The sequence below is a fragment of the Patagioenas fasciata genome, chromosome 2 (genome assembly GCF_037038585.1).
Source record: "Patagioenas fasciata isolate bPatFas1 chromosome 2, bPatFas1.hap1, whole genome shotgun sequence".
Classification (NCBI taxonomy): domain Eukaryota; kingdom Metazoa; phylum Chordata; class Aves; order Columbiformes; family Columbidae; genus Patagioenas; species Patagioenas fasciata.
In genome coordinates this window covers 19,777,124-19,921,302 of record NC_092521.1, presented here as the reverse complement: position 1 = coordinate 19,921,302, position 144,179 = coordinate 19,777,124, and the positions used below count along the sequence as shown (strand labels likewise).

General features: G+C 39.1%; 4 protein-coding genes and 1 long non-coding RNA gene across 9 annotated transcripts; 3 read left to right on the top strand and 2 right to left on the bottom strand.

Annotated features, from left to right (window-relative positions):
- Window positions 1–6,035: 6,035 nt before the first annotated feature.
- On the top strand, window positions 6,036–20,973 carry TRHR (thyrotropin releasing hormone receptor). 2 transcript variants are annotated; one of them, XM_071805533.1, is made up of 3 exons: window positions 6,036–6,948; window positions 19,438–19,824; window positions 20,634–20,973. In XM_071805533.1, the coding sequence occupies exons 1-3, from the start codon at window positions 6,154–6,156 to the stop codon at window positions 20,637–20,639; spliced, it is 1,188 nt and encodes a 395-aa protein (XP_071661634.1). In that variant the 5' UTR covers window positions 6,036–6,153; the 3' UTR covers window positions 20,640–20,973. The 2 variants fall into 2 exon arrangements, with proteins under 2 accessions (XP_071661634.1, XP_065688688.1); XM_065832616.2 differs by lacking the exon at window positions 20,634–20,973 and having other exon boundaries at window positions 19,438–19,845.
- A 43,820-nt stretch (window positions 20,974–64,793) lies between these two features.
- Window positions 64,794–107,713, bottom strand: NUDCD1 (NudC domain containing 1). 3 transcript variants are annotated; one of them, XM_071803855.1, is made up of 12 exons: window positions 107,470–107,533; window positions 102,490–102,758; window positions 102,248–102,371; window positions 99,396–99,550; window positions 89,216–89,401; window positions 86,499–86,682; window positions 83,149–83,334; window positions 80,297–80,510; window positions 76,628–76,772; window positions 74,174–74,299; window positions 71,635–71,794; window positions 64,794–67,866 (listed from the first exon to the last, which is right to left on the bottom strand). In XM_071803855.1, exons 4-12 carry the CDS (start codon window positions 99,501–99,503, stop codon window positions 67,574–67,576), a joined length of 1,602 nt encoding a protein of 533 aa, XP_071659956.1. In that variant the 5' UTR covers window positions 99,504–99,550; window positions 102,248–102,371; window positions 102,490–102,758; window positions 107,470–107,533; the 3' UTR covers window positions 64,794–67,573. The 3 variants fall into 3 exon arrangements, with proteins under 3 accessions (XP_071659956.1, XP_065686963.1, XP_071659955.1); XM_065830891.2 differs by lacking the exons at window positions 102,248–102,371; window positions 102,490–102,758 and having other exon boundaries at window positions 107,470–107,713; XM_071803854.1 differs by lacking the exons at window positions 74,174–74,299; window positions 102,248–102,371; window positions 102,490–102,758 and having other exon boundaries at window positions 107,470–107,713.
- A 44-nt stretch (window positions 107,714–107,757) lies between these two features.
- Window positions 107,758–113,994, top strand: ENY2 (ENY2 transcription and export complex 2 subunit). Its single transcript, XM_065830894.2, has 5 exons — window positions 107,758–107,898; window positions 108,288–108,381; window positions 109,921–109,991; window positions 112,791–112,865; window positions 113,719–113,994. The coding sequence occupies exons 2-5, from the start codon at window positions 108,314–108,316 to the stop codon at window positions 113,793–113,795; spliced, it is 291 nt and encodes a 96-aa protein (XP_065686966.1). The 5' UTR covers window positions 107,758–107,898; window positions 108,288–108,313; the 3' UTR covers window positions 113,796–113,994.
- Window positions 113,995–114,126: 132 nt separating this feature from the next.
- On the bottom strand, window positions 114,127–120,085 carry LOC136097950 (uncharacterized). Its single transcript, XR_010650886.2, has 3 exons — window positions 117,561–120,085; window positions 116,452–116,539; window positions 114,127–115,906 (listed from the first exon to the last, which is right to left on the bottom strand). It is a non-coding gene; the product is annotated as an uncharacterized lncRNA (long non-coding RNA).
- A 1,522-nt stretch (window positions 120,086–121,607) lies between these two features.
- Window positions 121,608–140,821, top strand: EBAG9 (estrogen receptor binding site associated antigen 9). Of its 2 annotated transcripts, XM_065831153.2 has the most exons (8): window positions 121,608–121,774; window positions 127,906–128,081; window positions 128,989–129,086; window positions 132,448–132,526; window positions 132,719–132,877; window positions 134,928–135,035; window positions 135,958–136,049; window positions 140,291–140,821. In XM_065831153.2, the coding sequence occupies exons 3-8, from the start codon at window positions 129,004–129,006 to the stop codon at window positions 140,409–140,411; spliced, it is 642 nt and encodes a 213-aa protein (XP_065687225.1). In that variant the 5' UTR covers window positions 121,608–121,774; window positions 127,906–128,081; window positions 128,989–129,003; the 3' UTR covers window positions 140,412–140,821. The 2 variants fall into 2 exon arrangements, with proteins under 2 accessions (XP_065687225.1, XP_065687226.1); XM_065831154.2 differs by lacking the exon at window positions 127,906–128,081.
- Window positions 140,822–144,179: the final 3,358 nt, after the last annotated feature.

Sequence of the window (144,179 nt, the reverse complement as noted above, 5' to 3'; positions counted from 1 at the left end):
TGGCAGAGCAGAGAGCTCAACAGAAGTCCTGTGGTCCCTGTCAGAGAGATGTCCAACATTGCCTTTTTGGATATTTTCCAGGTCGCTGGAAAATTGACTGAATTTCTCAAGGCTGAAATTCGCAGCACAGGGAACCTCAGTTTTTTAGAGTAATTTAGAGTAATTTGCCAAGGTTGGTAGAGTTTAGGCATTTCTCTTTGCTTTCAACAGTGAGGCACAAATGTCCTTTTTCCAGTTCCTGGAGTCCTGACAGTTACTCTGTCTTTTCCAACATTCACCTGAATATCTTCCAAATCTCATTGAAGATTTGAGTCTCTGTGTCACACTTTTCTTCTTTAAGAAGACACAGAGAGGAAGCAAGTGAACACCGACATGTCCAGGGATTATAGTCATGGAATCAGAGGTCACCATGGCAGAATCAGCCATGTCTCCTGCAGATGGCTTTTTACTCATCCCTGGTGCTAAAGCTTCTAGCTTCCCCAGGCAGTCTATTCCAAAGCCTCACAATCCAATCTTAACTGGTAAAAGGTTTTTCCAACCTGAATCTTCCCTGTTGCCCTTTCAGAGGATTATTTCCATCATGGACATGGAAGACAGTTTACTAATTTTTTTATTTGGCAGCTTCAGTCTTCTCTTCTGAAGGGCAGATGACTTACATTCATTCATTATTTTCTCATAAGTCTTGCCATAGTAGATCTTTCCTCTAGTTCCTTACTGAGTTGTATCCACATCTCAGAAGATATGTCCCAAAACTGGACACAGCCCAGTGAGGGATGAGTTCATTTATCATGTTGAATGTGTTCCTGCTTACACACCCTAGACGAAAATTTGATTTCACAACAGCTTTTCATTAGCCCTTTGCAGTGATGGGTGTATGGCTTGAGATAGATGAGCTGCTGCTACAGAGTTGTTCTCCTACCAGTTACTCTGCACTGGATTTGTGTACCTGTTTGCTTCTGCCATAGTGTATCACTTTGTGTTTGTCCACATTGAACTCACCCTCTCTTTTTTCAGATCACTTTTCTGTGATGATTTTGACTTAGCTGATAGTATCGTAAGAGGTAAAGTTCAAGCAAATGCAAATAATCCAGCAAATCAAAAACATCAGGGAAGTAGATTTCCTTACCCATTCTTTTGTGTGATCTCTGGCAAAGTTCCTTCCAATTATTCTGTCAAAGTTCCTACTACTTCACCAGGCTCTTGTAACAACTCTGCCTGAGTTGATAGAAATTAGTGAAGAGCAGACCCCTTTAAAACCTTTCCAGTTTCCTTTGCCACATGATCCTTGATCCATCTCAACAGACCACAGTATCCAGTGACCTTGTTGACAGATAATAGATAAACCAAATTTCCTATGTGAGTCAAGTGATTACTTAAATCCACTGTTCTTACTTTATGTGATAACTGTTTGTTTAGAACAATTAAGTTAATTTCTTATTACTCATCTTGAGCTAGTACCCAAAACCAGTCCAACACAAAGATTAAAAGAAAATAAAGATATGTAAAACTCACCTGTCGCGGTTGAGACGGACAAATGACATGGACCAAGTTCTTCCAGGATGAAAGTAATAGGTGCCATTTATAGCTACAAGTGCTTTTTTATACAATTCTACCAGTTCATGTATCTTTTCACTATTGGTTACAAGTTACAGCACTAACATCTCATTGGTTAATTTTGCTATCATCCGTGTTATTCTTCTATCCCCTTCTCTCTCACAGGTACATCTCTCCTCTCTCACGGGTACAACTCCATATCTCCGGATACTCCTTTACTCCCATCCTTCTCAAGGGTAAACCTTAATATCTTCAAGACTGATCTCTACTCCCATACTTTCTGTCAAGGATTCCACAGACCCGCTGCAGTTTCCCACACTCACCTTTGAAAAAGGATTTACACTCTCATGCAGACACACAAATTGAAAGCCTTTAAATCAAATAGAACTTGTCAGATACACATAGAAATCCCCAAGTCATCTTAGGTCCTAAATCACTTAGGCATTTCTGGAAAACCCACTCAGGATTTTAGCAGTACTTCAGTGGAAATATTCTTAGGTAATAAGGAGCTAAAAAATATTAAAAAGAAGGATCGCTGCCTGTGGGTAATGAGATTTATCTCACAGAAAAGTGGTTTGATCTCTCCACAATCTTTTCTCATAAAAGATTTTTCCAGGTACAGATTTGTCCCCCAAAGAAAACACTTTGCCACAGGCTCACTACATTAGCACAAAACAACAGCTATGTGGTGCAGCAGGTGTAGGAGAATAAATTCTAGTTTACCACAGTTACTACAATATTTAACCATGTCACATGTAAAACCAAAACGCATTTGGAGCTGATCATGCTGGTAGCTAGTTACCAACTTTAAAATCCAGCCTTTGGATGGTACTGAAGTTGCAGCACTGATGATGATTTTTGTTCTCTACAAACTGCAGCCTTGGAAACATTTGTACAACAGTAAGCGCTCGGGGCTCCCACAGAGGTGGATGCAGAGTAAAGAATTCAAGTTAGTTATGATTTTTTTATGAACCCTGAATGCGACAGGTAATAGAGTGTGAAACTACCATTCTTGCTGAACCATTTTTCAGAACAGAAAAGGCCAGCTGGGAAAGTGATCTGCATTAGAGAAACAGAATTAAGAATAATTTATAGCTGGTGAGGTGAAGTGCTTATAGTGATTCATTGTTCCATCCCAGTGTGTGCTTAATATTATGAGACAGTTCGTTATAGGTGTTTTGTGCCTCAAGTCAGCAGAGACACATTTTAATTGAGACAAATGGGGAAAAAATGCACAAGAATATTGTTGGCTAAGCAGTATACAGCACAGGGTGTATCAACATGATGCCTCCCCCTCTTTCTCCTACCCAAAGGTTTGTACCAACAGAAATGTATTAGCAAGAGTCAGCACCTTTCAGGGGCTTGTTTTTCTACCTGTTGTTGTGGACTTGCTAACTGCATTTGTACTCATTTGGATATGTAATGTCAATTGATGCCTGGACCAAAAGGTATGTGTATAAAATGGAGTAACAGATAGGCATTAAGAGTTTCACAATGATCTCTGGTCCATCTGCTCTCAAAATTTCTCTGGCGTAGCTGCTGGGCTTGCATATATTTATGCTGAACTGATTTTGAAACTAGCCAGTGTATTTTGAAGGCTGCATTAACACAGCATTAACTTTTACTGATTTACAGATTCAGTATGGGATCTCTGACTGATTATCATGTTAAAAGGGTAACTTTAATGTATCAGGAGATATGCATCATGTGATGTTTGTGCCAAATCCACAACTCCAGATCATTTAATGACATAGGACATCTATTTACACTGTCTTGAAATTACTTCTGCAATTACTGCAGATTTTACAGAAGCATTGTAGGTTGGGGAAGTACTGTATGGAAGGAAAAGGGAAATTCTCCATAGAAGATGTAAAATAATACTATCAAAATCCTCTGAATGCCTCTTGTAGATACACTTCCTTACAGTGATACAGTGACAACTGTATACTTTTTTTCTTTACCGGAATGCAGCACGTGGGAAAAAGCCATAAAAAGTGAACTACTGGCTGAGACAAGATGGTCTGTCCCATCTATGGTACAGACCAGTAGCAGACGCAGAAGAATGAGGCAAGCATCAGATAACAAATTTCTTGCACATTTTTCAAGCCTCCTGTATTCACTTCAAAGACAAATGAGCTTTTAAATATCCTGCAGCTTCTCTGCATCCTGTGTCCTCAGCCATTACTTCTGGCACTGCACACACGCATTCTCAGATGCACTAGTTCCTCAGCCCCAACTCAGACCATCCACATTGCCTACAATAAGCTAGTAGAATACATGAAGACATGAGCAACAAGACTTCATGGTGGGATGGTGCAGCAGAAAAGCATCATTCACCCCTGAAAGAGAAATCAGTCTATGGAGGTGCTGAAAACTTCAATTTCGGCTGAAGTCACAGTGGGTTAAGGGTTTTTTCCAGGCTGTCAACTAACTCGGTTTCCTGTTCAGTGCTCTGCTGTGTTTGATCCCTGCTGGGTCCCTGATTGCTGCCACTAAATCTGTGCTAGTTCACTCCTGGGCTCCCTCGTAATGCATTTTATGATCTTGTTGAGCATCTGGGACTACAGCCATTGTAGGCACAAAGCTTTAAAAGCACAGATTGCTAATGGGGAATCTTTCCAGTTTGAAGGACAAAATGTTGTGGAGTTTGAAGTGGACTGTGAGGAATCCTTTTTCTGACACTCAGGCATCACACTAACACTGTCCTTCTTCCTCTTCCAGCTGTGTCCAGAAAAACGGGATCTGCAGATTGTGTGGAGCAGAATCTCAATGAGACCCATGATAGGATTATGTTGATATACTGTTATTCAATTAACCTGTAACCTGAATTTTCCCACAGAACGCTGGCAGTGAATCTGACTCTTTTTACCCATCTCTTCATCTGTTAAATAGGAATAATGTTATTTGCTTTACTTTCTTAAGTACTTTGGGGTCTAGAGATAAAAAGCATCTGTTCGCAGTTGAAGTGTGAACAGACAAATGGAGAAATGACTGGAAAACTTAACCTAGTGGCTTCAAACCTCTCAAATTGATTGAGTCTAATTTCCAGCTTCAGTTCAGCTGGTATTCTCTTCTTGTCACCACCTGTTGTTTCAGTCTATTTAAAATTCTAGTTTTGAAAACATTACACCATATGCCATGGCTAACCCTCTCTTAACACTAAAAACTGTTTTGAAATCCAAGTTGTCTTTCCTCAGTTGTGCAACATTTTGGTTTTTTGAACCCTTCCTGAGCAAAGAGCAAAACCAACTTCCCTTAATGGAGAAAAAAAAAAAAAAAGGAATTTTAAGATAGATTTAGTCTTCAACCTTTTAACAAAGCATATTAGTATAAGGAGAAACAATAGATTGAAACACTGTGATGGGGAGCTGACAAGGGCTCTTTCACAGAACTCTGCAGAAGGATTTGTTATTGTTTATCTTACTGAGGCATTAAGATTGGCAGCAGGTGAGACTGGAAAGCTCCGCATCCATCTCCAGGCGCAGCTGGGCTGGTGAATCCTGCTACTGCATCTGTAGGTCTTTCATCAGTACATATCAAAGCAATCATTTCTCCTGGTTTTTCGTTTATCTGTGGTTTTACACAACCTGAATGAATAAGGAGTTTACTCAACCAGAGGAGATTCTTAATTGAGAAACTGGTGGTGGATTAGTAACACTCTGTGTGTGTGTGTGTGCAAGTGTACGTGACTGATCTCATTTAGAAGCAATTTGTGCTCTGATGGTTTTATTGTTGCTGTGCTGCAATCCAGGAAAGAGCTGAAAAGGCTCAGGGGCAATAGCGGTTTTGAAGTGAATTGTCTGTAAAGTAAAGAAATTCATTTTTTCCTGCTGTTTTCAAAAGCTGGGGTACATTTCTTCCTGTCACTTCTGAAGGGACTCTTAGAGCTCCCTGTAAAGTGGGAGTAAAGTGTAAATTATCATCACTGTGACAAGGACAGGGACATAGAGTAAGACAGAATTCTAGAAATTGGTGTATTTTTGTTGCCAGTCAATCCTGTCTCTTTACCAGGATGGATCAATGTGATCGATATGCGAGATGGCCTTTTGAGAGCAGAGAGGGAAAGCAGCATGCAGTAGAAAACCTGCAGGGGTTTACAAATGTCTCTCCTTTCACCTCCCTCTGCTGTCTCCACCCTCAGTACGTGTGACTCCTCCTGGAAAGCGGTGATGCTGAATTCTGCCTGGGCTGGATCAGCTCAGTCCCGTGCAGAGCTCTATCCAGCGGGCAGTGCAGGAGGGCTCTGCTTTCCCTCCCGCTGCCTCCTCCTCCTCTGCAGGGGAGAAGCTCCTACCTCCGTATGCTGTGTTTTCATGAATGCCTCGAACCAGCTATGAGAAAACAGCTTTTTAACCTGTGCAGATGAGCTGGAGTCTTAGAAAGATTCACCTGTCCGATAGCTGAATTTACAAAGCCTGAAAGTCCAGGTGCTTTTGAGTGAGTGGAGGACAATACAGGGATGGGACTGTGACTACGGTGAGAATGTGCTCTGGGGCTACGGCTCACCCACTCTCTGCTCCACTCACCCTTTCGTGGGGGACCATGGAGAACGTGTGCTGAGACCAAGTGCTAGGCAGAAGCAGCACTGCACTGGTGAAGATGGAGAATGGCACAGGGGACCAACAGAACCAAACTGGGCTGCCACTATCAAGCCAGGAGATTGTTACAGTTGAATACCAAGTGGTTACCATCCTCTTGGTCCTCCTCATCTGTGGACTGGGCATCGTGGGCAACATCATGGTGGTGTTAGTGGTCCTCAGAACCAAACACATGAGAACTCCCACTAACTGCTATCTGGTGAGTCTGGCTGTGGCAGATCTCATGGTGCTTGTGGCTGCAGGACTACCCAATATCACAGAAAGCCTGTATAGATCCTGGGTGTATGGCTACGTTGGGTGTCTCTGCATCACTTATCTCCAGTACCTAGGAATCAATGCTTCTTCTTTTTCCATCACTGCCTTCACCATTGAGAGATACATAGCCATCTGCCACCCAATCAAAGCTCAATTCCTATGCACTTTTTCAAGAGCCAAAAAGATCATTATTTTTGTCTGGGCTTTCACCTCCATATACTGTATGCTCTGGTTTTTCTTACTAGACCTGAATACAGTAGTCTACAAAGACACTACTGTTGTGTCCTGTGGCTACAAGGTGTCCAGGAGCTATTACTCTCCGATCTACATGATGGACTTTGGTATATTTTATGTTGTGCCAATGGTCTTGGCAACTGTCCTCTATGGCCTGATTGCTAGAATTCTGTTCCTGAACCCCATCCCTTCGGACCCAAAAGAAAACTCTAAGACATCGAGGAATGACGTGGCTCACCAAAGCAAGCCTGTGAATTCCAAGATGACTAACAGGAGTTTCAATAGCACTATTGCTTCTCGAAGGCAGGTAGGAACAGCAGTTTGAAATGGCTTTCTGAAACTTAAAACCCACTTGTTTTAGAGATCATCAGTCTAAACCTGTGCAAGGGGGTAAAATATATTCTCCCTTTTTATTAAGTAGTCAAGCTGAAATTCTGTGATACGTTACAAATACGTATACATATGTGTGCTTTTTTTCTTGTCTATTCAGTATTATCTACTGCAAGGAATTGAAAAAGAAGTCTTTTATGTCCTCTATCAAAAAGCAAATAGGATGTGTCAATAAAGAATGAAACATTTTTAACTATAGTTTCTTTATCTTACAACCTGTTAGTAATCCTGCCAAATACACAAAGTGACTCTTGAGTTATTTCTGAGATCTGAAGAAGCTAGCCTGGGAGCTTAGGAGGCTTGAGATTTTGTCCCAGCTAAGGCATTCTGTCACTCTACAAATCCAGTCAAGTTGTTACTTTTCCTCTTATTAACTCTCCTGTGACAAGTCTATTTAAGCAAGCCTGCATATAAAAGTGCTTTGTAAACGCTAAACATCTTTGTTGTTCTGTCTCTCATAAAATATTTTTATATACTGATGGCTCAAAACTGAGTCATAGGTTTGACTAGCTTTTTTTTTATATTGTTAAATATGTATGCTGCATTGTGTAACTATAGAAGGAGAATATTGTTGGTAGATTAATTTATGGCTATTTACAATAAACCGTGCTACCTCATACTCACACAGCACACAGCAGGAATACACTGGGGTGCAGTGCTGAGACATTCAGGGTGCACCCCTGTGCAGCTGGCTCTCAGAGCAGGCTGGGGATGGGTCAGGCAGCTGGGTCCGAGCATGGGACAGTAACGCTCTGTGCCCAGAGACGTGGATCTCAGCCTCGGCAGCCGCTGCAGGGCACCCCCAGGGTCACTGTGCCCAGCGGGTGCTCCTGCCCCCATGCACAGTGCGGTTCCCTCAGGGAGCAATGCTGAGGTGTGCACCTTCTCAGACAAGGTGAGTCTCCTCCTCGGTTGATACGTTGAACTTCACATTCTTCTTATTTTGTGGAGATTGTTACTGTTTAATGAGAGGTGGCACTGATCTCAAAAGTTAACTGGGCTGCCTGCTGGAGCACTGAGTGCTCGCAGAGCACTAGAACCATGCTTTGAAATGCACAACTGAAACATGTGGGCTGGGTTACATTTAATTATGAGTCTCCAATTTTAGTTAAGAGTCAGATTAGAAGCGTTTAATTTTGTTTTTCTTTGTCCATTAATTATTAGTAGAAGATAACCTGCTTTTCAAATTCTCAATATCACTTTAATGTACATGCTCGATTAGGTGTGCTTAGCATCACTTGAAAAATAGGAAAATGTTTTACATTGCGCATTGCTGAATGTGGCTACCATTACATTATGAAACCAAAAAGCATGGAATATAATGTAATGTCTTTTATGTCTCATAAAGGCTGTAAGACTTCTTCTAAAAGTCTAAGTAACCTGATTGTTTAAAATAGCATCAGTATGATTAAAGCTGGTATTTGCATATAGCACAACATAGGAAGAAAAGCAAGGATAGTGTGGCTTTATTAATATTTTTACACAATAGCAGCATGCAAATGTATCCAGTGGTGTAAAATGGGAAAAAAATAAATCCATATTCAAAAAAAATCTAAAATCTCAACAGTTAATAAGACACACAAGTGAAAATTTCCCTCTGCTCTGGCAAGACATGTATAGCTAACAGTATAGTGTGGCTTCATAATGATTTCTGTTGTCATGTAAAACAGTCTATATGCCTTCTTGGAAATGTGCTTGCACAGTCGATGGGGTTGCATACAATGTCCAGTATGTGATCTGTAGGAAAAAGTGGCTGAAAATGTGATGTACTCTTCCTACTTCTGTGGCATTTCTCATATTTATAGAAGAACATTTCTACAAAATTGAATTTGTGCATGCTCCTGTGGTGGTTTGGTTCTGGCTGGCATCCTGACAGTCACCCAGCTGATTGCTCCACCGCACAACAGGACAGGGGAGAAAATGGGAAGAACAGGAGCGAGAAAGCTCATGAGTCAAGATAAGGACAGGAAGATAACTCGTCAGTTACTGACACGGGCAATGCAGACTTGACTGGGGAAAGCCAACTTCATTTATTCCCAATTTATTGCCTCTTGTAGCCACAAGTTACCTTCAGTCCTTTCTGTGAGGCAATCAGCAGTGTGGGATGGGGTTTCTTTCTGCCACTCCTTCCTTTTCACTCTTTTCCTCTGTTTCAGTGTGAGTCCTCCATGGGCTACAGTCCCTTCAGGTTGTGCCTCCTTCTCCTTTGACTTTGGTGTTCCCTCTGCTGTTTCTCACTCTTTTGTTCCATTCTCCTCTCTCTTTCCAGAATTTTTGCCATTTCTTAAACATATTTTCACAGAGGTACTGGTGGGCTCAGCTCTGTCCTGTGGTGGGTCCATTGGACCTGGATGGAATTGTTTGTGGCAGCCCTGACCCCCCTCTCAGAGAGGCCACCCCTGCAGTATCCCCACTGTCAAAATCTGGACGTGGACATTCAGTACTGTTCCACTCATTGATTATGATTAATTATTGTTATAATTAACCTATTGCAAGCTCACATTTATACAACATACCAGAACAAAACAGTAAGTTAGATAGCTTTTCTCAGCCTTCGTGAAACTCAGGAATTTCATAACCATTTTTGCCAATGATTAATCTAACATGGCAGTATCTGAATTAATTTACCCACTTAGTTTGACCTGGATTGCCTGACTAATCTGGATTTAGTTTGACCCAGACAGTCAGGTCATACCATTGTCTTTCATTTTCTTGGCACTTACCTCTACCCAGGCAGACTTTTGAAAGTCTTTCTTTGTTAAAATCTGTCAAAACTTGTTTTTTAGCTGGGCAAGAAAGTGTTTTGTCTTCTGCTAACTTGTCATACAGTGGCTGTGTTTGAGTTAAAGAGTGCTATCTGAAGCTGCTTCCAACTCATGGCTGAAATAGAGTCCATTGACCTGTTGTTTTTTAGACTTTTTTTTACCTATATTAGTGTGTTAGTCTTCTATATACAGTCAACATTTTCTGTTGTGAGTCATACAGTTATACAATTTCAATTGTTTTCTTCAAAAAGGTTTCTGGTATGAGAGTTTGCCCAGAGTTAGAAGATGACAAACTAAAAATGTGAAGAGCAACTGGGAAACCATCCTGGATTCAACACCTAGGATGCTTCCTCACACCAATGGAAAGATCAAGGCAAGAGAGGAACAACCCCGATATGGCATCTAGAATAGCTGTATGCTCAGCAAACAAGCAAATACAGATTAAAATAAACATTTCCTCACAAGTGTGGAGGACAGCTGAGGACCTGAGCAGATGCAAAGGGAGGTGAGAAGCTCTGCAGTGAGATAAGGAGGAGGGATGGAGGTGTCTACTGCTGAAGGGGAATAGATGGACCATGTTCAGTTTGATTAGAAGAGATGTTTTAGGCGTCTGATGTAAACAGACATAATGCCAGCACTGAAGATGAAAAAACTGGTCAGGTGGTCAGAGGACTTCTGATTTTACTAGAATATATATTAGTACAGTGAGTCAAGCCTATTTTAACATGTTTTTCCTGATAGATATCCAGGTATGAGCTCAGAATATGGCTATATTACATCCAGTGAAAGAAAATCGGCTATTTCAGGTAGAAAGCAGCTCTAAGCTTACTCATTCCATTCTCTGCCTTCGCTTTCCCACCCACAGGACTTAAAAGTCATTGCACCATGTTAGTCCTGGGAAATATTTATTTCATTCCAACGTTTGGAAAGCTAACAGAAACAAAATCTGTTTACTGAAGAATCAATACCCCCTTACCAACAACTACCAATGGATAAAGCCTTCAAAATACTCTTCAGGGCCCCCTGAAGTTTTCATTCAAAGCACTGCAAGAGAAAATGGAACAGAGAAGACAAGCAAAAACAATGGGTATAAAAAAAAATCAATCAATTTTTTTTTTAAATGTTGAGGGAAAAAGAGAGAGAAAGACACAAAATAAGCTTTCTTTTCTCATAATGTATCTCCATTTCTAATACAGTTTTGTTACTACTGGTATTGGACAACTACTGAAATTATGAGTTATTTGTTTACATTACAAACCAGAGTTCTACCCAAGACAGGAACCCCTGCACACGGGATGTGTCAAACTCCATTCTTACATCCACTTTCGAAAAGCTAAATCAGTCCAACTCATGCAATATTTATTCTGTTCTACAGACCTGTACTGGATAGCCAAGTGTGATAGATGAATTTTAAAGGTTTGCAAATAGAAAAGTAGTTTTATTTGACAGTCAGGCACTCCTTTGTACATGGGAGTACATTTCCAATTCACTTTGTATTTTTAATTAGGTCCCAGTGTCCTAGAAGGAACAGAAACCAGTTCATTCTGCCTGTCAGAAATTAAATCCAGCTGATCCACTCTTTATGGAAAGCACTAGGAGTCATTTATTGCCTTTGTAGAGCTTCTGGTCAGACACTACAAGTCAGTAGGCAACACCTGACTTTCTTCTGAGGGAAGATCTCTGCCAGCAGAAAGCGAGATATGGGTATGCTCCATTTTCAGAGGAATCAGTTTGTGCTCAAAGCTACATGGTGGTAGGCCCTGAGGAATCAGCTGGTGTTATATTTGGTTTTAGTATAGGAACATGCAGGTAAACCTTCAAGCACATGCTTAGTTTGTGACTCAAAGATCTTAAGCGCCTATTAGGTCCGATGGAGCCGGTGGTGACTGTGTTGAATGAGCTTTCAGCTATGCTTTGCAAATAACCTCACTAGACTGAAATTTGCATATAGCTGAACAATACTGTGGGAAAGAATTTGACTGACAATAGGAGGTCTCAGTGACATAATGGCTTTTGCAACAGAATATTAGGAGGAAATGAAAAGGTGACTAAGAATAAGGTGAGACCCCTTTGACTACAGAGAAACTGTAGAGTATTTCTGCTGAATGATTTGTACAATTTGAACCTGAAAAAAAGAGAGTAAACTAGTCCTGCTGGACACATTTCCTCAAGTTAATCAAGAGGGAAGGTGAGAAAACAAAGTTTTCTAGCATCCTTCAGTTGAACCCAGGTCACAGTAGCTGAAACTTCAAAGCTTAACAGAGCAAAGATCAATATGATTAGAATATGATATCATGACAAAGACTGTATTTTAAGGCCAGACAGTTCAAAGTCCCATTTACTTGATTCAGAGCCAAAGAAGGAACTTCAATGCAAATTTGATGTTAAGATTTATTTAACAACTATATGATCATTTGGACAGATGATCACAGGTTGCAAGGAGGTGAATTGAAGTTGATTTCTACTGACTCACTCAAAAATACAGACTATGAATTTGGAACTGTCCAATTAAACATAAATTTGAATCCCAGATCTCATGAAGCACTGGGAAAGTGTATCTGTTGTCATGGAACTAAGGTAAAAACTTCAGGTAGTGGTAAGAAAGATTGAATGCAATCTAAAAGATTATGAGCCAACAAGAGACTTTGTCCCAGAGCCCTCAGGACCTTAGATTAAAGAAATTTCCCTGCAATACTTCATTATAATTCCATGGAATCACTGAGACTGGCCGGCGCCTCTGGAGATCATCCAGTCCAACCCCATTGGTAGTGCCACTTTCAGTGGTGCTGTGGTGGGCTGAAGACATCTGGCTTGTTAGCCTACTAGGTAGCTCTTCTTCTGTCACTTTGTTTTAGTTTCTTCATTGCAGTTGCAAAAGCAGATGCAACAATTAGGTCTCCCATTTTTCAGACGTCCATATGATTGCATTAACCTACCAAGTTTTGTCTTTGCTATTCCAAAATGGCCTGTTGGTGGTATTTGCAAACTGTCTATATTATTGAGTCTTCCAGAAAATGCATTCACTGGCCGTATCCTAATCAAAACGAATAGCAACTGAGCAAACGTGAACTGCAGTTACACATAAATAGTAATGCATGTGCATAAATTCAGTCTGGAAAAAATACAAGTGCCTGAACCAAAGGTTTGACCAGGTTTTCCATTATCAAAAGCTTGGAGAAACCATATTCGATATAATCAGCTCCTTACCTGTATCAAGCAGCAGTTCATATTCCACTTACATTCACATACATTACAGTTTCAACTTTACACATGCCTGAAATTGAACCTAATAATTTCTTAGCCTTTACTCGTAGTCTTATTTTCCATATCTTTACACAATAAAGTACTGTGAGTATCAAAATAAATCTCAAAAATTCTTTTTCTTTGCTTTTTGATATACAGCACTACTACAATTCCACTTACTTCTAAACTGTGTTTGCTTGCAGAAATAAAAGAGGTAATGGTTACTATTTGAACTTTGGAAGGCTTAGGCACTTATTTTATAGTTGCTGTTTAGGACAGATGTATACCTATGATAATAAAAGTTGAAGGCTGATTACAGTTTCCCCTCTTGTCCATTTTAGGCATTTTATTTCTAAGCCTTTTATTAAAAACACAAGAGGCAAAGAAAGTTTTCGTTCTGTGAACAGAAAATGTGGTTTTCAAAGTATTCAGAGCATATTTCACAATAAAACAAAGGTTCACTGACATAATACAGAATACAGTATGAGGGACAAAACCTATTTCTGCCTTTTTTTTTTTTCCTTTTCTTTTTTCTTTACCATGGATGCTTTATTTTGTTAACAGTGTGTTGTGTTGGTTTTCTTTTTTTCCTAGTAGCACAGGTATTAGGATCTATCAACGTTTCTAAAATGTTAATATTTTTTCTTCTGAGGATTTGAATCATCAGAAGCAAGAAAATGTCCTGAAGACCCAGACATTGCAGGAAAGAAGAAGAGTAAGAAAACTTAAAACTGAAGGATAGAAAAGGGTTTTGCTTGTCACACAGGAAAACTTCAAAATCTGGGGAAAATTAAACCTTTTTTATTTTTTTCTAAGACTACTTGTTCTGTGAGCTACCCTGGCAATCACCTTGTTACCTTTTAAAAGAGAGCGAGAGTCCAGGGGAAGCAAATGGGAAGACAAGGAAGCGGCCTGGGCCCCTTTTATAGCAGCTAAGAGCCCACACATTGGCTGGCTGATGTGCTCATGGAATCTCAACCTGAACTGAGAGCTTCCTTTTCTCTTTCCCATATGCTGCTCACTTGTCTGGTCCTCCAGATCACATCCTGGTTCTGGCTGCACTGATCTCCCCCACACTTCCATTTTATCCCACTTAGCTCAGCCAACAGATCACAGAGTCACAGAGTCACAGAATCACAGAATCACAGAATGTTAGGGATTGGAAGGGACCTCGAAAGATCATCTAGTCCAATCCCCCTGCCAGAGCAGGAACACCTAGATGAGGTTACACAGGAATGTGTCCAGGCGGGTTTTTAATGTCACCAGAGAAGGAGACTCCACAACCTCCCTGGGCAGCCTGTTCCAGTGTCTGTCACCCTCACCGTGAAGAATTTTCTTCTCAAATTCAAATGGAACCTCCTCTGTTCCAGTTTATACCCATTGCCCCTTGTCTTACCATTGGTTGTCACCGAGAAGAGCCTGGCTCCATCCTCGTGACACTCGCCCTTTACATATTTATAAGCATTAATGAGGTCACCCCTCAATCTTCTCCAAGCTAAAGAGACCCAGCTTCCTCAGCCTTTCCTCATAAGGGAGATGCTCCACTCTCAATACCAAATTATTTTCTTGTCCATCCATAATATGAACACTGAGTTATATATTTTCAGGTAGATTTCATACTTTCCCCAAAGGAATTCCTAGTTTTCTCAGGCATCAAGGGCACTGTGAAAAATAAATTCAGCCTTAGCAAACAAGTTTGTTTATATTTGAGGTGGGATCCAACTCACTTAACATTATGCATATCTCACAAAGTTCATTGCTTGGTCCAATCAAATCACCTGAGGTTCCTCCATGGTCAATTAATACTGGTCAATTAATACCTTTTAGAGAAAGTCGTCTCCTAGACATTGATGCAGTAGGTAATGATGTGCCCCCCAGAGAAACCTCTCTGTTCTCTCACAGCAGAGCAAGCACAGATTCAGATTCTGGCTTGCAATACAAGATAAGTTTTGTATGGCTTACATGAAATCCTCAATTGTATCACTTGTTTTCACTTCTGTTGTTATTGTATTAAGACCTTAATCCTTGTATTTTTTTATCCTCCTCCTCATTGTACAACTCCTTTTGGATTACAAAGTCATTCATTGGCATATACAATTTCTGTACATTGCAATGAACACCACCAAGAACAAGAAAGAAAAAAGGTACTATTATGTGCCTTCAAAACACCAAAGTAAATCCATGGCACAGTAACTTGGTAAGAGTGACAATTAATTTTACCTATCGTTGTAAGAAAGATTAGTATTCAAGGGAGAAGGAAGCAGCTACCACACTGTGCCTAACATGATAAAGAAAATGTCTCATAAAAGCACTTCCTTAGAATGGCAAGGTTTGGGAGCAGGAAAGAAAAGGATAATACCAGTTCAGAATCAAACTATTGGGAATATGGTTAATAAAAAATATTCTAAATATTTTTCAGAACATTCTCAGAAACCAAAAGATAGGGCTTGAAGAGTGGTTGCGTGCAGCCAGCAACACATTTAATCTCAAGCACTTCGCTATCATTCAAAGTACACTTGAAATCTGGACTAAAATTAATTTGCTCAGAGCCTTTTAATCAAGTTTTCAATCTCCTAACCTAAGAATAATTTGCACTCTGAATATAGGTTACACAGTACACATGCACGAGAAAAAAGCAATCAGTGCACACTTGCCTTCACCTGAGTAATGAATGAGGAAGGTAGTGCCTCTCCTTTCAGGGAGGTTTGGTGTACTGTAACACGTAATAAAATGCAGGTTCTTAAAAAAGTTTTTCCTATGAGCACCCCACTGACATCAAATATTTACCCCTCACCCCCAAGTGATGCTTAGTTACGTTTCATATGAAGTGATTTCAAAAAGTATATGGAAGTTTACTTAAGTAAAATGTAGTAAACTTTAGGCTATTCCTGTGCTTACCTATCCGTCATAACAAAGAGTTTTGGTTTGGGTTAGAAAGCAGCTTTGTCCTAAATAATGCGTTTAGAAGTTGGGTTCATCTATAAAGGGAAATTCAGGTGTAAAAAAAGGTCATGACATGTTTGCAACATCTTTGGGTCAGAAGCCCTGAGGGATGCCTCAGCCTGCAATGGGGTGACAAGCCCTCTGGCCACATTGGGGACAAAATGAGCAGTGCCAGAGCACCTTCTAGGAGCTGTTGTCATTTGCACGTAGGTCATGCTCTGACATAGCTGAGCATGAAAAACCACTGACTTAGGGAGGATTTACCAATGAGCAAATAACCATCTGAACTCAGGGCATTGCAGTGGGTCTCAAAGAAACAACCGTTACTGGTCAGAGGGATCAGGCAACTGAATTTCTGCCTGGCAAGACAGATCTTATGCCAGATTTGTGATTTTTGGCAGCTTTGGAAGGATATGCACTGCAGCCAGTTTAAAAGTATGGCAAATTCTCCTCATCGTCCTGCACTGACTGAACCACTGAGAGGTGCCACCAAAGTGGTGCCATCCATGGCCACATGCTGCTGCCTCTTCTCTTGCCCTGACTGTAGACTCTGTGTCAGCAAATGGTTGCATGAGTTGGATCATTGACCCAAGAAAACAAAAAAACAGCTCTGTAGAGAAGCGCTTAGTTTTCAGTTGGACCAGCAGTCTAACTTGGCCCACACCCCCATCTTTGGGGTCAGCACAAGGAGGGAGGTGAGAACAGGATTACATTTTTAGCTGCAGTCACACGTTGCTTTGGCTTCAGTTTGTCAGGACCAGGAAACCATGGAGTCTGAGTGCTGCAAGACTAACCTTTTGGAATTTTTAAACACATTCACACCTACAGGCTGAATTGATCTTAGCTCAGGGAACTTTGTGTTGTAACCATGATATTTTTTAACTGGTGCTAAAAGCTGATCACAATATATTGTCAAATCACAGCCTCAGTAAGCTGAACATGGCAGCAGTACAAGATAGTGGTGTTAGTTAGAAACGAAATTCACATCAAGTTGCCATTATATATAAATTCAGCTAATAGTTCGCACACTACATACATACATGACTTTGAGGCATATAGCATGGAGTCACTAGAAGATTAACAGTCTGTTTTTCATTGCTGTAAAGTATTAATTCTGAGACTCTAAAATATCCCCTTCCTGACAGGAAGATCAATTTACTTCTAGTTTAACTGAGGATTCAAAATGACAGCTGCATCACTGTGATTCTCTGAGCAATTGTTCATTAAAGACATGCTCTGAAGAAATGTAAATTGCCAATGATCAGTAGGTATGATCACACAGTCCCCTGCCGAGATTCTGGTAGGGAAGTACAATACTTTGATGCCTGTGCAGATAACTACCCACTTGCCCTCTGAATGTCTGAGCTGATGCAGCATATCTATTAGTTGAGCTCAGTCCATTATTCATCCACGCTCCACAAATGATTACTTTCTTCCTTTAAATGTGGGTTATTTTCCATGATGACTGATCATTCTCAGTTGAGTGGATTTGCTCAGTTTGGAGGCACAGGTTGGAGCTGAGCTGAAGGGAGCAGAGGCAGCAGGTGAGGAGTCCCAAGACTTCCTCAGCCAAAATGGGTCAGCACTGAGTCACCTCACTCCCTGCACCATCCTCACAGGACCAACCCTTTTAGAAATGGTTCACAGATAAGGAAAAATCATCCTTTTAGTTACCTGGGACATTCACATTTGCATTTTTCTCAATTACGATGATTGTTTCTAAACAGCAAACAAGATAAGAAGTCTGGAAGTCATTAGGAAATGTATCAGTCAAGTGACAAAAAAAGAGATAATATTTCTCAGTCTCATTTTTTACTCCTACTGAATGCCGCTGTAGGGAAATCGAAAGTGAGGGTGAAGGGAGGAGAATTATACCATTAAATTGTAGCCTTTCAGTATGTACATTTAAAGACAGATATATAGATGGATAGATAGATAAAGATACATGAATTTGTAGAGTAACTTTGCTCTTCAATCCATTCTTCATCATAATATCTGTAACAAAAACAACAAATTATGTATGTGTCTTTCTAGATAGCTAGGAGAAAATACAACCCTGAGGCAATACATCTCTTAGGCAAGGAGATTGCAGGCTTTCTAAATAATGAGCTATCTGATCAGAAGACAAGGAAATTATATACTCTCTTCAGACTTCAAACTGGAAAACAAATACCTCAAACTAGCGTGTATTTATGAGTTATTTTAGTGGAGTTATCTGTCTGTTCCCCTGGAAACAATTGGGACTCTTATCGATCTACATCTATCCTTTCTGCAAGCAATAAAATTATAACCTGTAAAGACAGAATGTATCCTGCGGTTATAGGAGTTGCTGTTTCATTGAAGTATAACCTGAGGCACCCAAAAAGAAGCAATAGAGTAAAGGTAAAAGGAAGCTCCTTAAACTACTCTGTCAATAGGTAACGGCAGTTTTATGTCAAGAAGAAAGGCAAATAGTAAAAAAAACCACTACAATCAAAAGAAGCGGTTCTAGCTCACCAAAATCAGTGCCGGTGCTTTCCAGTTTGTGTACACACCAGTCTCCTGACTTATAGGAGGCTGTGCCACCATACTGTCCCACTGTCACATCTCACGGTACTTTCTACCTTCTTTATTAACATTTTTCTAACTTTCTTTAATGTAGGTACTATGGAATACCCTATATATTAGAAATAAATTATTTACAAGAGAAAGACACTTTAAATTTTTTTTTTTTCTGCTAATTTTTAGTTATTTCTTTTTCACTTCATTTCAGCTACCTTGGGTATCTCCAAAGGATGTTTTTTTCTTTATTAGAAACAAATTTACACGACAGATAAAAGCCTTTATTATAATGAAGTTTTATTGATGATTCCCTTTTTCCTGGCTCCGTAACTTTAATTGACATTTCGGAGTAAACATGAAGTATTGAAGGTCTGATTAAATACTGAGGATTTGAGGAACAGGAATAAATCTAATTCTTCTCCTTTTCCTTTTTTGTTTTTTCAGTACTTTTGGATTTTGGAAATTCTTTCAGGGTGGCTGTTGAAGTGGAGGATCTAAACGGGCATCAGCTTCAATTACTTTTCTACAGACTATACGAGTGTAAAGGAAGAAATCTTATGTGGTTGGAAAAAATGAGTTTAGACCCCTTTTTTCCATTTAGATCAATGCCCCTTCCAGCTGGAGAAGCTGTGAATTCTCAAGTCTATAACAATACTGGGATGTCACTCAGAAAGAGTCATCTAACAAAAACTGGCAGGAATTTGGATACAGGTTTGGGGTTTTGTTTGTTTGTTTGTTCATTCATTTGTTGTTCTTCTTACTGTAGAAAACCTTTCTGAATCAAATATTGGTCAGGAATCCCCAGCTGGAGTCTGTCCATAGTTTTGCTTTGGCCCTAGAGATGCAGGAATGCACATGTTCTTTCCAAGATAAGTACTGACTGCTGCTCTCTGTCTGCCTCTGTGTTCCCCCAGGTTACCAAGATGTTGGCTGTGGTGGTAGTCCTATTTGCTTTTCTGTGGATGCCCTACCGCACACTGGTGGTGGTCAATTCCTTTCTCTCCACCCCCTTCCAAGAAAACTGGTTCCTACTATTTTGCAGAATCTGTATTTATTTAAATAGTGCCATCAATCCTGTCATTTACAATCTCATGTCCCAGAAATTCAGAGCAGCCTTCAGGAAACTCTGCAACTGCCAGCAGAAAGAAGACAAGAAACCAGCCAGCTATAGCTTGGCCCTAAATTACAACGTCATCAAAGAGTCTGATCACTTCAGCACTGAACTAGAAGACATCACGGCCACCAATACCTGCCTGTCCTCTGCAAAATTGTCCCTTGGTGATAGGTGTTTGTCATCTGAGGTAACAGTTAACACATTTTAATATTTGGTGTCTAGTCCTTATGAATCAGAGCATGTCCAGGTGCACAGGGCTGTGATGGGACAGCTTTCAGCTGGGGTAGTACGGTGACAGACCAGATGATGCAAGGTCATTGCTTGGTAGGGAGGGAGAACTGCCCAGCTCTGGAAGGTGATGCTCTCCACATGCCTTGTGCAAAGTATGATGTGACCAGGAGCATCTGGGGTATGGGGAGTAATGCAGAGAATCACGCAGGTTAAGCCTTTCTCCATGAGGAGCAAAGGGCAATGGGGAAGCCCCAGAGAGTGATGCTCGGACATGGTGCCTCATGTACTTGTCTGCCAGGAGGGTGGGCATTGGGGTCTGAGCTCAGTGATTCCTGCTGGGCCGTGCTCTGGCTGCCTGCAGGAGGACAATGGGGCATCTTCTTGTGCCTCACACCTGGGTCCAGCTTGGGGTTAGATAGCCCAGGGCCACCACACAGCTGGAGCAAAGAGAAGACACAGATCTCCTCCACATCAGCACTCTGGTCCTGAGAGGGCTGAAAGCCACATGCATTTCCATGCTACCTGCATCGTCCCTGCATGTAGCACAACATTCTAACAAAGCTGTCTTCTGCATGATGATGCATATTACTGTTTTCACAATGCTTTTTTTATATATTACCCAAATGCTCTTCGTAAGCTTGCATACCTTAGATTTTACAATATAGATGATCCACAGAATGGCTTAGTTTTTAATATATTTTTGGAGATTATATGAAAATTAAAAATATTTCTTTCTCAGTTTGCTTCTTCTCTCTTATCTTTCAGGCCTGAAGTCCACCTTGTTCTGAGTATGCAGTCATATAAGACCTTTGGATGCTCTGTTCCCACCAACCTGCATGAAATGTAAAGACATTTCTACTCACAAAACTGCAAGAATTACCCTATATCTCTACACACTTGTCTGTGTCCCACAACATAAAGCAACCTCTTGGAGTGTGAAAAGAATATACTGCTGAACATAGCTGTATAAAGCACTTAATATAACTTTAAGCAGGTGGTTTGGCTTCAGTGGAATGCCAAAATCCCTCAGTTCACATATTGGCCAAAGAGCAGTGCGCACACTCCAAAAGAGCAAGGCTGCCCAGGACATCTCCACAGATGCAGAGCAGGGTAGTGGATGATGATCCCAGGTGGAGAGGAGAGGAGAGGAGAGGAGAAGAGAGGAGAGGAGAGGAGAGGAGAGGAGAGGAGAGGAGAGGAGAGGAGAGGAGAGGAGAAGAGAGGAGAGGAGAGGAGAGGAGAGGAGAGGAGAGGAGAGGAGAGGAGAGGAGAGGAGAGGAGAGGAGAGGAGAGGAGAGGAGAGGAGAGGAGAGGAGAGGAGAGGAGAGGAGAGGAGAGGAGAGGAGAGGAGAGGAGAGGAGAGGAGAGGAGAGGAGAGGAGAGGAGAGGAGAGGAGAGGAGAGGAGAGGAGAGGAGAGGAGAGGAGAGGAGAGGAGAGGAGAGGAGAGGAGAGGAGAGGAGAGGAGAGGAGAGGAGAGGAGAGGAGAGGAGAGGAGAGGAGAGGAGAGGAGAGGAGAGGAGAGGAGAGGAGTCCAACTGCACTGGGCAGTGCCAGCCTGTTCGACCACAGCCAGAACTACTGCCAACTACAGTAATTATCAGCCATTGACTCCTTCATCCCACAGCAGTGCAAACCTAACTGCAGGTATCATAACACATTTTAACAAGCAGATATCTGATGGCAAAGAGCACAAAATCTTTTCTTTTTTTTTTTTTTTTTTAACCTTGAACAGCATGAAATAGGAAGACCATTCAATGAATTCACGGCAGGGAATAAACATATTAAGTACTCAGTAGGAAGCTTTAAGAAAATCTCATTTTTCTCAGCAAGCTAGTCTATAGATGTACCACTTCAAATGTAAGTCTCAGCTAATTCTGAATCCTGTCTGCACTTGACAGGTATTGAAGAGTGTTGGACAGGCTTTTACTAGTTTATTTTATCTTGGTTCAATAGTAATTGTGTCTCAGACTGTTAAAGGATTTTGTAAATTCAATATAGATAATTACTAGGGAAAAGAGGAAAATTTAGTGAAAAATGTCACTCGTTTTCATTTTTTGTCTCAAAGGTTATCCATTAGAATACTTCAGGATATTAAAAAGTGTTTTGAAAGACTGATTTGCTGCGTACTTGACTGGAAAGAGAAAATATTGTCAAAACATTGCTACTTTTCCTTATATTTTCTAGTTCATTGTAATGTTTCCTTTATGTGATGACCTTTAACACTGGTTTTGATAATCTGGAGTCTGAGGAAAAAAAAAATTATGTTTTAAAAGATGGGTTTCCATGCTGTAATACCCTACTCGCTCTGGGTGCAGCTGAGGTTACCGATCTCCACAGCTCATCTCTATTACCTGTGAGAAATCACCATGACTTCCCATTTGCCAGCGTAGCTGCTTGCATGGTCTTCCTACACAAGCCAGGGACAAGAAGCCTGAGGCCACAATCCCCCTGATCCCCAGTTGTGATCTGAAATCAACATATTATCACTACGGCTTTGCTCTAGAGCAGCTCACGTTCTTGCTAGATTTCCATTCTCCCATTTCTGTGCAGCTGTAACAGAAACTCGGGAAAATGCCAGTGTATTCTTGTTTGTTATGAATGTTTTGCACATACATGAAATTTAAAAAGCTGTAAAGAACCTGATTGTTCTACTAAAAATCCTATCCGGTGTGGGATGAAAGAAGTAGACTCACTAGCCCTGTAAAGTTTTTCTATCCAGTTTGTCTTTGCATACACAGCTGCTTGCCCAGTTCAAACAACTTTCACTTATTAATACATTCAGCCATACCTGCAAACTTAAAGAGAACTAAAAATATCCTGATAGCTCTTAGATTTAAATTTTAATACCAACCCATGTCTGCTGCATCCAAACCCTCCATTTTGTGTTGTCTGGATGGTGAGGAGAAAGGAAACAAGCTGTATCCTGTTCAGTCTTCATCCTTGCTTTAATGTCTGGTTTAAACTTGCAGAGCTCCACCGCAACTCTCCAGCTCGGCAGAGTGATGAGAGAGCATGGAAGGGACCAGCAGCAGGAGAGTTTTAACCAGCTGTACAGGCATGACAAACTTACTCCAGAAAGCCCTTTCTATCTTTTATTTCCATCAATACTTGCCTTTTCATTTTGGCAAGTAGAGAGAGGGAGACAATGGGGTTATCCTACTTCTTGAGACTTTTACCTCACGTTATGGGTGTTAAAACCAGGCAGGACACCACAGCAGAGGCAGGCTGTAGGCTGGAGCCTCTGCTCTGGAGCACAGGAGCTGGCAGAGCCTTGGCTGGAGCAGAGCTGGCAGCTGAACTCGTGAGGGCTGTGTTGCAATATTTTCTAAATCCTCTGCACTCCGGCCCATGCAACTGGAAGGGTGATGTTCAAACCCTTTGCTGCTTTTAAAATAATGAGGAAAAAATAAAATGATGGAGTAAGTCACATGGTAGCCAAGCGGGCAAAGCTGACCAAGGATCAGTAATCAAAAGAGAAGAATACCAATGCTATTCTAGAGGGAATACCTAGCAATTCTTTCTCATAAATACAATACTATAGCAGTGACATAAGCTTGGAACAAACCTTTTCTTTATTGAGTTGGATGTGAAATTACAGAGGTCTGTGGCATTTTACTGTTTACATTTGCTTAAAGCTACAGGACAACCCCACAGTTCACACCATGTGTCTGAGGGCGTTGTCCAGTCTCTTCTTGAACATTGTCAGACCTGGGGCTGTGAAATCTCCCTGGGGAGCCTGTTCCAGTGCTCCAGCACCCTCTGGGTGAAGAACCTTTTCCTAATGTCCTACCTAAACCTCTCCTGGCACATCTTCCTGACATTCCCTCAGGTCCTGTCACTGGTTGCCAGAGAGAATAGATCACAGAAGAGATCAGCATCTGCCCCTCCTCCTCCCCTTGTGAGGAAGCAATAGCCATGATGAGGTCTCCTCTCAGTCTCCTCCAGGCTGAACAAGCCCAGTGACTCTAGCCACTCCTCATACAGCTTCCCCTCTAAACCAACTTAAAAAGCAAACAGACCTCCAGGTTAAGCAGCAGGCAGAGACAATGCATGCCACAGAAACCTCGTACTCCATTGGGAGCACAGTAGATCTGGCTGCACTAAGAACTGTGCTAAGAGTTCATGTAATAACAGTAACACAAACTTATACTTTTTTCTTGACCCTTTTCAGAGTACAGACTGAACTACCACACTTATAGGCTGACAATATTAAAAGTAAATTCTCTCCTTCATTTGCCTTTTGGCTCAAAAAGTAACTTTCTGCTTTCTCAACCTCTGCCTCCATAGTTCCTTTTTTTCAGATGCTCAGGTGAGAGATCATAGCTCATATCCTTAGTGAGGCTTCATCAAGGGCTAAAATCTATGTACGCGATTTTGTATGCACCGTCACTTGGAATAACAAATTAAAATTAATTATTTCATGCTGATATTTATTTGCGCAAATATAAATTATTATGCATGCAAAACTGTGTGCACAAATGCAATATCTAAATTGCAGATTAAAAGTAAAGTGTGATTTTAACTGATAATGTGCTGTGACTATGTCCTTATAGATGTTGTTTATGAAATTCGTGCTAATTTTATACTGATTCCCATAGCTAACACTATGAAACTTTGCTAGATATCTTGCTAATGTGATTTGAGATCTACTTCTGTGTTGGCACTTCTGTTTAGGACAGGAACCAGCCTTTTTTCTTGTAGATATGTTGTAGGTTAGATATGTGGGCATGTATTTATTTAAAGATGTGTGTGATTTTAACTTTATTGATAATATAGCAAACAATTTTCCTAGAAGTGAAAGCGACTGGATGTCAGGTACTGACTGCAGTAATATAACTATTTATATACTTATTTTGTGGATGTCACATTCCTTTGCAGCATTTCATTTGAAAGAATTGTCTGATTGGTAACAATATTGAAATCTATGTCTTATCCTAATCCAACAGCTTTGATGTAAGAGATTGCATTCATATTGCATATTTATCTGGAACTTCACCCAGCACATCACAGAAGAGATGCTGTTGTAGCATCTGACTTTTGGAGCTGCACTGCTTCCCTTGTGAAATACTTTGAGGTCAGAGTTAAGGATATACCAAAGAGCTCCCACATGTTGTGAAGGAGTTTATGATGCTCCTGAGGAGATGAATGGCACAAGTCAAATGATAAATCTTCCACTAGCTTCCCTTCAAAAACAATTATCCAATACCACTGACTGAAGGACTGATCCTACTTCAGGAACGGCTGCCATAGCTCCCCTATTAAACAGTGAATGCTCAGATCAGTCAACTGGCCTTTGGAAGTAGACAAATATTTCTTGGTTGTTTTTTAAAAAGCTATTCTAAAACAAAAACAAAACAAAAACCCAGATCTGAGAATTGTCATCATGGAAAAAATATACTATTTCAAGAATGTGCAAAGCTAAATTGTTCTTTCAACAGTGCTGCATATACTTATTGAATTCTCCACTACTGTATGAATTCTACTGCATACGGTTGTTTTATTTGTTACAAACTGCAGTGCAATTGCAAAATGATCTTTCAGTACTTTATCTCTTCTTAAGACAGAATTGTTTCTTTGCTGTTTTGTTTTTTTCAATAAGACATTGTTTCCTCCTAATTCTTTCATGACTACTGAGATACAGTGATACATCAAACTCCAGTGAATTGATTTAGCAATGTGACTGGGACTCAGAATTCCTTAATTTGGGACCTGAATCCTGGAAGAAGTTTGAACTCACACCAGCTATTCAAAAGCAGCTGGTTTAGAAAGAACTTATTTTTCACCTATCCAGAGTAATGCTGATCTCATTCTGTCACTGCATGTGGTTTATAAATTTGTTTATTAATGTGATTGTGGAATTGTTCAGAGAAATGTATTTCTGATAAATATAGTCCTTCTACAACCGAAGAAAAATTTTGGTTCAAAAGATGCATTTTGTAATTCTTCGATGCATGCTACTGTGGAGATTAATTTGTGATGGATTTTTGTTGCTACTCTAATAAAATGTTGAGCAAGATAACTATACTGCAACTTTAATTTTTTAAACAACCACTTGCTGTCCTTGGCAGTGGACAGAAAATATAACAACAACCTTTGTCATCGGTAGGGGAATGAGCATCCTAAAATGATAAGCTTTGTTTCCTGAAGGAAGAGCAATTTAACAGTGGTCTAGCAGTTACAGCACTTAAACAGGAGGGGAATTCATGTGAATTCTTGTCCCTGCTACAAGATTATGTATGCACTTGACACTGGACACCATTAAAGGGGAAAAAAAAAAAAAGGAAGAAAAAAAATAATATTGGCAGTAGGGGCAGAGACCAGAAACCACTTCGTTCTTCAGTCCCTACAATAAACTTTGGGTTTTTCCCTCTACCTGATGGGCGCTGCCTTGCTTTTCTGGTGATGTCAGCCACTTGTACTTGGACCCAGCCTCAAGAGGATAAGTGGAAGTATTTGGTCTGCCCTGATTTTCCTCATGGTAATGCAGAGGAAAAGGATATACACAATGGCTGAACTACCTATAGGCTAGACTAAAGCCAACTCATTTCTTTGGTAGATGCCCCGTCACTAGTACTAAAGACAGATGGCTCATTCTCCTGTCAGATCCTACTGACTTTTGTAAATCCCAGGTACCAGTTTCTTTATTTTTTCACTTGGTACCCAAGGCACGTTGTCTACAGGGGGATGAATAACCACATACATTAGTACATTGTGGGTGATCTCCTGCTGAGCTGCTGAAGAGCAGCTTTGCAGATATGCGGCACTGTGGATCCTGGTGAACAAGTTGACCATGATGCATAATTGTCTTATTCCTCTGCAGTATACTGCATTTCTCTCTCTTTTATTGCAAGAGCAAGAGGTAATTGGTAATTTTTTCTAACTGTTCTGAGACTTTTTGTTAAGTTTACCATACCTGTGTTTTTATTGATTATTTGACGCACAGCACTAAATAGGGAAGAAAAAGCCATTTGGTACATTTTGTTAATATTGAAGGCATAATGATTTGTGTTACTTCAGAAGATTCAAGTTCCCATTTATTGCCATTTTTGCACATAAATCTATAAAATGTTTTGGTGTTTTGGTTTTTTTTTTTTTTTTGGTGGTATTTTTTTTTTGTTTGTGGTTTTTTTTGGTTTTTTTTTTGTTTTGTTTTTCATTTTTTTTTTCCTGAGAGGTGCTTCAGCTTCATTTCAGTGTTAGATGTTGCCACAGTTTTGAGTAAGAGGGAAATATCACAGTATTTTATATCATTGCTTGGTTTTGTATGCTTTTGTGTTGAAAGAGCATGTCTATGTAGCTCTGAGACTTCTAAGAAGTCATTGAGACAGACTCCTCGGGGTAGAGTAATAACATCTGAGAGGGGATCTTCCCTCTTGCTAAAAACAAGTGCTTGAAAAAATAAAGAACTAGTGAATCTCTGTCTGACTGCAGTGCACTGCCTGCCAGCATGTCATGGTGAAGTGCTGTACGGAAACATGACTGACAACACACACACTCGTGTCAGACTGTGGCTGTGGAGCTTCATCATACTGAAGCTTGCACAGATGTGAGGAGGCTAAAGGTACCAGCACAGAAGACTCTGAGACCAATGGTGTTGCTGCCAAGTCTTCCAAAATAGACAATACTGCTACCAAGAATTATTTGCATTTGTCAAATTATCTCCTTTCAAATCTGCAATTATTGCACATATTTACATGAACATGGTGTGGCTTTGAGCTCTCACTTTAAAGCTAGTATTCAAGAAAGAACAGGAAATTGAATCCTTGCTTGGAATGCTTTATAACAATGGAATAAATCATCAGACAGATCTTAACAGGCTGATGACAGGTCAGCTAGCCAGCTGGACTTTGTCATGACTTAATAAAAGTATATGAAGTAAAGGAATGGGCAAAAAAAAATCCCGAAACCTAAACTAAGCCAAGCAAGCAAGCAACCAAAACAAACAAACAAGAAAAGGGATGTGCTTACAGAAACTACCTGCCATGAGTCTCATCTGAAGAAAAAGTGTTGGTAAGAACTTACAGAGGTCATGGATTGTGCAGGAAGCTGAAAAGATTTCAATAAACTTGAAATTTCTTTCAAGAAAGTGGCACAGGTACAAGAATGCAGCTTCAGATCACAAAATCAAACACTAGGGAAAAAAAAATCATAAAGTTATGCCTGATCAAATACCTGATTGAAAGAAAAATTCAATTACTATAATAACCCCGGCCCAAACAGGCACAGAAAAAAGTCTTGAAATACATCTATATATACTGTAGGTAAGTCCCTTCTGCCACCCCCAAGGTCATTCATAAGACTTTCTCAAATAATCCCCTGAGAAGGCAGATATATTTTTTTCTGACCAGAGGAGTCAATGAGCATGAACGGACTTGTAAAGGGTACAGAAACGTGCAAACTGTAAATCTGCTCTAACTGAAGTCAACCGGCAAGTAAGACTGCAGTGAGAAAAATAGTTTCAGTGAAGGTCTGAATGAGGAGCTATATGTAGCTTGATATATTAATCCGTGGGGATATGCTTCTGAGCAAGTGTAGAGACCCAGACATAGACTTGGACTATGGAGACTGGCAGATATTCTACAGGAGCAATTGATTGTACCCAAAGATAGATGTCTAAGTGAACTTCACACTACCATAAGCAATTTCTCTGTATTGGCCATAAGGGTGAACTGAATCCCTAATGCATTTACATGTGCCTGGTATAGCTGACGGTGTGCCATGGTGGGTTGACTCACCAGCAGCTAAGCCCCCACAGAGCTGCTCATTCATTTCCCCCTGCAACCCCAGCAGGATGGGGAAAAGAATATGAAGAGCAAAAGCAAGAAAACCTGCAGGTTGAGACAGACAATTTAGCAGGTGGAGGAAAGAGTAGGGAAAAAGCTAAGTGTTGAAAAGACAGTCGCTCCTCACATTTCACAGACAGACCAATGACCAGCCAGACTCCGAGCAAAAGCCACCCTGGAAGCCAAAAGCCTCAGCTTCTTTACCATTTGTCTTTATTGTTGGGCATGATTCAGAAGATTCAGGTATATGGTATGGGATATCCCTTTGGCCAATTCAGGTCAGTTCTCCTGGCTGTGTCCCCTCCCAGCCTCTTACCCACCCCTGGCCTGCTTGCTATGGGGACAGAGCTCGAAAAAGAGAAAACCACGATATATAAATATAAATGTGTAAATACTGGTGTGCTACTAACACTGTTTTAGCTACAATTGTGAAACACAGAACCGTATGGGCTGCTACGGGGAAGGTTAACTTCATCCCAGCCAGACCCAGTTCATGAATTTAAATAGTTGTTATTATTTCTTAGTAATGCCAAACGTATTAAGGATCTATTTTGGTAAGTAGACATGTTTATCACTATGGTACAAAACCAGATGTAGTGTCAGATGAGAAGGTGTCATTCAGGAGGTAGCCAACTCTGCTAAGCTCCTGGGTGAGTCTACTGCTGATGAACAGGGCCTGTACAGAGATTCATCTCCAGGGAAATTGGCTGCTTCTAGTAGAACCAGGAGCAGAAATTTCTGACATTGATTCACTGGAAGTAAACACCACCTGTGGGAATATTTCCCAAAGGAGCAACTACCAGATGGAAGCTGAGTCCTGTGCAGTTTTATTCAGAGTAGCTGACAGGGGAAAGAAACTTCACTGCAAAAATGCTCAGAGACATCCCCAGTGATCACACTTGTTTGGGGCCTGGCTGATCCACCAGGCACAGCAGAGGGATGGTGGGCTCCTTGGGTCAGTCAATGTCCTGTAACTGTGGCCAGGCCACCTGGCTGCATCTCTGTGAAGCCTCAGGGCTCCCATATGGTTCTGCTCAGCCATGGCCATTGTTGCACTTATCTGGCATCTAATGACCCTAATGACAGGTGATGTATATTCACGGTGTGTTTATCCCAGCTGAAACCAGAACAATCGAACACCCTCCCACTACTAGACCCAGCCTCACCCATGTGAATCCTTATTTCTAGTTATCTTTTCACCTCTCCATCTATCACTCACATTTAAAGTCTTTTAGACTTATAATTAGCTATATGCCTATGTGGACACAGCTGATCACAACCTCTTCTTCTTTGTTCTTGTCAAAAAGGACAAGTAGCTAAATATCGTTAAATATTAATTCATAATTTATTATTAATAATAATATCTAACAGTAATTAGGGGTCTTTGATGCTTCACTAGGGAGTTAAAAATATGTTACAAGTTGTACATAGAAAAATAGATGAGCTAAAAAAATGAAATAACCCAACAGAAGTTATAAATTAGACAATATTATAACATTTTAACAGTTTTGTTAGTTAATTGGTCTGTTCAGCCTGGAGAAGACTGAGAGGAGATCACATCAATGCTTACAAATATCTGAAAGATGGGTGTCAAGAGGATGGGACCAGACTCTTTTCAGCGGTGCCCAACAATAGGAGGAGGGGCAATGGGCACAGATGGAAGCCACCTAAACATGAGGAGGGTGACAGAGCCCTGGAACAGGCTGCCCAGAGAGGTTGTGGAGTCTCCTTCTCCGGAGACGTTCAAAACCCTCCTGGACACATTCCTGTGTGATCTGCTCAACATGAACCTGCTTTAGCCAGTGGGTTGGACTAGATGATCTCCAGAGGTCCCTTCCAACCCCAGCCATTATGTGATTCTGTGATTCTGTGAATTCTGAGAATTGATTTATTTGAGGAATTATTGTTTTAGCTTACCCACTTGTTGTGCCTTTGACATTGGTACGGTTCATGGCAGTGCAGAACGGTGTTGATGTGCTGGTGTTCAAACCAGTCAAGGTGGTACATCCTGCAATAAGGAAAAGCTCTCTGGGGAGGAAAGACTTGTTTCTTTTAAGGTCTGACAGGTTCTACCACTGTTCCTATTCATCTTGCACTCCACCTGCTGTCCCTGTGGAGGAGTGCATGGAACAGGATGTAAAAAGCTCGGTGTAATTCTGATCTTCATAGACCAAAATGGGTTGCAATGCACATCAGCAGACTGAGAAGCTGAAGGAGTTTTTGGCTCACTTGCTTCAAGAAACTTTGAGAAGGGGGTTTTTCCAGCAGTGTTTTACAGGCACGAACACAGAAATGCTGATTCTCATAGTCATTCTGATTGGCAAATTCACCAGGCCGGAAATTCACTCGATGCAAAAATAACCCATGATCCACTTATCACAACGAGTTCTGCCATGGATTCATTACTTTGACCTGGGAAAAGCTCTTAAACCCTGTCTCAAATCATCTGGAAACTGGAGTTAATAGCCAGCTTGCGGGCTTTGTGGTGCATTCTGAGAAACAGAGCAGAATATTCAGTGCATCGGGTTATTCCATATATTTTCTCCTTTTATGCATAAACAGGTCAGGTACTGATTCCACAAGAGACTCACAAAGCACAAAATATTAATGATGTTATTCTTTTTTGTTTGTTTGTTGATTTCTTTGCTCCTAGTACAGTTCTGCTGCTCTGCTCGAAATGGCCAATGTTAGGAAAATGCTGCTGGAAGGAACATCTGGAAGACCAGCTGCACAAACAGATGGAAATAAAGAATATCAGCAGCAATTAGCTTCACTCAAAGTCACCAAATGTGACATGAAAACAAAAGAATGAATGATGACAAGAACTTCAGTTCTCTGCATTAAAACAAGGCAGAACTTCAAACAGAGGAGAAGTTCCAGGTACCAAATATTTTAAGAGTGCAGCCCAGCTGTTCTTTTGACTTCACTTTTATTTGTAAAATGCATTTTCATGTGTTTTTAATGTAATTTCAAAAGTCAGTTGATGCAAATGCTATTATGGTTTTTAAATCATTGTAGGGTTATAAGAGACAGAGACAGATTCAGGTTCATTCAGAGACTGCATTTGTAGATAGCAAAAGATATACAATTTATCACCATTAATATATAAGCAGTGAATCATTAGACATTTGTAATTAGGATACAGACATAACAAAGAAAACAGGGAACAAAAAGGAAAGAGAAGGAAGCATCATCCTTTTGGAACTAAATCCAAACATATTTGTCCTGGCTATTTTAGGTCCAGTGCAAATTACTGTGTTTTCTTCTGAAATTCATGAAAAGCTAGAAATTGAAGGAAAACTATTATCCAAACCTTAGTTTGATGTTTTGTTTTGAGGGAGTGATTGATAATAATTCAACAACTGTTACAAACCACAAGAAACAGAAAAGAAAAATTTGTTTCTTCTTCTATGCCAGCCTCTGCTGTCCCCAGACTTCCTGAGCAATTGTCTACATCAAGAGTATTTACAGAGAAATATTCTTGGGCTTTGGGAGTATGCCAGTTATAATCTTCTATATGAAAAGTTTCATTTCCAGTGCTACTGCAGTTGTTTCTTTACCCTGGAACAGAACTGTTTGGTCTCTGTGAATGATTTTGTGGGCTTGCTCTGCGATTTCAAGTAAAACTGCATTCCTTATTCTTACTTGCTTCTCTGGGGAATGAATGGTGTCGGACACTTGCCAGAGAGCATAACGCAACCATGGTCCTGATTTGGGAATTTCAGGAACTTCTCACCTAAAGAACAAGTGCATGACCCAGTCTAGATGTGGCATATATGCCAGGGCCTCAAGGTAGGGTGCAACTCCAAATAATAAGCAATGATAAATAATGAAATCGGGTGGAAACATCTGTACTCCTACTTCAAATGAAGCAACTTTCTGAAATACTTTGCATGACAGGGAGAAAAATTATGCTTTTCTGCAGACAAAAAAAAACATTGTGCTTGATGACAATTTGATGGAAAGTTAAGTGTAATTAGTACTTAATTATTTTACTACAATGAGGTTTATTTAAAAGTCTGAATTCCTTTCACTTTGGCTGTATACCATTACATCACAATTTGATACTTAATTGAATGAGCACACAACCATGAAATCAGAGGACACTTAAATTTAAAAGGAGTTTAAATTTAATAAGGGCAATATTAAATTGAATTAAAATTCTCTTTTAAACATAAAATAATTTAAAATTTAAAATAAATATTAATTTAATTTAAAACCAACATGTGCTTCTATTTGGAAATAAAAATATAGTTCCTCTGACAGAATCAGTGCTGGCCATTGCTGGAGATGGGCTACTGAACTGGCAAAACAACCCTGACTAAATATGGCAACTCCTGAATTGGTGTTATTTCAGGAATGAAAAGCTTAAAATTGAAACTTTTAAGTACAAATAGAAGATTTTTTAAAATTAAAGTGATAAAAAAGACGTCATTTGGATTGTTATTCTTGATTGTATTTGTACATATATATACATACATATTTATATGCACATAGGTATGTATGTGTATATCTACTACAGATGAACATGAAACCTTATCTTCCTCTCAAATAAGTCTACTGCATTATTATTGGATGCCTGTGGACATGTAACTATCCTGGTAAAATCCAAGGATTTTCAGATATTTTTGGATTGGGAAATGGAGAATAAATCCTTCTCAAGGCTGCAAGAAGACCAGAGGGTAAGAGAAAGAGTACATTTATTGCCCAGACACACTATCAGTTATTAAGTGGTAAAATCAATTCATATAGACATTCAATATAAAATAAATCAAATATTGCCTTCTTTTTTTTAAAACAGTGAACTGTCAAAATATCACATAGACATTGACATACAAAGAAAGAGAATAAACAGATTAGATATAAAGAAAGACAAGAGACAGAAGATGATACACAGTCTTCTGGTAGAAATGTAACAATGTCTCACAATCATAGCTGGTAACAAGGATTTAATAATTTACCAGGGAAATAGAGGCCAGAATGAGAACAGAGGATTTAGACTTAAGTCATATTGTCATTGGTTAAAATCATAAAGGAAGAGGTTGGGCAAATTCTGTTATGAAGTGTAATGAAGACACAAAAAACAACTTTTTGATTTGTAGCTTATTTAGGAGTTTATTTTATGAACCAGCTACATTCAAAATTTAAAGTGTTCTGACTGATCTGATATGAAATCATTGAGAATCCTCCTTCATTACAGGAAGACAATTTCTAAGTAAGCATCCAGCAAAGACAGTGGTTAATAATTCATAGCAAAATTTGATTAAATCTGAAATTACAATAAGCAGCCCAATCAGTAGCTAATTTCTGTTGCACTGAACTGGAGGGAGACCATAGCACTGTAAAAATAAACCTGTTTAGAAATTCAGTTTTTTTCTTGCAAAATTTTGCATAAGGTAAGGTAAAGTTCATAGGATGAACCTCTGGACACAATTCCCCTGTGAATCTGGATCCAGAAGAGCCACCAACACCTGTGGAAGATTCAAACTACCTTATCCACCACAGTCATCTCCTGGTGACAGCACAGACAAGTGGGCATGTCCTGGTCTCAGACGGGGGAGCTGGGTAGCTCAGGAGAGAGCTCAGGGTGTGGGGTAAGACACTGTGTCCGGCACAGCACTGTCTCTGGGCAGGACCCAGGGACCTCAGCATCCTTCAGCCACATTGGGCCCTGAGTCCCGGCCTGCACCTTGCAGGGTGTCCCTCCTGAAATACATGGGCTTGCACTCTTCATCGGGTGCTGTTTTCAAAGGCAATGCTGTGATAAAACTCAACACCAAACGCTCCACGGAAATGCACTAGGGCAGCACTGACCCACACAGACTAAACCTGCCCGATGGAGCTTTTATCTTTCGTGCAGAACTCAATTCTTCTCCAGCCTGGAGAACTCGCAGGCTTATGCTGGCATTTGAAGTCTCGGTCAGAAATTTATTTCAGTGACGAAAAATTAAGGGAAAGCACAGCTGCATCTGTGCTGATGGATCCGTACCCTGAGTAATAATGATCTCATATTGTAAATTTCTATTGAGTGCAGGGTAGATGAATGCTCCTTCTCATTGTTAACAGCTATTTATATCCTGTAGCTTGGATATATCCAAATAAGGGATTATGAAAATAAGATCATAATAAGAGATTTTCACCCAAAATCTTCACTTGACTCATAGCTTCCAATTAAAAAAAAAGTATATAAAAGCAGTAGAGTCTAAAATAAGTGGCATCCATCCAACGAGGATCATTTGTGAAGCAAGAGACCTCCCTGTCTCTGATGGGCACACCCTGAGTTTTTATCAATTTCAGAACATAATAATGCAGGTCCCCTGCCAGCTCCACAGCTTAAAGTGGTCCTGTAACAATGAAACAAAACCCTTTTGTCCACAGACAGTTTTTTCTTTCAAGTCCTGGACAATAATTACATGAAAGAAAATAAATAATAACATGAGACAGCTCCCAGTGTCTGGAGGAACTACAGGCAGCAATTCAGGATAGCAGATCATTTTCATATGTCACTGATTTGAAATACAGCAAAGCACATTTAGAAGGAAATTATGGGAAGATATATGTTCTTGAAAGACCAGCTGTAATATGTTTGGGAACACCTTGTCATTCAGAACAACAATGAGCAGAAATTACAAAGGGTCAGTGAGTTATTCAGTACATAACATGCATGTTTAGAAATGAAATGGGAAGACAACTCTGTTGTGTGGAAGCCTCTTCCAAATTGGCTCTTTGTAATACAAACATTAAATTCCAAAATGTAATACTGGAGTCTACCCTGTTTATGCAGAACAACAATTAAAAGAGTGAGCGACACTGTGCGAGCACACAATGGGTGTGTGGAAGAGGCAGATGGCAATGTCTCTATTGCAGTGAGAAAAGCTTAGTCTAATTTTTAGAGGTCATGTGTAGTTAAAAGTTGTACATCAAAGAAACTTCAAAAGCTGTTACTGTTCCACTAAAATAGGATGTGACAAGATGCTTGAAAGAGTCTGCTGTGTCTGATGTATTAGAAAACATAACGGAGCATGGAGTGAGCTCAGATAGTAAGATTATATTTTTCTAAACTACAATCTCTAATTTCCCCAGTGATATGACATTCTGGAGTGTCAGACTGAAGTTCAATAGGCTACTTCTTATTTTGACTTCTTAAATGAAATATCATGGTGTTGAGAAAACTGTTCTGCAGGTGATAATTGCGTGTAGTGAACAGTAGTGAATAAGTGTCAGCCTGGCATGGGCACTGTTCTGCCACCATCGACACTGTTGATGTGCTGTACAGTCTCTGGAGCACGCTGAGCCCCACAGAAAGTAACACTCTTGCAGGGAAAGGGCAGGTGTGAGCCTGGGCTGGCAATATTCCCAATAAGCACTTTGGGTGTCACCATCCTCTTTCTGAGGGTGAGAGAATTCACACAGTATGGACAAGGACCATGCGTTTCCTGTTGGGTCTGAAGCTCGCAAGCAGATGGTGATCTAACTGGAGTGTTACTATAGGCACAGCCACTCTACCTCATGGCAACTAAATGACTTTACTATCTTGTACTTATAAATAAACTCTTCTTCAATGGCAGTAATTCACCTTTCTATCCAATCTCCATAATGAAGTTGAGCTCATGGCAGTTTTTCTCTGCCTGCAGTTCAGTCCTTCACATTCAGATCTGAAATTGGACTTAGATACTAGAAGGCTTGTTTTCTTTCTTGAGTGATAGTCTAATAAAAGACTCCTTGCTAGAAAAGTCATTGCGCTATTAGAAAGGAGGACAAGAAAATAAACTTCACTATAATAAGGATTTATATTTTACCTGGAATAACTGTGCTGTTCACCAGAAGTTAATTAAGAGAAAAGAGGTATGAGTGATACAATGCAAAGAAAGAAGATCAACCGAACATGGTTAAAAAAAAAAAAAAAAACAACACTATAGAAGGGGTAAATATCTAATTATGCCAGTAACTAGTTACAACTTTGTAAGTGACTTTCTCAAACATACCATATTTGTGCTGAAGTGCTATCAAAATTCTTCATATCACCCAATTTATCAAACCCAAGCATATGTTTGGTGATCTCAATGTGCTGAAAAGCTTTGCAGAACAGCATTGGTTACGGAATTAGAACTTCCTTTTTAAATAAGAAGGCATACATAAGCACTATCATTTCAATGCGATGAATCCCCTTCCCTTTGCAGGCTGTAGGTCAAGTTCACAACTCCAGTTTCTACATCTGCCACACAAAGCCTACTGCTGGTGTCCTGTTTTCTGCTGAGGAAACCACAGCACATCTCCACCCTGACCACACACAGCAGCTCTCCAGACAGTGATCTCTGCCCAAGACCCCTCACTGGACTCGGGAGCATCACTGCTGCCAACACAGAGACAGAACCTTTGAGGGAACATGTCCTGTTCCTCCCACTCTCCGGTGCCAGCTGCCATGAGTATGCTGCAGCATATCTGAATAAAAGAGGGCTTTCAATGCTATCAGATATGATAGCATCTTTCCTGAGATGCCTATCACAAACAATAGATGAGAGAAAACTCCAACTTACATTAAAGTATAACACTAAATCTGAAATAGGGTGTTACTTTCTGCTCTTACACCAGTGATAAGACATCACAGACTTTTCAAGCCTTATGACATCTTAGCCCTAAACACTAATATCTTTCTGGACACAACTATCACAATAAGAGAAGATGTTGGGATGAATTCTCTCTTCCCACGTAATGAGAACAGTCAGAAGTCAGATTTTTCTGATTACGGTTTTGGCAAAAACACTGGACTGTCAGTATTTCAGAAATCTAATCTCTAAGACTGTGCCAGAAGCAACAAGTCTACGTGAATGTGTTAGATACATAGTGGGAAATAAAACACTGCATCGAAAAGTATCTCCAATGGGAACTAAGTTCTTTTAATTCCTTCTATTTCAGTACACAAAAGACACTCTTTGAAGCGATATCCCTCAGAGCTGCCATCAGCGAGGCACCTAAATGCAAATTTATAACGTATATCTTGTAAGGCTAACCACTAAAACCTATGTTTATTAACAATGGTTTTAATTTGCATACAGTGACATCCATAAGAGAAATGAACAACAAGTAACCTCTGAGCTCTACAGCAGGGGTTCAGTCTCCAGACTTCTGAGTGAAGATGTTTTTTCTTTTCTATGTTGTCAGAAGGATTTTTTTTTTTTCTTCAAAGGATGTTTTCTAATGCATCCTTTCCCTTTTGCTCCAGGCCATTTATTATCTCCTAGCTGTGCTATTCAAGCTGTGAATCCAGTTTGGTGGCTTGAGGCTGGGAGGGAGTTGGAGTTTGATTTCTAACAACTGTGATTGGTTTCCTTAGCTGACTAAGATAAAACAAGGAAACTCTTAAGAGCACATAAAAACTAGTACAAATCCCAAAAGCCAAGTGTCCGTTCTGCTCACCAGAACATCACTCAACTGTCAGTAAGTCTTTGTGGGAACCTTCATGCAAAAACTGGTTTGCAGCATTGTCGAGGGTTAAGATTGTGGAGTGACAATCAAACCTCCTCTCTCCCCATTTCCCTCTTTTGCCCCTCCCTCTCCCCCCTTCCCACTCAGGACAGGCGATCGGGAGGGAAAGAAGGACAGAGAGAAGAGAGTTGGAAAAGTTAAAGATGTTTTACTAATGCTACTAATAAGAATAGAGAAAATAATACAAAATATACAAAACCAATCTTGAAAGTCTCAGCAACTGCAGAGCCAGCACCCAAAGTCCTGGATTAGACTCTGTAGCCAACCGGAGCTGGATTCAGTCTCTCACTAGGCCTCAGTTCGCAGGGACGACCAGCAAGGTCCTCTCCTAATGTCAGCCATGAGGAAAAAGTGAAGGAAAAGGGATGAGATCCTCATGATCTCCCACTTTTATATGAAGTATTCACGTGAATGGAATGGTATACACCGTTGGTCAGTCTCTCGATCACCAGTTTCTCGTTGCCCCTCTCGCGAGATGTCCATCCGTGCTTATCAATAAGTTTGCATTCCATTGCTAGGTTTACCAAAACATGTATCTGGATCTCCAGGAAAATGCAGCTAATATGAAGGCTTTAGCTGACAGGCAAATTCACTAAAAGAGAAGCTTGTTTTTTAACAAAACCAGGACAAACATTTATTTCCATGAGTGCCACTTATCTCTCTGCTCCTTTATATTCTGCTTATCATGGTCTCTGAGCAATTCCTGCTCTTTACTGCACTCATTGTCACAGTGCTGTGCCCATGATGAAGGCACACAACACATTTATGACCAGACATGTAGGCAGCTTGCTGCAGCATCTACCCACCACCCCAGTTTGAAGATGCCAGCAAAAGGATGTCTGTGGTAGCCAGACCGCCCGTGTCCCTCAGTCCCACACTGCAGTGCAAGGGCTTCCCCTGAGGCATCGCCGCAGACCCCCAGGGATGGAGGAGTGGGCAGAGCCCTGTCTGAGAAAATATACTGAAGAAATTTACTTCTCAGGGGATTTTTCTGACATCAGGTGGGGTAGTGGTATTTGCACACAAATTCTTATTCCAGTTAAAATTTTCAGTCTTCCTAGTGCCTCTGGATTCTGTCCAACAGAAAATTTCTCTCAGTTTGTACCTTCATTTTCAGGAAAGTTTCCCATGCTTAAAGGAGCTGTGTAGAATATTTGTTTATGCCCTGGGTTTTATTGCACTTCTTTTCTTGAGTTGTTTATTTGTTATTTCCCCAATAATGTGGCTGGAATAGGCTAAGGTATGAATTGCAAAGTGTACGGTTAATGAACAGGTGCTTTGCATTAACAGAGACTCTTTGTGAGGTTTAAGTACTTAAAGTTTGCAAAGCTCCTTTGGAGAAGGAATAAGTGTTAAACATCAGTTCAGCTACTTGTGCTGCTTGTTTTCCTCAGGTAGCCTGTCTGTAAAAGAGAAACAAGTACTGGGGGGAAATAGGGGGGAATTTTCTCTTTAATTAAATTATAAACTACCATAAAGAACAAAGTGGTGTGTTAGTGTCATCTTTTACAGGATGACTAAAGGACTAAAAACCTAATTTTTGTGACATGTAGAGAGAATGTCACGACTCATTCCCCACCAGCATGAGTAGGAGCCCTACCAATCTAATCCATCATTTCTGCAGTCTTTGGAATGTCATTTTTCATAACCCCTCATTTGACGAAATTAGTTGAAAATTAATTTAAATAAATTGAATATTAGAGGTATGTTTTACAGATCAGGAATGGAAGGACAAAGCAAAACCACCTTGTGTTTCTACATCTGTTACCATCAATTCCGTCAGTAAAGAGAAATAGATAAAAAGTTGGGGTGAGACCTTCTTAGTTTCAGACCTTTCTTGGAAGATACAGTATTAATTACTTATACATAGAGCAATTATTCTTACAGTTGATCCAGCTGGTAGTAGAAATGAAAGAAAGCAATGAAAGGTTTGTGTAGCATAGCATTTGCCTTTCAGAGTGAGTAGTTTCAGAAATACGAAATGTTGGAGCAAGGGAAACAAGTTGCACTACATTATGTCTCCTTTAGTAATGACACATGAAACCAGAGGATAAAGCTTGATACGAAATACTTTTTAATCTGAATTTTATGTCAGGAACATGGTTCAGAACTCAGAAAGTTACCCTGAGAAAACAAGAGTCTCTGGACCTAGCTCCCCAAAGCCTCAAAGGTATCAGGGTCCATCAGAGAGAGCACCACTTCCAGCTCTCTTTCCTTCCCTCAGCTGCCACTGCTTCTTTAATAGCTCTGCATGAGGGCTGGTCAAGGAGCATCCTTGATTATGCACAGGCTATTTCTGTTGCAGACTCTTTCCCAACAGATAAACAGCAAATGTACTCTGAGCAAAACATCAGGATAGTTAAGAAATTGCTTTCTTCAAGTAGTACTTCTTTTAACATCTCAAAAATGTAAAATATAAAAATAAATTGAAAGTTTAGACTTTCTATGACCATCTGCAATGGCAGACTCTTGCCTTCAAGTGCAGTTGAGCTGTGAATTCTCCCAGATAACTAAATGGATGTGGCTAGGGAGTGAGCATCATATCTGGTAGCAGGTGGCTTTAGGTTCAGGACCTAAAAGCATTACCCATTATGATACAATAACTCCCACTGGGTAGTGAAATAAAGACTACAGGAGTGGAGAAAGCCACCGACTACTTGCAGTAGTTCTGTGCTTTGTGACAGTGCTGAGGAAGGGGCTATTGCCTGCTTCACTCTACACTTCATTTGCTAGTTACATCTCACAGCCACATTCAGAAAACGGTGTTTTATTTCAGATCTGATTCTACATGGCAGTTTCAGTGCCCACTGAAAGCTGTTGTGGGTAAAGACCTGTGAGTTGCTCAGTCCTGTGAGTTAATGTTAGTGCGTCTTGCTTTTATGTTAGTGAGTGTCTTGCTTTTAAATAGAAAGCAAAAGAAAGATGAATATAAAGAGCATGTCACTCATTTGAAACAGTCACTTTCTGGTACTGCAATCCCTGAGAATGCAATAAAGCTATATCACGTCTTATATATTATGCATGAAATTAATTCAGTACATCTTTCCTTCTACTCTCCCTTCAAGTTACTTGAACTTTTGCCAGCCATGGTGATTTACAGTCATCTATAGGTGAACAGTTTATTCCAGGACATGGAGCCACACAGCACAGCCAGTGAAATGCTGTGTAGCCATGAGTTTGTGTTCCAGCAAGGAGGCTCTCAGAGAACCTGTTCTATCAAGGAAGACACAGTCTAATGGTGCGAACCTCACTCCTGATGGAGGCTCAGATGGGTCATCCTGTGACCTACTTGCAAGTTTCTGCTGGACTAGGGGCTCAGCCTGTGGAGCTTCACGTATTTCTCTGGTGTATCCCAGGGTGGAGAAGCTAAGAAAACCAACCAGGACCAACAGAACTTCATGAAGGGCTGATTTTTTGGAATTGCAAAGTATTTCTGCAGTTTAATCAATTTATAATTAGAGGAGGTGGAAGCTGTCAACTACAGCAGCAGCTTCCCAGTGGTAGAGGAGCATAACTTGCTGGTAATATGGAGAACTAACAAGGAGTCCTGGATGCATCTCAATTTCTCCCTGATACAGGAGGTTGTATAGAGGAAAAAATAAGCCTTGACTTTTCTAGTTTTGAGGAACATATTCCCTAATTACAAAGGTATCTGTGTTTTTCTGATTTTTCAGACAGAAAGAATGAGCAACCTAAAAGTGCAAACACCTACTCTTCTTTTCACTGGGTGAAAATTTAGATACCAATGATAATCCTGTTAAATGTCAGCATTGTCAATTAACTTGATCACCCTTATGTATTAAGATGTTTCCTCTAATTTTTCATGTATTATTATGGAGAGCCAAACTATCCACTCTGAATAACATCTTACTTTTGTGAGATACTAATGATGTGTGGCCTTGCTGAAGGGGATTTAGGTTGATTTGTGTCTTTGCAAATCAGATCAATTTTCGGAAGCTGGGAAGATGTTGGTTTTGACAACTGCAACTGGCATTGACTCAAGACCAAACTAAGTCTATCATAAAACAGTGTGACAATGGGATGTGGATTCCATGCCTGTTGAAGACTTACTCCATGACACCTTCAAAGGAATCATAAATCTTATTAAACCATTGCCAACAATTGATTGTGATTCTTCACTGGATTGTTTCATGTGTTGTCTAGATGAGGGATTGCTCAAAACTTTAAAGCCAGTTATTTCAGAAAAGCAAGTCTTTCCTAGATTCATAGCGCAATTGAAGATCCAGAACAAACTGAAGATTGCTTTAAGTTTAAAACTAATTTTTCAAGCATTCAGTGTAGTCTCTTGAGACTTGATCCAGCCTCTTTGTTTGGTACAAAGGCCAGATTTTCCATGCATTTCCGTGACTGGAAGTTCTGATCACCTCTCTCCACACGTGTTCAGAAAGCGCTTTCTGAAAAACTTGCAAAGTCTGTGAAGTAAGGGTATAGACGAGAAGTTGTTCACCTGTAATTTAGGTAGGCTGAACATTCAACAAGATTGCCCTACTTCCTTCTAGATGCAGAAAAATATCAAAAGAAAGCAAAAAATGATTTGACCAGGTAAAACATTAAATAATTTGAAAGAATGGCTCAGGTCAAAAACAAATCTTAAGATTTAATAGACAGAACTACCCAACTTGTAACAATGCTGTCTAGGGGTGTTACTAACTAGACAGGCATAATAACCATTTTCTTAACGAAGACAGTGTTCAAAGTAGTATTCCGACAACTAACGTCAATAGATTCAAGATTTCATCCCCCATGTCTAGATGTTTATCAATTATTTCTTGTTTATTCTCCTGTCTTCTCCATTTTTCCATGGTCACAATTTATCTTATATTTTATTCCTTTTTAATTTTAGAGCAAAACATTTTTCAACCATATAATAATGTGGTATTTAATTCAATATAGTGCTCTCAATTTGTCATCCCCTTAGTAACCTCAGCTTGGATGAAAGTACAGGTCCAAAAGAGACAACTTAACTGACCCTATGGAGAGACACTGAACTCCTTTAGCAAGAAGGCACATTGTGTTTGCTCTAGGTAGAAGAGGAGGATACCAAAGACAGGTGACGGGTACAAAGCAGACAGGGTACCTGCCTCATTTACAATGTTTGTAAAGGAAACATGAGGTGACACGAGGGATCCCAAGTCATCCCTGAGCAGTCATGGAGCTCAAAGGACCAGGTGCCAGATCCTCCCACAGAAAAGCAGAAACCTGTGTTCAACAGGCAGAGCCCAAAAAGTATTAGAAACAAAAATCTCTTTAATGAAATCTGAAATTTTGAAAGCCCTTAATGAAGTCAGGTTGCAGTAGCACTGAATGCCAACTAGAATTTCTGGTGTTGTTTCTAGGACTTCTAGAATTACGGTGATATTGCCTATAACAAATTTATCCTCAACAGATTAATCTCCTACAGGAAAACCTGTTGTAGCTTTCTTTACAATAGAGCAAATATATTTAATTCTCACTGACGTAGCATCAAATGTGCAAGAGCACATCACGTCTTTTGAGAAGAGGAAGTAAGTCTTCATCTCTGTAATTTTCAAATCAAAGTTTTGCCTTGATTTTACTGCAAAAGATCATATTTCTGTATTAGAACTAGAAATTCTTCCTAACTGGTTGAGTAATCAAAGCTGCAAAACACTTATGCTTAGGTGGCTCATCAAAGCTGCAGACTGTCTGGCTGCTTAGATTTAGACAAGCTTTCATGTTCAGCAGAACAATCAAAATTGAATGTTTTCTTGTGGAAAATTAGATACTTGGTCCCTAATTTGCAAAATATTTAAGTATTAGCAGCTCGAAGACTCTATCAAGCTGGAGAGGAAGAACCAAAGAGCCCCATAAGTATGTAGGCTTTGAATCAGGTTTTGTTTTCCCCCTTCAGGAGTTTAGCTTTCCAAAATAATCAAAGCTGGGGGAAGTTGTCTTTTAAACAGTGATGGCGTTCCTCAGAAATTCCATCTGTTTTAGCCAGGAAAGATTAAAAATAAATCCATATGATCAGTTGCACCTGCTTCAGTCACAGTAAATAGCAGAGTAATGAAAGGCTTGGTAATTCTTACCATCAATGTCTGGTAGATGTGAAGTGTTTCTCAACTCTGAGTCTTTTGCCAGTACTAATTTATCATTGGAATACTCCTGGGAGGCAGGCATAAAGGTTATGCTGCAGGCAGGGCTCTGAAAGTGGCTTCCTTTTAGAATTTGACTCCAGAGCAATCAACCTCCAATTCTACAGCTTTAAGTACAAGAATCTTGAGTGACATGTTCAGATAGTAAAATCAAGTGCAATTCAAAGTCAGAAGTAGATACTCAAAATGCCTGATTCCCAAGATTGCACAGGGAAATGTATACAGCTACCATTTCACATTTCCATATAATTCTAGCAACTTCATACTTTGTGTGGAGTCAAATCAAACAAGGATAGAGTGCCAAAATACCCGAACTGGTGCAAAATGTCATTCCAATATAGTAGTTTCAGACAGACTGACACAGATGACACACCGTGGATATACCTGTGGTACCTTCAGTTCTAGAGCTGCTTGTTTCAAGTTAACTTGGCTGTCTATGCCTGGCACATCTCCTTGTGTTGGCGTAACACAGTAATTTAAGCAAACAACTCTCTCAGAGTTGTAGGATATGAACTGCATATTCTTACCCAGATGCAGTACTAATTCCTTATCCCCTTTGCTGTGCACAGCATGCCAAGGTTCAAAACATTTCCAAGTCAGCTTGCTGGACCAAGCTAAATTCAAACACCTCCTCTGCAAATTCCTGTCCTTGACAGAAAATGGTCCATGGGACAGATATCCACGAGACCATGATTTTTCCCATGACAGTGTCATTTAACTTCCACTGGAGTGACAGACTCTAAAAGTTTATGAATGAATACCAAGGTATTAGAATTCACAACTATGAATGCAATTTTTAATCAAATGCAGTTATAAGGATCCCTCTATAGAGAACTGTGGGTAGTTACTTTGCAATAGTTCAGCACTTTTAAAATACAGCTTTTTTGTTGCTTTCTCTCTGTTTCAACCTTTACTGATTATCTTTAAGAACTTCAACTGTAAGAAGGTCAGGGAGGAAAAGGGAAAACTAAATCCAATGCCTTTTACTAGAAGGGAAGAAGAAGAAATTGGAAATTATAGATCTAGTCAGCTTACAAAACAGGAGTCAAAATGCTTTTCTTAAAAGTCAGTAATAAGAAACAAAAAGAGCTACATCTGAGCCTTAAGGCTCTGGGAAAGACCTTATTGCAGCCTTTCAGTACTTAAAAGGAGCCTATGAGAAGGATGGGGACAGAGCTTTTAACAGGGCCTGTTGTGATAGGACAAGAGGTAATGGTTTTAGACTAGAAGAAGGGAGATTCAGCTTAGACATGAGGAAGAAGTTTTTTACAATGAGGGTGGTGAAACACTGACCCAGGTTGCCCAGAGAAGTGGTAGATGCCCCATCTCTGGAGACATTCAAAGCCAGGCTGGACGGGGCTCTGAGCAACCTGATCTAGTTGAAGATGTCCCTGCTCACTGCAGGGGCTTGGACTAGATGACCTTTGAAAGTCCCATCCAACCCAATCTATTCTATGATTCTATGAAATTCAGAAGGGTTTTTGACATTGTCTGGAATGATATCATCATCAGCCAGGCAAAGAATTACATTCTAGAATAAACCACATAATATAATACATAAATTATTGAAAGGCATCTTCCCTGTTGGGTAATCTTCAGTGTCTAGAGACATTGAAAATATCTCAGCTAAAACATCGCATCTGCTCTTGGATGCTGAACTTCAAGAAAGATATAGATAAACTAAGAACCTGAAGTAGATTATTAGCAATGACAACAGCTTAAAAACCAGAGACTTAAAAACAGAGTTTAAAGGATCTGAGATCTGAAAGTTAGATTGAAACATGACAAGATAATTATCTTCTTTATCTATTGGGATCTGATCCCAGTTTATGGTGGGCTAGTATCAGAGGGTACTGAAATTATCCTCATTTGCATCAGAGATGCTCTGAGTGAGCTATTTTGGATCATGATTTTAAAGTTGACAGAACATGGAATAGACCAGTAAGGAGGATTTTAGAGATCAAATCTGCACCTGCAGGAGGCTGTATATATACCCATGAGTTGCTATAATCAGTCCTACAGTACTGGGATGTTCAGCTGTAGGGTAAATCTGATATCCTGCAGCATGAGCTCTAGAAGATTTATGAAAATAGACCAAGTTACACTGAGGCAAGGCTCTTTGCATTTACATTATTTTGTTCGCCATTTTTGTTACTTCACACGTGGTACCAAGCAGCCATATTTGGCCTGGGAATAAGTCTAGCTATAATGCACTCAGCTGATTTTCTGTCTACATTATAAAGTGCTATAAAACGAGTTCCTGAGGATGTGGTGTTCATATTGAACAAGAACTTCCTTTGGACTAGCTCTAGTCTGGTCCTGTGGACTGAATGCTCAATAGCAATCCAAGGACAACACATGAGCTCCTGTAGCACGGATGTCATATAGATCTAAAACAAATTTTACTCCATGGTGCAAATCAGACTGCAGTAGATGGGGGTAACCAAGAGATTCACTTCAGAAAACACAAAACATTAGTATAATTGCACATTTGTCAGTTCAGGCTGGGTCTAGTTTGTGGATCTCTATAATGTACAGACAGTAGTAAAGATTCATGAGATTTACAAGCTTTGAAATGTCAGATTGATGCACATATTTGACATATTTGACATAACAGTTATTCCCCAAGCAACCTTCATTTGTATTGAAGCTATAACAACAGTATCCCAGCTAAAAGCAGAAGTTTCTTGAACGAACAGCAAAATTTACCACCTATAGTCATGGAGGACTGACCTTATATTTCCCCTCAGTTGATAACGTTGCTTTCAGAGATAATAAAGCATCATAAAGACAGAAAAAAAATGAAACTACTAATAAATCTGGCAAAATCAGACTTATTCCTTTGAGTTCCAAATGACATTTTTAAACAAGTATTTGATCTCTTTAGACAGAAAATAAATATAAATCACAGAATCACACAGAATCACAGAATGTTTAGGGTTGGAAGGGACTTCTGGAGATCATCTAGTCCAAACCATCTGCTCAAGCAGGTTCACCAGAGCAGATTACACAGGAATGTGTTCAGGTGAGTGCTGAATATCCCCAGAGAAGGAGATTCCACAAACTCTCTGGGCAGCCTGTTCTAGTGCTCTGGCACTCTCAAAGTAAAGAAGATTTTCCTCATATTCAGATGGAACCTCCTATGCTTCAGAATATAAATGGATTTTCTGTTACATTTCAGTTAAAATATAAAAAGAGAAAACCACAAGTGCTTAACTCAAATATAGATATTAACTCAGGCACCTAAGAAACAAATGAAGTCAGTGAAACTTTTAGTTTGGATCAGACGTTCCTTTAGAGGTAAATCTCCCAGTTATCTTCATCTTGGTTGGCATCCTGAAGGTTGTGGACCATGCAATGTGGATCACTTTTGGATAAAACTAGCATGGAAACTCTGCTCCAGTAGCAATTCTAATTAACTGCAGTCACTACTGGGCTGATGTAAGGCTGCCAGGAATGCCAGTCTGAAATACTAAATAAATTAATATTATTTTATTTATTTGTTTGTTTATTTTTTCAGGTCCAAATGGGACTTTATTCTTTCAATATCAAAAGAACCTCACACATTAGCAGAAAGAATCCTAAATAAGCACTTCTGCATATCTAATTTAGATCTACCTAAACTGCACAGAGTTTTGCCATTTCAGTTACTGTCTTGACAGGAAGAGCTCGCTACAAAGTCCTTTATTACCTGAGTCACATCCATCAGTTTGGTGCATCATATCCAGGTATTCTGCATGCTGTGGTGCTCATTGAAGTAACAGAAGATGCAGAAGGAGAAAAACACTGTTGTCCTGATAACTGAGCAGCTGCATCTAGATCAAAGCATCTTTGAAACACAGCACAACAGGAACCTGACAGATGATGTAAATTATATCTGGAACATTAGGAGTTTGGGGCTCAAATTTTATCACACTGCATAAGCAAAATGTTGGGATGATGCTGGATGACATGGCTGCTGGATCAGCCAATATCTAATGTAACACAACATTATAATGAAATTCATTATTCCAAATATATTATGACCTTATAATGTAGTTTAAAACAGCAGCTTTCCTGTGAACAATGTTTTTATCACCCTCAACAGCCATGCACAACACGAAATTAAACAATATTAGCTCTTGGTGTTTCTATGCTTATTTGCCTGTTAATTGAGCAACAAATCATAGATGCTATTTTGTCTTCTGGTCTGCATCTGAGGTGTTCTCCATTTAACTATCACTGGTACGCACTTAAAATACGATGAACTTGAGGGTACAGAAGAAAAATAAAAAGGAAAAAGTAAGAAAATATTTGGAAGCATGATGGAAGGCTCCAACAAGAAGTTGAGTTCATTTATCCAAGAGGTAGGCAAAAGTATGGACAAGCTTCAAGGTTTGACTGGTGAGAAGGTTGTAAGGAGGTTCGTAACTAGGAAATATGTGTGAAGAAGTGCATGTTGAAACAAGAATCCCATATCAGAATAGGGTAAAGATGGGTGGAGATAGGAAGTGTTGGACAGCATTCTCCATCTGCTCTTTCATTTCATTTCATTCCTTCTACCACACCCTCCTATGAACTCTTCTCTTTCTATCTCTGCTTTCCTCTATGGAAAACTTCTGTCACTGAGAAAATATTAGACTGCTGCCAAGACCCCTTGTTTTCCAATGCTGGAAATAAATCTTTCCAAGATAGAAGCAAGAATTATCACCTCTTGTCTTCCAGCACTTCACGTAATACCTTAGGGTTCTTCACAGGGCTCTCAAAAGGAAAGACAAGGTCACAGCTGTTTTGTGATAACCCAGAAGCTCCAAGTGTATCAAAATGTTTTCACTACTAAGAGATTAAAGTTTGTTGTTGGCTTTTTATTTTATAATACATATACATATTTTTCATTTTCACCTATGTACAAATATTCAAGGAAATTCCCTTCTCTGCAATTTTTGAATATCATAAGTATTTATAAATTTTCTCAAATTTAAACCCCACATTTAAGTAATGAAGTTGTCATCTTCCTCTTGCCTACAGGCAAATTCTCTGGTGCACATTTTACAAATACAGAAATTCCTGGAGGCATACCAAAAATATGCTACAATTCTTGCAGTGATTGTACATGATGTTCCTATACACTCTTACCCAGTGTCTTACAAGGAAAGTCTTGTGCTGTCCCTGGCATTTCCCCTGAAGAGAAATTACCTACTTCACTAAAATGCTAAGAAATCGCTAAAAATAGTGAAAGCCACCACAGTGCATTTAGTAAGTACTGCCATATCCATTTCAGTGGATCATTCTCCCATTATATTAAAAACTAATACAACATTCAGAATATACTGCAAATTCAAGTCATGGCAATAAAAAACCCTATAATTGCTCCAACACTGATATTTTTATTGTGCCTGTGTGCACCATAAGACACAGTAAGTGATACAGAAGAATGTGAGAAGGCACATGTCCAAAACCATAGGCTTTTCCTCAAAGCAGAAGGCAAGGGATCCATGATAGCATGCTGTCATCAGCTGTGGTCATACAGTTAGCAACTGCCAGTGATTTTAAAGAATTCTGAAAGTTTCTGAACTTTAACCCTTCTCAGTGATTCCTCCTCTCTTGCTGTCACTGACAATCTCCACAACAAAGCCTGAAGGTTTCATTTGAGCGGGTACCACTCAGTTACCTTAAGCTTCGCAGTTAGTATCCATCAAAAGGTCTTCATTCTCCCAACACAGTATCCTATTTTCATGGTTCATCTAGAACAGTGATAACTGGGTGGACACTGTATGATCACTGCAGAGCTTGTTTTGCCTCCTTCATGAATCTCTACAGTTGTGGAAACTGCCCTTTCAAAGTACGTACGGCTTGACTGTAAGCAGTACAATTTTCTAAATGAAGCATTTGTTAGACATGTTCTATCAGCTTCTATGGCCAATATTTCTAACAAAAAACAGAATTACTCAAGGTAGCAGACCACAAGCTTGTTTCTCTCCAGGCCATCCCAGTAGCCTACTAGAGAGCCATCCTCCTACTCTGAGAAAAACAGAATAGGTCTGATTTTCTGGAAACCATAGTACCATGCACTTTTCAAGACACTGTGATAAGTACAAGAGAACAGTCAATCAGCAGAGCACTGTAGAGTGCACAGGGTAGGAATTGTCTTTATACTTCTATGCACTGAAGCCATCAAACTCCCAAGGACAGACAAGCTTTGAATACATAGTGCTGATACCTTTTAAACATTACTGAATATCTGAGAGAAGTTCTTTGGTGGTTTCCAGGAGAATGTCACTTGACACCCTGAAGTTGGATTCAGTCATCCCAGATCTGCAACACAGTTCTTTCTCACCTTCAACATTTACTTTGTAAGAGCAAAGAGGACATGCTACCATGAAACTATCATCAGGAAAGTCCCTCTTAAGGTGTTCCTGAATCTCACTACTTTTCTTGCCTTTATCTGTGTTCACATCTCTTTACGAATTTGTATCTTGTAGTGATCTCAAATGCACGCAAGCACACATTTGTGCATTTCTGACCCCAGAATGCTGTGGTGGCAATGTGAAGGCAGCAACAGCTATCCAAACAATTGATTAGTTCATAAACCAGCAAGATGAGAAGTCCCGTGGATTCTGAATCAAACTCCTGGAAAAGGAAGTCAACAATTTTCAGCTGTTTTCTGCTAGATATCCCACATGGCACTGCAAGTAAAATCCCCCAAAGCTTAAAAAGTGGCAGCAAATAAATGCTTCAAAGGAAATCCATTCCATGTGGTTTTAGCATAGTAAGAAATGAGATGTTAATATGAAAGTGGTTATCACATATTAATTAGCACAAGATCTTTACAAGCCTGAGTTCACACTGTATCAGCTTGCATAATAAGCCACAAAACAGGATAGAAACCCCGCAAGATCTTGCATTTGTTTTTATACTACACTTAGAGATTATTTTACATTTTATACATAGAACTCCATGCACATGTTTTGCATAGATCATTTACATATACAAACAGTCAGGGCCTAATTACTTTAAAGGCAACTTTGATTCCACTTTATTTCCCCCAGTCAGGTTAAAAATGGGATCCACTAAATCCCCATTCCACGAAATGTCCCAAATTGCGACAGTTGCTTATTCTTTCAAAATACTTTTTTGTTGTTTTTGTTTAAGAAGCATTATACAGCTTGTAAGGGAGTACTCTAGTTGCCTGAGCAATAGGACCCAAATTGATTTCCACAGAAATCAGAAATTTCTTCTCACCAAGGACAGGTGCATATTGACCCAGGATAACTAAAGAGGACATTAACCAGGGAGAACTTGCATGGAGAAGTTTAACCTTAAGTCTTAAAATTTTAGCAGCTTTTGCATGTCTGAGGCTTAAAAACCAATCCTGTATTAAGGAAACTGGAATATTTCTTCTTTGAAACACTTCTAACTGAAAACAGTAGAAACATTTTGAAACAGATGTGTATTCTATTTCTTCTTTGTATTTCCTAATCCAATTGCCATTCTCAGAAGGTAGACTTTGCTATCCGTTTGCCTTTAAGTTAAATGTGTGCATGACAGGCAGTTGTTTGGCATGCTTCCCTGTCTTTCAGCTCTGGAAGGTATCAGCAGTGCTTCCACTGCATGGCTGTGCCTCTGCTGACAAATATCTTCATAAAATTCTCATTTACAACCTGGCAATCTTATATGTTCTGAAACAGGCAGTATTGCATATTAACTTTGGAAGAAAAAAAAATGCACATTTTTAATAACTTCTAATTTAAAATAAATTCTGTCATCCAGCAAAATTATTTAGGACAATCACTTCCTTAGTAGCTTTCTTTGAAGATGGAATTCTTGTTACCAAATTTTACCTGTTTTTTCCTCAAAGGGATTTCTCATCCTTTCCTTCACATTACACAAGGAAAGCAGAAGCAACAGACAGAAAAGAAAAATTATTAAGAGCTATCTTTCTTCTCTTTATAATATTGGAGGGAATATCTAAAAAACTGGGGAAATAGTCCTGAAAAACTTCCTTTCATCTCTGGCTGTGTTAAGACAGCTTTGTGATGTGCAATTGGCCAGTGACTTTTATGCACTTCAGACAGAAACCAGACTTGCCAGGCAGGGCAGAGATAGGTGGGGAAGGGGTCTCCAGGAAAGACCAGGCTTAAAGCAGTTTGATGCATCATCCAGGACCTGCAGAGGAAAGCAGACAATATCCAGAACTGAAGCAACAGAAAACAGATATGAGCACCAGTGAAGGAAAAGAAATAAACCAAATACACCAACAGGCAACTGAGTCAGGGCCTGAAAAGGCAGAGGTTTAATAAGTTTCAAACCTAGATAATTAGCTATATTTTTAGCCATTATAATTTAGAGTGTAATTTGCTATGTCTTCCTGCCATCGTTGCTGAAAGCAAGGCTGAACGAAACCACTCTCCCATTCGTTAGATAAAGGCAAGCTATGTAAATGAATAAGGAGTGCTTGGGCACTTCAGGGTGTGTTTTCTCTTCATTGTGTTCGGCCAAGCACTAATCAAAGCAGAGGTATTTTTGTTTTCTAGACCTTATCTAGTCTGAAAATCCTCCATACGTTTTAAAACTCTCCTCCAGGGTAAATCCATAGTGTTCAGCAGCCGGGTATCATTTCCACCCTCATGCACTTCCATGCTGTCTCTGCAATCCAGTCACACTCAGGAGTGGGCACAGACTGTGCCTCTTTGCTTTTAAGGATTTAGTTAATGATGTGCACACCCTTAGGAACAAATTGTTCCACAGATATTAAGAGTAAGGAAATCAGTCTTGTTTCCTAGAATTTTTTTTTAGGGATTTTCTGATGCTGGTGTGAAAGAAAAGTAGCTCTGAGTGATGTCTTTGCCTCCATTGTGGTACACCTAGGGTTCCTTTCCTCTTCCTAGCAGCTTATTTTAGCGAAATTTATAGAATTCTTATTTTATGGAGTTCTTCATGTCACTGCTGAATTGTGTAGAAACCAGTCAACATAGAAAAGGAGTCTAAAAGTAAATTAACTTTTCATTCAGTAAGAATGTATGGTTTAATTTATCTGAGAGTATAATCAAGCTGTGAGCATCCTTTACGCTTCTCGAAGAATATTTGTCTCCCGAAAATTCAATGAGCAACAATTGCAAATGGTACTTGAAAGGCAGGTTATATGAAAGGATCAAAGATTTCTCTCATGGAAAATGAATGGCTAGTGTGCAACACACTAAGTATAGTCTTTGTGTCACTGAGCATAGCACAGAAAACACACCAATTTTCTTTTGGGGATGAAAAAGCGAGAGAGGGAATAAACCATGTTACTGAGATCCATCTTTTTTTGATGTAGCAAGAGAAAAAACTCTCAACTTGAGCCTTTCCAAAAGTCACAGAAAGAAGGGTAATAGGCTTTATTTCGACAGAGGTGATATTTTTAGGATTTAAAAGATCTCCTCTCTTTTGTGCTTCTTCTCAGGTTCAGATTTACCTTTTGAAAGTTTTGAAAGCACTATTCAACCCATCTCACAGCAGACCTTCAGCTGAGAGCATCCAGGCCTTTCCAGGGGAACAGCATCATCTTTTTTCAGCTACTTGACTGAGCAGCGATTATAAAGAAAAACCTACATCCAAATTCCAAAAGGAGATCCCGATGGGATGAAGGGTCTCCAGCCCCTATGCATGGGATACATTTTGGTGCGTCTTCAGTTATGGTGGAATCGGGTATTGTCTGCAAGAACAACTGCTTCACTAAGAAATGTTTAATACTATAAATCAAACGCCTTTTAAAATGTAATTTACAGAGACACCAAACCAGTAATTTTCTTCTCATGCCATTTGTCAAACAGCCATTCCACCCTTCCTCTTTCTTTCATATATGGTTGCAGTGATGAACTCCAGAGCTCATCTGCTAATGATGCTGGCCTGCAGCCAGTCCCCCAGCTCTCCTTTTGCCTTATCCTAGAAAGACAAAATCTGACTGTAAATGAGTCAGTCTGAATTCTCTCCAGGAAGGAGAAATCGTATCAGCTGCAAAGTGCCATAATCTGTCTCAAAATCCTATGCCAGGTGTGTCTGGGCCAGCACACATCAGGGAAAAGGCAATTCCTACCTACGTTTCTCCAGCTGACTCACCAGCACCTGGGCATTGCTCATCTCAGTCAACACCAGAGCGGCCTGAAAAACAGCAAACTAGCATTTCCCCTTCAGATTGTTTTGTCATATTGTGTCAACAGCATTCGAGCCCAAGAGAAAAACAGCTCAATACAATTCAGCATGAGAGAGATGGCCAAACAAGTGTATGGCTCCTTTTCTCCCTTATCTGTACCCATGTCACCAGGGAAAACTTGTCACCATTCTGCATACCTGTGTTTGAAACCTAAAAACAAGAGAAGAAAAGAGCAATCTCTGCCAATGAAAACACCAATTTCCTATTTATCAGAAAACATGATAAATAATCAGCTCTGTATAAATAGGAAACAATAAATCCTCTAATTTAATCAGCCAGTTGGCAGAACTAGAAACTATTGTAAAGCTGTAATTCATTCCACATTTTAATGCTCAATAAGTGGTAGCTAAGACATTTCTATTTGTGTATAGAGCTAAGTGCAACAAGTTATTTACAAAGAGACAGATCCCAAGCAGCTGACGACGTCAAGGCCTGAACTTGCCAACATTTACTTTCTGGTATTCAAGTGAAAACCAGATAAGAATCCTAGAAGCAAAAAGAAGTGAGATCCACATGGAGAGTATGAATTGAACCAAGTGCCATATCCTTACCAGAAACAGCTTTCTACCCATATTGGATCTTGAACTATGTTTTCAGACTGCTAACCTGGAGATTTCTAATGGACTTTGATGCTTTATAGTTCTTCGTGGAGATCAGTGGGTTATTAAGTTCCTGGGCTTCAGGGTGAACAAAGCAGTTCAAAAAGTTAAGCTCGCTAGTAATGTCATGGGCAGAAAAACTAAGGCTGAGTTCCTTACAGCAGCAATGAAGAACCTATTTCAGCATCCTTAAATTTTTATTGACTGATCAAAGCTCCTTTAATTTTCAGGGCATCTCATCTCAGTTGTCTTTTTCCCCCCTGATTTGCTTCAGTCCCTGTTTGATGATCTACAAGAAGCGGCTGCCTCTGAGGTGGAGCCAGACACATCCCTCTCTCTTGATCACAGTACAATTCCGGACTCGGTATAGAACCATGCTGTGACACTGTAACTCCTCCGTTGGCCATGCGTGCATTCTGCTGGCTACCTCTTAGCCAGGAGATGGCATCTGGACACGGTGACCACAGAGTATGCTTTTGCAGAAAGGACAACTAAGACCTTAATGTAAAAGAACACAGGTATAGAGAGAAGTCATGATGGATATGCACAGCTATTTAATCTACAGATAAATGCATCCCATATACCCTCCTCGAGAGGGTAAAACAGTGCTTGTGAACATAAATTATTGTCAATCACATCAGCGATGAGTTGAGGCATGGGGTTTGGACTGTCTTTCACATGGATATCTTCTGCTTTTTCAGGTCTGTAGGGTACTACAGGTACTAGACAGTACCTCAGTGAACAGGATTTGCTTTAGTAAAAATTGACTTGGTCTTGAAACTGATGCAGGTCTTGTGCGTCAGAGATGTAGGGATGTTTAGGGAGATTCTCTACAATGTGACCAAAAGAAGGTGTTTCACAATTATCTGAAGCAGTAGATTAAGTACATGAGTGTATAGCATTTATCCACTAAATTAAGCAATTCTTTCTCAGCTTGAAGCAGAGAAAAATGGGAAATAATACATACTAGTATATACAATCAATGTGTGCTCAATAACTAAACCAAACAGAACCAGCAGGCTGCTACTAACACACCAGTTGATCTAGATTTCAAATTGGATGGACATCTTCATGATCTCACTTAGGCAACAGACTTTCTAAGTTTGAAACACATTATAGCATGGTCACAGTTCTGACTCGCAATCACAGATTTTCTGGGCACCAGAGAAAGTACAGTAAAACCAGAGAAATTCAGATTTTATAAAGCTGGTGCAATAAAAAATGGGTAACCTTTATAAAAGCCTTGATAATTTCTGCATCAGAGAATGACATTTCAACAATACGGAAGAAAATGAGAGGAAAACAAATAGGTAACTATGATGAGAATCATGGAGAAAGAAAGAGGAAAGGACCCTGGAAGAGAAGATAACTCTAAACTACCCTTTAATAGAGTGTCCTTGGGGTAAGAGCCCAGACAATTTCCAGTGACTGCAGCAACATATTGACAGAGCAAGACACGCATTATCCATAAAGGCAAGTTCCTGGACACACTGCGTGTTAGGGCTGCCAAGGTACCAGAATGAAAAGGGATGGCCAGGGTTGGAAGAGTAACATTTGTAAAATCTAAAAACTGGCACCTCCCAAGGCACATGAGACGAAGCCTTCCACTGACGGCACCAGGACGCCAGCTGGTGTGGGATATTACACACAGGTATTGCTGCTCAACCGCACCTTTTCTTCATTAAGAAGCTAGCATTCATTCCTGTGTCAAAGCTGTCTTCATTCCTGCCACTGCAATGAACACCAGGGCAGTGGACCTGCAGTTTAACACAACAAACCCTCAGCCTTTCGCTCCCTTCCTGAGCATTTTGGAAGTGCAGCCGCATCAATAGTTCTGTTGGGGTTTTTCGCTGGGGGCAAGATTCTGGCAATGTTTCTTCAGGTGAAAACATTTCCTCCTAGAAGATAAAAATAGGAGTTGCTGAAACCAATCCATGCTTTAGTGAAATCAGTGTAAGAATGCTTACTGATTAACATACAACGGAATATAACACCCATTTCTTTCTTAAAATCCTCCTGCATTTTAAGTTAGATCATATATAAGCTATGAAAAACTGAAGCAATTAATAATACAAAACAATAATATAATGCAATAGACTGCATGATAGTACAGGATGTTGTGTTAAAATATAGAGTTACCTCTGAAAAGGGATCAAAGAATTGTATTTCCGTGAATTCACAGAAGCCAAGGTTATTCTTTTCTTAGAATCCTAGAATGCCCTGAGTTGGAAGGGACCCACAAGGATCATTGAGTCCAACTCCTGTCCCTGCACAGGACAACCCCACAGTTCACACCATGTGTCTGAGGGTGTTGTCCAGTCTCTTCTTGAACACTGTCAGGCCTGGGGCCGTGACACCTCCCTGGGGAGCCTGTTCCAGTGCTCCAGCACCCTCTGGGTGAAGAACCTTTTCCTAATGTCCAACCGAAACCTCCCCTGGCACATCTTCCTGACATTCCCTCAGGTCCTGTCACTGGTCACCAGAGAAAAGATATCAGCACCTGCCCCTCCTCCTCCCATGAGGAAGCCGCAGCTGCAATGAGGTCTCCTCTCAGTCTCTTCCAGGCTGAATGAACCCAGTGACTTCACGGATGAGTGGACAGGACCCTCTCCAGTCACTTCACTCATCTTTAGTTTCTTGATGAGGGATGTTGACAGAGACAAGAGTTGACAGTCGCAGGCTGCGTGTTGTGTTCAGCAGTGGGAGAGGAGCTGTGTGGCAGGAGCTGGCTCTGCGTTTGCCTTCGGGCTCGGTGCACTCCCCGGGCTGCCCTTCTGCCCCAGCCTTGCCTGGCAGCAATGTCCCCCCATTTGGTTACGTCAGCACCAGCCCTCCCACGCTGCCTGCGAAAAACAGTTTCACTGATGTCTCATCAGTACGCTTACTAAAGCTGTTTGTTCAGGTTACTGGAGACACTGAATGCTCTGGTTGCCTGTTAATTTTATTTAGCTGAAATCTGATTATATTTCCTCATAAATGTAGTGATGCTACTCTCACATGAATATGACGTCAATTTTAATTTTCCTTCAGAGTAAATCTAAATAAACACTGTGATGCACTATGACTGTTTACCACGTATGTTTCTCTTATTTCTGGGAAAACACAGTATTAAAAAGTCCAGCTCATGTTGGTCAGGGCACGCAGGCCTTGCAAAGTCTCAGCTGAAGTTCAAACAGCACGCTGCTGCACAACTTTGCTGGGTCATTTATGTTCTGCTATGGAGACAGCTGGAATACTCTTCATACAGCTCCCATCCCGGTGCCATAACAAAAAATTCCAACATTTTTCCCCAGGGAGAACATTATCCCCAACAGCAGAGTCAACCACATCCCTCACAAGATGTCTGGAGATGTTGACTGGTCACAGGATTTCAGAGAAAGCGGCCACAAAAGACCGTGTCAGGCAGAAGGATGAACCAGTTTTTCAACCTATTTTTTTCTGGCTCAAAAGAGGAAACAAAAGTGTAGCCAGAAGAATGCCCAAATCCCATCTCAATAATCTTTTGACATGCCCCTGCTGCTATGGACAGGCGTCCTGAAGAGACAGATCCAAACATCTTTGCTTTGAACTTACCTTTGTGCATTGCTTCCAGGGCCTTTTTTTTCTTTTCTGATACAAGTTTGTTTTTTCTGCCAAAGACACAGAGAAAGGAAGGAATCTTGTATAAAAACCTTCATCTCTTTCATAAAAGGGAAATAGTATGTATTTTGAAGTCCATGAGTAACAGTGATGATGACTCTAGAGGAAGTTTTGAATGACTCTGCTTCAGTAACTGAAGAAGTTAATATCGATGGTAATAGAATATTTTTACAGTCTAAGACCAAAAAAACTGTAAATGTCAGGAAACAGATACTTTACAAATAGCTACAGGGCAGCACAAATATGTAAAAATAAACATGCTCCTTTTATTCTTATTTGTGCTTCAGTCCTAGTAGAAGTCCAGACTTTAAAGACATTTTTAAGGGCTTCTACTCTGAACTTCTAAGTTGGCTTGGTTTTGTGTCTTTCAGATGTTTGTTTATTGATTCGGCTAGTTTCTTGAAGCACCGGTATGCGAACATCTGAATCCCAGCAGGCTCATATATATCAATGCTTAGAGTTATTAACTTCCCTAAGCGGTACAGCCATTTGTAACCCACTGCCATATGGCTCACTTCTCATGTTCTGTGCACATTTTCATACATATAAACACATATGATACTCAATTTATTTAAAATATACTCTCAGGTTTCTCTGAATGTTTTTCTCAGTATGCAGCAATCATATATCCTGTTTCCTCTCAAGTATTTTAGCAGGAAAAATTCAAAACAGCTTCAAAAGCAATGCAGCTTCCTTGATCTGGCTTTTCTCCATTAAAACAGAGAAGGAGGAGACAGCTGGACCAGAAACTATATGAAAGCAACAGCATTTAGCCATGGTTTGAGATATGTTCTTGTCTGCCAGCCCTTTAGAAGCAGACCTGCTCATTGCCTATCATGCATCCCTTAAACTCATCTTCTAACATCTCCTCAATCCCACCCTCATTATAATTTAGTCTGTCCCCCTCTGTTCCTGGAAACACGTTTAGACTTTACCTGTGTACATATATGGGGAAATTCTCCAGTGAGAAGTGCCACAACCCCCTCCAGGCTGATCAGGCTTGGAGACACCACATCTGGTTCCTGAAGCCCAGGGGGACTCAGTTTTGCCATGAACCACACAAGGCAGAGGACCACAGCCAGCGCTCACCGTGAGGCACAGGGGACAGGAGGCTGAGCAGGGTGGTTTTAATCCACACGTGGGAGTTTCCTCTGAACAGCAGAAACCCTGGATGCTGCGCGAGACCTGGCAGACGAGAGGGAAAGCTGGAGCTGTGCTGGTCACACCAGCTCCCCAGAGCTGTGGGCCTGGGGCTGCGGGCGGCAGAGAAGGTCCATGCAGGGCATGGCTGCCTGTTTGCTCTCAGCAAAGCAATCACACAGCTAAAACCAGCTGCTTAAGGGACTGAAGGGATGGACAGATTGGACTTTGGCTTGATCACTTTATCATGCAGTTTTTATTTCAAACCAAACCACACGCATATCCTGCATTTCAGAGGCAAGTCCTGGGCATATGGGTACCACTAGACATCATTAGCATTCAGAAGCTCAAAATAGATTATTGTTTTAATTTCACACAGAATGTCTGCAGAGCTGCAGGCCAGCATGGGCTGGATCCTTAAGGACTCTGACTTCAATAGCCACACGGTTACTGACCAGGATACCAGAAAGTTCAGGATTTGGGATCATTACTTGAGATAAGCCTAGCTTTAATTAAAAAAAGAGGACATGATTCACACAGAAGCTTCAAGTTGCTTCTTCCTAGGCTATAATCTTGCTTAGGAATAATGAGGGCTGCTAAGCTCAAGAAACATCCAGAAGCAGCAGGATTTAAGCAGCTGCACTCCCTTGCTTGGCAGGTTGCTATTAACAGGGTGCTTTTAAAGCACCATGAAGTACTCGGTAGTCCTCCCTGGCCACGTTGTTTTTGAACACTGCCAGCACTCAGGAGGTAAAACTCCAGTCTCTTAGTAGCACTCAAGAGTTACAAAGTCAACTAGTTTTTATAGGTTTCAAATAATTTAGTTCACATAATAAAGACTGAGTAACTAACTGAAAATGAAATACTAATGAGAAGTGCTAATTATCTCCAGTTCTGAATTAGCATTCTCTTATGTTTACCTAAAGCTCTGTGAATAATTCCACTAGAAAAATCTGAGTTGTGGGAATTCATTAATTATCAACACTAATCAACTCAAAGGTAAAAACACATAAAACAATTTGTCACAGTATAAATTGTAGTCGATATACAAATGTATTTCCAAGAGCCTGCTTTGTGCTTTTTCCTTGCAAAGTTTCTGCTATCATAGAAAATAGATTTGTGACATTATAGTGACAACAGCTGCATAAGAGCACTAAAATTTGCATAGACACATCAGATGTGTTCACATCGTGAAATGTTGTGCTAACTTACCCAACAGCTCCCTTTGTTTGGGCACCTGAGACCTTCCAGTGTGTCATGGAGCTCAAGGACTGCAGCTGTGTACAGACACCGTGAACCTGGGGTGCACAGACACCGTGAACCTGGGACACATGGAGTCTCCTTCTCTGGAGACATTCAAAACACACCTGGACAGGATCCCGAGCAACCTGCTCCAGCTGAGTCAGCTTTAGCAGGGGGGTTGGACCAGATGATCTCCAGAGGTCCCCTCCAACCCCAACCATTCTGTGACCCTATTAAAAATTGGCTGACTTCACTCTTCTTCTACTTCCCGATGGAATAGTGAGCAGTTCAAGCAACTTGCAGGGTAACTTTTCTCTGAAATGCAGAGTCAGTGACAGATAGACTGATGTCCCCATGGTATTAAGATACACCAGGTTCAGACTTCAAGGATATTTCACCTGTTTTTTAAGACACAATACAAAGATTTCTAAGAACAGAGAAAAAGGTTATTGATGTACTTCCCAGGAAAAAAAAAAAAAAATTAAAAAGTGAAACAACAATAAAGCAGCCTGAGCTTTAGGGGTTTTTTGCTTTCATGTGAAAACGCAATTTTATCATAAATGTCACATTGGATCTAAGGAGGTTCAGAACTGCACTGCTAACAGCAGCCAATGCATTTTTCTTTAAACATCTTGTTAGCTATTATACTGGTGAGTTTTTCAGACAGCAGCAAGCTCCATCAGGTAAGCAATGGCACAAAAGCAGTAACACCGCTCACACCAGCATGCAGGCAGCTTTGCCCATGACTTACCCTTGCCAAATGCACATAAAATGGGAACAGAGGAGGTCTTGGTCACACACATTATCTTTGCGATCAATCCAACTGCTCTGAATGGAGTATTGCACATATTTCCAGATTTTGAAAGCTAACCTGCCTATATTTTGTCTCGCCTCATCAAGCTTATTCTGCACAAGCTCCCATGCTTTTAGACGTCTTGGAATCTGACATTTCAACTCAAAAAATGTCTTCACAGCATCAGTTTGTATTTCTGTTTAGATGGTCATCTGCTCCTGATCAAATCAAGTGCCAGTGTTCCTGGTCTCTTTACAACTAGATGTATCCATCTTGTACCACATGCCCAGATTTCAGATATCCCATGCGCAGGACTAATTCAGTTATCCAGGAAATTCCAATAAATTGTTCAACCTTAAATTACCATAAGGTACTCTGTTTTCATTACAGGGGACAGATGGAAGGGGGAGAATGAAGAGCTTCAAAGAGCAAAATCATTAAAGGCCAATCAGCTGCAATTTCAGTGATAAAGTGACTGAATTAGTATTCAGTGGATCCTATTTCTTTTCCCACTAAACCCTACTTGTTTTGATAAAAATAAATGCTTATTACTCCTGCATCATTTCTTCCAACTTGGGGCATCTGCTCATACTTGGTCTCTGAGCTGTTTAAATTTGGGTATAATGCAATACTGAGATATCATGTACTTAATCCTCAGCAGAGGAAAAACTCCACAGGACTTATAACTGATGTTTTCAATAAAGCAGTTATCATGACATTACAGCACATTTAAACCAGACATAAAGGTGTTTGCATTTTCGTGTGGGACAACATGTGCAGGAAAACTTTTCCAAAAACTGGTAGAAAAGGAAAATCCAAAACATTTCGAGGGGTCTTCGAATTACTAATCAAGATTTCTTCACAGTCAAGGACTTACTCCCAGGTGTAAATCCACGTTTTAGCATACACTAGAATACTTCTACTTAAGGTCAGACTGCTGGCTTCAAAGCACAGAGACTCATGAACAGCCAATGCATTTCCGGAAAAGCTTCCTGTTCATGAATAATCTGCACTTTGCTGCCAGCAATGCTAGAAGATTCTCCACTCCAGAATCCACCGCATCTTCCCCCATACTTTAAAGCAGTACGAATACATACACGTGTGTGCAGATATAGTTGTAGCTGAAAATGCAAACGTATATACACATACAACTCTTGCACATCCAGAATGCAAGTAATGCTTTAACAAAAGCTAGTGGATAATGTATACTCATCATAGTGTAATAAAAGTTACTCTAAAGTTATCGATTTTTTAAATTTGAGTTTCTTGCATTGTCCTTGATGATGCCCTGCACGTTACCAATTTAAATTGATTGCAAAAACACACTGGAATTGTTTATAAAGGGTATTTTGTCTACAGCACCAGATCAGTAAAGGTTATGATGAATAATTTCCAGGTCTACACCTGAACTTATTACTTATATTTATCATCAGATTTCAATTGATATTGAGATACCACATCATGGTAAACACCTTTGTTACAAGAACATTTTTCAGAAGTAGCTTAGACCTTTTTTGAGGGGAAAAAAAAGAAAAAAAAATCACACCAGCAAATAATTCTCCAAGCAAAATAGTACTAAACATCAATTTTTGAAATGGCAATAGTCTTGACCAAAAGACTTGGTTGATATTTAGGTTTTATACCTCAAAGACTGAAGCTAAGTTATATTTTGAGTTTGCTGATCTCTACCCACAGCACGAATGCAAATGACTTGCACAGGGAGGAGAGGAAACAAATCTCACCCGATTTCCAGAAAGCTGTTGTGAATGGCATGCAGGGCTGGCTACGCAAAATTCCAAACTGAACTGCAGAAGCAGTCTGCAAAAAAAACCCCAACAATCCTCCTTGTCTAAGTGCAGTTGTTAGTATCTGAAGCAGCTTCTGCTTGGGTGTATGACGACCACATTCCTTTTGGGACAAGGGGAATAAGTTCTTACTTCAGTTATCTATATCTGCCCTACTCAGCAAAAAGATGAAATAACACATGAAAAATCTAGGACCACTGATTCCTTTATCAGAGAGGTGACCATGCACATTTTACTCTCCCAAAGAATGAGGAAAATCTTGAAATGAGAATCAGAATTTGATGATTGCCCCTGTAACTATAGCAATTTAATCCATAAGCAAGTGGTGATATGTAATTTTGAGACATTAACAGTTTAACTAAAAAAAAAAACCCAAAAAACCAACAAACCAAACCTTTCTAAAGTATTCTAAATGGCAGAATCAGACAGCAATAATTCAAGTAAAAATTGTTATTACATGTTGATGTGTGATTGACTGCAGGTTTCGAGTTCATCTAATTTACATAATGAGAATAGATAAAATAAACTGACAGAAGGCAAAGCAATTCCAAAGTTATAGTGGTAATAATGTCCATTACTGAAACAAAGCACAGCAAACTGAAATAAAATATAAGCTTCAATCTTATGTGTTACTCTCACAGGGTCTGCTGTTTCACTGATGAGAAACCATTTTCTGACACAGGACATACACACAGACAAAATCCTTACTCTTCTCCTTCCCTCTCCTGCAAAAAAGTGACCCTGGACTGAGGTCGGGGGAGGATGTGCAGGTCTTTCTCCTTCTTCCATCCAGAGGTTTGTCCAGATCATCCGGGTCTTGTACACAACAGAGACACAGGATTAGGGGATGCGATGTGCACTTTAACACAAGAACACACCTCAATACGCACCCAGCTGCTCCAGTAGTGATCTATGTAAATCTGCACGTTGGCAGATACAAGAGTTTTCCCAGAGGTGAACGTGGAGTGCAACAGCCACAGCCTTGCAGTGCAGACACTCGTCAGAACCTTGCCCTAACAGAAGATTACTTACCAAGTCTTATTTTAAGGAATTTCTTTTTTTTCTATTTTTCTATTTTGTTCCAGTAGCATTGGAACGATATACATTTGAAATGAACAGAAATCCTTTAAAATAATTTTTAAAACCCTTTATTAATAAATTTTAACCTTTTTTCCAATTTATTTAAACTTGCAGAATAATACATGATACATTGCAAATATGTAGCCAAGGAAAACACCGAAAAAGAATATTAGAAATAAATAATGCAAGTCTATAATAGCCAAATATTTTCTCAGAAATTCAACTTGTGATTGGGACCGCTCAGGAAGTACTATGCCTTAAAATGTAAGATTTCAAGAAATAAAATCCTAGAAAAATTGAAGTATGGTTCTCAGAAAACCACCTCTTTTAAATATCCACATTCTATACTTTGTATAAGCCTACAATAATACGCTTAACAAATAAGCCTTAAAATTAAGTGAACACAGAAATGGAAATGCTGATAGTAAGTGCCTCTCTGTGGCTTGCAGCCATTTAATTACAGTAGCTTGCTGTGCAACAGCATGCAACATTCCTCAAGGCAACAAATCTTTTGAATCATACAATGCCTTTAACTCTCATAGAAAGCAAAATATAAGAGACACTGTCTGACATATCCTTTCTGAGAACATCATGACTGCAAAAAGATGAGTCACACGGAAAAAGGGATGAATCTGTTTCCCCATGTTCAGTTTTTCCCAGGCACAAAGAAGAACTCTCTTGGAACAGACACACATTTGGGCAGAATGTGAGTTTTGGTCATTTGGTCATTAAGAGGTAACCATTTTACTTGACTTTGTTTTCCTCTGTTGCAGGAGACAGCAAAAGTATGGTTCCAGATATCTAGCTCATAGCAAGGAGAATTTGACAAAGAACAGCTGGAATTCTCATCTATACCGAAGATTCCTGCAACAGACCTGAAGTGACAAAAGCGAGTGGGTTATGAATCCCTCACTCCCTCTTCACTCCTCCCTTCCCCAGACACCTAAACGTGTTCTTACCTCTGTGTTCCCAGTGATTAACTCACAGGTTACTAAGCAATATTCATATAATTCTCAAAGAACGTGCTTTACATTGCAAAGTAATCAACTACATAAAATATTTTCTAAAGGACATCTGCATGGATTCTACCACCTTGTTTCACATTATTGCCCAACAATGAAAATTTAGATGCAAAACAATAATGAAACAGTGATATGTTCACTGAATCTTTTTAAAAAGTATTTCAAGACAGTTTAAACAAAAAAAAAAAAAACAAAACCACACAATGAGAAGGGAAGGTTTGCAAATCAAGTCTGTTTTAACTTATCCAGGTAAGAATGAGGAAAAACTTGTCAATTTTGGATAGAGAGTGCTGTACTGCTGTAAGGAGGAAGAAAATCAGGTTCCTTGAAATCCTACTGACTTCGGAGGGTTTTTTTGCAAGTCACAAGTGCTTGTCTCCCTCTTAAATTCTCAGTATATTATTTAATCATTTCACCAATACAAGTCTGGAGAATTTACAGGAGAGACAAAACAATCAACTAAGAAACTGTAAGTCCATTAAAAATGAACACTTATTTTCCCCACAATAAAGAGTTTTACAGAGCTCAGAATCAATATTGGAAGAGATGCAAACTATTAGGCCACTTGCTGTACTTGTGTCTCAGTAATTTGTGTCTGGCGAGTACTTTGGTATAACTTGCCTGCCAGTTCACAATATATTGGTTAGGCATGCTTTGCTATGGACTTGTAAGCAAACTGAAAAAAAAAAGAAACAAGCCAGAATGGAACTGTCACAACTGATCCCTTTTTTGGTTTAACTGTATTGACAATGTCAATTCAAAGTAAGAAACAAAGATCTTCAGATATAACTCAAGCCAGTTTGGTAAACAGAAGCATCCTCATGCCCTGTGTGCTCCTCCATTGCATAGAACACATTTGGACTTGCCCATCATGACAGAGTGATTAACTAGTTACACAGTATTTACAGCAACATCTGAGGCAGAAGCAGCATTTCTGCATTTCCCATCTCTGGGTATAATACAGGTGCTTTTTCTGTTAGCAATTTCCTAATCATAAATTACTCACTTGAGATGAAGTACAATATCAAGTGAAAATGACACAACTAAGAGTGTAACTAGACCTTGACTCATACCATTCAATATGTAATCATCAGCTATACATTCACCCTTACTTTGTTCCAAGAAAAAGCTACTAAAAGCTATTCTAGTGTCTCTTAAAACATGAATAGATTTCACTGCAAGCATGAGTCTCAAATCAATAATCTAAAATCTGCATATACAATGATGTTATTCCACTTTAATTAATCACCTGTATATGAAACATAACACTCCATTCATTCCATTCACATTTCCGTCAATACTACTGACTACTGAAACATTAAATCATTTTTTTGGCCAATGGTATTTCAGTTTGGGGGTTTTTTTCTTTATGATACACACTACTTTGCATGTCATATGCTTGTAACTCAAGGTTTTGTTTTCTTTATCTGACTACTTCTTTCATAGGTAAAACAGTGGCATTTAAAACCAGAAGTCAATTCTCAAAACTCAGAAGTACAGCAAACACAATCATCTGGAAAAAAAAAAAAGGCATAAATCTATTCACCTATGCAATAGCAGCCTCCGACGATTGCTTTGAGAAAGCTGTTAGCGCAAAAACAGTTTCCCATAGCTCTGAAAAAGCTTAATTCAGTGACAGCAAAACTGAAAAACTGTCTTGCTGTCTCACAAATTATAATGAAATGTTGAATCCCCTGTAAAATATCTCCTTTTTCAAGTTCAGCAAATCGTACTGAACTTCTCAGACCATTAACCCAGCCAGTTCTTTAACAAATTGTTAACACAAACGATAGCAGAATATATTGAATAATTAATATCCAGAGTTCACCTTTATTAAAAACAAGGTTTTTGTTGTGAGAACAAATAATCTCTCCCTTGTAGCTTGAAAGCCTAAGATAGGATCACTGGCTTCCAGGGTCGCTACAAGCTGCTTAGCAACCTGTCCTACTTGTCTTCCTTCCTTCCTGTTGTAGAGAACTGTGGACAGAGGAGTTGGCTGGCGATAGATGAAAACTCGTCGCAGGCATTCACAAAGAGCAGCATAGGAGTAATCTGGAGCACAAGCCATGAACTTCTTGTCTTGCTTTGATGCTTGCACATAACCTGCATAGCCCAAAAATGCGTAGAAAGGAGAAGTAACATACTGGTATCACCAGCACTCCAAAGAAACAATCAAGCTTAGTTTAAAAAATAATAAGCAATTAGTAAAAAGAAAAATAAAGAGATACATGCTGTTATTAAATAAACCAATAGTTTCTGGAGGTATGCTTTAACCAGTTTAACACCAATACACAGTTCTTCCGCACATCTTCCTAACTAGCTTTTTTGATGTGCACGTAATGTACCGGCTTGATACCGTTCCCACGTGTTGCCTCTCTCTGCCTCACAAGTTCTTTTATTTTCTCAGCAGGATGGGAAGGCACAGATACACATCTTGGCCCAATATTAGTAGTAAGCTGAATAAAGCTCTTCTCTTCCCTCATCCCCCAGTTTGTAGTTATATTTACAATTTAAGATTTCTGAGTCTACCTAATCTTGAACAGACACTTACAACTTGTCTTCTGTTTTAGAACTGACTAAAAAACCCCCCATGAATTACTATTCAACAAACTGTAATCTTTGCCAATATTGACTGAGAAAGATCTTCCTTTTCCTCTTCTATTAGAGGACTCAATTAGTAAACAGACTTATTTCCAACTGATTTCCTTTCACACTTTTGCAAAGAGACTTGAGACACAATCTTTGCACAGTGACCTACCTTATTTCTGGAAGGTTATGTGCTTCACTGCCATTGCACAATGCATGGCAATGGTTATCACTGAAAGACAGCAGCTGTGAGAGCAGCGAGCAGGCTCGAGTTTACTGGTTTGGGCTGTCCCTCGTATTATCACAGGATAGAGGTCAGAGTACATGCACGGGGGCTGGCTGGCATGGGGTTAGTTTTCTCCACGGCAGACCATAAAGTGCTGTGTTTTGAATTTGTGACTAGAACAGTGTTGATACCACACGACTTTTTTGGCTGTTGCTGAGCAGTGCTTGAGCATTTCCAGCTCTGTCCACCACCCCCAGGTAGGTTGGGGATGCACAAGAAGCTGGAAGGGGACACAACCAGGACAAGTGACCCCAACTGACTGAAGAGCTCGACCCATTAGCTTTCCTGCTTCTGTTCTTGCTGTTCTCTGCCCAGTCCCACTGTGGGCAGGGAGGGGAAGGGACCCAGCAGCTGTGCTGTGCTGGCTGCGCACCAGGGCAACAGCATCACCACACTCCAACAGCCCATTTTCATGCCCTGGGCGTTGTTTTGTTTTGTTTTTGTTTTGTTTTTAATGTTAAACTTAAGACTTCCAAATCTACAAATGCTTGCCACTGTCCTCGAAACATCCACCTTGACAGTTTTCACCACAAAACAATTAGTAAATATATGGCTAGACAATCAATTGACATAATTGCTGTAGTGGGAAATACTACATTAGGACAGCCAGAAAAACTTTCCAAGTGTAAGTTCACTAATTAATGCATATAATTTAAACACGGGCATTAACAATGAAAGCAGGAATTAACTATAGGCTTGCAGCCAGAGTACTTGTATTTAAACAGGATTTCCCAGAATTTTTTTTTTTTTAAACAAATCTAAAAAAATGTCACTGTCCTCTATTTTTCTGATTTATAGATCCAAGCCTGTTAGCAGGAGGGGATTTATAGAGCAAGACTAATGAGTAGTCAGTGAAAGATCCATGCTTCTTCAGTAAACTGTGGTAAGAACGGGCAAGATCACACAACTGCTCCTCAACCAGCAGCCAATCGTCAGTTGTTAGTGGCCAAAGGTCTATTCAAGACCAAGCAATTTCTTTCAACAGAAAGTTGTTAGGACAGATACACAGAACAACTTGGTGCCTTCAGCTTCCCTCTGGCTCCTTCCTTGGGTTTCAGTCCAAGACTGAATTAATTTTTCAGCCATCTTTGTACAGCCTGTTAAAAACTAACTCCAAAAATTCAAGTAGAGGAAGAAGGAAATAGAGCTACTACTGGTGCTTTGGTCAATATAATGAATACTGTAGGTTTTGGAAAACCAGCCTTTTAATCTAGAAAATACTAATTTTTACTACTAGCTCTTGCAAAGTGCTTCTAAATTTGGTTGTAGATAAAACAAGCTGATGACTTATATCACATCTGGCTCATAAAAGGTGAACTAGATTAGTACAGAAGTATAAACTTCAATTTAATACTGTAAAATGACAGTACAATAAGGAGAAAAAAGTTGCGGAACAATGATTTTTATCACCTTAGGTACAAAAAGCTCAAAGGTATAACTTCCTTCTTCTTACTTTCAAAACAATACAAACACATTTTTTTAAACAGGACTACAAAGTCAGCATAGAAACTTGAAAGAAATAGTAATTTGAAAAAAACAAACATCTTAATGTTTATCATCTGTTTTTTTCCCAGAAAAATGAAATTTGAAATGAGTAAACAAAGAAATGGTAAAATGAATCTCTTTTGTTAGAGGACCTGATAAGGTGGCTATAGCCTGATTTGATATTAAGTTAAAATAACAAGCTATTAATAACCATTCCTATTATAAAAAAAATTGCAAAAACTCAGCACAAAACCAACTATGTGTTACAATAAGCTATGTGAGCTCTGTTAAGCAGCTAAGACCTTCCCTTTCATTTTGGACCCAGACTGAGAGTGGTGTGGTCAAACAAATGTATTCGGAGGAGGGAGGGAATAAATTGTCACACTCATGGCATTACTGAAGGAATCAGTCTAGAAAACACTTAGAGAACACGAAGACTACAGTTGCCACAGCAGAAGCAAATTCTGAACCAGATTAATTTTTATGAAAACTGATTGATCTGTTTCTTACTTGACAGATACAATACTGGGCTATGTAGACCATCCTATTTGATGTGATATGGCAATTATGGCAACTCTTACTCTTGCATCCATATTACTCAAAGTACTTTTTGCTTCTGAACTGTAAGATTCTGTTTTCAACAGGGTAAAAAAGTTCTTAGTCCTGATTGCAAGAACACAGCAATAACTAATGCTCTTCACAATCACATTTTCTAGTTTGCTGGCAGTCTCTAATTTCAGAACAGTCAGGGACTTCTTGAGCCAGAGTTGGCACAGTTACACTCTTGATTCATTATTCTTGTCATGACATAGGTCTTTTTATCTGTGGTGGTTTTGACGTTTTGTTTGTTTTTGTTTGGTTTGGTTGTTGTTTTGTTGTTGTTGTTGTTCCACCCCCAAAAAACCACAAACAAATGAAACAAAACAATTCAAGAAAACTTTCCAGGTCCACAAAGTTTTGCAGCAGAGGGTTCCACATCTTAAACGCACATATGTGCAGTACTTCTTTTAGCTTATTTTGAACTTATTATGTACCAGCATCATTTGATGCTCCTAGCTGTTATAACAGAAGAACCCGTGAAGGACCATTTACAATTCTTCAGATTTGTCAGCTGGGACAACAAGATAGGAGAAGTCTAAAGGTCACTTATTAAAACATCTTACCGTAAGCATATATACACCTGGACATGTCACCAAGGAACTGCAGCTATTCCCCTGATTTCTGTGTGGCTGTTAAGGTGTTCACTGTCCCTTTAACTTGAGTTCACTCATCCAATGAACTCTCCTTTTTATTGTGCTTCCATCCTGTATGGTCTGAAGAGGTTTCTTTTCCTCCCAAAGAATAAACATTTTATTTCTTATTTCTAAAGTTAAACTAGCATGCTGCTATCAACAGAATTATAGTACCTTTCAATTCAAATTTACTTAAGTGAAATATCAACAGAAGCCATACTAAGAGTATTTGGGTAGAAAAGTTTGAGACACAGGAGTGTGACATGGAAGTTAACTTCCTACCTAAAGCATTAAAAGTTGCAATGTGTTCCCACATGTTCTCTGGTTGGTCAGAGTGGGGCTGCCAGAGAAGAGCATCAACATCATGCCTCAGGCAGAAGCACGGCATTTCTCTGGGATCCACAACGACTGAGAAAAGATACTGGTTGCTTCCAAGATTAATCTGAAAACAAAACAAAGAAATACAAAATATTGATTCAAAGCATAAATAGCAGAGTCTGTCACACATACTGCCAAAGTGAGATCATCAACAGTTGCGTGTTTGTTAGTTGACAAAATGTTTGAACACATTACACAGTATCCCACTGATCAACAGCTCAATACACTACAGGTAGGTAACACACTTCAAGGAGATGCAATTTTCTTGGCATAGTATTTAGGGAAACATTATGTCCACTACTCAAACAAATGGCAATGTGTTTTGTGTAAAAATGGTTTTCAAGGATAGAAGATCCTAACCTACAACTTCTGATATTAAGAAAATGTTCTCTCTAAGTAATCATGTCTGGTTTTCTGCAGTGCCAACAGGGAAGGAAATACTGTCCCCTCTTCAGTAAAAGGTGGTAAGCACTGGAACAAGGATTAGTCAGAATACTAAAATTATGACATGTCAACAATTTTTTATTTACTCATATTAAAATAATTACTCAATTTCAGATTAGCACACTCTTCCTCAAATATGTCTAGATCATCAAAAATATTCAGTAATCACTTCTACTCACCAGGCATGACAACTACATAAGACAGACAAGACAGGCATATCCTGCTACCTGAATAAACAATACTAAGCATAAACAATAAAACAACACGTATTTTGAGTCTTCTATGTAAAGCCTTCTATTGGAAGTTAATAGCAATACTTTTAGTGTAGCACTGTGACTTGCAAATATTTAAAGAGGAAAGAACAATCTGTTTCCTTAAGGTCTATCAAGAAAGAATGCTCAGGAATTCCTTTGTACTCGGAGCCGATCTACATTATTCATGTTACTAGATGAACAAATACATTTCAACTGTTCTTTATTTCCAGAAGCTATGTCTGCAACTGCAACAGGCAGGATTATACCCCAATATATGGTATGATATATTACTCCTCAATGAGCAATTTCAGATGCTGACATTCGTTGACTAATTGTTCTCAAGCAGTTGTCAAGCACTGTTTTTATTGCATGTATTGTGGCAAAGACTATGAACTGAAAGCCTTCTATGCTATCATTGTAAAAATGTCACAGAATGGGGTTTCTGTCTTGAAGACCTTAATTTAGTCTTAACATAAGATCCAGTGGACGTAAACAACAGCTACTGAGAACCAGAAATTTGTCTCCTTGCAGTTATACAGTCTATGGCAGAACTAATAAAATTATTTCAGCTGATTAAGTTCAAGTCTAATGGAACAACTTGAAAACAGCCTTCTATTACTACACAATTCAACAGGCATACGATTTCTTCAGTTACATTAAAACAACAAAAGAGATGAAATAATCCTCAGCCTCCATGAGATGCAATCATGAAATGAGCGTTACTATTTTTTTTAAGCAACTAAGAGGCAAAGAAATGCTAATAAAGAACTCCACTGATCAGGTGCCTTAAGGAAAACAAATCAGAACACAGGAGGCAGCTAACGTATTGTCCAATGTGTTGAGGAAAACAGAAAGTATGAAGTCCTAGTCCCTCAAACTTCTTAACATAGAATCATTGGATCATTTTCAGTTGGAAGAGACCCTCAACATCGAGTCCAAACATAAGCTAACTCTAGCACTAAACCATGTCCCATAAAGAGACTAAACAGTACTGGCCCCAAACCTGAGCCCTGGGGCACACCACTCATGACCAGCTGCCAACTGGATTTGGCGCCGTTCACCACAACATCCAGTCAGCTCCTTACCCAGCAAAGAGTACACCAATGTTTATAATAAGCTTAGTAGAGACATCTTGAAAAAAAAACCCAAACCCCAAAAAACCCCAAGACAACTTAATCTGTGACACTTTCACTTGATTGTTTCCTGCTTTAGCCAATGAACCAGATCAAGCCCTAGCTTACTGTTAGTCAAGGTTGCTTAGAAAGCAGATCAAGCCTGCTATTGAGGAATTTTCTTTACAATCTGTTATTTCCAGTGTCATTGACAAACAAGTATTATACAGAGATCTATGCTCCAGCTCCTTAGTAAAAAGAAACAACTTTCTACCAGGCTATCTGAAAAGTTACTGGGAAAAATGCAAGCTAAGGAATCTCAAAAGATTTGATGTGCCTGAAGAAGACCCCTTTCTTATCACTATTGTGACAGAACTGCTTTTTCAAATGGCTCACTTGTAAAAGTATATATGTCTTTTAAATCAGAATAAAAGGAGCATTGTTTTTACATTAAAAGGACATTGAAGAACACATATTGGTTGATAATGTCTGTTGTTACTGTGATTTTACATTATGAAATATATGTATCTCGTTTCAAGCATTTGCACAGGTTTTCGTTCTGATAATAGTATTCAACTTGCATATCATAAAAAATGTTTTAAAAACTTCAGTATACTAATACACAGCACTTACTACATGTGTGACTTTCAAGGTAATACCATCAAATCTGCACAAGCTTGCGCTATCTTCAAGAAAAGCATCACATTCTTCTAATTCTTGAGCATTACAAGGTGGTTTTTCTTTTTCAGGGTTTGGATTCTGAAATAAAAAGACGATGAACTACACTGAAACTCCAAGCTACTGAATGCATAAAAATATATATATATATAAAAACCCCTTTTCATAACCAAAACAGTTCAACGGAACAGGAAGAATCATTTGTATATCCTTACATATTTAAAGATCGAGGTAGTATGTTTTTATTCAAAATGAACAGAATCATTTCTATTGTGAAGGACAGCATGAGTAGTAGGTACAACAAAATTCATTTCAGTTTAAGGAAAGGCACATTAAACGGACATTAAATTCCCTTCTGTAAGGAGCAAAAGTACACAATTCTGAAAACCTATGCAGGCTTAGTAAATTGACATAATTGTATGCTTCTTTCAGATTGCCATCAGAAATGCTATTAAAAAAGATACAAACTAATCCTGTCTCTAAATATATGCCTTCTTTTAGCTTTGCTAATAATTATTTAATAAACCTGTATATTTTTCAATGCACTCAAAACAAGAAAAAAGCACATGTATTTTTTCACATCCCAGAACTCAAATAAAGGAAAAAACATTTTTCCTAGTAATTTGAGAGCAAGATATAACACTACTGCATGGAGAAACAAAAAGGGGCCTTCATTTAACCAAAGGCAAAAATATATACCTCCTCATTAACTACGAATTAATGTTGCTTCTTGCACAAAAATGATACCACCTTGACAACTAATATGATAAACAGAATGTGTGAGGAAAGACTAGAGAGGGCACTGACTCAATTCATCTGAAAGGAAGGAGTTCTTGCGTTCCTGTGCTCATTTCTTCATCCATTTCAGCTGATTAAAAACTTTTATTTTGGTTCAGTCCACAAAGTGAAGGAGACCAGCACTTTACTTTTTTTTTTTTTCAAATTGCTATGACAATTTAAGTTCTAAGAAAACAAACATGGAGAGGTAACAAAGAAACATCCTCAAATGACAGGAGTCAGGAAAATTAAGTGTCACATACTGCAGGCTAACACACAAGAATTAAAGCAGGGTATCTGTCTCTTTAGAGGCCAGTCTTTGGGGTCCATCTCTCCTCTACCACACATTCTTAATGGCCTCCAGTTTACTATTTCATTGGGTGGCTTTTAAAAAAAACTTCCAGGTAAAGATCATTACCGTAAGCAATTGAGATCACCAAAAAGAAAAGAGGGGAGATTTAGATTAGACATAAGGAAGAAATTCTTCACCATGAGGTTGGTGAGGCACTGGCACAGGCTGCCCAGAGAAGCTGTGGATGCCCCATCCCTGCAAGTGTTCAAGGTCAGATTGAACAACCTGGTCTAGTGGAAGGTGTCCCTGCCCACGGCAAGGGGATTGGAACTAGGTGATCTTCAAGGTCCCTTCAAACCCAAACTATTCTATGATTCTATGAAAAAGAATCCATGCCTTTATTACACATACGTAGTTAAAGCTGCAGCATAACAAAACTCGTAACACTTATTTAAATTAATAGTTACCTAAGGATTTTTTTTTTTTTACATGATCATTATTGCACACAAGCTGAAAAGTTGTGACAAAAAATAATCATCACTTTGAGCTCAATATGAGCTAAAAAAGAAAATAAATTCGAACTTCACAATAAATATATGCTCAAAAGATGTACTACAATATCTTGTAGGAAGGAAATAAATTTAAGCACTAAACAGAATTTATTTAAAAACACTTTTCGGTCCTATTAAAAAAAGTAATAATCCAAAACTAATATATCAAGATCCATAGGGAGCCACACTTCATAAATTTTAGATGAGATGCCATTTTCTAATTAAAGCAAAAGGGGAAGTATCAAGCAAACAGCAGTTAAAAAATTACATTTTAAGTAGACTCCCTGTATAACAATAATGCCAGAAAGTTTGAGTCATGCTTATGCTTTTCTAAATTTTCCTTTTAGAAATATCATTTACACTCGGTCTATAAGTCAAGTACAGTATCCCTACGAAGACAGTATAAAAACATTGCTATCCTACTGATAAACAAGAAACAAACATCCTTCAAAATTACTTAAATCAACTGCTTTAAAACAAACTGCCACATTGTAAGTGCTGGGGAAAAAAGTATTTTCAATGTTAAATCAGACTTATGTTTTGGTGCACAGATGCCATCACATAAACTAAATCCAGTCCCCCATGAAGATGATTTTACTGTTCAAAGCATATTCACAAGTCTACCGCCACCAGTTTGCTAACAGTTTCAGTTAAAAATGCATGTACAATTAGGATTCTGAATAGTAAATGAACTGATGAGCTGTGTCAATGAAGTGCAAATTAAGATATCAAGAAGAGACAAAACGCAAACCCACAAGAATTTTAAATGTTTTACTTTCAACTCCGTACCATTACTTCAGATGTCAGATGCATCAGGCTTTCAGCTATTTCAGAGCGTTGGGCAGGATCCATAATGAATTCCCCTCTTGTGTCACCAACTATTAGCTCTGGCCACCAGGGTCCCTCATTTTTCTTAACTAGACTGATTTCTAAACTAAAATGCAAACAGAGGACAAAGAGTAGTACATGAAAACACTGCATCTGTTTCTCAGATTAGTCAAAATGCTCTAAATGTAGATTTGAGCACCTCTCCTCTCCAAACTGAATTAATAATGAATAGCACATAACAAAAACCATCAGCATTCAGTTTATAAAATAAGCCATTCTAACAGAAAATACTCTAAAGAAAAACAAAACAAGAACATGAGACTTCTAAAAGTCTAAGAACAAAGAGAATGTATTCATGTAAGCGTCCTCAGAGTTTTCAATGTAAATGCAGTTTTCCCTGAAGCAGTCTTATTAAAATATTTTAAATACCATAAATCACCTGTAAAAAAATCTATTTAAAAAGTGACAGCATTTTACTATAGAGGCTACAATAACTACCATATTTATGAATGGCTAGCACTAGTTAGAATACTTTACCTCTAGTGAAGAAATATTTGTCTAGATTCACAGATATTACAAAGAGAGTATCTGAAGAACCTGGACAACTCTATCTTGTAGTAAGACTACATATATCAATACCTGGTAGCTGTGGACTTATGCATAAATACCTCCTTGAACATTTAAGAGACTAATGAGACTTTCAAATAATGAAACATACCCTTAGGTTAAATAACCAATGTGCCGAGTTACAGACTGTAAAATGTATGAACTTTTCAAAGTTCAGATGTACGACCACAAAGCTCTTAAAGCAGAAAACGTTCAGTCCGTGGCATGGCTTAAACCAAGCTAGCAATACAACCACTATAGCCGCTCACTCACCCTCTCCCACTACCCCCCAATAGGGAAGAAAATCAAAAGGGAAGGAAGAAACTTGGATTGAGATAAACACAGTTTAATAAAATAACAAAATACTAATATGCTACTAGTAAACATATATATAAAATAGAAATAAAAGATGAAATAAAACATACTCAGTGCAACTCCTCACAAACTCCATCTGCACCGAGCAGCCAGTCCCAGGAAGCAGCGCCTGGTCCCAACAGCCGACCCCAGAGAGAGAAAAGAGGAAAAAGGCAAAAAGGCCCACAGGCCTCTGCAAAATGGCAAAAGGCTGAACTGAATGTCTTGAACCAAACTCCCCCAGCTCGAGACAGAAAGTGCCTGAGAGTAAGCAAGAGTGGGGATACCTGAGAGAGAGAGAACAGAAGCTCCCAACTCTCCTTAAATATGGAGCATGACACCAATGGGACGGAATACTGTTACTGATCAGTCTGGATGTCAGTCAAGCTCTGCCCCATCCATGCTCCCCTTCTTCAATATCTCACACCTGTGGGCAGAGTGCTCAGAACATCCTTGGCTCTCAGACCAGAGCAATTAAAGACATTAACTCTGTGCTGGGGTGTTACCTTCCTGTTCTCAAACTAAGTCCAAATAATGACTGTGCTAGCTATGAAAAAAAAAAAAAAAGGTTACTAACTGCATGGAGAAAATTAACTAATTTTCAGTCAAACCGGCACAGTCCATTCCAGACTTTCAAACCCTCCTTCCTCAAGGAGACAAACAGAAATCCATCAGCACAAGGGAGAAAAGAAGCTATAAAGATTCCAAAGTACTTCTAGAAGTCATATGGTATTAGGGTACAAAGAAAAAAAAAAAAGATCATGAAAGCATGGATCAACAATTTGTTTTTCGTAATGCTCATACTGCCTTTAATTCATCACAACTTAAGCCTTACTTCGAACCATTCAGATGGTGCTTCAGTTCTAGCTGTTCTGAGCGGGTACCACAAGGGGAAGTGCAACTGCCAAAGCCAACCAAAGACTTCCAGTCCCTTTTTTAAGTGGAAGGAACAAGAGGAGTATGTTCAGCAGTATTTGAACATTCAACATCTCCCTCAGTTCATGTCCTACAAGGTAGGATAAAACAGTGCATTTCAGTGTTCACTGCATCTGTTAACTGCAGCAAAGAAAGTGGCTTATAACACAAGCTTTTAGCTTGAAGTCTCAAACAGAAAACTCGGAAGGGTACATTTCCAAAAATATAGGAATCCATTTCCAAAAATAAAGGGACTTCAGACTCCCTTTTATAGGTGCAGAAACACATGAGGAAATTCATCTGAATACTTATGTCACCTTCCAGATATGAACTATTTTTATTTTTGCAAATATCGCAGGCAATTTTCACCAACAAAAAACCCTAAAGAAATGGCTGAACACATCACTGAGATCAGCTTAGGGCTCTGAAGGGCTCTCTGGAGGCTCTACTAACAATATAGAGTTTAAGTGAAATTAGATGACCAGAATTAGGTTGCAATTCTCTACTAGAGAACTAATATTATAACTGACAAAAAACTAACAGGTTTTGGAAAAAAAAATGTAAATTTTATGATGGTTTAGGGAGCCCTGAATTATTTTTGTTTTCCTCTCCATGTTTTGCTGGTTTTTTTTCAGAAAGAAAGAGATAACTAAACTTTACTTCTTAAATGAAACCATGAACATGTTTATTTGTGCTTTACAGTACATTAAGTTCACACTGATTCATTTTCTATCACTTACATAATGTACAATGGATTAGGAAAATATAATAAGGAATTTGTAAGTCAGAGCTGAAGAATTTCTTTTACATTATTATCAAAAAGGCTTCTGTTTGTGGAAAGCAGAAGTAGAAATTATTAATACAAACAGGGTAAAAGTCAGGCTAACCAGTCCTAAAAGACAGTGAAAAAAATTGTTGAAGCAATAAAGTTTACTTTGCTTACAAAGGTATTTTTAACATTTGGTAGCTGTTTTTTTTTCTGGCTATTTGGAAAAAAGAAAGGTTTACTTTAGTATTTCAAAATATCACTGAATTTACTTAATTCATCACTGAAGTTTCATAACTATATGATACACTGTCTTTATGAAAATAATTTAACAGTTTACCTATTCACTGTAATCAACTAGAAGTGAATGGACAAAATTATTCTCAAAGAGAATTAAAAACACAGGTAGTGATACAAATATGCATGGGTTAATCTCATATCACAAAATATTGTTTTAGAAAGGCAGCTGACAACATTAGAACAGGACATTAACTCTGGTGCTAATAAAAACAGCCAAAGCATGTGAAAATAATGTGAGGAGGTTAACATTATGAGCATCAACATAGTCTAATATTGCAAAGAACTCTGCTTCACAGCTCAGTAGTAGAAATTCTTAATTTCCTGGTCTGATACAGGTATAAATGTCAGAACAGACAGTTACACATAATGACTTTTTTTCTGAAACAGAAAAATTTATTTTGGAAAAGCTGTTCTATGTTGTTGTAGAAAATCAGTGGTAATATAGCTTATGAGCGAGTAACCATAAGAGGAAAGGATTACTTTTACAATTAGCTAAATAACCAGTATCATGAGACAGCATTGCAAAAGCCAGTGAATTATTTTCAGCAGAGGAGACAAATTCTTTTAAGGACTTATGCAGGGTGTAGCATTAAATGAGTCCATTCTCAGATGGGCCAGAAGTCAGAGATGCAGCATACACTTCAAAATCAATTCCTATCAATGGGAAAACTAAAAATCATATACCACACCTTTTGTTGTCTTTAATTATCCAGGTGCAGCTTTCATGGTCCACAGAGGAAGAGAGTTTTCCTTCCATCAAAGGAGGCTGGTCTTTCAATGTAACACATATGTTATCAGGGGAAAAGTGTACTTTTATGTCATCCTTAGTGATGTCTTGAGGAATGTCAACTGTTATTGTCACATCATCTTCAGTCTGCTGCCAGTAATAGAGAGGGTCTTCAACTGGAAACATGCAGAAAAATACAAACTACATTACAAATTCTGTCCTGGTTTCCACAGCATGCAACACTGGGAGGTACGCAACAGAACTTCCTGAAAGAGTGAAAATTAATTTTCACTCTGAATAATTTACATAAAATATATTTTGATTATAGGAATCATTTATTTAGCAATCAAGTTCATCTGTGTTACCCATCTGGAGGGCAATTTATATTCATGTGTATACCTAAATACATCAACAGAGTTATAAAACTGGCATTAACTATTACTCTAAGGTTATTGTAGCATACAAAATTGAGAAACAAAATGAACTTAAATACATTGAAACATTAACAATTAATAATTTGGTTGATGAGACATCAGGTGCAGTGGTACTGACAAGCTACTACACATTCAGAAGTATATGACATTTAGAGATGCAAACTTTTTTTTCCTCCCTACTTTGCCTGAAGCTACACTGACTATTAACAGAAATTATTTGAGAAGACCAAGTAGTGTTTGTCTGCCTCAGCTGGTGGAGATGAAATAAAACTGCCTGCCCAGAGGTAATGCTTGCCTTTTGCTCCTGTGTCTAGAACCTGCTTGATGTCTATCTTGATTAATTAAACTGCTACAAGAAGTGGCCTTTTAACAGAAATGTTTATACAAAAGGCAGGCTATGACAGCATAACTGGATAGTGCACTGTTGGTCACAGAAAACATAAATACAGCTCCATTCATTTTCTAAAGAGCAATCTTATACACATTACCTTCCTTTTTAGAGGAAAAGTAAAGTATGGACAGGCCCTTTGGAAGCTCAAGTTGTCACAACACAAGAGTTGGTTGATCTAAGCTTCATGTCAGCAGCTGTGACTCTGAAGGACAGTGACACTGCCGTTCTTTACCCCGAGGTTCCTGTTTGCAGTGGATCAGCCACAGGTGCTACAAATATGCTTCCCAGAGATTATTAATATCTGAGACATGACAGCCTTCAAAATTCTAAACTTTGACACAGATTGTATCGGATAGTAATAGCTTTAGCTTATAAGGTAACTGAATGACACCAAATAAGTAGCTTAGACTTCTCCTCTGCCTGGTCTTCAAGACAGCCTTCTCATAAGCTGTCAAAAGCATGCGGAGGAGACTATGAAGGAACAAATTAAAAACCAAAACACTGATGTGCAACATAACCACCATAATATTTATCTATTTTGCAAAATCCTGTAAAAATGAGAGCTCTATTGCTAGCACATTTTGTTTCATTATCTGATCTCTATTACGCCTGCAATTTTACAAAACTATGCAACCAAAACTACAGCCTATGTTAGGTTTAAAGAGGTATTAGACTTCCCTCTAAACTAGGAGTTCAGGAGTCAGTACTTTCTCTACCATTAGATTTTTGCACCATGAGAAGTTTTCTAAAGGTATTGCTGCAAACAGTACTCTACACAGGACAGATTTCTTGGCTTTGGCAACACCATGTGTGCAGATACAAGCATGAAATCAGCTATCCTAAGAGCTATACAGCGCCCTTTACTGTTTCTTTAAACACACCTGGCACACAACTCGAGAAGCTTTTAAAATCCTTAAAAACTTGAACTAGCTAATTCAGGCAATAACTGCATAGACATTGCATTATGGTGCTCAGTGTACTGAAGAACTCCTTTGCCTCAACATCTATGCATACACACTATTCTTAATACAATTACACGTATAATGTCACAGTTATTACAGTGTATAACATTAATACATTCGAGAAAATTGATATTATTGTATTGTTTCCCAAACAGTTTTCACACCATCAACAGAGATTGTATTAGAATCATACAGTTAGGACTGGTTCATTAACCAATGTATCATATTCAGAAGCAAAAAGCAAATTTGAAACAATACAATATAACTGCATAAACATAACAGACCTCAGTGATATTTAAGATAAAACAATTTTATTAATAGGATTTTACATAGCTAATTTTGTTCTGTTCTCAAAGGAAAGAATGTGTGCCTTCTGTTGAAGTTCATTATTTTTTCTGAACTACTCTTCCACTGGAGAAAAGATACTCTTTTACAGGATTCACATTCTTTAAAAAAAGTTTGTGTTTGTTGTTGTTTTTTTTTGTTTGATTGGTTTTGGGCTTTGTAAGGTTTTTTTTTGTGTGTGGGGGAGTTGTTTGGTTTGGCTTTAGTGTTTGTTTGTTTGTTAAATTTAGAAAGGCAGGACTAAATTACGTATCAGAGAGCTTTCTGATGAGCAACTATCTGGGGGAGTCAATGGGGGCCATACTGCCCACTTTCACCTGTGAAGACTGGCTTCTTAATTTGAGTACTTCAGCCAGATGTCTAAATTTAGGTGCTACCTCAGCAATTCAACTACTAGCAAATACTTAGTATAGTTCTGTTTGCAAAACATCATTTCCCTTAGGACAAAAAAAAATTCTTTAAGTGTCTCCTATACAGAAAAGCTTCCCATATACATTTACGCACAATACAACTTTCCAGGGTGAAAAAAAAAAAAAAGGACAATCTGTCCTAAAAAAAAAGCTGAAAGACATATCAAGAAAAACATTTACGGCTAGAATTTCCAAAGAGATGTTAAACTGAGAAGTTATTTTCTAAGCCAAAAGAGAGAGTAGCCTACCATAATCTGACAGATAAGTCTTACCTTTCTTTTCATTTGTTGTTTTTGCATCATCATTTTCTTCTAATTTGTCATCTTCATCTTTCATAAACTTGAATGGTTTGTAGGAAACAACCATTAGACCATCGCCACTCGGCTCTATTGCTGCATAATGGGGGACTGATTTTCCTTGTAAAACTCTCCTTTTAAAGATTTCATATCTATGATCACCTATACAATTAAAAAAAGAAAATCTTAGCGGTAACATTTTTCTAAAAGACAATTATACTGATTACACTTAAAAACACTAAGCAATCCTACCAGTTAAGCCATAGTACCACAGTTTAAAAAGACATTTATCTTTTGTTTTCCCATGAGTTTGTTAAATATGTAGACCCTAAAATTACCCTAACATTGCCCATTTATAAAAGTTTAGGAAGAGGATCCAGGGAACTACCAGCCTGTCAGTCTCACTCTGTGTCTGGGAAGATTATGATTCTATGATTGCCCTTTTTCCTTATGATGGCTTTGCTGATCACAGCTGGGCCAGCAACTCACAAAACCCCTCACCGCCTCTATACAAACTAGTTTTCCAGATACTTTTTGAGCTGCTGTATAAATTTGAGATGCAATGAAATAGCTAGTGGTAACCCTTTATTCATAATGGAAAATACGGATCTTCTTCAACTTTTGTAAAACACTGCCCTTTAAAGAGAGGTCCCAGAGATGAGCTACTGGTGTCAAGGACCATGCCATTGCCTGCTGTGGTCCCAAACACACGAGAACCAGTGACTCAAAACACCAGTAAGGTGACAGGTTTAAAGAAAACATTTTTTTCTTTTTCCGCTAGAATCTAACTGCCCGTAGAGTCCTCAGTAATTGATCAACTTCTGAAAAATAACAGATTGTATGACTGGAGATTAAACAACTTGATAAAATTATCCAGGTGATAAAATTAGCCCCAGGAATTGGTTAGCTTTTCACATTTATGGTTCATATCTTCATTAAAAGAAATTACTGTACTTGTAACTACTCCAACTTGAAAGAAACTGGGACCTCATTAGCAGAGACATTAGACAAGACCAGATTATGATGGTAAAGATCATCTATATCACGTATTAACTCCAAAATGTGTTCCTGTTTGACCTCATTGTTAAGCTTAGAGAAACACTGAAGTCATAGGAGAATACAGATAATAACAGATAAGCCAGCTGTAATTTAGGTCCTCCCAATGCATTACCTCGTTTGCTAAGCAAGAAGTGGAATAAAGAGTAGTAACCAGACTATAATGCAATTGTAGTACTTAGTGGTGTTAATTACAGCCCCCTCTTTTTTCCTAAAAAGTTTGGTCAGGGCAGAGGTGGGGTAATAATTACTTATTTATTAATTATTATTAATAATAATTAGAGATTCAGCCATTCCAATTAGAGACAGAGTAAGAGATCTATACAAACAGGAGACTCCAGGCAACAAGGCAACCTGCTTTAAAGATTAACAAATTACCTGGGCTTAAATACATGACCACAAGGAAGACGTCTTTGTTGTAGTGGGACATTAGGCACTCATTGAATGAGCTGTTATTTGACTGACCCAATTTACCTGTGCACCAAAACATCGCCAATGTGTTTGCATGTCTCTTACAGCATTTGCTCACCTGTAAAAAGGCTCTGCAACCACACAACCTGCTATTGTGTGACCAAACCTTTCCTAGATTATTTTCAATCAATCAGCAACACTTTTACGTTTATTAAGTATGTCTTTATGATCTTCCTGGTAAGTTTATATTTGTCTTGTAAAGAAGGTTGGAAGAACGCTAAGCATGTAACATTTTCTGAGTATAACAGAACAGTATCATGGTTCTTCATTTCAAGCTTTTACAATAAGGATTCCTAAAACATCAGTTAAGTAAAGAAAAGAGCAAACTTTGAACAAGCAGAGTTTCAAGAAAAGTTGAGCATAGCAATCGTCTACTAATGGAAGAGGATGTAAAGTATACTAAGTTCTCAAAACAGCTTTTATCTTTGAGACTGGTTCAAACATAGCTCTGATCTGCAACATGTTTATTTAAAATAGATAACTTATTTGTCTCTTCATAATTAAAGTTTGCTTTGAATCTTGTTATTTACATTTCTGCTGACTGTAGTCACAAAAAAATTTGTCTGTACCTCAGTAATGCTGGAGAAGTGATCAGACTTTTGAAAGATTTTCAAATCCACTTTTATGGAAAAAGTTTCATTCCATGAACATTTCTCTTAAGTTTTAAAACACATTGCAAAAAGAATTTGTTTAGGGAAACTTACAGTATTATAAAATATAACAAAAGTTTGTGTTAGTGCTTTCCTTAAGCCATGGTCTTCAGCTCTAGACTGGCAGTATTACTGATTTAATTTTTCTTACAAGATACAAACAGTGATGTTCAGAGGTTTCTTTCTCTTCTAGAGTTGGTCACAAAAGCGTAAGACAATCTCACATGGTTTTATTGCTCTCTTTAAAATATTTCCATCACCCAAGGTTTCAACAGTAGATAATGTGAATAAAGCCACTCATTCTCCTATCCATGCTATATATGCAAGAGACCGAAGAAAAGTCGCAGTATGCAATCAACAACCTTAGTTCACGTAGTTAAGGATCTTGTTTCTATCAGTATCAAAATTATACTTTTCAGAGGATAATGAACAAGAACATAGCACAGTCTTCCCCAAAAGGTTTTTTTAATCCACACATCTTTAATTAGATGCTGAAGCATGGAATCTTGTATGGAAAGACATGGAAAGTATGGAAACAATGATATTTAATGTAAGTATTAAACAGATAAATCACCCTTCACCAAACTTAATTAGGGTAACACATTAATTGGTAAGTACTAATACATGTTTTTAATGTGTTGATCTAAAATTAACTTAACTTCATGCTCTCTTATTGTAGGAAAACCTAGAATATGTAGTACTTACTTTTCATGCTACAGTTCTTATATTTGTCTCATACCAATTCCAATCCCATAACAAACAAAACCCCATATCCAGCTGTACAACATTTTGAAAAGTATAACAGACATTAGTTGGAAATAGTTCTGTAATTCCACAAGGTCAAGCTGAACAGAAAGTGCATTTCATAATGTCACAAAGTAAAGTTCTATCTTCTTTTCTAATTACATTAACCACATACCTATAAAACTTCTTCCCATCTTCCAAATGTTTGTCAGAATTTAAGTCTACAACCTATAACTTGGTCTCAAAAATGTAAGAAAAATTACCTAGGTAAAATCCAGGATGACATTTTGGGGAAACGAAATATCAGAACAATCTACTGAAGAACAATCTACTTCTAAGACAAAAGAATATAAACATGATTTTTTAAAAACATTACTCACCAATAATTAAATGTAAACCACTTACCCTCTTTGCTTATCTCTGCAATTGTAATCCATTCCAAGGTAATATGGAATCCACTTCCTTTTGTGTCCAATTCATCTTTCTCTACCCTAAGCAGCAGCACAGCTACTGAATGCATATCCGATTTTACAAATGAAACACTGTGGGTTATAATAAATGGTCTTCCTAGCTCTTCATTAAACACAATCTAAAAGACAAAAATGTAGCAAAAAGTCAGTCAGTTAAAACTGGAAGTCTTGCTCTTTCTCAGAAACCAGTGAAAGGCTTCAGTGAATGTCAAATCAGCTAAAGTTTGCTTCCCACAAACCTCTCTGACAATATGAATCCACAAATGTTGTACATTTCTAGTTCCTCCTTCCTTGGCTATCAAGCCACTGTTCTGAAATGCTTTTCATCATTATTGGTTATATTATAAAATCATCACAAGGACCCATTACCGAAAGCACAAAGATCCACACAATCATCTGTATTACAGCTGTTTATTACCACAGTAAGCGACGTACAACAACTGATGAAGAAAACAGGATCCATCAACGCAGTGTATCAACTGGGGAAAACAGTCTCACACTCAAGGTGAAAATGTGGGCAGTTTCACCAAGGCCCTCCCTACTTCCCCAGACACACAAACATCCTAAAAATCTTTGTAGACCTTGACATGTGCAAACAAGAAGATAAAAAGGTCCAGTTCATTGCTGCCAGTGTTTCATCATCAACCAGTACCAAGGAGAGGGAGACTCTCTTTGTCTGGCCAATGTCTATATATAGAGAGAAAATTTTCCTTCTCTATCAAGTTTATGAAGCAAAATCAGAAACGAAGGCCTATAACTAAATTAAGGTGTATAATATTAACATTTAGGAGGAGCCAGGGTTAGAAGTTTTTTAATTTTTATGTACACAGTTTGGAAAAGTCCGTCCATATTTGGATAGGACTGTGTAGGCAGAGTATGTAAATACTACTGTCATATTGAAAGGGTAATAAGCACCACTGTTAACATGAAATAATTTCATACAGGAGGACTTCAAGTCTTGTAGCTTGAGACATTTAGCAGTTGGTACCTATAGCTGGAAGTTTCAATTCTAGAAACGAAGTATTTCAGCTTTTCTCAAAAGATCAGTCATCCAGCAAATACCCCAAGAATGTAAAACCAAAGTGAATCCAAACAGCAGAGGAGAAGAAGAAACAAAACATTCTCTATTTGCTAGAACATTAGCACATGAAAACAAAAGAATAAAAGAGAAGGAATTCAAGCTGCAGTGGTTGAATGACTACAGGCTCAATCCAGCTGTTGCTACTAAAACATGATAGAAGTTTAACCATCTGTGGGGTTGGCATGTTAACATCGCTCTAAACCACCGGGTGTTCTAAATACTCAGAAAGTGAATTTAAATGGTGACAGAATCTGAATATGAATGTCATGTTTTCGCTACCCTGGTAACTCCAGTGTAACTTATTTATGTATCAGCATTCTCACACAGAACAGATTAAAAACCAGTTGGCATTCATTACCAACCATGTGAAGAACAGGATGACCATTTCCCAGTCACTGAACTCTAAAAAGATGCAGCAGAAGGAGTTAATCTATCATGCTGACATCTTCCACTTCAGGACATATACTTGAGCTCCTGACAATACTGAAGCCTCCTTGATTGCTTAAGAAATGGCCCTCTAATAAAGAAAACAGATGCAAAATGTGGGAGCTTTATACTAGATTTGTTTTCCATTAATAAAGAGGAATTAACCACAGACCACGAGACTCAGTAGCTCAGATAGAAATGTAACCTAATTATATTAATTTTTATTGTGTCCAAGCAGAATAACCAATACCATCATTATTGTAGTAAGATCACTTTGATGTGGATACAAAAATCACTCATCAAGACTCTTTAAAGGAATTAATCATGCAAACAATTTAATCATGAGAAAAATAAAACCATACTTCAGTTACAACCAACAACTTTATTTAAAAATGTTATATACCTCTATTTTTCCAGAGGTAAGTGAACAGTATGAAGATTTCCCCCATCAGAGAGATGGAAATAATATTGCTTACATTACACCTGCTCTGCAGGCAACCCTCAGGGTTACTTATCAAAGCCTTTTAATCACCAATTTTGTTTTAAGTTTTATTCTAGTCTCTGTGGATGCATTTTAAGACGGCACGAAGTAAATGGTGTATATTTCAAGCACAAATACATTTGCACAATCATCATACAAAGCAGGAATCTCCCAATTTAAAAGTAGAAGTAACTTTTAACTTTGTTAACAATAATTTCAGACTTTAAAACATATATCTCTATTATTCCACAGGCCAGTTGAAGTAGCAAACAATAAAATATGAGGGGGAAAAAAAAGCCTAGACAGACACATATGAAGAGCAACGGGAAAGGGGAAACTGTTTTTAGATAAAGTTCAACTGGACAAGCACTTAGCTACCCATTCAGAAACGCTCACTTTTACTTAGATTCCTCTTCAGTCAAAAGGTTGTGCTCTTTCTAACACTTAAATTTTCAATATTTTGTGCATAAAACCATCATTAATTTAGTCATTAGTATAAAATCAATTATTTTTATACTTGAACACAATCCTGTATCAGTGACATAGTTAGAATTTAAAGTTTAATTCTTCACAACATCACATATGTGCAATTCTCATATGAAATATAAGAAGAATAATTATTTGGTAGAAGTACGATTCTTAAATATGTTATTGCAAGACTTACCTCCCACTTTTCAGAGGCACTGTCTCCACGCTTGCCTGATTTAATTAAATACAGTCTCCCCGTTCCATCAGAGAGGGTGAGCCACGTGGAAGATGAGAAGTGCATTGAGGCGCAGAGGCGATCATCATAAGCTGTCAAATCCGTAGGTAGCCTGAAAACTTCTCTTGGTTTTTGTAGAGCAGTGTCCTATAAGCAAACAGTCACACACTAAGACCTTATGAAGTATTTATCAATTTCAGTATATATTACAGACAAATTAAGAACAACAAATCTGAGCAGTAATTCACCAGGTTCTTCGTGAAGATGAGCATATTTGGAAAAAAGTGGGCAGCAAGCATCATTCCCACATATATGGAAAAGGTGGTGAAGTTTCATCATTGAGTGGGTTTCTATTTATTGAAAACATGAGTGTTCTATAAATTATATTTCAGCACTCACTTTTTTTTCACTTCCATTTTACAGCACTAATTACATTTTGCATTAAAAAAAGGCTTTTAATTTCTTTCCCCCCTACATCTCCATATAATTAATACCTTACATCAAATAATTCTAGTCCCAGTAAAAATGTGGAGACTTTAAAAGAAATTAAAGCCAAAGTTCAAAGAAATGAAAGCAACAGAATTGTACTCAAACTAGTTCATAAAAAGTCACTTCTAAATTAGAGAGAACTTTAGCTTATTCTCTTGCACAACTGCTATGTTCAAGATGACATCTCAGCCTTCTTAGTGTGGTTACTTTAGTCAATAAGTTAGAGAAATAACAGTTGTGACTAGCTAGGAAAGAAAAGCTATACTAATTCATATCATATTTTCAAATAACTTTTCCATCACGTTATGATAATATTATACATCAGGATAAATTTATTTAGTGTGTTGCACCAGTGGCACACTGCAATCTTGTTTTTTGTTTTTAAGCCAAATTATAAGCACAGGTAGTTTTTGAGCATGAATAAACAGAGACACTATAGTGAGCAAAGTGCACAGATAAAGTCCTGCACCGAACAATTAAGACAAATGTATTTTTTTTTAAATGACACATATAATTAAAGGAAAAATCCAGTTTTTCCTGCTGTATAAAATTTACACAAATCAGCCTGATTGAATAATAGTACAAAATGAACGTTAGATTAGCAATTTCATCTATATTTCTAGTAATTGTTCTCATAACTCCTGCTTTAGTACAGTCTTGCCTTCTTCATTTCCTGCTACTTCTAACAGAAGAACTTGCTTTCATGCTGTAAATTGGATTTCCAACTGTTGTCATTAAGTACAAAGGCATGTCTTCCAGGATATCTTTCAGGGATTATTCTTTATCTCGTGCCTTCACTCTTACATAAAGCCCTTTCATTCCTGAATAAGGCTTTGTAACTCCTCATGATCTGGCTCGCAGGATGCCAGCACCACCACCACCTGCTTAGGACTACGATTTACCTCTTATGAGTTGAAGTAACCTCTGAATATCCAAGAAGCTTGTCAGAAAAAAAAAAAAAATAGTGACGTAATCTTTATGATTTGAGAAGAACTTGGCATCACAGTTTAAAAAACCATCAGGAGATGCTTTATCAGCAACACAGCTTGATCACCTACTTACTAAGCAGATCTGGCTGCAGCATTGAGAGCACAAACAAAATACTACTGCCAAAAACATAAGATGCAGACTGGAGATTCAACAACATCACAGTCACATCTCTGTAATCTTTGAAATAACTGAAACAGAATTTAATTTCTCAAAGTTTTTTGACTGAACTAAGTAGTTGCTAAATAAGATGGGCTGGCAGTCTGTCACAAGTGGGGTTCCCCAGGAACTGAAACCAGGCCCCATGCTGTTCAACACCTTCGTAAATTACCTGGATGATGGGATTGAAAGCACCCTCACCACATTTGCTGATGACACTAAACTAGGTGATGAGCTAGACACATCACAAGGTAGAGGCATCTTGCACAGACACCCAGACAGCCTGGGAGAGCAGGTTAGCAAGAACGTTCTGAGGTTGAACAAAAACAAGGGCAAAGTCCTGCACCTGAGATGGAATAGCCAAAGAGCGCAGGACCAGCTAGGATCTGTGTGATTGGGGAGCAGCTTTGCTGAAAGAGACCTGGAGCTTCTGGTGGACAGGCTGTACATGAGTCACCAGTGCATCCCTGCAGCAACAAAAGCAAATGGGGTCCTGGGCTGCATCTGCAGCAGCATTATCAGCAGAGATAGAGACACGATCATCCCACTCTACTCATCACTTGTCAGGCCACAGCTGGCGTAGTGTGTCCAGTTCTGGGGCCCACAACTGAGAAAAGACATGGTCAGGAAAGGGTCAAAAGGATGGCCATGAAGACGATCAAAGGGTTGGAGAATTTGCCCTATGGGAGAAGACTGAAGGAGTTACGTCTTTCTCCCATTCTTAAAGGACAGCTAAAAAGAGGACAGGGGCTCTCTCTTCACAAGGAATCACATAAAGATAACAAGGTGCAACAGGTGCAAGTGGCACCTGGAGAGGTTTCACCTTGACATAAGAGAGTTCTTTTATAGTGAGATCAATCAATGACTGGAACAACCTCCCCAGGGACATGGCAGAGTCCCCATCACTGAAGGTTTTCAAGACGCAACTGGACAGGGTGCCAAATCATCTCATCCGGGCTTCTTCACCCATGGAAGGTTGAACTGTATGGGCTTTTGAGGTCCTTTTCAACCTGGGCTGTTGTATGATTCTAAAATAAATATTGGACATTAATAGTATAATTTACACACATATATACATTCACCACCTTGCCCCTTATACTGATTCACAGACTTGAGGATCTGATCTGAGGTTTCCAAAAAAGTCTTCCAGAAATAACAAACAAAACCAATTATTGTTGTTTCTGTTCTGTATCTTAAAGAACCATTTATCATGAAGGTATGTGTCTACATCTATTGGAACAAATAAACAATCTTCTCTCGAAAAAACGATGCCTGACTGGCCTTTACAGATCAACATTTCCCTTTTTAAATAAAATCTATCTTTTTAATCTAACAACAAATAGACTATGTTGAGAACACATCTAACGGTAACGGAGGCAATTAATCCATTTTCAGTTTTATTTTACTAGGCTCATTTCCAATCAGTTGATCTACAATTATTTTAGAAACTCTACAAATCAGAAAACTCTGCTTAACAATAAATAAATTCTTCCCTTTTTACTAAAAACAGCATGAGTGTCACTAAAATGAAAATATATTTACGCAGAAATATATTTTTAAAAATAGAAAAACAGAATTTGAAAGAAAAACATTACGGGCACGGTTTTGAAGATAATTACAAGTTTGTGAAAGGTAGCACAAACAAACAGAATTATATTTTGTATTGAAAACCTGGGGGAGGAACAAGCACTTATCTATCCTGTGCTACTCAAAATGCACTCTATTACTACAGCAGGGGTAGGCACAAGATTAAGAAACAGTAATGAAAAAAGTTACCAGATTAAAACACCATCTCATTACAGGTCCTGGAATTTCAGCCACAAATTATTATAATACTTTCTAGGCATCTCGTGTCCCTCTGTCTTCACTCAAACAATGGATACCTTGGGAGGCAGGGGGGAAATCATCTACATACAGATCTACTTATAGTAAAAGAAACTCATTCTCAGCTATGAAATAAGGCAGTCAAAAATATACATACAAAACACCAAGCTCTTTACACTTGTGCACATGTATGCAATATGGAAAGAGCACATTTGTGCATGCAAAAGCATAACATAGCCTAACTTGTTGAGAATCCTGTATTTGAGGGGATTTCAAATCCTTCATATTTTCCAGATGTTATCAAAATCAGATGTGCATTAAAAACATGTTTGAAAGCAAGCAAGATAAACTGGATTTGAATAAGTGCCATTTTAATAAACTATAGCAAAAGACCAGCTGACAAATAGATAGCCTGCTTGCCTTTTGGGCCTACTTGAACTCTAATATAGAGATTACTGCGTACTACAAAAAGGCACAAGGGCTACTATGAAACCTGCCACGGAAAAGATGCAAATTTGATTTTTAATTATTGAAAGCACTCAGGGTTACTTTGTAGATTCAGTTGCATCACTATGCCCCTTGAAGTATTCCACTAGTTTATAACACGCTCAGGAAGGAAGAAAGAAAAAGAAACAAACAAAAAAACCCACAACCAAACCAAACCAAACTAGCCTGCAAACACTAGATACAAAGAATTTTGGCTTTGTCATCTTTTACTTGATCTTAAGGTTTTACTGAAAGGCAGTATTTTCTATAATAAAATCATTCCATTGTAGCAAGTTGTCAGGAAAGATATTGAGGTGCTGGAGCGGGTCCAGAGAAGAGCAACAAGACTGGTGAAGGGACTTGAGCACATGACCTATGGGGAGAGACTGAGGGAGCTGGGGTTGTTCAGTCTGGAGAAGAGGAGGCTTAGAGGTGACCTCATCACTCTTTATAACTACCTGAAGGGAAGTTATAGTCAGGTGGGAACTGGTCTCTTCTCCCAGGCAGTTAGCAATAGGACAAGGGGGCATGGGCTTAAACTCTGCCAGGGGAAGTTTAGGCTGGATATTAGGAAGAAGTTCTTTACGGAGAAAGTGATCAGGCATTGGAATGGCCTGCCCAGGGAGGTGGTGGACTCACCGTCCCTGGAGGTTTTTAAACTGAGATTGGACATGGCTCTTAGTGCCATGATCTAGTAAATGGGCTGAAGTTGGACCAAGGGTTGGACCTGATGATCTCTGAAGTCTTTTCCAGCCTGGCCAATTCTGTGATTCTGTGACTACTCTGCCAAGAGGGGAAAAAAAAAAGTAATCAAAATCCCATGCATTTTATCATGGAAAAAGGAAACACCAGCCTTGTTAACAGAGATTTACAGGTCTATTCTATGTAACATTATAGAAGTCCACACTGTTGTTGGGCTTCAAGTTAATCTTAACAATAAATTTCAAATAGTTTTGGATGTATTTAAAAAAAAAAATCAACTATCAATTATTTAATATTCTAAAGCCCACATCAGATAGATCAGCACTGAGCAGGAATGTCAGGACTCAATACACAACCTGAATGAGTGTAAAGCAACCTTCAGTACACATTACAAATCCTCCCTCTCTATAGGCAAGAAAGGAAATGCTGTTATTCACATTTCTGCTCACTAGTTTAACTTTAGGTATTTATTAGAACAGTCTCTGATCTCAGTCTGACAATGAAAATGATGGACTTGCTCAGAGCTGAAACAAAATCTGTGTCAGATTTGCTTTTTGACTTACTGTTTCTCTGTTCAGCTGCTGGTTAACAGAGGTTAATAGTAACTCCCTGCTGCAGAAGTATGAGGGGATGCTGATACTACAGTCATATACTATACTAGTAAGAATTGGCTAAAACAACTATAGTCATTTTAACAGAAGTCAGACTTTCTCCCTGTTATTACATTTAAATGACAGCAACACAGCTTCTTTAAGAAAAAACTAGGTGCAGTTTCTCATCAGATCCAGTTCTTCATGTCCCTTCACTTCCCTACAAAGATTCCTCCTTCGTTTAATTATTTTTCCACTACCAAGTCTCACTCTTACCTCTTCCACTGGCCTTTAGTCCTAGCTCTACCCATTTCTACACTTCTTGACAGTGCACTCTGCTTCCTTTTGGCCACTGTCATTCTGTTCATCTATTCCAGATTTCATGTGGCTGCCTTCACTATTACAACAACCCCTTTCCTTTCAGCAGCTCATTCGCCACACCTGCCTATGACACTAACCCTGATTTTGAGTCTTTTAAGCAGCTCGGATTTCAAATTTGTATAGAAATTTGCCTGTGGAGGAAAAGTCAAGCAGACCAAACCAGGGTGTTCTCCAGTGCTCAGGATAAGGAGCCAGTGTGCAGGTACAAGAGGTAAAATGTAAAATACAAACTTAAAAATTCTCACTGTTCCCAAATCCCTCATGCCAGGCTCCATTTAAGTAAGTGTCTCAGCTTACACAGCTAAGTAGTGAAATTTTACTGATGCTCTTTGGCATGCCTGCAAGATTTAAAGTGGCATGCCTGAAAGATTGAATTTTTTTAAGTTGTACTAAGAAATTGTATTGTTCCAAGGTCAAAACCAGTTTGTCATACTGTATAAACAAGCGATCCTTCACAAGAGATTTAAAGTAAGAATGAATTTTCAAGGAAAACACAGAGAATGAGAAAAGAAACAACATATCAAAAGAGTAAAGAAAAAATAAAAGCTGTAAGTTATAAGGCAATTTCTACAAAGTAGCCATAATTAATACAAAACAACTCTGGTTTTATGAAAAATCAAAACATTTAGGCACTGGACATGTCTCTCTAACTGTGCAAAAATGTCCACACCTAGCATTCTGAATAATGAAGAGCCAAGTATTTAAAATCCTGATACAGAAGTTAGAGAGATTTTGTTATTCTTTATGTGTTGCCTTATTATGACTTGTTTCAAAAGGAATTCCTACATTCTTTCTGGTGCCACTAACAGTTGTTCTGAATTTAAGTCAACTGAAAGTTACAGAAACAGCATTTCACAGTTAATTCTTACTGGTATTCAGAGAGATACAGATACCATTAAGGACTTTTAATTGTGAGAAGAGTTACAGTTGCAACAATTTCTCAATTCCAGTATTTGAATATAAAAAGAAACAAAGTCATCTGTGCAAGAAGAGCTGAAGGTCAAGAAATCAAGTCCACATATTTAACTGCTAGAGGAGAAAACTTCAAATTATTTTCCAGCTATATCCTGATATTACAAATATCAAGCAACCAGAAAAGTCAGGTCAGATGCAAAAAACCCTACAACTCAAAAAAAGCCAACTCAGTAATCCCATCACTACACTAGTCATTTGGTCTTGAAAACAAATCATGGATTCTGGTTTATGGAATGAAATAAGTCCAATAGTTAAAGCATTTATACAGTATTTCCAGTCGAGTCAGGGTAACAACTTTCCCAACTTGGTATAAAAAAACCCCACTTGGATACCCATCCATTGACTTAGAAAAACTGTTCATGTTGATCACTTTTCTTTTTCAATTTTGTCTGATGTTGAGCAAGTGGCAAGGTATTATCTATGGTTTTTGACTTCACAGATGACATCTTTTTAAACACATAAGTTGCAGGGATAATTTGTAATATATGGATAACTAACAAACCGCCATGCTAAGTTGCAATAGGAACCGGAAGCAGAACTAGAAATAATTACGTGTTAAAAAGCCTATGTGTTCTTTCACTTTGGATTTATGACAAGCATGGTAACCTGTTTCATCTTCTGTTTGAAAGATGACTGACATAAATTTTAATTCTGGCTGCTAACTTGTAATCTACACTTGGCTGAAAACATTATTTGTAATATACATGTGCCTAATATGGCCAGGCACATTTGTAATGAGACACCTTGTTGATATTTCTGAATACACATTCCCTTTTATACATACGCAAACATGTTTCCTTTGCAAAACAGCACTGAACTGATTATCAGGACACAAGACAGCAGCTTTTTATTTCAGTCCAGTGGAACTAAAACTCATGACAAGATATTAAACCAAGTGCCATTTTCTTGAAGGTTCCAACGGACTCACCAGTCTCAGGAAAGAATATTTATTATTTCAATTTACTGCATGTAAAAATGCAAATGGCTGCCTGCTGTAAAATCCTTTACCTACTTTATCTGTTAAGAAAGACATTTACAGGCTTTAGTGTCCTCTTGCTAAGGGAATGAATGTCCTGTGGTTCTGTGCCATGGGGCAGTGGGGCTGCAGGGCACCCCTGTGAGGGGAGGCCAGCGCCGCCCTGTGCGGGGCACAGCCAGTTCCAGCGGCCTTGCCACGGGCACAGCTGAGCCCCTCAGCAGAAGTGATGGTGTGGGAGAGACGTTCGCCTGCAGCCCACACAGAGGACCACGGGGAAGCAGGCTGTTGCCCTGCAGCCCGTGGAAGACCATAGTGGGCAGGTATCCACGTGCCACCCATAGAAAGCTCATGCAGGAGCAAGCTCCCAGCAGGAGCTTTGTGTGGCTTTGTTTCCCATCATCCTAGTGCATTTTTATTTGGCAATAAATTAAATTCATTTCCCCCAAGCCGAGTCTGGTTTTTCTGTGATGGTAATTGGTAAGTGATCTTCCTGTTTCTATCTCAATCCACAAGCTCTTCTGCCTCGTTTTCTCCTGTCCTGTTGAGGAGGGGGAATGAGACTTGTGGCAGGTGTCTGGCAGTGAGCCAAGGTTAACCAACAAAGAATAAACCACAAAAAGTTTGATTGTGAAAAGCCTCTGTTCACAGAAGGCTTTCCCTGACAAGCTTCTTTCTTTCAGACATTCCTACTGGGAATCCAGACGATCTCAAAAGATTTGGGAGAAGTCCCAGAAGATTGTTCTGTCTCAGCAAGAGTCTGCTAAAGGCTCCAACTCCCTGTATGTCCTATGAAAAGTGAAGGAACTATTTCACAGATCCAGTTCTCAGTCTACCATCCTCTGCAGACCTGTATTTCCTGGAAAATCTAGAATTACCATTTCAGGATTTCTCTCAGCTTAGCCCTAGCCTAGTAATTTCCACTCCCAGAACCTTGCACAGACTAAGCTGCACTCTCTCTCAAAAACAAAAAATCACACACCACCCATGTGTTTTCTTTCGTTCCACAAGGTAGCACGACAACAGGTATTTTCCTTTCCAAACCTGAAAATTACATGGAGTCATGTCAATTTAGGGCACTACCCTGTAGACTGCAGAGCAAAATGTTCTGTGTAGTCTAGAGAGAAGAATATGAAGAGACTCCATAAACTTTAAATATCTCAGCAGTATGCAGTCATTCTGAATCATTTGATTAACAAAAGGTTAAAGACTTTCTCCTCCACACAACTCATTTAAAGATTCCTTCTATTTAACATTCACACAGTGTAATTAATCTTATGACAACGAACACGATTCCAAGGGTCAGATTAGAGTAACTGCGAAGAGCTGCCATACCAAAATATATGAACAGGAACAGCTATAGATAGTAGGAAAGTATTAGTACGTGACACATTTTGTATCTTCCAGAATTACGCTAACACCTCATAGCAGAACTCAAGTGACTTGTTATATAAAATCAACATTGTTTTATGTAAAAATCAAACAGCAGCCCAGAATAATTTACTGCCAGAGCAAATCTCATAAGAATAGAGCATCTACATGTTACTTTCTCAACACAAAATGTTAATCAAATAACTGGTTATAAATGAAGCATCACTATTTAAATTAGCTAACAACTGGATAAATTATGGACCTTTTTTTTTTTGTTCTGCATAGATGAATATTTAGGAAGCTATACTTGATGAAGTCAAAAGGATTGAGTTAATCAAAGTAATGAAAGAAAAAAGTCCTACTTTATGGTGAAAAAATATAAGCATATATTTAATGCTCAACAGGATACAACTCAAAATTGTCAGATATATGGCCTTACTCTAAACTACACATTTAAAGCTAAGACATTGTGATAGCTGCAAACATCAGCACCAGTGATCAGCCTTCTGTTCCTTGATGACTGAGCACTACAATTGCATGTACCAGAAACACAGCGTTCACAGAGCCATGTCCTTTCCCCTCCAGAATGACAAATGACTTTGTAATGGAAACTAGTGCATCCAGGCATTAAAATGACTCAAAAGAAAGTTCAGCTACTTAAGAACATCAGTATAAAAGCAGAACTGTCACGTTTTTTCAGACTTGGTTAGCTCGCTTAGACAATATTGTAAGTTTGTGCAGGACCACCAGCATCTTTTTGCCTCCCATAAGTGAAGCCTAGATTAACCTATTCATGTGTATAAAGGCTTTCATTTCTAATTCTAATGTGTACAGCTTCTTTCTCTCCTTGTAAATACAATGACCACAAAGATCAAGTAACATAGGGGAGAAACAGCCAGCAACTAAAATACATGTGTCTACTCTTTTCTTCAGCTTGTCATCATATGTCTATCTTCCCCAGAATGGAAGAAGTTGCAAAACTATTTCAATGCTAACGTAATACTATTAATGAAAAGATGTTAGAAGCCTCACTTAAAAGCCTTTCATCCTCCCTGTTGAACTGCATTTTAGTCGATCTATCTGTCTTCCTGGCAATAGCTTCTCCCAGTTTTTGCATTAAAATCCTCCTTGCCACATTTTCTACTGTATCTACTCCCTACTTTTTCAAATGCAGTAATTGGGAAAAAAAAAAATTTCTTACCAGAGTCACTGACAGATTCATAACCCTTCCGAATTGATCAACATAGTAGACATTATCCTGGTACCAGGAATCAAGGTGAAGATAATTATACATGCCAAAAGCACGCATGTGGTCAAGGGTATACTGATCATCACGAAGTTTCGCTTCTGCTACAGCTGGTGGGAAAAAAAAAAAAAGACAGCTGTTTTAACAATTATTTATTTATAATTTAATAATTTGAAACTCAAACTAATAATTTAAAAATAAGTCTTCCATCCTTAGCACATAGGTCTGGTGTATTTGAAGCAAAATAGTTTAAAATTTCATCGTCAACTTGGAAAGTAGGTCATTCACACTGAAGAGTCATTCACTGTGATCAGGTAATAACTATTACCATTTATTGTGGCCTATACTGTCTCTTCGCAACATGTGCTGAGATATAATTCGTCAATAACCCTCACAAGATGAAACACACATGCAGTAACTATGTAAAACCTACTTCTAGATCTGCTTGGTGAAGAGAACCAGTCATTCCTGACATTTACATGGTACCATAGTAAGGAAAAATAAACTGCTCTACAGTGACTCAAAAAAAAAAAAGCAGCCAAAAGAAATACCTGTCTAACTACATGGATTTCATAAAAGTCTGAACCAAGCTATCAACACTTGCAAGGCAAAAATATTAAAATTCTACAAAACTGAATAAGCACATGGTCATTACAACAACAACAACAAAAAAGAGGTTCCCAGCACTCCCACCGAGGTTGAAATCTTGAAAAATGTCCAAGATACCATCAAAATTTCAGACTAGGCTTTTTTATAACTCAAAGAGACTGCAAAGAATGGCTGCTCACTATAATGGTATCTTCTCCAAGGCAAGAAGCATGCTACTTACAGTCATCCACTTCAGCAAGATTTTTCCAAACAGGAAACCTCCTCTCAGCTACCAGTAATCACAACTGGGGTTATCTAAGACTAACAAAGTTTTTGCTTAAACTAGTTGCAGGTCTTGCTTCCTATTCCATATCTACACACAGATCAAGCAGCTGTAGTTCCAGCATCTCAAAACACAGGAAAATCCTCAAGTTTTAGCAAAGACATTAGCAGAGGTCTAGTCCACCCTTCTACAAATAGCCTCAGACAGACTGGAACTCCACTGTCCAGCACAGTCATCCCAGGATCCTTGGCCTCCTTACAGGAAGTTTATCTTGAACTTCACACAACAAGCAAAATCCTCTAAAAAGCTGTAGGGTAAATGTCAGCGCATGAGGATTAGCCTTCAAACCCAGCGTAAGGGGGAAAGTACCTCAAGGCTGCTCCTCCTCATAGGAACGAACAGTTTAGTTGCTACTTTTCCAGCTTCCACTGTCTTCTCATTTCTGCTCAGAAACAGACCAAAGCTATTTCCAGTATATTTCACTTGCATCCACCCCTGTAACAGGCACCCTTCACAACTCTCTCCAGTAGTCTTCATCTTAGATTTTTTACACTCTTATTTACCTCTACTTAAAACCTACTGAAGAAGCAGCAGCTTATTCTACTCCATGAGAACACCAGTTACTGCAAACAGTGGTTCATTTGGCAGCACAATCAGCACCACTGCAGAGCTACCACGGTGCCACCCATCCGATGGTCACTAGACCCCATTAGAGATAGTGGTTCTTAACATAAAAGTGGCTATAGGAAACTATGCAAGATTATACTATCTGATTAATTTAAAAAATCCAGTCGAACTACACAGAATGCTTGCAAAATGACAATATAATTAGCAATTAGTCTCCTAATCACAGTTGATATTTTCAAACCAACAGCATTAATTCCACTCAGCTCGAATCATCATTCGTATTCACCACACAGGAGGGATTTCTGTACCTCTGTAATTAATAAATTACTGTTCCCCAAGCCATGGCCCTACAAAATAAAGCTAGAATATCAACAAAAGAGTGAGAAGAAAATATACCTGTCATAATGGGAAAGACTGCTACTCATTTCAATTTCTACTTTAACTAATTAGAATATTTCAAAGTAAATTACAAAGTTGTGTTGTGAAAATGTGTTTTAAAGCTGCTTGTACAATCAAGCTTTATCACAGAGATATTTTTCCCAACACGACAAGAGATGATGTGAATATTCTGTAAACAATTAAAGACAAAACCAAATATAACCCAGGATAATTACTTTCTGTGAAACCAAGTAAGTCATCTACTTCCTGTATAGCTACATTAACTGATCTTCTGAAATTAGAATGCACATGTGGAAGTATGTAAAGCTTTTTTAGCACAGAAAACCTAAAACTGTCTTATTTTGTAAAGCTTCCTTTCTCCGCTTCTCCCTTCCCACCCACCTAGACATGTTGCTACTGTCAGAACTGTAACTAAAACACATACAAATAATGAAAATAGTCCAAACTAGAAGCTTCCTAAAGCAAATGTATAACCTTTCAAGAAAATTCTTGGAACAATATACTATTGATTAGCTGATTCTAAGGCGATAAGCTTTTTAAAAGTTGGAAAAACATTAATGAATTCTCTGTCCTTGAGTTTTTCAGCCTGTATTCCTGATAAGCCCTGAATAATAAGAGGTCAGGAATAGCAGATCCAAATCCCTTGCATAATTGCAATATGTAATTAACTCTTCATAAACATAAGTCAGAAACTATACAATGTGCGGGTGATTTTAAACCAAAAAAATCAAACAAATGTGTGTTGTACTGTCATGAAACACTTCAAATAAGATTATCAAGTGCTTGCAAAACGTATCCTGTATAGCTCTCTGCCAATAGTAATTGGAAAAACTCTTCCATCCTCAATTAATTGAAACTCATTCTGTGATTGAGTGAAATCTGTGCACAAATGCCATCTGCTATCACATACCATGTGCTCAGACAGTTTATAGGCGATTTTAAACTAGGATGAAGTTCATTACTTCCTTTCTACAGCCTTCCAGGTTCAAGTTTTCTTGATGATCCTTGGAAAAACGAGGAGAAAACCAACAAAGCTGAGTGCAAAATAACGAAGGACAAAAGAGAAGAAATGAAGACTAAGTTAAAAGTAAATTCAGAAAAAGATATGTTAATAAAAAAGGAAAGGAATAAATACTTAAATCAGATAATCACCTTATTCAGTCACATAGTTACACAGTTATGCATTTTTTGTTTGGATTTTTTGCTGATTTTTGTTTGTTGTGTGGTTGCATTTTTCTTTGTTGTGTTTGGTTTGGTTTGTTTGTTTTCAGTCAGACCATGGCTTCAGCTTTTTAGGATCACTTAGCAAGCAGCAGTTAATGTCAGCTATTCAATAGTATGTTACATTGTCTCCTTCAAGTTTCTGATAAACAAATCTGCACTTCTAAAACCTAGGAACATTGATTCATGCTCCATCATACCTGAAAAGAGAGCAAATATACAGAATGTATAAACTAAATCTCGGTTTTCAATATTATCTTCCAACAACCCTTGTTAAGTGGGCTATTTCAGACTAGTAAGAAGAAAATTATGCAACTTTCTAGAATTGTATTTATCTACAGCTCCATGCTTAAAAAAAGTAATTTGACTCGAAATTATTTCAAAGGTAATTAAGTAAAGATTTTCACATGCATCACCTTTACTTAAAAGCAAAAGCACTAAATACAAAGCGACTCATAAGAATCAACAGAATGCGTAAGATGTCTTTAACTTTACTGGATCTTATTATAAATACTATTCTGCAAGGCAAAAAAAAAAGTCCTCTGAATAAAGAACAGTCAAAGGATTTATTCTTTAAATGAAGAACGAAATTTTACATCTGTCATCAAACACTATGAAGCATGAGCAGTGGAAAAAAAAAAGTAAAGAAAAAAAGGTGATAAACACCGCCCACAAACTATTTCAGTTGTTTTGCTAATTACACCAAAACAACTTGATAATACCAGAAAATATGTAAAATATTTATACCTATGTATTATTTTGAGGCCTCCAATTTTATATGCTTATATATAATACCTTGTTTTACAATGCCACCCAGTGGAAGCAATTTAGTATTTCAGATACACTTATCTGCTAGTGGAAAAGACTACCTTAATTTATTTCCTAGTATCAGCATTCAAAGATCCTTCTAACCCTGCATTAGCTCTTTTTTCTTTTAATGTTAACAAATACATTTTTATTGTTAATGTCAGCAACATCTCATTGCTGTCGAGTAAAGTACAAGGTATGTTTATTCTACTGCCGTATTTACAAACCACAGCTGTAAACGTATGAAAAAGCTGTGCCTCACGGTTTACAAATATATCTCATACATGACTCTAAAGACTTTTTCTCTATATTTATTTTTTCAAATGGAAATGGAAAATGCAAATGGAAATCTCTGTAAATGTTTGAAACGTATCAGTGCCTTTGGTTCTATAAAATGACACAAATGCATGTTTTCCATGTAGCATTACTAACAGGTAACTACTTTTCACTGAAGTATAAACATTCTAGTCTGAACAGGCTACATAGGGCAGCCATTTATTAAGATCATTTTTCAAGAGAAGTAATAAAAACCCATAAATGCCTGTGATCAAAGGAATGCATTCTCTGCAGATTCTGGCTTGCAACAGGAGCTCCATGTTTGAGTGAATGTTTACTATGCCTTTCAGATGTTCTTGTATCTAAAAGCATACACCACATCATATGTACAATGGTTCATCCAAACAGGCAAGGGAGAGAGGAGAGGCATGAGGGACACCCACATTTGAACAAGTTCCAGGCCCCTGGAAAAAGGAATCAAGTTACACTTGACCAGTGGAAGTCAAGAGCAAGATTCTCATTCCTTTAAAACTGTCACATATATTAGACATGCTCCTTGTTGGAGACAAGGGTTTGCCCCACAATCACTGCTTTGGGCTCTGTCTAGATCAGATCAGGGACAAGGAGGTGACAGTAAACAAAATACTCTTTCCTCACTCCCAAAGGTTCAGTAATAGAAATAAAAGGCATTACAAAGCTAAATGCAAATGAAGCATTTGGAAATTTTATGGAAATAAACTAAAGAAAATAAGGAGAAAAATACACAAAATTTAGGATGAAGAGCTGGAAATTAAAGGTATAATAGTGTGGGACTCATGACTAGTCAAAACATGTCACCAGGATGAGAGATAAGAAATTACTGTTAAAGTTTAGACTAGGACAGAATGGGTAGGAGTAAGGAAGAAATAAAAGAAATAAAAGAACACACAAATCAGAGTATTTAAAAGGGAACATAAGGTATCAGAATTTCACCATTGGTCTTCACTGTGACCATGTATTTAAGAAATTCTCTAGAAAATCCCCCTCTACCACAGACCAAACAAACAAATAAATATATAAACAAATAAATGTTTTTAATGTGTTTCTGCTTCAGCTGCACATCTGAGCACAGCAAATTCCTGGCAACCACAGCTGAACAGTTAAAGACAAATTAGAACGATGACCAGAAAATGAAGCTCCCTGTAGTCCACATGAGCATGACAACCACAAGTTGCCCTGCAACACCGTGTGCTGCTATCTGCCCACTCCAGTAGTAGAAGCCTGCATTAATTCCAAGAGTCAATTTTTTTTACCATTTTATTTTATAGCTATCAGTGAAATTCATTAACAAAGGATAAATATAAAAAGCACAGACAAAAATACTGACAAAGATGATTAATAGTCTCATGTTTAATACAAAAGTTTGTAATACTTGTGCATAAATACTTCAACTACAGCTGAGTTGATTCAGTTCTACACAAGAATAAGTACCTATATCTATTTATTGTCATGTATTTCAAGTTCTCTAAACCTCACATGTTCATCTTACTGCCATGAAATTTGGAATGCCATACTGGCAGAACTCAAAATCCCAGGTCATTTGAGACAATCACTCCTGAAATAGTTTCCTGGAAAACAAACAAAAAAATCAACAGCCTTTTCACATTAGTCTTCCAGATTCTACTACCACATTTTGGCAAACAGTTGTGAATAAAATAAGAAAATAGTAATGCTGACAGCAGTCCTAAACATTTGACATTTTTTTCAGCTATTGTACTTTACTCACTCCCACTTCGAGGAAACAAAAATAAAACTCCTCACTCAGTGACAAATATTAATTTAACAACCCACGAACTAGCAAGTTCTTGAGACTTTTAATCAGCCCATAAATGTGCTGGAAACCAGAAGTCCTTGGCCTTCTCGCCCAATTTTAAATCCTCCCATGCAGTAATTTGAAAAAGCTATGGCCTACACACTATCCATGGTCTCTGCAACTCAAGCTATTATTCCTGCACAACATAAAAGCTAAGTTATGGACAGATGCCCTCAGTCTAACACACACATAGACCACTGACACCAGGAAAAACAAAATTCAGGTACAGAACATCCCTGTACTGTGAGGAAACTGCCTGGAAGTAAGTAGAAGAAAACCAGCAAGGAGAGCAAGACAGCCGTACAGCCTAAGAGCAGGCTGAAACATAGACAAACAAAACATCTAGAAGACAGACACAGGGCCTGGTTTGGTTTATATTTCATGTTACTAATCTTAAAAAATAAGAACAACAAAAAAGCTTTCCACCCTCCAGTAGAACAGTATCCATATATACACATACACATGCAGAACAGAGTAAAGGACTTGGTATTAGATCTAGAAGGACAGCTAAATAAGTTAGACTAAAATGTGTCACTGCCTTTGTGCTGCGGGAAGTGGAAATAATCCAGGTACACACACCAACCTTCTGTCACACAAGTTACTGTAACTATTATATAAAATATCCAAAAGGACAAGAACCAACTACATCCATCTCTCCATTAGCAATTCCATCATTCAGATATTTTAATGAAAGTCTATAATCCTCATCTACTTAGAATAGGTGCACAATTGACTATCCAAGAACCACAGAGCTGGTTTGACCATAGGTGGAACATCAAATAAAGCACAAAGAGACTGCACCTTTGCTATACTACCTGTTGCCATATCTGACCCAGCTGTACTATGCTCCTAACACAAGTAACTCACATTTGGACTATTTTTTGAAAGGTGACACTTAAATCAATCTTACAGTAAAAATGTCAAAATACATAACAAAGATGTTACTCATTACATTTTCCAGTCTTACCATAGATACACATACAGTATCCTTCAATCTCATGCAGTCATCTTTCAATGAACAATACACACAACTTCTATCTTACTGCTGACAATTTACCACAGCAAACAGACGTTTCTGACCCACTGCTAAAACAATGTATTCAACACAGAACTCCGTAGACAGCTATATTGTTCAGTAAATATATACTGCTAGAGACCAGCCCACCCAAATTGTGTATTACTGTCCCAGCTTTATCAAAAAAAGAAAGCAAATTATCCACCTTACGAAACACCTAAATTGCACAAATTAATAAAGTTGGAATACAGAGAAATTTCAGAGGGCATGGCTAATGTTGTATGCACATAGCCAACGTGATTTTGTGTTAATGGTCTTCTCAGTGAACTGAGAACTCAGTGAAATCATACATTAACAGACCAGGACCTCAAATGCTAATGCTTAACAGAGAAAGCTGACTGTGGAATGAATAGCCTGAAGATCCACCTTGGAACTGTGGGCAGAGTAAGAAGGAAAAGTGGTTAATTTTCTCAAGTTTGCAGAGATGCTATTTTCATATATAGTTGTCTAAATCACATGCATTCATTTCAGACACCATCACTTGTGATGACCTCAGCTGCCCACCTGGCCTCACCACGTGTGCACAAGCCAAGACCAGATTTAGCACACAGAATTTCTTACCCATTTGCAAACTTAAGCTCAGACTCACAGAGCTGTAAGGCAGCGATCTGACAACAGAGACCGGGGTGCACCACGAAGCCGCCTGAGGCTGAGGGAGGGCACCAATGGCAACACTACCCCCAATCATAAGGGGAAAAGTCGAGACGAAGCGCTGCGTCTCTCCAACGCGCGTCTTTCCCGACAGAGAACAGGCGCGTAGGCCTCCGGCACGGAGAGCCGGGCCTCCACCACCTCCGGGCACGTTCACACCGAGGGCCGGTGCCCTGTCTGCTGCCCAGCGGGCCGGCCGGGCCACAGGGTGAGGAGGAGGCCCGGCAGCCGCACCCACCCCACTACTCACCCGCGTCGAGTTCCAGCTGGTAGCAGGCCAGCGGCTCCAGGGACAGCTTGTAGCCCTCGAACTTGGGGTCCAAGAGCAGGCGCTTGGCCTGCAGGGAGCAGTGAGCGACGCCCGCCATGCTGCGGCTCCGGGAAAACTTCGGGACGCGGCGGCAACCTGGCGGCCCCTGAAGGGACGCGCGGAAGCGCCGCGAAGCACCACGGGAAGGGCCGCGCCGGCGGCAGCGGGGCACGCCGGGAGCCGCAGTCCACGCCCGAGCGGGGCCGCGATTCCCGGGCACGCCGGGAGCCGCAGTCTCTGGGCTGGCGGGGCCTCCCCAGACTGCGCTTCCCGGCCGCACCTGCGCGGAGAGGGCGGGGCAGGCGGCGGGTTATGCGTCCGGGAGGCGGCTCCGCCTCCTGCTGCCCGGGACCGGCAGAGCCGCGGCGGGTGAGGCGGGAGTGCACCGGGTCGGGCCTGGGCTTGTGGGCGCCTTTCTCCGCGCCCTCGCTCCGGCCGCGGCGGGGAAGCCGCTGGGTGGGCGGGAGCGGCCCCAGGCGGGAGGGTCGGGCTGTGGGGAGGCCGCGCCTGGTGGGGGTGGGCTGGGCCCACGCAAACGGCCGCTGAGCTGCCGACCCCCGGCGCTGGGGCAGGCGGGTGAGCCGTTCCGGCGTTGGAGTGTGTGCCTGTCTGTGTCGGGCCCTGCGCTGGCACCCACCGGTGTGCCGGCCGGGAACGGCGGGGGTGCGCAAACGGGCCTGACGCTGCGTGTAGCTATGCAAATGACTTTGGTGCGTTAGTGACGCCGATATTTATCGAAACTCTTCTGCTCTGTGCAGGTTTGTGGTTAACCTAAATTTCCAAAATGAATAAAGATGCCCAGATGAGAGCAACCATTAATCAGAAGCTGATAGAAACAGGAGAGCGAGAGCGGTAAGTGGGCTTGCCTCCCCGAGCCAGTGAGAGGCTTTGCATGTTATCAGACATCAGCTATACCTGCACGCAAAGTGAAGTAAACTTGAACCCTAAATTCTTCAAATGTCTGTGTATGAAAGTATTCTGCATTATGTAAAGCTGTATTTTAAAAAAATAATAATAAAGTTGTCTTTTGAACAGTTTTAGTTTTACACTTGAAAAGGTGGGAAAACAAAGGACAGGGTGGTTGGCTTATGAACTCTAAAGCTTTTTCTTATTTTGGCTTGTGTTGGAAAGTTTTTGCTTCATATAAAAATTACCATTAACTGCAACTTAACTGCAATCATTAACTGCAACTTGTTGCAGTTAAACCTTGTTATTTGCTGAGAAAGAGAATGGGACAAAATCTTCCTTGTTTGCTTCTAAGTTTTTCTTGCGTTTCTATCTGCTCACCTGTTAGGGAAATATACAGTGGAACACATAAAACAGCACTTGTGCAAGTTATTGCAGAGATCCCAGTAAAGGCAATGTAGTGTGGCAACTGGTTTTTGGCCTTTTGTTGTCTCTTCAGTCTGTTCCATTTGTATTATATTTACATATAACTATCATGCTTATGGCATTTTCCTCCTCGCCATTTCACTGTATTTGTAGCACCATGCACCAAAACTCCATTTTCTTAGTTTTTCAAGGCCAGTATGAGAAGGAGTCATGTTCCTAGGGCATCGCATAGCCCTGTATCTAAGTGTAACATTTTGTAGACTGACAGGTGTCTGTGCTCTACTGCTTTCCTAGTTGTCACCATCGCCTTGGAGATTGCACAGAGCTCACCAGAGCAACCAATTTCTTGAAATAGTACTGGAAACCGTTTTATTATCATTTAAGTATAAGCAGAGTTTTGACAGGATGTCAAGAGCTGTTTTATAAATAAGCTTTATCCGAGCCATACTGTGATCGGAGACAGAGCACACAGATTTCTTGTATTAAGAAATATGCAGAAGCAGTAAATTTCACCTGTGTTGTTACTCTGCTTTTTGTTATCAGTTCATCTGCCCTTTACGCAATTAATGGAGTAAAAAGTTAGGTCCCTTCCAATCCCTAACATTCTGTGATTCTGTCACTGGGGAGAGGAACCTGTAGTTGAAAACAGTAGTACAGAATCCTCCTCTCAGAAAGGTGGGGGAAGGTTTTATTTATTTTGAAGGCCTGGTTTCAGGTGAAATACTATAAACTTTGAAAGTTAGCATACCTTTGCTAACGGGGTAGACTTGGGCAGTAAAAGTGATTCAAGGGTTTCTACCTCTTTGCTGTGGCTGCAGCATCAATGCTGCCTGAAGAAATACGTGAGTTAATTCCTGAGCCCGCTCCTCCTCATAGTCCATGTTAAACATAAACTGGTGCTCATTTGAGTTAGGATTCACATGTCATTCAGCCTTTTCTGCTCCTGGTCTGGGAGTGCTGCTATGAGTAGTAATTGTACGCTTAAGTTTCACACTGAAGCGTATTTAAGCGCTCGGGCATGTTTGCTGTTCCTAACAAGTTTCTGTATTTTCTTAACAGCCTGAAAGAGTTGCTGAGAGCCAAATTAATTGAATGTGGCTGGAAGGATCAGTTGAAGGCGCATTGCAAAGGTAACAGTGGTCAAATAACTAATATCCTTTGTAATCAACTGAGGTATTAGCCAAACAAAAGTCCCAGGTGAAAGCTTTACTGCCTAACAGTCAATTTAAATGAGACTTGGGCAAGAGGAAAGTATCCCTTGCACTTGGTTTTGCTTGCAAGAAAGCATCTTGCTGTCTTGGCAAAATACCTTGAAACTTCTTCTCTCATCTGAAACTTATTAAGCTTCTGACAAAAGTATTGGAATTTATTCCCTAAATAATCATGATGATACAGCTTTATGTTTTGAGAGAGATCACTTACCCCAGAAAATAAAAGCAAAGATAAAGGAAAATTGAGTCAATACAGTGGTACACAACTTAGAAACTTAATAGAACTTTGTTGTCCACATATGAGAGAGAAAGGAGTGCATTCATACTCCTTCTGAACACAATTTTTGAAAATAAGATTATCTTCTAAAGAGAAAACAAGCAGATGAACCTCTAAATACCGCAATATTTAAAGTATTTAGCATTACTACAATTTACTGACTTGTAAATTGTATGCAACTGTTATAAACAGTGTTTAAGCACCTAAGAACATTACCACACGATGAAATTTCCTTAAAGCAAATTAAAAAAAATCCTGATTTGGCCTCTTTTGTCTGGCAACTCAATATTCCATTACAAAATTTTTCTTTTTGTAGGGCTGAGTGTGCTAAATTGTTTTCATAGGTGGGTTTGCAGAGAAGGCTGAAATGATTCATGCTTGCAGTTGTCTGTGTGGTGCCACTGCTAGCGATTACCCATTTCTGTAGTACAGATAGCAAAATGAATGGCTTTCTGCCTTCTCATCTATACACTTTATAATCTGCTAGAGTAAAGTTATGTAAAATTGTTTGGTTTACATTTAGTACTTTGAACTGTAACTGCAGCTGCTGAAAATGCAAATGTAAGTTCAGTTGTCCCTGTTGAGGGCTTAATAAACCCATTAGAAAGGACAGAGAGGGATTTGGGGGGGGGAGGGTGTTTATTTTGTTGTGTTGTTTTGTTTTTTTTTTTAATTTGGTAGCTTGTTCTAGAACAGCCGTGTCAAACTACTACATTTATACAGTCCTAAAATTACATTCTGCCCTTTGAAGGCAACTGCGAGACTGATGTGGCCCCTGGTGAAAATGAGTTTGCCATCCCTGTTCTAGAGCATCTTGCCATTGTGGATTAGGGCAAAAAAACTGAGCAGTCCATGATTAATTTCTACAGATAATTCAGCTAAGAAAAACAGTTTACAAATAGTTCATGTGATGTCAGTTCAGAAAACATACTTAGTGTCTTGGGGACAATCAATGCTATGTACTGGCATATAGTTAAAAACATTAATGTTTAGACAAACTGTTTAATGTTTAATGTCTAATGTTTAGACATCTGGGCAGGAACAACCCCAGGTTCCAGTATAAATTGGGGAATGATCCATTAGAGAGCAGTGTAGGGGAGAGAGACCTGGGGATTCTGGTGGACAACAGGATGACCATGAGCCAGCATTGTGCCCTTGTGGCCAAGAGGGCTAATGGCATCGTGGGGTGTATTAGAAAGGGAGTGGTTAGTAGGTCAAGACAGGTTCTCCTTCCTCTCTACTCTGCCCTGGTGAGACCACATCTGGAATATTGCATCCAGTTCTGGGCCCCTCAGTTCAATAACAGGGAACCAGAGTAGGGCAACGAAGATGATTAAGGGAGTGGAGCACCCCCCTTATGAGAAAAGACTGAGAGAGCTGGGTCTCTTTAGTTTGGAGGAGACTGAGCGGTGACCTTATTAATGTGTACAGATATATAAAGGGTGAGTGTCACGAGGATGGAGCCAGGCTCTTCTCAGTGACAAACAATGGTAGGACAAGGGGCAATGGGTTCAAACTGGAACGTAAGAGGTTCCACTTAAATATGAGAAGAAACTTCTTCTCAGTGAGGGTGACAGAACACTGGAACAGGCTGCCCAGGGAGGTTGTGGAGTCTCCTTCTCTGGAGACATTCAAAACCCGCCTGGGCACGTTCCTGTGTAGCCTCATCTAGGTGTTCCTGCTCCGGCAGGGAGGTTGGACTAGATGGTCTTTTGAGGTCCCTTCCAATCCCTAACATTCTATGATTCTATGAAAATATTGTAGGTTTATGCTGCTGACTTGAAGTTTATTCTCAACATTGACTTCTGCATTTTTCAGTAGTCTTCAGGGAACTATAAGTAGACAATTCATTTAAATGCTCGTATATATTAATCATACAGTATATGTTAGTCATAGCTTTTATTTTGCTCTAGATGTATACCTTCCTTTCAGATATGCTTTTTAACTTCGCTGAAATAAATAGAGAGATCTTGTTTAAACCAGTTAGGAAGAGCAGTAAGTATTTACTCGCCCTGTGCTCTCCTTCTTGTATGTTCCAAAGTTTTTTCCAATTGTATCTCTTTCTCACTACTATGTAAATAATGTGTTAGAAGAGTTAAGTGGACCAACCTGTGAGCTGCTGCAACACTCCAGTAATACGCACATCTGGTAATGCTCAGATAAGCTTAAACTTTATTATGCTTGTTTTTAAAATATAAACTGATCAAGATGCATCAGTAGTGACAATTTCCCATCTTTAAACCTATGGTATGAATGAGAGACTAAATCCACTGTGCAGTGCAGTGTAGGTACTGACTTCATAGCCAACATTTAGGTCACAAGTTACTTCGCCTTCCCTGATGACTTATGGATGCAGGTTTTGTTTCTTAATCATTGGCACAGGATTTGTCTTCTAATAAATGGATTAAAAGACTTAAAATATCTATCTTGGTCTTCCTCAGATGTCATTAAAGAAAAAGGATTAGAGCATGTTACCGTTGATGATTTGGTGGCAGAAATCACTCCCAAAGGCAGAGGTAAGAAAAGGCAAACATGGATGCGGTAGTACATCAATAAACATATCCACCTGTATTTAGTACTTTGAAAGCAGCACTATGAATTTGCCTGTGTTGGATTCAAGGAAAAGTGTTAATAGCTTGATATTAACTACAAATAAAACGTGAATTCGTACTGTGTAACAACCATTCAAAATCTGTAATGAGCTGTGTGTATGTACACCACTTTTGTAGGCTACATTATTTAGCCATGAGTCTGTATTGATCTATTTGACTTAATGGTCCCAAGAAAAATTGCAGCAGAGGTCTTTTAAAATTCCAGTTCTAAGAGAGGAAAATGTGAACTAACAGTACTAGAGTAATGGGAGGTGGAAAAGGAAAGAACATAGCATACAGATACAGAAAAATTGAGTATCTTATGTAAATACTGTAGTCTTCTTTAGATAGTTCTTCTTGGGCTCTATAATAAGCTTTGGTGTTAGTGGGAGAAACTCCATTCAATCTTACATAAAAATAGACCTTCAAAATAACTTCCTGAAGACCCTTACTCTGAGGTGATAGCTGAGATTTCTTTTTTGGTCTTAAATTTGTGAAGAAAATAAGTAGCATAATCCAACTAGTTTGTGGTGATTATATCCTGTTTACTGTTGAATAATCCTTCCCCTCAAATTTCAAATTTTCTTGACAATGGCCAGGCAAAAAACTACCAGTAAATGGGAAAAATATAGATGTGCTATGTGAAAATCAAGTAGCTTCAGTTACTTAGGTATTAACAGACTTTCAAGAACAAATAAGTAGCTGTTGTAAAAGGTTCAAATTAGCATTATTTTCCATTTTGTCCTTTTTCCTTTTTGTTTTGTTATTTGTGTTTCAGCCTTGGTACCGGACAGCGTAAAGAAAGAACTCTTACAAAGAATAAGAACTTTCCTTGCCCAGCATGCCAGTCTCTAACTTTGATGTTCATCTGGGATAGTGTTTCTGTTGCTGTTTTATGCCAGTCACGTCAGGATTGGAATGCAGTTTCCATACTTAAGGATGGAAAATCTGGGGTTGGTTGGTTGGTTTGTTTGTTTTGTATGATGAGTTGAAGTTTCTCTTCACTGCATTGATTTCTTAAACTTGGTGTTATTTTAATAAAAAATTTAGTGGACTTGTGGTTCTCAGACTCTTTTCTGTCAGTGCATTGTAATACGGTGGCACCTATTCCAGTTTTTAATAATACATTATTTTATAGTTGTGCAAACTTGCTCATTTTTAAAAAAGATGTGTGATTTAAAAGTATATTAACTAGAAATGCAGAAGGGGAAAAAAGTCTCTGGAAAATGAGTTATCATGTGTTACTGAACACATTCTTTCTAATTTTCCCTGATTAAGTTGCTGAACAGCACGAAGAAGTTAAGAGTATGTGAAACTGTTGGTGGCATTCCTCTCGTCTGCTAGAGAGAGTGGTTTGAAGTCTCGGACTTGCATTGCAAATATTCACTGAGTAGTTCATAAGAGCTTGAATTCTACAAACAAGGCAGTCATATCTTTCATCAATAGTTCTCTCTTCACATTTAATTGAAAAGAGTCACTGTTCTGATCCACAACAACTGCTGTTTTCTAGCTTTGCCCATATTATGGGTAGTTTTTAATTACGTGGATCTTTGAGGCCTTTTGAAATTTAAGTGTGATACAATAATTTGCCAACAGTCTCTTATGATATATTTTAAATTCTTGTATTTGGAACTGCAACATCAACCAGGTCTATGAATAGCTGCAAAAATAAGGCTGATTAATAGAGAGGCTCAGGAAAGGGGCTTTGAAATCCAAACACTTAATTTTTGCCAGCTTCACTTTGAGGAAAGTGTCTAATAGATAATGAAGTGGAGGGGAAGCATAAGCAGAAACTGAATGAGCAATGAGCTACTGTTGTGACTTGGCTACTGTGAAAAATGAGTTAAATCAATACTAGTTAGAAGAATACTCTCAAACCTGGTATTTGGTGTGGAACTGTACTTTACTAGCTGGTTGGAAAGCCACACCCACACCCATGGATTTTTTTCGTTCCCCACTCCTTGCGGCAAGCTCTTGCCAGGAGCTGCTCAGGGCACCCACACCTCACACATGGGGGCAGTAGCTTCTCCCCACCACTCTATAGCCCTGTTGCTGCCTCCTTGGCCTTCAGAGAGGAAAATGTCAGGAAAATTCTTTCTTCCACTTAAGTCCATGTTGTTTTTTAAAAAGTTATTTGCATTGAGTATGTTACTTGAATGTTTGACTGCAATGAGTATGGTCTGTTTGAATTGCATATATGTGTATTTGTTCTGAGCTTTTCATTCTAGACTTGATTTACCCAATGCTAGTAACTGATGGAGTACAGAATACTTTTTCACACAATCTACCAGCATATATGCTAGCTGAGTGTGTGCTTAATACAAGGCTGTAAAGGCAAGGCTGTAAAATGTCTTGGATATTCTTACTTTTGTTCTTAGAGCTCTTTGCTGCTTTTCTTTGATATTTGGCAAATGACTTTAGAAGCCTTTGCTTGATCAATGGCTGCAGTGTATCATGGGCACACAAGAACTTGCTCCAGGGCTTCCACTTGGATTTCCTTCACTGTGGTGGGAGAGGGCCAGACTTAAGGTATTTATACATGGAACTGTGGAAGGCTTGTATGATTAGTAAACATTTGAGATTCCATCTAAAGCACGACAGTTTAAGTGTAGTTGCTATAAGTGTGGTGTAGTTCTCTGTAGGCAGCTCAGGCTTGGCACAGAATAAAGGCCAAACACCACTTGAATTTTCAGGAAGTTCTGTTGACCAATCTGAAGTTCAAGGCTTGACAAATGGCTTTTTCACATACTTCCAAAAATAAGTTGTAATGTTCTGCCCAGACTGGCTTGAAATGCAAGAGCATTCAGAGACCCAGAAGGATGAGAAGGGAGTGACTGCCTCCCAGGCACACACCAGCAGCTCCCGTCTCAGGGTAACACTGTCTGCTTTCTGATTCCAACAGCCCAGTCCCACATGTTCCCATGGTGAGTTCTGTTAATCACACCAGCGCAGCCTTCATTCAGTATCTAAGAAAAAAGCAAGTTTGACAGTATGTGCAGATCTAAGTTACACTGGAGCAGACTGGTCAGAAGTATCTTGATAGATCTTCTAAGAATGAAGTTAGATTTGGGGTGCTATCAGCAATGGGAGATGGTTTCATGAAGAATAAATAGGTCCCTTTGGTGACCTTGTATTTTTGTTTTAACTGCAGGTTTTATTCTCAGATGCACAGGGTGGCTTTGTTTTGCAAACTGTTCTCTGCACAATCTCAGTTTCTGCTCAGTTGAGTACTGAAAACAATTGGTAACATTCAGGATTCAGCCAGAACGTTACTGTCCTGTTGAGTTGTCTGTGGTTTTGTGGTTGTTTTTTAACTTACTAAAAAATAAGATGATCTATGCTGTTAAAGATTCCATACCTGTAGCATATACAGGCAGGTAGATGGATTAGCTACTTTTCTTCAGAATTTCAGCATTTTCAATGTCATGAAATACATCCGTTCCTTACAGAGGCAGACAGCACCCAGAACTAGAGAGCCAAGAAGTGATTATTTAGGATTTATGTGAATTACCTCAGCTGTGGGCATATACTTCTTTAAGATGGCAGCTCTCTATATACACTCCGGTAGCTGATTCAGCTTGGCCTTTTTGTAGACAGGTCTGTAAAATATAAAATCAGTTTGTAAATTGGCATTGAAATAATGGGACAGATAACAGCTAGAGTTAATTGGTATAGCTCTGGACATGCACTAATCCAAATTCAATTTGACAGTGAATTGAATAGTCCTACTGCCATCAATTACAGACCAATAGAGAACAGTAAGCTTAGCCTCTCCCTTAGTCAGGCCCTGAGGGGTCTAAAGCACACAATGAACTAAAACTGCTTAGATTCTAATTTGTTAGATAATTCTTTTCCCATGAATACTTCTCCACATTGACATAGTCCAATCAAAAGTTATATAACAGTAACATCACCAAGAAGTTCTGCTGAGGCATCAAACTTACCCTCACATCTTGGATAGAACTTTACAATTTTGCCATTGCAGTTTTTTCATTTGTTTGTTTGTTTTCTATTCTTTTTCCTATTCGTCTTCATTTTTGTTTACTGCCATAGTGTTTCAGTAAAGAACTTTATAACTTTGAGAACAAGTATGTCTGAATTCTGTATAAACCCATCAGTGCTATTAAAAAATTATGGCTGCTTCTCAGTTCTCTCCAGAGGGTCCTTTGGGATGACAGCTCTGCACTACCTAGCCATGTATATGTTCAATTGTAGTGGTTGTGGCACCTTGATAATTTGCCTCCAACTTACTTAGTGACTGAGTTTTCACTGCAGCAATGAAGAATATACAATGCTTTTTTACCTGCTGACTCTTTTAATTTCTAATTATTTGCAATTGAAATAGGAATTGTGTTCTGCTTGGCCTGTTTTTCTCAGCTATTCAGTTTCTAAAAGAAACAGCTGTGGCTGCAAAGCCAAATTTGTAATAACTGGAGCCCAAACTGAGGAAAAATAAATTCCTTCCCTCATAAATAATTTATACTACATCACTTTAGGGTAATGAATAGGTTAATCACCATTCTGCTTGGAATGAGAAAAGCCCTAATCTCACTTTAGTGTATTTAGCATGGTGCTTTCCATCTGAACAGTATTATTCTTAAAAATGTTCTTTACGCTTACCTTATAACTAGTGAAGTGATTTAGTAGTAGATCATAAAAAATTCCCCTCTAAGAAATTGCTGCTGATTTCTGTTTGTTGGAGTTACTAGGGAAGAGGTTATCCGTTCTTTCAGTCATTGATCAGGAGGTAAAGCATTGAGTTTCTGCTGATAAAATCTGGAGCTGGCAGCCTGTGGGTGAATACCGACAAGGGCAGAGCAACCTGGCCTCTTCTGTTGGACGGCTGTCTGTGTACAAAGCCAGTGCAGAGTTGAGTTCTTACATATAGTGTAGAGGGCAAGAGCAACACTTAATTCCCTGCAAAGCAATGACACTGGAAACCATAGTGCAAAACTCACTATCTGCTTCCATGGGATCTTTGAATATATATGGAGATGAACATAAAATGCATCTTGAGTTTGTCTACCACATCGGTGAGACTGACACTCATGATGTACAACTTGCAATTTTGAAAAAAAAAAGGGAAATACTCCAAAGAGAAAAAAAAAGAATTATTGAGGGCTAGCACTGCTGGTTAAGCTTTTAAAATCTCCTAGTGTGAGTTTATTGAATAGAAAGCTGATTGACAGAAAATATGATTTTGATGTATCAGAACCTCTTCAGGGAGAAAACAGGAAAAAAACGGCACTTTAAAAGAGAAAGGCAAAAAGCAGTAGACGGAAATAGAAATCAGACAAATTCAAATTTAAAACAAGATGGCATTTGTAAAATTACAGCTGCTTACTCACTGGAAAAAAACTATGAAGAAATACGGTGGATCCTGCATTTTTCAATGCTTTCCTGAATACAAGATGCCTTTCTGGAAGAGCTACTTTAGCTGAGAGTTACTCAAACTTTCCAGAAATGCAGAAGTCACCTATGAGTGTTCCCTGGAGCTGGCAGCAGCAGCTCAGTTTCTTCCAGCTGAGACAGAAAAAACAGAGTGAATACTCCATGCTTATACTTCTGCTCCCTTGCAAAAGAAACAGGCATTCCCAAAAATGTGAAGTCCAGAGCAGTTCACTGACTTGTACAAATGTCCTCTGCTTTTTAACTCCTCTGTTCTGGAAAAGCTGAGTGGCATCTTAAATGCTGTTTTCTAACACTTTCCAAGGCAAACTTTTCATGCATCCTGAGGACTGCAGTTTCAATAAGGAGAAATGTTGCTTTAGTTGAACACAAGCAGAACTTGTTAGCTTTTTTTTTTTTGTAATTTGGACTGAAAAATGCTGTCTAACTAATCTGTTTGTGACTTTTTTCATGTGCATTTCATTTGTTTGTCTGAAGCTGGCATCGATTTTAGTTAGATTTTGGGAGCTCAACACTTCCAATGGGGCTTGGCACCACTGGAAGGTGCTCAGATAAGATTTGTTGTGTTTTTAAGTTTCTGAGCTTTGAACATAGGCCTTTTTTGCTGAATTGATTTGGTTTAAAATGGGAAAAGGGAGGATTAATTATTTAAGGGCTTTTTTCTGCGAAGTTCTTTCCCCAGCTTTAGAATAATTATTCCTGAAGTGAGACAATTAGATCTGACAAAGGGCATGAACAAAAGAAAATAAACTCACATTTTACCAATAGGCAGAGGTTCTTCTAACAAATGCTGAAGTATGAAGAAACAATGAACAGCTTCATTATTCTCTCCCCGACTCAAGAACAAAAAAAGTCAACAACAAACACAAATGAACTAGAAGGAAAATCCTTTGCCTTCCTAAATGCTTCCCCCAACAAATCTTTACATGTTATGCACTAGCTCTCCTATTCCCTAAATGCAAATCATCCACATGCAGACATACACAAATGAGTGTATCCATGTAGATAACTACTTTTATAAAGCAATATGCCTGATACTCAAGTGTTTAGAGGATTTGGATTCAAATGCTAACACTATGCCTAGGATCCACCTTCTAGTAACTCGAATTTACTGCAGAGAAATTTTTTTCCTGAATAAGAAACACACAAAAAGCTGTGCATGTAAGTCACACAAGATTACTTAATGACTACATACTACACAATGGAAAGTAAGATTCTCTATTTAGTAATGAAGTGATAGATAAGTTGTATAAAGAATAGGTCCCATTATTCTCTCCCTAATTTGCAGTTGAGGAATATGAAGATTATAAGGAATACAAAGCACAAGTTTTCTTCCTGCATAAAAAAAAAGCTAGGGAATTATTTCCTTTTTCCTGGCACCTCTAATACTATGTTCTACTTTAGTTTATGCACCTGTTTTATCTATTAAAGTCAGCAATAATGACTAGAGCCAATACAGATCATAATCACATTTTGAATGGAGATAACCACCAATATCCACATTTTCTATCTAAAAGCTGCTCAACTGCAACCAAATGGCAGTTACAGAAATTCTTAAATATTGTATAATAACTGTAGATACATTTATGGATGCAAAGTCTATTCACAATCTTGTCTCTGTACATGCTGGAGCTGCTCTGTTGTCTGCAGCTAAAGGTAGGCAGAGGCACCCAGCTGGCACCTGAAAGAAACTGGGATCTAGGAGCCAGGACAGAACACTTTAATCCCTTTGAGATCCAATCCCAAGCACACCTTGTACTTACTGAAGGGTTTACTTCCTGCCAAAGTGCAACACCAGGCACTGCTTTCTTCAGCATGTGGCTGAATAAAGAGGAAATAACTGGGATAACTTGTATATAGTATCATGAAAATATTTAACTTTAGAACAGATATTTCACATTCAAAATAATACTTTTACAGTTTATGGAATTAAAAGATTGCAAGAATGGAGAGGGAGCAATTTTAATACATTTTTCCTGGACTAAAGAATTTTAAAACTAAATGTGAACTCAGTGTCCTCAAGTAAACAAATGAGGACACTGCCTTTTAATAAAAACACTTAGAAAGAATAATAATAATGTAAATTAACACCAATATTAAACATCAATTAAACGTCAGTCCCAGATGACTGAATAATCAGTACTTGACTGCCTAATCACTTTACCAAAACCCAAAAGCCATAGTCACATGGTGAGTTAGATATTTACAGAGACTTTGGCTTATTTCTCTATTTCCATTATTATTGCTGTATCCTGGTGACTAAAACAAATGGTTCTCTGAAGTCTACCAGTTGGTCAGCTAAATAAGGCAGAAGATCCGTAACGTAAAGTGACGTACAACTAGAGATTACCGAAATATTTTTATGTGGTAGTTGTCAGGAAACATAAAAATGTAGATTAGCTCCACTAGCAGAGCAGAGTCTTTAAGGGAAACTATTTAAAGAGAGCAGAAAGAATTCGGTGGTATAAAGGGACTTTTTTTCAGTGCCTTCTTAGAAGTAGACTAGGCCTGCCAGTGAGGAGGCAGAACCTCCCTTTACCTCATCTGTGGAGCCGATCAAATGCAATGGGAAATGTACACAGCACTGTAGAAAGTCTTACATTACCCAAAATCTTTCTCTTTCCCCTTTCTGCACATCAGCAGTGAATGAATACTGTCCCCAGACGTTGCCAGTTAACATGCACAAGCATTTTTTGAAGCATCTGGCTGAACAAACCCAGATACTGGCAAGATCAACTGCCAGCTGAGGCTACGCCCTACCAAAAGCTACTTCAGCGAGTCTTTTTTTAGCAGCTTCCAAATTTACAGTTCAGCATCTACCCAACCATATAGTAATACCTCTACAACCACATAATCAGCACTCTGGTAACATTAAAGACCATCACTTATTTATCACAGTCCCCTGAAGTGACAAAACTCTGGATCAAAGCCCCGCTGGGGCCGGGCTGTGCCGGGTCGCGGTCACCCACTGCACAGGGCGGCCTTCGCCCGGCGCGCTGCGGGCCGCGCGAGGGCAGGGGGAGAGCGGAGGAGGCTGCCGATGGGGTGGCCGCGGAGCAGCCAGGCGCGCCTATGCTGGGTGCTGAGCGCTGTCCCGCAGACCGGACACGTCGCCCCAGTCCAGCCCGTTCCCCCCGCCCTGCCGCCCCAGCGGCCGTTGGCTCAGCAGCCGCTGCCCCAACAGCCGTGGCGGGAGCCGGAGGCGCGAGTGCCGGCTGGCAGCGTGAGGGGAAGAGGCGCGGCCGGAAGGGGCGGGCCCTTCTCCCGGGTGACCGCGGGCCGACATGGCGGCGCGGGAGCTGGCGGCGGAGCGCTGCGCGCTCGGCTTTGAATGAAGGGCGGCCGGCGAACGCGGAGGCTGCGGGAGCGGCCGCTTCGGGCCCTGGCGCTCCGCGCCCCCTGGAGACCCTTGCTCCTAGGGACAGGTGAGCAGAGTGGGGTGGTGGCGGCGCTTTCTTCCCTGCCGGGTGCCCGCTTCCGCCCTGGCGCGGCCGGGCAGGGGCCTCGGCGCCTTCCCACCGCGGGCCGGTCCGCGCGGATCTCCTTCAGTAACGCCCCCGCCCCGTTCCTCTCCGTGATCGGGGCGCCCCGGCCCCGGGGCAGTATGGCCGTCGCCGCAGCTGTGCCCTAGCGGCCCTTGGGCAGCGGCAGGCCTGCGCGGCCGGCCCGTGTCTGCCCGGCCGGCCCGGGCCCCTTCTGCCGTGGGGAGGGGGGAGTCGCACAGACTAGGGAACCATTGAGTGCCTGACGAGTGCACGGGCAGCGTTTGGGGTCTGAGAGGTTTGGCACCCCGTAGGAAAGGATGGGAGGTGGGGCAGACCCTGTCATAAGCTTTTTTTGATGTTTCAAGGCACTCTGTGGGATCACTCTGCTTGGGGTTGCCTAGTCTGAAATTTTTATTTTGTTCATGCCGACTGACAGATTGCATAAAAGTTAATGTGAAAGTTGCTTAGTACACTTTTATAGACTGAAGATTCTCTGATATGTCACAGAAAACTTAAGTGCTCCTGCCTGGCTTCAGTGCTGTCTGTAGCAACATGTGAGCCTGGGCTGTGCTGTAGAATGATGGGGCACCGTTTCATGGTCATGAATTCACAATGTAAGTGTCTCAGTTGCACGTCTAGTGAAAAACTGTGTAGCTTGTTGCTTTATAGTCCTCCTGAATATGCTGGAAATACAGCCATACCCTGTAGGTTTCTTTAAGCCATCTTGTACAGCATGTCATGTAGTGTGTCTTGATTATAGATAGCCGGTGCTTGTTGAGACAGCAGACATTGCAAGATGATTTTGTGATAGTAATGATGAGGGTGTGTAAATTTGTTGTCTCTGGCTTTCTATGTAGATACAGGTAACTTCAGTCCTGGACTACTAATAAGAACTGGAGCAGAACTGCAGTCTCTTGAACTTGGGTTCTGTGCGCGAGAACTTCTCCAGTGTTGCGAAGCGAGTTACATTAATTGGTGCATTATGTCAAAGACTTCTTGCAACTGTGAATGAAGTTGTGTAGAATCATGGGATTGCATGATTTCAATCTTTATGTTCTGTTTTTTTTGGTTTTCAGAAAGCAGTAGCATAAACTGATAGGGAATTGTCAGAGAATGATTATGATTAGTCAGAGGACATGAATTTTCTATTTTAATTAATGTTGCCTTGAAAAATAGAACTTATCATTTAGAACAGAAACCTTCAAGTGTTCACATTAACAAAATTGAAACTGCATTCCGTTTCTTGTGGAGGTAGGAGTGGGATGAGGTGATATTACTTTAGAAATTTTATGGTTCTACAAGTAGCACGTTTTAAAAAAAGTTGCAACTCTACATGTTGTATAACAGAGTTTAGGGTGTCTAGGAATAACTAGCAATTGCCAGCATGCACTGATTTTTACTGCCTTTAGTTAGAGAGACAAACATTCCTTCTTGAATGTTCATCTCTTCTGCAGCTCCTGGTGGTCTTGGAATCTCATCCTGAATTTGAGCACCTTGAATGACTTAGCTCACGCCCATAAATCATGGGCAGGGTGATCTTCTCTCCCAGCTACCTCACAACTACCCAGTCAGGGTGCTTGCACTGAAAATTGGAGCATTAGTGTTGAAACTACAGTACCTTTACTGACATCTCCCAAACACATGCCTATAGTCAGATAGCAGAGATGCTGCCTGATCTTCCTTTTGGATTGCAGCCTCTAATGCCATAGTAGCACAGCTTCAAGGTTCAGTCATATTGCCGTTTAATCTATCTATTTATCAAACTTGGTGGTGAAGACATTGACCTGGTAAGTTCTTTCCTCTGCCCTCAGTGTTCCCAATATAATGTTTCTATATAAAGTGATTAAAAAATCCCAACCAAACAAAAAACAATCACAGAAATCAACTAGGAGGAGGGGAGTGGAACCCCTTAGGCTACAGAATCACAATTGCTGTCTTTGAAACGCAGGAGATGCTGCTCATGTCTTTTAGTACCTGTCTGAATGCTGCTTCTGAATCATTATGTTGCCTTTCTTAAAATACAGAATGTCTTTATACATCTTGCAATGTACATTATTTGGAGGAGGGTTTGTTTGCTTGAAAATTAGTAGGTTTTTTAGCTCTATCTTCTGATCTTCATAACATTTCATCTTCCCTTAAACCTACTTGGGCATCTTCTGATCCATGTGTCCACTCTGCTGTGCAAAATTTCATAGAAAATGAACTCCTAAGAAATCCTATCCTTGCCACTGAAACTTTGGACTGATCATGTGGTACTTGCTAGGTTTTTATCAGCTGTTCTAGTTGAAACATACTGATTCTGTGGTGCTTTTGTGCAGTTTTGGTGCTGACACATGTAAGCATTCAAGGCTGTGTTAGTCTTTTGTCCTAGGAAATGGACTTCTCATGTTGCTTTAGAAGGGTGAGGCTTTTTTTATATAGCTATTCATATACATTGTAGTTGGTGGGGAGCCTTTTGGTTTCAGACTAGCTATTTTTAGTCTTGATTTAGATGCCATGTCTTGGCTGTTTAGCTAGCTGTCTTTAATATAAGTTAAAGTCAGTGTTTCGAAGATGTCTTCAAGTATTCATTCCAGAGACAAAGGTGAACTGATATGAAAAAAAAAAAGTAATAAATTCACAAAACACTGGTAATTCAAGGCAGAAATTCCATTACAAAGATAGTGATATCTGAAGAAAACTACACAGTCCAAATCAACTTTGTAGAGGAGGAGGGGACAGCAGGATAGGTGCTCTATAATATGAGTGTTTTGAGATATTTTTCAATGTTCACTAGGAGAAGATAAGTCTCTAAAGCAATTTTAGTGCCACAAAGTGACTTTATTTTAGAATTGGCTCTGTCCCTCAAAATATTATTGAAGTGGTGTTTGTGTGTGCAGTTAGATGCGAAAGAGGACGTGTTTCTCCAAGTGACAACATGCGTATTGTACAGCAATGGCCACTGAGGGTCTTACCTATTTCACCATAGCTGACTAAGTCAGCTGAACTGTGCGTGCTGAGGATGATTTTCTGGCTGATGTCAGTGAAGTCAGAGGTGCCAGGAGTTCTAACAATGTCACTGCTGCAAGCTGAAAGTGATGTAAAAAATGTTTCAGCTCAAGAAACTTTTGAACTTTCCATCCCTTCGCTCTGTTTCCTTTATAGAATGTTTTTGGGGATAAGATGGTTCATTCTTCTGATGTGGCTCTAAAGTGTTTAGCATCTTGCTGCTACTGTGCTTTATTTTTATTCCCTTCTGTGCTGACCTTCCACACGAGCAACTGGTGTGACTTTTTACCAGCAGAAGGCAGTATGAGCTATGCAATTCAAACTGCAGGTAAATTTGGTGTCTGTTACAAGATTGTTGCATTGACTGGATTAATGTCCTGATTTATTTGCTTCTTTATATCTGTTGTAATGGAACGTAAAAGTTCACTTGACAGTAAGTCTGCTAAATGTAATACATTAGAAGCGATCTCAATAATGGGAGAAGGGAAGCTTTGTCTGATTTTACAAAAGGGAAGCTGAGGCGTGAGGTGCAATATGCACAAGGATGTATCAGGCTGACAGACAAATCTGTCAGATTTTCTGAATTGTAGTCCAGTTTTCACCTTTGCCTCCATCTGCTAAGAAATGTTCTAGGGTTCTTGCTGGAGTGCTGCCACTTTGTATGATGTTTGTATGCCATCCTGTGTCATAGTTGGCTGCTGGTATTATGATAGTTGCTTTTGGGATTGATTATCAGGGAAAGGCTTAGAAGAAGAGGAAGAAGGGAGGTTGTTGCCCTGCCATTTAGCATTAAACTGTTTGATATTTATTCCCATTCACAAGTTAAGGAAGATTCATGGTGTGCCTCTTCGCAGTGTTTGAGAAAAATGGACAGCAAGAAAAGAATGAACACTTTGTTAACTTAACAAGTTTAGTGTAATGATATCAGGTGAATTAAGTTTGCAGTGAACTCAGGAAATGCTGAGGTTCCTTGTGCACTTGTATTCATCCAGCTGCTTCAGAATAGAAAGTTATTTCCCTTTGAGAAAATTGATTCCGTAACTTGAAAAGAAAAAAAAAAAACAACAAACAAAAACTTAAGCACACACACAAAAAAAAGGCTAGAAGGCACTGAACAAAACTCAAAATCTTTATCTTACCTTTAACTTTTATTTTCTGGGTAGTGCTGCTCTTAGAGCAACAAGGCAAATGCTTCAAGTGCTGTTTCAGACACTGTGGAAAATGCTTGGCTTCTCCAAATCTTGAGCCAATAACTGGTTTGAGGTTGTATTTTAAACTGCTTTTAGCATACTGCTAAAGTTAATCCATATATACTGCTTCATATCTTAATTAGCAGTATAAAAACTAGATACACTGATGAAAGTACTTTTTAAAGGTGGAGGATTGCTAATATTAGTATAGGTAGCTGCTAGCATATTGACACCAAAACTGTGCATCTGGCAGTTTGTAGTGTACCAATCTTAACTTCATTGGGAACACTACAATCACAGTTCAGAGAAGGGGCGAGCAAGCAGTCTTGAAGGGCATAGTACTGCCACAGGTGAAGTGAAATGCAGCTCTAACATAAATATATAATTGTGTCTCTCATCATAACTCTGAAATTTTTGAATGAGACGTAGAAAGCGGAGGGGGACAAGTTATCTGATTGCTATGGGGAATGACAATAGCTATTGAACCCTGCTGAGCAGGCATACTGGTGATATTGGAGCTGTAGTCACTCATGTATAGAAATGACCTGGGAAAAATGGATTAACTTCTGGTGGTAGCTCTTGCCAGCAGTGGACTTCACAAGCTTGCAAGCCAGGCTTCTTACAGATTCTGTGTTTTCAGTTGTTTAACTTTATATAGGGAAGTCAATACAGTATACAATTTGATATCTGAAAAAATGGAGATTAGTTGAAAAACTGGAGTTATATACATACGTGTACATGTGTGTGTGTGACTATATGTGACACACTTGAAGGTTGTTTTAGTTTTTCACTTGGCTAATAAACTTCCCAGTCCTTTGAACTCAGGCACTAATAATATTGAGTCTACAGAAATTTTTGAGTAATGATTGTGTCATAAAACAATCTTTTCAATCAGTAGTTTGTTTTTTAATTTAGGATCTGTCTTGGCTGTCCAGTGTGGCAGTTAGTTAGGCTGAACAGTGGGGAAAATGGCTTTGCTCTAGTGTTGAATGCTTCCCTACTCCTTCCCTCCTGCTCCCCAAGCTGATAGAAGAGTGAATTCAAGTAGAGTGGAGTGGGCTTCTAAGCAAGTTTCCTTTTAGAAAAGATTTGCCTTTTTTCTCATTTCAGCAGTTTACCTGCTCTTCATACCTCATATCACAGGTAGAGGGCTTCTAGCTGCCTCTTTTTAAAATGACCATATATTTCATCAATTCAGCATTAGTTTGCTATAATTTCTACCTGTAGAATAGAGACCTGTTCATCTAGTTGCTATCCACTGTTTTTTCACTAACTTCCACAATTTCTGAATCTTTCAAATTCTTGACTGATTCTCCTGTCACCTAGATACTGTCAAATTTGCTCATTCTGAAAGGTAAGGAAGTACTTGAGGACCATATGAAATGATAGTCCTGTCTTTAAAATTAAAAGCTAAACGTGTTGGAGGGGGTCCGCTATTCTTGCTCCTTTGTGGGAAGTTTGACTGTTGCCTCATCCTGTTAAACAAAAAGCTCATTTAACACCCACTCTGGTATGAGGTTCTCTACATTTTTGAGTCTCCCATGAAATGAGATTAAGACAACACTAGTGTTGAAGTAGAGGTGGAATGTATCTTATGAGGCCTCTCTCCTGAGCTACATGTTGGTAGTGCGGTCTGTAAATTGGTGGTTACTTATTGACTTAAGCCTTCCATTTTACAGTAAAAGGGCCTGTTTGTTTAATAGCCACACTGTATGATTTTTCAGTATCAGAAATTCCTTATTTGGACTGTATGTGAAGCAATATTTCCAGTACTGTGTTACTACAATGTGTAATACTAGTTACATTATCTAGCAAATGAGCACCAATAAAAAATAAATCTAAGCTCCATGAAGCTCACAAATCCCATTATGTACTTTTTAATAAAATCCTCAGGACAGTATTGGAGCAGCCTACCTAATGATCCACCTTCCTGACTCTTCCTAACTTAAAGCCTGGAATATAAAGTGTGATTTAAATGCCATAGCATATTTGAAATCAAGCTGTCCTTCCATGGAATACTCATGGCCTGAGGAAAATGTCACAGGGCTGCCTTCTCTTCTCACCAGGAGGTACGTTAAACTTGCAACAGAAAATGTTGTTACAAGTGTAGATGTATACAATAAAAAGCTATTTGTGAAGCCTAACCTCTCCTTCTTTACTCTGAAATGTTCACCTCTAGAAGAGAGAAAAGGGATCCTTGATTTACAGCAGGTTATTTTGACTCTAGTGTGTACCAATTTGAGGGGCTCTGTTGGAGTAATGGGGTATACTGACTATAAATTTTCTAGATTATCAGATTGACGCTGAAAAACAGCCGACGACATAAGTGGCTTCAGCCAAAAATCAATTTTTTCTTGGCTGGGTTTGCTAGCATGATCCAGTCTGGCATAGGGATATTGATAGATCTAGGGGTTAACTTGTCCTATAGTGCACACAGGATGAACCAACTCTTTCTTTGCTGATGTTTTTTCAGTGCCACTGTTTCTAAAATGAACAATGTTTGTTCTCATCATTTCCATCAAAATGGAAACTAAATTTTGAGTTTGACTTAATGACTACATTTATAATTTGTGCATTCAAGACGTGCTCAAGCAAGTGTGAGCTTCTTACTGCTGATCATTCTGTTTTTGCTTTGCTAGTGGTCAGTGCCATTGTTAGTGCCTAAACCAGATCAGCTGTACAGTCTCCACAACTGATAGTCTGCACTAGCCCTTTAGAAGTATATTTAACTGTGACTTTACCTATGATTATGTGCTGTTTCTTTAAAGGCCATATACATTAGGTAGTTGTATTATTTACATCAGTGAAATGTCCTGAGAGTAGGCAGGTAGTGTCTTTGCTCCAGGTACCTCTTCTCTTTTCTTGCATTAATATAGTTTCACAGAATGTTCCTTGCTAATCAACAACTAAGAAAAATGACTTTAAGAACTATGTAAAGATGTATAATGCTCTACATCTAACTTTTTTCTTTTGCAGGAAGGGTCTCTCACCATGGCCATAACACAGTTTCGACTCTTTAAAATCTGTACTTGCCTGGCAGCAGTGCTTTCTTTCATTAAAAAGTTAATATGCAGGTAAACATGTCTTATTTAATTTGGTTACTTTTTCTTTTTTTAATCAGACTCTTACACTTCTTTCCTTCTTCCAACACCCACCCACCACTTTTCCCAGTTCTGTTTTTACTAATTGCAAAACAATCAAGACAGATAAAAACTAATTCAAAATCATTCTTTAATCTGCATATTCCTTCAGAGTTCAAAAGTCTATGTAGTGCAGTTGTGAGTGTATTTTGTGGTAAGATAGCCCTAATGAGAAGTGTTTTCTGAACAGCTATGACGGGGTTTTAAAACTGCCTTGTAAAACTATTCTGTGTCAAACTTTAAGAAAAGTTGTTCTCCACATTTTCTAGAAGGACTTGGCCAGTGATATTTTGGGTTTTTTTACGAGGTTCAGTTAATGGCAGCATCCACCTAGTCGTCAGTCAGTAGTCTTTAATTGTGATACGTGATTCTCATTTTACTTTGTCAAGAAGCTGTTGCCTGAGAGTTCAGATTCTTCTGCCTATTGAAAATTCTTTCAAAAGGCTGGAGGAAAGTGATTAAAGTTCAATGGAACTGCCTTTTTTTTTTTTTTTTTTTAGTGAATATGATTTATTTTTGCTTTACTCTTGTAAGCCGTACTTAGTGTTCTGTTGAGTTGTAGACCCATGAACACAGCAGTGTAGTACCTAGAAACACTAAAAAACCCTCAGCAGTTATGGTTATATGATAGTAGAGTAACAGAGTACCTGAAGCAGATCTTAAGAGCACTGTGCTGTCATCTGGACTATGGTTGCTTCTTGTCATTCTTGCAGAATGTTGTTTTACATAAATAAATACCAGTCTAGAGAAATGGATTCTCCTTTTGTGTATGATGAGAGTGAGGTTAAAGCATATCCAGAATGTGTGGTAGACACAAAATAACTGTTTATTTCCTGTTTGCCTTTACTTATTCCAAGAATAAGAGGAAGCTTTCAGCTGGTTGGTAAATGCACTACAGATCTAGTGAAGCTTTAAAAAGATACTTTTAAGTGTTGCATATAACTGTGTTTATGTCAACCTTAGTTCTGTGATTTGAATTCCGAATTAAATTAAGAGTACCTGCTGTTCAGGTTCTAAAAGAAGTCAAAACATTGCATTGATAGCATCTATATTATGCACACACTTAATCTCTAAGTGTTAAGATAGCTTTTATAAGCAGTTAATTGTTTAGGTGTAATTACAGTATTTTCCTCCATTTTTCAACTTTTGAATGAACTCAGTAATTGAACAGCTGAGGAACTGATTTGGAGTAAAAAGTAGGAGAACTTCTCTGAGTACCAATTAGTTGAAAGAATGAAAATTTAAAATTTTCACATAAGCAAGTCAGTGGATCAAGTTAGTTCAGTCTGTTAGCTACAGATGTTTCTCCTGTTTAATGTCAGCTGCAAAGCATAGCTTGATAAATTTTGTTTTCCTGTGATGTACCCCTGCATATGAGTATGCCTGATAACCAGCAAATGTGATTAAATTAAATGTGCCTTTTAATTCAATGGATATGAGCTAGTACTTACTAGATTATACAGTTTACATTAGTTTTTCATTTAAACAAGTGCCTGTAGAGATTGTGTGTCTTTCTAGTCAGTGTAAAACCTGCATATAGTACTAGTCATGTCTTTAGTTATAATCTTTTTTTGGTAAGTAACAGCCTGCCTGAATCCACTGTTTCCAGTAAATGAAAGGTATACATACAAAAAGACATTAAACTTATTCTGTTTAAAATCTCTGGTTATCTTCTTCACCTGAGAAATGTGGATGCTGCTAATTAGTAAGGAGAAACAAATTCACGAATTCTTGAGGCATTTATCATTCAGAGCAATGATCAATATCTGTCTAGTGATGGTTGTGAAGCAACTGTTCCTCTAAGGAACTTGTTCCCTTTACAGAAAAAGAAGTGGAGTTACGCTGCCTTCCCCAGTGCTGCCTTGTGTAGCATATTCTTTCCCACGTTGTCTAGCAAAAGGTGTTTCCACACACCTTCGCCCTTTTCAGTATAATCATTTTGGCTAGATTAATATTTGTTATGAGCCACTTGCTGGAGTCTTCTAGATCATATAAATGGGAACATATATAGATAATTGCAGAAGTGGTAGCTTAGAATACTATTAAAGATATGTGTGTTATATGGGTCTGAAGGAGGATGTTTCCAAGCTTGGTTTTCCTTTAGAAATGCTAACTAAATCTAGTCAGTCAGAACCAGACGTCTCTAATATGTTTGAGGGAGCAGTGATTTCACCTTCCTTTACCCCTAAACTGGGTTGCTTTGCAGCTTAAAGGAACAGTTTCTAAAGGGGCTAGAGTTAATTATATAAAGCTTGAAAATTTGATGATAGCAACAGATTTTTCCTAAGGAAGAATCTGTTGATCTTAAAGTAGGAAAAATATATCTAATCACTCACCAGGATGCAGCAGAGGTGGTGTTGCAAGCAATTCAGCTATTCCAAGTTGATGGTAAGATGTTCTATAATAGTAAAGATAATGGATATGAACTCCAAGTTGTAGTTTCCCAGTTGTATTCTCGTCAGTAGTAATAAATGAAACTTAACTTTTCTAAGCTGTGTAAGGTCAATTACATGACCATCTTGCTATAGGAGCTTACACTCCTTGGGGAAAATGTGTGAGCCTGGATTTCAGTCTCCTGTGTTGTAAGATTTAAAATACAGTGAATGTCAGCTAAGAATATTTTAGTTGTTATTGTGATCTTTGAACACTGTCATTAAGTAAATGTCTAGGTGATGTATTTGCAATGCATTAGTGTTTGTCTTCAATTAAAATTATTTTATATAGTTGCTAAAATACTTTTATTGAAACAGTATTCTTTAAGTAAGCAGAAGCACGTATTGAACAGCTGTTGATTTGCATAATCTTATGCTACCTCTCTTTAGACTTTGAAGGAAAAAGTGTGTTAGCAGCTTAGAAAGTGATTTGTTAGACACAGCTTAACATCTAAGACATGTAGAAAGACTTCTCAATTTACGGTAGAAATGGTTTTCTTTAAACAAATCTGGATTGGTAGTGTTTGCTTCATAAGCACTGACAATCTAAAAATTGTAACTGTGTGCAAATAACTGAGTTAATTTGCCCTTATTTCTTAAAGTTGCTTCTCCTCTATTTCCACTGCAGTTTGAAAAGTAAATTGCACTTTGAAATTCTTGTGAACACCACTTCAAATTCGTGATGAAATTCCTTTGTTTAGCAGACTTTTACTGGCAGTAGTTAATTCTACGGGAGATTAAGCACTTAATATTTTAGCCATGACTATTTTCAGTAGTGCTGTTCTCAGACTTCCTTTTTGTTTTTTTTTAAACTTAGTCCTCATGTTTTCAGAGCTTGGAGGAATCCTGCATTTTTCTTTCAGGTCTGGAAGAGGGCGAAAGTTAAGTGGAGACCAGATAACTTTGCCAACCACAGTGGATTATACTTCTGTTCCTAAACAGGTAATTGCTTAAGTGGTAGGTGAATTAATAGATCACTTAACAGAGTGATTATACCAATCCTATCGTATGTATCTTAGAAAGATATAATATTATTATATATGCTGTGTAATAATAAGTATATGTCTTAGCAAGATGTAAGAAAACATTTTTACTTGCAGATAATTTTAATTTGTACCATTTATTTCTGTTCAGCCAGAAGTAGAAGACTGGTCTTCATGGGATGAAGAGGCACCTACTAGTGTCAAGATTGAAGGTGGCAATGGCAATGTGGCTGCTCAGCAAAATCCTTTGGAACAAATGGAACCTGATTATTTCAAAGATATGACACCAACTATACGAAAAACTCAAAAAGTAGGTATTGTGCTTTCAACTAAACTTATGGAGGATTTTCCTTGCTTTAAAATAAGCTACACATAAATTGGCAAGTTAGAGAAGGTGCTTCTGGTAAAATTAAGCTATCCTGTTGAAATGAGAATAGGTGCAGATGTCTAGTCTGACACATCCAATTAAAAATACTGACTCTTTGAGATCTTACCAAATGTGATGCTAGTTCATGTTTACATCTTTAGTCTTAATATTGGAAACTTATGAAGAATTTATAATCTGAAGGCCTTGGGAAGTATAATGCGAGAACCCTCAAATTGCTTTAATTCTGAATTCGGACCCACTGCACTAAGATAATTGTGCTCATACCTTTCCATTATTTGAGCAGAGACATTCCATGTCCTGCTTTAGTGAAGTCTGAGGTAGCAGCACGGCTGTTTCAGAAAAACTTTACTTGTTTCACTGAGTTTTATTGGGAGGGCTGGAACTAGGGAGCTGATACTTTAAAACAGTTTGTTCTTCAAATATCCTTTTTTATTATGGAGATAAGACAGAAGGACATATCCAGAGGAGCATCAACACTGTAAATAAAGGCCAATTAAACTGGTAATTGCAAGTTTAGTTTCTATGTGGAAATCTTCCCATTGGGTACTTAAAAGGCTTTGAGTCAGGTGGAGAACCTCTTTCACAAGGAAAGCAGTCAAGCTGTGAAACAGGTTACCAGAGAAGTCGTGCAGGCTCCGTCTCTGAAGTTTTCAAGCCTCGAGTGAATAAGCCTCGAGTACCTTCACCAGCCTCAGAGCTGACAGAGCTTTGAGGAGGAGGCTGGATTAAAAACCTCCTGAGGCCTCTTCCAAGTTGAATCTTCCTGGGGTCCTATGAACTGGAGATGATACTGGTGTCAGTTTTCTGTACATTCAGTATCTGTAGTATACTGTAGACTAAATTCTCCTAAGAATTTTGATCTCCCAAAATCTGGGGGGCAGAAGGGGGACTGGGTAAGAGGTAGATTTCTCCTCTGTATCTAATGACATGTTTTGCCTAGTAGATTGAATTTCAGGTATAGAACAAACCCAAGAACGATCCATGCTGTTTGAATACTGTATACTGGGTTTAGTTTAGACGTATCCTTAAGAGTGATTGCAGGCACCGTAAAGAATATTCCTGCTAGCTTGGCCTTGTTGCCACCCTTAAATATGAGTTTGCATTTGTATTTCTACTAAATCTGGGCTCAATATGAGCCCCGACATCAGAGGTGGAATCTACTTGTGTTACTGCTCATATCTGCAGTGTCTGGAAATGGAACTTCAGAGTCTGTCATGCTAAATAAGATGGTCCAGTCCTGTTCCCTTTCTTGCATTGGTACCAGCATTTGTATAGTCAGTGGACTGTGAATCTGCCTCTTTTGGAAGCAGCAGGGACTTAAAGTAGGCTAAACAAAGCACATGAGTAAGTTCATAGCTTGAGGTCAAGAAAAGTACGTGGTTTTAGCAACCATGTTAAATTTGCTATTAAGCCTTTTAGGAGAAGCATTGGTGCCTGTTTTTCAGCCAAACCAGTACAAAGCTTTACGCGTTGACGTGATAGTGAATTACATTTCAACTATTGAAACGTCAGTTGCCCAGATATGCTGTTGAAGTAGCTAAGAGAGCTCATGTTCTAAACTAGTAAAGCTGTGCAGCTGCTATCCTCAAGAGCACTATTTTAGAGTGACCTACCATGGAAGCAGGATTTCTCTGAGGGGTATGCCATGTAATTGGTGCCTTATACAAGTACTGGGAGATGTGGCTATTTGATCTGTAATTCTTTGTGCCCTTTCTCTATCTTGATTCAGTCATAGGTTTCAATGTGACCTGAGAAAGAGCTAGTGAGGAAAGGAGGGAGTTCTCCTGTCTTTTGCGTTTAACTTCTCTCACCAGTTCATCTGGCTGTACAGCTTGCAGAACCTGATCAGATTTGAGATGCGGCACGGTGTTGTGTAGCTGTGCCTTCACAGGTACAGAGTTATATGATCACCAAGGAATCTGTGCAGTGCTTCAACTTACCACTTCTCATGCTTTTCTTTGAATATTTTCAGATAGTTATTAAAAAACGAGAACCTTTAAATTTTGGGATTCCAGAGGGAAACACAGGATTCTCTAGCAGATTAGCAGCTACACAAGATATTCCTTTTATTCACCAGTCTGTAAGTATGCTCTAAGTATTCATCTGGTATTTCACAGTTAAATGAGTGTTCTGTAGGAGAAGGAATAGTCTGCCTAAGGTCTGCTTTGTGGGAAGCAAGAGGAATCATTTAAATTGTTTTAAAATTGAGTGCTCGGTTCAAAGTAGTGAAGTAGTTAATCTAATTTTAACTAATTTATTTTACTGAGAAACTTAGCAGACCAGCGATAAAAAGCCAAGAAGCTTCCAAACACTTGTATACTTGCAGTCTTCTAAAGCAATGGACTGTGCGTTTTTCTTGATTCTGCACAGTAAGTTCCTAACAGAGGAGTGGACTTTTTTTTATTATTATTATTATTTTCTTGAGAGCCTCTGTGTTACCTTTAGCCTCGGAAAAAATAGTCTAATAATCTAATAGGCTGGCTGTTTAGAGGGAGACGCTTGCTCTCATGTGTGCTTTCTCCCCTCCCTCCCTCCCTCCCTTCCTCTTTGCCATCTTTAACAGTGCTTCTGCTTTGATTAACGTAATGCACAAAAGGGTCTAGGCAGAAAGCACTACAGAATGGTCATACCACTTCTTTAACTTCTCTATAATAAAAATAATTTAGGAAAGAACTTACAGTGAGTAAAAGCAGCACTCAAATGATACCTGCTCGATTCATCCACTCATCTTCTCCTTTCTAAAAAAGCACTCCAGTACTTACTTCCTTCCTTTGTTACTGACCAGAATAAAAAATAATAAAAAACAAACAAACAGACACAAACAAACAACTCCAATGATTAACTGGAAAAAGTCAATATCAGAGCAAGAGAAAATGCATAGACAATAAGCTGAAAACAACTGTCATATGTCAAGTATTTCTGGAAGTCTGAAGCATCAACGTTATAAATGTTTTATCTGTTTTTTTTTCTGTGTGCTTAGAGTTTCTCTTCTTTTGTTTCAGCCTGAACTGGGAGACTTGGATACTTGGCAAGAAAATACTAATGCCTGGGAAGAAGAGGAAGATGCTGCCTGGCAAGCAGAAGAAGTTCTTAGGTAACTGAAAATAATGTAACACCATATAAACTTTTACATGTAAAAGGATCAAATACAGTTTGTTAGTTGTAACACCTTTCTGATAAATGCTAAGAATTGTTTAACAATTCTTAAGACTAATTATTTTTATGCATCTAATTTCTATGTACTTGGCAGAATACATTTTGAATCTAATCAGTTTAATATAGGAGATAGTGGGGGAAATCTGAGAATCACTGGAACATTGGAACAACACATTAACCTTGCTCTCAGGTCAAGGGGTTGGGCAACCACCAATGCCTTCCCAAACAAAACAAGTTATTGTATACAAATAACATGTTTAAACTTGATTAAGTAAAATGCCACTGAATGTCCTTGTAAAAAGGATCATAATAATGTTCTGTAAAGTAAAAATAATTCAGGATAGAAGGTGAAGTTGTAAGTATGTTCTTAGAATACTTGTAGGAGCTAAGCCTTTTTAGCTCACTTAACTAGCTGATAAGGCTTGAATGTAAAATCAGTGTCTTGCACAAAGCATGAATACTTCATCTGTTCCATTTATGTTCTTTCTTTCCTCTTAAGAACACGTGGAAGGAGTGTAAAGAGATGCAGATTGAGTTTAAGCTCATCACTTGCTATGATTTGAATTGGTAGTGACTTATGTTAACCTGTTTCATTTCAAGGTTTTATCAAACTTTATTCTCGTATTTTAGCCTGGTATCTTTGCTATTGAAAGGCTTCAGCTCAAGTGGTTAATTTTCATAGAATTCCTCCCTGGCTCCACTGAAGAGTATCAAATGTTACTTGTTTTAGAAAGGATCTGTATGTGTCCAAATATTTCAAGTAAATAGAAGATGGTCAGAACTGTAACTGTCCGTGTTACATACCACTTGGCCAGCTATGAATGGCCACTTCAGTACAACTGATCATTGTATGAGCTGTATCCAAGCTGTGTGAAATAAAACCTTTGTTTTATTCGCGACACATCAAATTACACTATTTTGCTGTAATTGAGGGAAGTGCTGGCTGATTTTTAGCAAGATTGATAGGAAATACCTTCTGGGTTTACAGTTTGCCTTTGCAATAGACATCTGTGGTGTAATTAACATCTGACATGTAACATAAAACTTAGTATAGTATTTGACAGGCCTGGCTCTGTTTTCAATGGACCATAGTAAGGAAGTGATCTGGAGTTTCTTCTTAGTACTGGAAGGCTGCATCTTGTTCTACAAAATGACCTGAAGATTTCAGGCTGCTAAATGGGGGACAAAGTCCCCCTAAGCCTCCAGAGTATTAGTGCTGACTGTTCTCCAGCAGTGCTCTTTGAGAAAGAAATGAGTGTGCAGCAAAAGCAAGGATCTCCCTTGGCTGTTGTGTCTGGGTACCTGCTGGTGCTCAGTATTCAGAAGTGTCTTAGACTGGAATAATTTTTGTGTAGTAATACAGTGCTGATCAATCATGCAAAAATGGGCTGTGGCCTGCTAAGTAGCAGGGAACACAGTATCCTGTGCCCTTCTGTCTGGTGACTTAATGCGTGTGTGTGACAGTTGAAATAAGCATGTGTAGTAAGCCAGATGCCTCCTGGAATCCAAGCACGCTGAAAGCCAGTGCTAAGGAGGAGTTTATTAGTGCCTGAGAAAATCCTGCAGTCTGCTGAGTTGTTTTTTTATGTTTGTGATTTTGGGCGGACTGGTGGGGGTGAATGTGTTTTATTTGTTTGTGGTTTTTTGGTTGTTTTGTTTGTTTGTTTGTTTTCCTTCCCAGTCCCCAGCAAGTTCTGGGCTGGGATGCACTGCAATTTGCCAGTCAGTGATGAATCAGCATAGTGGATGATAAATTGGATTTTCAGTTAATTGAAGTTAGAACTTGGTTTCTTCTGGAAATTGTAGATACTGATTTGCACCTTTAGGCTTTCTAATACCAATGCAGTATTTTTCCCAGTGAAAAGAGTTGAACTAAATGCTGGTGCATTTTAATTGTGTTGAAGTAAAAGACCAAATGGTACGATATCATTCTTATTACAGTTATTCAGTATGTATACAGTAAACAAAAACACGAATAAGAATGTCTGCTAATAGTGTTCTCATTATAATTAGTGTTCTGCTAACCAATGAGAGAAGTTTAGGGGTTTTTTTGGACATAACTTGTGTTAGGAATGCCAAACAAGGTTGACATCAGGAGTGAATAGTTTCCTGGTTTAAACAACGTTACATCATTCAATCCAAACCCTGCTGAACTCCTCGCTTTGGAACCCAAAAAAAGTCCAATACGGCTGCAGTTTGTCACAGGCTCTTCCTTTACTGAAAAATGAAACCTTTCTGAGCCTGAAAGGTAATAACTTTATGTTGAAAACATGCAGGAAGTTTGACATAGAGATCCATATTATGAACAATGACCAAGTAAAAGAGCAGTGGAAAGGCAATCACTTTGTGATAAGCTACTTGTTTATATTTTTTGGTGACTTCAGTTCCTCTGTCTGAGGTGATGCGAAGGTCTGTTCTTGTTTGGGCATAACTGAAATCCAATAAAATTACTCAGCCAGTAGAGGGCATGGAAACCACTTCTCTGTGCAGAGGAGTTCTGTGCAGTTTAAAAGGGGGAAGAAAAATGTGATCTGTTATGTCTTTGTCACTTCAGAATTGCAAATTAATACGAGCATTGCTTAACACCTCATGTGGCTTTTTGGAACTCTGCTGTTTCTACATGCTGGCTGGTGTACATATAACTTCTTCCTTCCTGCATCAGTTTAGAAGTGTGGGGAAAATACGAAAATCCGCTACTGTTAAGTGGCAAATATTACTACTCTGTGTATGCTAGACTGACAGTACTGTCAGTTATCTACCCTTCTGGTGGAATGTAGAATAGCAGGTCGTGATCTCAAAAAAAAGTTTGAGCTTCCATTAACTTGGGAGGTAGATCCTGATGTGAAGGACTGATTTCATTCTTCCATGACAGCAGAACAGTTCAATAGAGTGTAGGAAAACTTCTAGGCATTAATAATCAAGGGAAACCATGAAGGTATTAAGTGCAGTCCATCTCCTGTCCAATACAAAGATAATATGTAGTCTTTGTACCTTTTGTGTGCCCAGTTTGTCCATAGTTGGAATCTACCAGAGAAGGTTGCTTTAAGTGATGATAGTTTTTGATTCTGTATGTTTTACACACTGAAGTGGATGTGCAGAGGTAATTTACACACATTGAAAGTTAACTCCCTACTGCCTTGTCAATTAAAATTCTCTATTGTCTTTTAATAAGCAATTATTTATTCTTACTGAATCTGTGTTCAATTGCACCTTTTCAAGTTAATGCAGCTTCATTTTTATTTTTAAAGTCTTCTCGCGAGCACCTTAGCAAATTTTTCATATATAATAAACTGAATCCAAAGCAGGAGTGACCTCCTTACACCATTCTATTGTTACTTATGAAGTACAGTAGAGTGTTGCAATGGCCGCTTGCAGTGTGGATCCAGTTGTTGCCCCTGTGTCTCTCAGGGATGTGCTATAGCTGAAGTGGGGGAATAAAATAAGTGGATTTTTGTGTTGTTTTTTTCCTTTGCTCTAGTCAGCTATGTATTAGTTGAAATTGGAAACCTATTTGTGTTGACAGATTGTTTGGGCTAGCAGATAGTGATCTCTGGGGTTTTGTAGCAGTGATAAGAAATAATGCTAAAAGGATACACAACTGAAGACTTTCTAATTATTTTTTATTTCCTTAAAGGCTATTGTTTATATTTGTACTGAACAGTAGAATACAACACAGATCCTGAACATGTGAAAGGGAATATTAGAAGTTATAATCTCATTTGATCACGAGGAAAATGTTTGTAGTACTTGGATTACAAAGAGGACAACTGATGTCTCTGCTGAGGGAAAGGGTGGACACAAATTGGTGTTCTCTTTGGTCTGAATTTGAAATAATGGGTAATCTTGCTACTCAAAGTGTTAGATTTTGTTTGTTTTTTTCTACATAGCTCTAGGCCTTATAACTGTCGCGTACTCTCAGTGATTCACTTTTCAAACTTCGAGAATTGAGTGGTTTTTAGATTCTGAAATAATTGAATGAATATTACTGCCTAAGACTAGATTAATCTGAAAGCAGGATTTCAACACAATAAAAGAATAAGTCTTCTAAGCCTAACTTCAGTAGACTGAAGCTCTGTCTTTATTTTTTACAATAACCTATTTATTGACGGGAATTTAAGGTATGTCTGTGCTAAAAATCAGATTCTTGTTATTTAGAATTCGTGTTTTCTTTAATTACAGACAACAGAAGATAGCAGAAAGGGAAAAAAGAGCAGCAGAACAACAACGAAAGAAAATGGAGAAAGAGGCCCAGAGGCTAATGAAAAAAGAACAAAACAAAATTGGTGTAAAACTGTCCTAACAGAAACCAGGCACCAATGGCAGTGCCAGTGAAAAAGAGAATTTCAGCTCTACAACATACATAATGGTATTGAATTTAGTATTTCTAAGACTTCAACACACTGCTTGGTTCCAATGCATTCTTCAGGTCATCTTGGAAGCCAGGATTCTCCAAAAATATCTTGAACTACTAGTAAGTGGTTCTTAAAGGAGAAAAATCCCACAGAAAATCATGCCGTGATGGAATGATGTTTCCTGCAATAGTTCTATTCCAGCACCCTTCTTTGCAGCAAAAGTGAGCAAGGATGTTGATTGAAAGACACTCTTAATGAACAGCTCAAGCCTAGGAAAATAATGTAAATATTCAGTGGTGGGAAATCTACTGTATTGTCTGTGCTTACCTGAAACATGTAATTAAACAGTTTTAAAGAACCCTTTGCTTCCTGTCTCCTGATAAGGAATGTCTGCTTTTGCCTTACTACAAAAGTATCTCTAAATACTTCAGGGTTTTCCATGAGAGATCATATTGACCTGTGCAGAAGAAAATGGCTTGCTATGGATGACCTGCAGCTCTGAAAGTATTCCTGGTAGAGTATATATGGCAGAGCCCAAGTTACAGCTGAACACTAAAGTGGATTTCTTGTCACTTTGTCACTTACAGCTTCCTCTGTCCATGTACAACTCTGCAGTAGCTACCAGCAGTTGCATCACTACACAACAGTGGTGCACGCTGCTCTTTTTATTACGAAGGCTGATATTGTGAACATAGGGGAGCAATTTAATCACTCACTTGTATATTGGTAAATTTGTATTTCTAGAAGAAATTCTTTTACTTCCTACAGTTAGGAGAAAAGAAATCCTCACACCTTATTGCATAAGTAGTATAACTGGAAAAAAAAAGTGTCCTGTTAATAAAGTTAGTGTAAAAGTTCTCAGTTCAGTTAGTAGCACTTTCTGAATTCCATTTTTATATGCTTACTATATTTATAGTGGAATTCCTCTGGGGAAAGTGGGAAAGGTCAGCATTCACTAGAAGAGAACAGTGCCTTAGTGAAGAAAAAAGTTAATGTCTGCTGGAAGGAAAGGTGGGTGGGAGGAGGGGAGTCTGTGGGGTTCTTACATCCAACTGAGAGTTTCAGTGAATACCTTCCCCATCTGTTGGGTGGATGCCATTATCCCTGAATTCAGGGGATTTCTGGTCCCTTGTACTCGGCACTGGTGAAGCCCCACCTTGGATCCTGTGTTCAGTTTTGGGCCCTCATGATTAGAAGAACATTGAAATACTAGAGAGAGTGCAGAGGAGACAATAAAGCTGGTGAGGGGCCTGGAGCACAAGTCTGATGAGGAGCAGCTGAGGGAACTGGGGCTGTTCAGCCTGGAGAAAAGGAGGCTGAGGGGAGACCTTATCACTGTCTACAGCTACCTGAAAGGAGGTTGTAGCATGGAGGGGGTTGGTCTCTTCTCCCAAGTAGCAAGTGACAGGACGAGAGGAAATGGCCTCAAGTTGTTCCAGGACAGGTTTAGGTTGGATATTAGTAAAAAATTCTTCATGGAAAGGGTTGTTGGGCATTTAAACAGGCTGCCCAGAGAAATGGTGGTGTTATCATCTCTGGAGGTGTTTAAAAGATGTTTAGATGAGGTTCTTAGGGACATGGTTTAGTACCTGAGTTAGGTTATGGTTGGACTCGATGATCCTGAGGGTTTCTTCCAAGTGAAATGATTCTCTGGTTCTCCGTGTTGCAGCAGTCTCATGAGGTTGGCCCACTGGCCTGCAGGAGCCCATGCAGGCTGGAGGGTGCGAAAGAGCAAGTTACCGCCAGAGAATGCAAGGTGGCCACCTTTGTGAGCTCTGGGAACTATGTTATAGCAAATTGTCTGTTAGATTTCTCTTCCTTAATATAATGCTTAATGAGCCCTCCTGAATCTTTGTTGCAAACACAAGTAGTTCAGAAGTCGGGCATCACAGGGACATGAAATGTCAGTCGCCTCTGTAAGCACCGCTGTGTATCACCCTCACGAGTGCTGTAGATGCTCCCCACATGATGGCCAGTTATGCCTCCTCCCTGGTGGCTCACTAATCACCCCCTTCTTCCCAAAAGCTTCAGAGCAATTCACAGCATTGTCTGGTTTCGCTAGACCCCCTCTTCTCTGGGTTGCACCGGGAAATATCGCACTTGCTTTGCTGGAGCGCAAAACTGGAGGCCAGTCAGGTTTAAACGGTTAGAGGTGGTGAAAGGTTGGGTGAAGCCAGAAAGACCCTACTGGGTCATCTGTTGGGTAGTGTTGCCCTCCTCTGGTTTATGCACAGATTTCAAGTTTTGGGCATGGAGAATTTGGGCTTTGATGGTCACAGTGGCATCTCAGTGTGCGCACTGAAATTACACCACTCTCGGCGGGTTAAACAAGGCCTTCTGGACTTCTGTTAAACGCCTGGAAGACCCGTGGCGTACTGGGAGTGCAGAAGGGAGAAGTAACAAGCTCCCAGAAGACCGCATTTGGTTATAGATGAGGTCACTGGAGTCTGTGAATGCAGCGTGGGTGCGGCAGAGTGGGCGGCAGGTTATTCTTTAAGGAACTAAGCGAAGCCTCCAAGTCATCTGCCCCTGTCCTTATGGAGGACTTCAACTTGCCAGATGTCAACTGGGAGTGTCACACAGCTGGCACCAACAGGTCCAGAAGATTCCTGAAGCATCTGGATGATAAGTTCTTGATACAGGTACTAAGGTACCTGATCAGGAAAGGTGCCTTCCTAGATTTGCTACTCACTAAGAGAGAGAGTGTTGTGGGAGAAGTGGCAATTGGTGGCTCCCTTGGCCACAGCAACCACAAAGCAATCAGGTTTTAAATCTGTGCTAATAGGAGGAAAACTGTCAGCAAGACCTTAACACTAGATATGAGGAGGGCAGAGAAGTATTTAGTAAGATTTCCTGGGAAGAAGCTTCTGAAGGTGTGGGGGTCCATCAGTGTTGGTTGCTTTTTAAGTACCACCTACTAAGAGCACAGGACCAGGCCATTCCAAAATGCCGAAAATCTAGCATGTGAGGCAAAAAGCCAGCTTGGTTGAGCAGGCCCTGGTTGTGGTGGAGGATTTTAACTTCCCTGATGTTTGTTGGAAGGACTACTCAGCCAGCCAGCCAGCCAACCAGTCTAGGGGGTTCCTCCAGTGCCCTGACGATAACTTTCTGATGCAAATGGTGGATGAGCCAACTAAGCACTGCTGGACCTCATCCTCACTATCAAGGAGGGTCTGGTTGAAGCGGTAAAGGTTGAGGGCTGCCTTGGTTGCAGCGACCACGAGATGGTGGAGTTCAGGATCTCATGTGGCAGGAACAGAATAGCAAGCAGAATTGCAACCCTGGACTTCAGCAGGGTGAACTTTGGCCTTTTCAAGCAATTGCTTGGGGAAATCCCATGGGCAAGGCTGCTTGAAGGTAAAGGAGCCCAAGATAGTTGGTTGGTGTTCAGGGACTGTTTCTGCCGGGCACAAGATCACAAGCATCCCGACACATAAGAAGTCAAGGAGGGGAGCCAGGAGAGCTGTGTGGTTGAACAGGGAACTCTGGGTATGCTCAAGTGGAAGAGGAGAGTTTATAGATCATGGAAGGAGGGGCTGGCCACCTGGGAAGAATATAAGGCTGTTGTCAGAGGGTATAGGGAGGCAACTAGGAAAGCTAAGGCCTCCTTAGAATTAAATCTTGTGAGAGGGATCAAGGATAATAGAAAGAGCTTTTTCAAATATGTGGCAGATAAAACTAACACCAGAGGCAATGTAGGCCCACTGATGAATGAG

Coding starts and splice junctions, on each gene's coding strand:
- TRHR (XM_065832616.2), top strand. CDS start 6,154: ATGGAGAATGGCACAGGGGACCAACAGAACCAAACTGGGCTGCCACTA. Junction 6,949..19,437: donor CTATTGCTTCTCGAAGGCAG/GTAGGAACAGCA, acceptor GTGTTCCCCCAG/GTTACCAAGATGTTGGCTGT.
- NUDCD1 (XM_065830891.2), bottom strand. CDS start 107,587: ATGGCGGGCGTCGCTCACTGCTCCCTGCAGGCCAAGCGCCTGCTCTTG. Junction 89,402..99,395: donor TGAATCTGTCAGTGACTCTG/GTAAGAAATTTT, acceptor GTTTGCTTATAG/GACACTGCTCTACAAAAACC. Junction 71,795..74,173: donor CCTTGAAAGTCACACATGTA/GTAAGTGCTGTG, acceptor TTTTGTTTTCAG/ATTAATCTTGGAAGCAACCA.
- ENY2 (XM_065830894.2), top strand. CDS start 108,314: ATGAATAAAGATGCCCAGATGAGAGCAACCATTAATCAGAAGCTGATA. Junction 108,382..109,920: donor GAAACAGGAGAGCGAGAGCG/GTAAGTGGGCTT, acceptor TTTTCTTAACAG/CCTGAAAGAGTTGCTGAGAG. Junction 109,992..112,790: donor GTTGAAGGCGCATTGCAAAG/GTAACAGTGGTC, acceptor GGTCTTCCTCAG/ATGTCATTAAAGAAAAAGGA.
- EBAG9 (XM_065831154.2), top strand. CDS start 129,004: ATGGCCATAACACAGTTTCGACTCTTTAAAATCTGTACTTGCCTGGCA. Junction 132,527..132,718: donor ATACTTCTGTTCCTAAACAG/GTAATTGCTTAA, acceptor ATTTCTGTTCAG/CCAGAAGTAGAAGACTGGTC. Junction 135,036..135,957: donor TTCCTTTTATTCACCAGTCT/GTAAGTATGCTC, acceptor CTTTTGTTTCAG/CCTGAACTGGGAGACTTGGA.